At 39.1% G+C, this 143,323-nt stretch overlaps 8 protein-coding genes across 20 annotated transcripts in view; 1 reads left to right on the forward strand and 7 right to left on the reverse strand.

Annotated features, from left to right (window-relative positions):
* Positions 1 to 698: 698 nt before the first annotated feature.
* rps8a (ribosomal protein S8a) lies at positions 699 to 4,592 on the reverse strand. Its single transcript, XM_084368920.1, has 6 exons — positions 4,495 to 4,592; positions 3,432 to 3,538; positions 3,045 to 3,144; positions 2,625 to 2,800; positions 1,906 to 2,035; positions 699 to 854 (listed from the first exon to the last, which is right to left on the reverse strand). Exons 1-6 carry the CDS (start codon positions 4,496 to 4,498, stop codon positions 745 to 747), a joined length of 627 nt encoding a protein of 208 aa, XP_084225046.1. The 5' UTR covers positions 4,499 to 4,592; the 3' UTR covers positions 699 to 744.
* A 1,418-nt stretch (positions 4,593 to 6,010) lies between these two features.
* Positions 6,011 to 15,176, reverse strand: hectd3 (HECT domain containing 3). Its single transcript, XM_084368503.1, has 20 exons — positions 15,109 to 15,176; positions 14,254 to 14,712; positions 12,314 to 12,567; positions 12,089 to 12,224; positions 11,716 to 11,837; positions 10,649 to 10,762; positions 9,950 to 10,032; positions 9,649 to 9,814; positions 8,994 to 9,075; positions 8,690 to 8,872; positions 8,410 to 8,462; positions 8,129 to 8,297; positions 7,926 to 8,039; positions 7,731 to 7,820; positions 7,322 to 7,528; positions 7,065 to 7,194; positions 6,801 to 6,875; positions 6,589 to 6,670; positions 6,397 to 6,468; positions 6,011 to 6,227 (listed from the first exon to the last, which is right to left on the reverse strand). Exons 2-20 carry the CDS (start codon positions 14,605 to 14,607, stop codon positions 6,143 to 6,145), a joined length of 2,571 nt encoding a protein of 856 aa, XP_084224629.1. The 5' UTR covers positions 14,608 to 14,712; positions 15,109 to 15,176; the 3' UTR covers positions 6,011 to 6,142.
* Positions 15,177 to 16,315: 1,139 nt separating this feature from the next.
* Positions 16,316 to 19,232, reverse strand: best4 (bestrophin 4; the record flags this gene model as incomplete). Its single annotated transcript, XM_084368243.1, has 9 exons — positions 16,316 to 16,586; positions 16,696 to 16,850; positions 16,950 to 17,030; positions 17,115 to 17,267; positions 17,408 to 17,485; positions 17,602 to 17,756; positions 18,591 to 18,824; positions 18,898 to 18,998; positions 19,081 to 19,232. The coding sequence occupies 9 exons, from the start codon at positions 19,230 to 19,232 to the stop codon at positions 16,316 to 16,318; spliced, it is 1,380 nt and encodes a 459-aa protein (XP_084224369.1).
* Positions 19,233 to 22,133: 2,901 nt separating this feature from the next.
* Positions 22,134 to 31,647, reverse strand: LOC311266521 (uncharacterized protein). Of its 3 annotated transcripts, XM_084368928.1 has the most exons (4): positions 31,571 to 31,634; positions 31,123 to 31,280; positions 26,239 to 26,416; positions 22,134 to 26,152 (listed from the first exon to the last, which is right to left on the reverse strand). In XM_084368928.1, the coding sequence occupies exon 4, from the start codon at positions 26,148 to 26,150 to the stop codon at positions 24,924 to 24,926; it is 1,227 nt and encodes a 408-aa protein (XP_084225054.1). In that variant the 5' UTR covers positions 26,151 to 26,152; positions 26,239 to 26,416; positions 31,123 to 31,280; positions 31,571 to 31,634; the 3' UTR covers positions 22,134 to 24,923. The 3 variants fall into 3 exon arrangements, with proteins under 3 accessions (XP_084225054.1, XP_084225053.1, XP_084225055.1); XM_084368927.1 differs by lacking the exon at positions 31,123 to 31,280 and having other exon boundaries at positions 31,571 to 31,647; XM_084368929.1 differs by lacking the exons at positions 31,123 to 31,280; positions 31,571 to 31,634 and adding an exon at positions 27,737 to 27,818.
* A 1,448-nt stretch (positions 31,648 to 33,095) lies between these two features.
* On the reverse strand, positions 33,096 to 79,941 carry glis1a (GLIS family zinc finger 1a). Of its 2 annotated transcripts, XR_014623761.1 has the most exons (10): positions 79,857 to 79,941; positions 57,072 to 58,180; positions 51,808 to 51,969; positions 47,387 to 47,500; positions 46,184 to 46,292; positions 44,960 to 45,116; positions 36,472 to 36,596; positions 36,283 to 36,381; positions 34,980 to 35,395; positions 33,096 to 34,829 (listed from the first exon to the last, which is right to left on the reverse strand). XR_014623761.1 is itself a non-coding variant. In XM_084369293.1 (9 exons), the coding sequence occupies exons 2-9, from the start codon at positions 57,945 to 57,947 to the stop codon at positions 35,253 to 35,255; spliced, it is 1,785 nt and encodes a 594-aa protein (XP_084225419.1). In that variant the 5' UTR covers positions 57,948 to 58,180; positions 79,857 to 79,941; the 3' UTR covers positions 33,096 to 35,252. The 2 variants fall into 2 exon arrangements, 1 of the variants encoding a protein (XP_084225419.1); XM_084369293.1 differs by having other exon boundaries at positions 33,096 to 35,395.
* A 5,757-nt stretch (positions 79,942 to 85,698) lies between these two features.
* On the forward strand, positions 85,699 to 93,774 carry LOC311266956 (heterogeneous nuclear ribonucleoprotein C). 8 transcript variants are annotated; one of them, XM_084369685.1, is made up of 9 exons: positions 85,699 to 85,838; positions 87,769 to 87,877; positions 90,010 to 90,278; positions 91,213 to 91,285; positions 91,480 to 91,530; positions 91,802 to 91,971; positions 92,389 to 92,502; positions 92,741 to 92,907; positions 93,134 to 93,774. In XM_084369685.1, exons 2-9 carry the CDS (start codon positions 87,873 to 87,875, stop codon positions 93,266 to 93,268), a joined length of 984 nt encoding a protein of 327 aa, XP_084225811.1. In that variant the 5' UTR covers positions 85,699 to 85,838; positions 87,769 to 87,872; the 3' UTR covers positions 93,269 to 93,774. The 8 variants fall into 8 exon arrangements, with proteins under 8 accessions (XP_084225811.1, XP_084225814.1, XP_084225812.1 ...); XM_084369688.1 differs by having other exon boundaries at positions 93,158 to 93,774; XM_084369686.1 differs by having other exon boundaries at positions 92,744 to 92,907.
* A 1,367-nt stretch (positions 93,775 to 95,141) lies between these two features.
* apold1a (apolipoprotein L domain containing 1a) lies at positions 95,142 to 134,320 on the reverse strand. The gene is made up of 57 exons (XM_084368244.1): positions 134,255 to 134,320; positions 131,842 to 131,894; positions 131,665 to 131,691; positions 131,446 to 131,514; positions 130,557 to 130,610; positions 129,685 to 129,747; positions 129,382 to 129,438; positions 129,241 to 129,300; positions 128,356 to 128,421; positions 127,811 to 127,888; positions 127,438 to 127,488; positions 125,847 to 125,951; positions 125,466 to 125,531; positions 125,307 to 125,375; positions 123,909 to 123,977; positions 123,733 to 123,801; positions 123,508 to 123,579; positions 123,342 to 123,404; positions 123,156 to 123,227; positions 122,883 to 122,948; positions 121,942 to 122,019; positions 121,605 to 121,664; positions 121,344 to 121,400; positions 120,204 to 120,272; positions 119,357 to 119,428; positions 118,593 to 118,658; positions 118,438 to 118,509; positions 117,847 to 117,906; positions 117,666 to 117,740; positions 117,513 to 117,578; positions 117,370 to 117,438; positions 117,212 to 117,277; positions 117,027 to 117,092; positions 116,569 to 116,640; positions 116,419 to 116,484; positions 116,204 to 116,272; positions 116,058 to 116,129; positions 115,890 to 115,961; positions 115,676 to 115,738; positions 115,264 to 115,326; positions 115,117 to 115,176; positions 114,758 to 114,829; positions 114,569 to 114,631; positions 114,117 to 114,179; positions 113,277 to 113,351; positions 113,054 to 113,093; positions 112,894 to 112,945; positions 112,367 to 112,781; positions 110,735 to 112,202; positions 103,815 to 103,824; positions 101,343 to 101,422; positions 100,538 to 100,638; positions 99,278 to 99,484; positions 98,059 to 98,160; positions 97,043 to 97,184; positions 96,164 to 96,292; positions 95,142 to 95,747 (listed from the first exon to the last, which is right to left on the reverse strand). The coding sequence occupies exons 2-57, from the start codon at positions 131,887 to 131,889 to the stop codon at positions 95,695 to 95,697; spliced, it is 5,709 nt and encodes a 1,902-aa protein (XP_084224370.1). The 5' UTR covers positions 131,890 to 131,894; positions 134,255 to 134,320; the 3' UTR covers positions 95,142 to 95,694.
* A 2,865-nt stretch (positions 134,321 to 137,185) lies between these two features.
* Positions 137,186 to 143,323, reverse strand: part of apol1 (apolipoprotein L, 1) — a 17,730-nt gene continuing 11,592 nt past the window's right edge. For all 3 annotated transcript variants that reach the window (XM_084368628.1, XM_084368629.1, XM_084368627.1), the window contains exons 29-36: positions 142,916 to 142,969; positions 142,270 to 142,359; positions 142,031 to 142,081; positions 141,887 to 141,937; positions 141,075 to 141,152; positions 140,910 to 140,949; positions 140,188 to 140,239; positions 137,186 to 139,820 (exon numbers count right to left, since the gene is read on the reverse strand). In XM_084368628.1, coding sequence (XP_084224754.1) covers positions 138,860 to 139,820; positions 140,188 to 140,239; positions 140,910 to 140,949; positions 141,075 to 141,152; positions 141,887 to 141,937; positions 142,031 to 142,081; positions 142,270 to 142,359; positions 142,916 to 142,969 — 1,377 coding nt within the window. In that variant the 3' untranslated portion in view covers positions 137,186 to 138,859. The remainder of the gene's footprint in view (positions 139,821 to 140,187; positions 140,240 to 140,909; positions 140,950 to 141,074; positions 141,153 to 141,886; positions 141,938 to 142,030; positions 142,082 to 142,269; positions 142,360 to 142,915; positions 142,970 to 143,323) is intronic.

Consider the following 143,323-nt stretch of genomic DNA (forward strand, 5'->3'; position numbering starts at 1 on the left):
TATCAGCAACAATTAATTGATTAGTCAATTGATTAACTATGCAATGATACTTAAATAATCCTCACAATGAAACAGATTTAATGTTAATTGTAGATTCAACAGTCATAACCAGTGAGGTTTATTAAAAGTCAGTTTTCTACATACTAGGAATTAGCCTCAGTAATTTGGTGCATAGGTCATGCTTCCAGTGATGTCACTCAGTGGCTAAGTTGCATTGTGGGTAATGTAGGCACCAGGTTCGGAAAAGCAGTCCACTGGTCTAGCATTGCATTCTGTAACAGTTGGACTCAATGGACAGTTAAACTATACCAAAATCAATTAAGCAGAACCAGAGTATTCCTATTCACTGCTTCTTTATACAGTAAATTTAAAAAAGTTCTAATTTAATCTGTTTTTGAAGACTAGATTATTCTCACAGCTTGTGGACTTCTGGATGTTTTCAATGTTCATACTCAATACTTGCCACAATATATTATATAACATTCCTAGATTCTCATCTTTAATTGCATGATTATTTTTACCCATTGCCTGAACTCATAAATGACCCCTCACCTCAATCACCTTGAACGTTACATTTGATTGGAATAAAAATAGCATCCCAGTGAAGCGACCTTTACAATCCGTCACCAAGATTCAGTTTGAATGAATCTCATCAACACCATTTAACCAAGAAAGAATAAAGCAGTGACAGCAGACAGTTGTGGGGGCGTTTGGATTTTATTGACGTATCAAACAGCTGTACATCTATTTGCCTTTCTTGGCCTTGATCTTCCTCAGGTAGAACTCGAGCTCCTTGCCCTCCAGGATGTAGCCGTCTGCCCTGCCGCACTGGCCTGGTCTGGAGGCAATGCAAGCTGCAGGAGGGACAAGGAAACAAGATCGGTCAAGAAGCTGTGTAAACTCAACCCAAACAAGATTTAGCTGAATAATGTCAGTAAATGGTCAAGAACAGAGGTTACAAAATGTTCATAGAGTTAACACTACTCTAACATTAGAATAGAAGTTTGTCTTTGATGAGGGAGTGTGCAGGATTTATTGGTTCTTCCACAGACAGCTTTTAAAATCAGACACCTGTCTTTAAGAGCTGGTGTGTGAACTGCCTCGCTCTCAGCTATACCAATCACAAAATTGAAGCATTCTAGTGTAAAAACTTATGTTTAAATAGAACTGCAAAAAGGTCAAAGGGGCAAGTGCTAACTTTTAACTTTCCACACTTCAACCCCCAGACTGGGCAACTTCAGAAATCTTAACTGGGTGAATTAACCCTGCAGCAGATGTCAGATCAGGTCTTTCTCAGGTGTCTACATTATCAGCACTTTCATTCAGTAGCAGAACTGACAAAGTTTATCATCATAGAAAGACATGAAACAGATAACACTTTATGATAGTTGCCATGAAAAGAAAATGCCTTTATATTGTGTTATCTTTCATACATAAAGACCACCCTTGAATGTAGACTAATTTTACAATGCAAGTAGAAAATTCAGTCTAAAGTTGGACTGAACTTTAACCCCCAGACTGGGCAAATTATCCCAGAGGATGAGATTAGCCAAATGTCACATCCCTGGAAGCATGCATTTGCCATGACAAGAGGATTACTGCATTTCAAAGTTAATTAAATGTAAGATATTCTGAACTCTTAGCAATAACACTGTCTTCTGAATTGGTAAAATAATATTTATTTGCAAGTATTCAGTCCCATGCTAGAGAGGCAAAAATTGAACCAATGACATTTGTTATCAGAAACGCATTTCTTTGCAAATTAAACTGCTGGGAGACCAAAGTAATCTGAGGGTATAGCCAATAAGTGGTCAAATCCTTCAAAAGATGTGCACCAGTGATGCAGGTAAAGAACAAACTTATATTTCTGACAGGTACTACGATGGAATACACATGTTGACTCACCAAGCAGTTTTCCCTGCTGGAACTGCTCCTCCAAGAGGGTGCTGATCTTGGCTGTCTTTTTACGCTCATCGTACTTCTTCTGGGTCCTCTTTGACCTCTTCTTGTTCAGAACCTCTTCCTCCTCAGGAGTCTACAGAAGGACAGAACTCATTAGATTGACATGAAACACTTGAGTATGCTGGGCAACAGGGGGTTTAAATGTGTAAAACTGGTACCAGGTCTTTCTCAGGTGTCTATATTATCAGCACTTTCATTCAGTAGCAGAACTGACAAAGTTTTATCATCATGGAAAGACGCAAACCAGATCTAACAGCTGCCATGACAAGAAAAAGCCTTTCAATGTTGTTCTGTTGTGACTCTGGTTGCAAATTTCTGTTCTAATACATAGTAGGTAACCCTTAAAATGAGCCCTCAGTGTGTCTTTTCACAATGTGTGGAGAGAAGAAAAAACTAAAAGTTGGACTTATTTGACAGAAGGATAATTTCGATACCGATTTAGATTAATGCATTTTGACTATAATGCTGTGCTGATCACACTGTAGGGGGATGACAAGAGAAATGTATCTGCACTATGTCCAGTGATTTAAATGTTAGCATTTCAACCCATTATGACAGCACCTCAGAGTCCATTCAAAAATACTCCAGTTAGTATACCACAGCTGTATTCATCACAAGTGAACAAAAAGGTAGGTGAGACATTTGCATTTTTCACCACATACCAGCTTGGCTCCCTTCTTGCGTCCCAGAGGAGTGGCGTAGTGGGCCTCATACCACTGCCTGTAAGGAAGGCTGTCGACAAGGACGATGCAGTTCTTCACCAGGGTTTTGGTTCTGACCAGCTCGTTGTTGGAGGCATTGTAGACCACATCAATGATCCTGGTCTTCCGTGTGCAGCCTGTGTACAAAATAAAAAAAAAATCAGGTGCTGTTAGAAAAGGAAAATGTAATTGGTCAACTACTAATATTGTTCTAATAAATTTTAAACTGCAGCACATGTCAGTCGAGGAAACGATCTTTCTCAGGTGTCTTCATTATCAGCACTCACATTCAGTAGCAGAACTGACAAAAGTTTATCATCATGGAAAGTAGTGTGCAACAACCATTTGGAAATCAAAGTGGCATTTAAAAAAAATACTTACACTCAGAGCCCCATGAGAAGTTGCCAACGTCGAGCCTCAGAGCACGGTACTTCTTGTTGCCACCACGGACCCTCACTGTGTGGATGCGACGAGGTCCAATCTAAAGAAATAATAAATTTTATTTTAGCTTTGAAACAATTAGCATGCACATGAGTCAGTATTCATGTATAAAGGTTGCATTCTGGCTTGAATTGATTGCTTGTTAGAAACAGCACTATAAGCATGTTCTAAAGCGTGTCAGTGTAACTATGACGAGTCCTATCATGGGTAAGCCCAGAGCTTTGAACCAAGACGGTCCAAAAAGACCTACCTAAGGTCATGTTTTCATCACTCACGCTACAGCACATTGAGTCCAGTTATAATTTAGCAACTGCTGGCTTTATTTACCTTTGTGTTTGCAGGAGGGCGACCAAGCTCATACTTCCTTTTCTTGTGGTAGGGCTTGCGTTTACCGCCGGTCTTGCGGCGTTTATGCCAGTTATCCCTTGAGATACCTGAATAAATGGAAAAACAGTACAAAACCAGGAGTTAGATTTCTGGAAAACTCACAAGGCATTGACAAGATCATAACTATTTGTGCTTGAGTAATCAGTTCTCCAAGGTAGGTTGTCCGCATTTAATTAGGATTCCGCTTAAAGAGTTTCATCATGTCACTCAAGCACCTATAATCTCCCTTCATGGCTAACCGTTCGACACATTGCTCGACTTTTCGAGTATCATGTTTAAACTAGATTAAGACCACAACCTCATTCACAGTTGGATGTCCAACACAACTGGATAAATGTGCAGGTGATGCACAAACTCATGGCATTGCTGCAAGGTAGTTTAAGTTTCAATCTCTTCAATCATAACGTGGCCTTGAGGAAGCAGCATGCATCTCTAGAGTCCAACGTACTACTTTGTTAACTTATTCACAGACTTGTCTTCAAAAAGATGATACATTTAAGTCAGTGCATCCAGCTACCTTGTAAAACACGGAGTAATTATTCGTAGTATTCTACAGTGTTTCAGTAGAGCAGCAGCAGCATGACACGATCACGACCATCCTACGAGCTAATGCTAACATCCACTCCCCATTAGCTTAAGTCTAACCCCACTGTACACAATACTAAATTTTACTACTGACAAGCAAACATGTTGAATACACAACGCTGAAACCTAGTAAAATACTATAAATCCTCCAGGACAGCAACGTGGCCCGTTCAAGCACACTTCAACATCGGCAGCTAGCTACATAGCCAATGTGAGCAGCCATCTTGGAGCACTTCAGACATCCATTGCAATTTTTTTCAATAAAATACATTAATCTAACATCAGTCTCTTAAGTTAAAGCCAATACTATTTAAATAACATTTAGCTATAATATGGCAAACCATTTTAGGAATATTCCTTCGTTAAAACACCAGATGGACTAGGATTCTCCCTCCGACCCGAGCATGAAAACACGTACCCATTCTCAGGCGCCGGCTAGAAAGAGGAATCGCAAAGGCTCATGGGGAGGTTTGAAGCCGCGTGTTCTCGCGAGAATTCTCGCAGCAGCGAACGGTATTTTCGATGGACGTACTCTTGGGTGTATTTTCTCCGGCTGAGGTTTTGTTCTTTCATCGTTGTTAATAATAATAATAATACAATCTTATCCTCGTTGTACTTACTCGAAAACAATTTTATTCCCCTCAACAAATCTTTAGGAATTAATTTACTTAATGTACAAAAAGTTTTACTGACCCCTTCAATTATTTTATTTTTTATAAATATCTTCCTTCTAGTTTTTAAAGATTTAAAATGATGAAACAATGAATCAAATATAACTTGTTATTATATCCCATAGTTATTTTAGATATATACTTTTGTTCGATCATTATAACATTATAATAATATTTTGTCAATACAATTTAATTACATAATTTACTAAATTTGATTACTGATAACTTTAGTATTTTATTTTTTAATGTTTTAATTCGATATGTAAATTTATCAGTGAATATATATATATAGTGAGTTAATGTAGAAAAAAATCTACACAATCTATTTGTATGTGGAAATTTAGGTCACGGGGTCTACTTTATTTCTATTTATTTATTGTTTTAAAGTAATTTTTTCAGTCTTTTTTTAGTATAACGTAAGACTAATGAGTCATAACAGTTCAATGTGTACGGAACAGAGATAAAGACTAAAGTAACAACAGGGGATGGCAGAATAAGAGAATATAAATAAATAAATAAAATGGTGACAGATTTTTTTTTTGTGACAATGGTTACAGACTTTCCGCAGGCAAATAATTCAGATTAAATAATTACTAAAATGCATTACTTATTGGTTACCAGTTTAACCAATAAGTTACAATGAATTTCAATTGAAAGTAAAAGAAAGGATAGGGTCGAATTAAAGCATCTTACTCTATGAATATGAAACTTCCCTAATAAAATAAAAAGATGAACAATGTTTTATCATTACATAAATGTAATAACATGTTCCCCCTCAATAAAGACAGCATGTGTTGTTTTACATAGTATGTAATTCTTAGTCTTTCCTGAAAATAATACAATATGAGCAACCTTAAAACAAATGAGTTATATTTTCTTGTTCAGTCTTACAAAGAGTGCATTTGTTACCACCATGTAAAAACATTGAGAAATATCCGTTTGTTAGATCTTTGTTATGTCAAAGTTCATTTAAAATTCAACATTCTTTTAAAGTCTTCTTCTGCTCAGTTTTTATTACCAAACACCTGGTTTTGTATGTCAAATATTGTACATGACTGAAAATGAGCTCTAAATACCAAACTTTTCTGATGATATGCTGCTTTCAATTTTATTTGTAGAACATTACTCATAATGACACTTTTCCAGTCGTCAAACATCTTCTTATAACCTCCCATTGAAATAGACAAACCAGCCACAACCCGTTTAAAACAAATTTAAACACATGTATTCATTTAATGTTTCATTCAAAAAACACAAAAGTCATTTCCATGTTTCCATATAGTTCTTTATTATATACAGCTAGGATTAATTGGCAGTTGTGATATATGATATTGTGATAAACTTGGCAAGATTTCTCCATTCAACAGTGGTTTGTTCGGTGAAGCAGCAGAGAGATCACTCTTCCCAGGGGCTCATGTCTGTGTCAATTGCCACACAGTTGTATGCAGCGTAACGCAGCTTCTCCTCACAAACTTTAGCACTGCAGGACCGAACAAATGAGGAGAGGAAAGAACGTGAGGCAATAAATGTAAAAAAAAATATCAGTTTTCTCAAAAGTTATCTGCCTTATAAGAGCTCAGAGTACATGTGAAAACAAATCATTATATAGAAACAGATTTTCTACATACAAACATAAAACATTAGTTTACCTTGGGTAGTTGGGTAAATAAAGAGTACTGGAACACGTGGAGGACTGAGGAAGAGCATCGGTCGTTTCGGAGCTAAAATCAGGAAACAAACAAAATGTCAAAATAGAGAATGAATGATTAGCTATCGTGCTATAAATAGCCAACGGGAATTTTGCTGTGATCGCTTTTATTTAACAATGCACTTGCACTGACCCTTGTTTGTCAGGGAAGACGTAGATGGGCGCAGGAAGACGACTTCTCCCAGTTACAAACCTCAGAAATCTGCTGCGATCCTCTGAAAACAAAATTCAAAATCACTGTCAGTCACTGCCATTAATATCAGTTCATAGTCCTCATCTCATCTCTCATACAGAGGTGTACTGTATATTTTCAGCACAACAAATACACCTAAACAGGGAACTGACCGTTGGTGAAGTTCGTCAGTGCTTCCCATAAGTATTGCACTCTAACGTCACTTTGTTCCAGGTCCTCATAGTGTGCTGGTAGGGAGACAGAAACAACATTGATGCATTAAGATAAGATGATGTAGAGCCCTTACTAGTGTTTAATTGAAGAACAATCAAGCACCTACAGGTCTTATATCTAAAAAGAAACATAATGCCACCTATTCAATCAATAAAGAAAACATGCATTTATAGTTGAAGGTAAATTCCTGGTTGGACACTCACTGAGTCGTTTCAGGGCTTCCACAGTGATCTCTGGGTCTCCACACACTTTCTTTTCCACTTCCTGCCAGGTGAGCAGGTCCAGCACTGCTTGAGGGACCACCTTCAACATCCCCGCCTGCATGGCTGCAATCTGTAGCACACGTACAGTTCATCAGGCACTTTATTCAGCAGCTCCATATGCACCATAATTACTGGATGAGTTAACACTGAATAATGAAAGCAAAAGAAGCCAAAGTGTAATAACACTGAAGTCTCACCTGCTGCCTGCTCTCCTCCAGCCGAGCCTTCTGCACCAGGCGGATGAACTCGCTGCGGTCCTCGTAACGCACGGCCACATTACTGCCGCCTGGGATGAGATCCACCATCTGGCCGTCGCTCAGCAGGGTGGTATACACCAGCTCCTCACCAAACCTGAACTCAAACGTCTCCTGGTCCATGTTCTCCATGGCCTCCAGCAGGTTTACCTGAGCACACATCCAAATTTAAGGCAGGCAAGTTCAGGCAATGACTAGAATAAGATCTCGTCTCTTTAAGCCTTTAGGGTTTTTAACTTTCAAGCTATCTTACATGCAGAAGAACCTATATAACACTGAAGGAAAGGGAGAAAAAAAAGAAGAAGCATAATAGGTCTCCTTTAAGCAGTTGTAATAATATCAATGTCCTCACCAGCACAGAGTCGACAGCGGGGAAATCTTTGCTCCAGCTGACAGCCTCCCCAGTCAGCTGCTTCCACACCAGCCCGGGCAGAGCCAAGACCTGCAGGATTGCACACAGAAGAAGCCAGAAAATCAGGCATCTCCATTTACTCAGTCTTCTTTCATAGCGATGTTACTGACTAGGTGGAGAGTGAGCATCACTCACCAAGAAGTCTTTTCCTCTGAGAGCAGCTCCCATGAGCTGACCGATCCACTCATACTTCTGGAACTCTTTACAGGACGGGTTAGGGACGTAGTAATCTCTGGCCTCTAAGGACCCCTGAGAGACGAGCAAAAGTCAGGTGAGGAAAAAGCCACGACCTCTGAAAACACTGAAGTGCAACTGAATCTTAACCGTGTGGTGATTACCTGGTTGGACGTACGGCTGAAGAACGGCAGAGGCATGGGACACTCAGCTGAGCTGGGGCAAAGCTCCTCAGACATGTCAGCCAGGCTGTCCCGAAATCCACCTCCCTGATCAATGATTCCTTCTGCAATGAACTTACATTCCCACCACTGGTCATACCGAGCAGGCCATCTAAAAAACCCAGAGGAAAGACCGTAGATTATAACACCCTTGAGTTACTGTCATATTCATGCAAGAAATATCGGACACATGGAGTCTGACATGCAAGCCTACAAAAACTCACCTATAATCCAAAGTTTTCTCAAATTTGTCAGATGGCTTCAGACCTTCATACACCTCCAAGGACAGAAATATAAAGCATAAGACAACAGCAACAGCACCCATAACTCATCACAGAGTCTGACAGATGTTAAACTGACTCTAAACTCTAAAATCAGAATCCTTCAAGCACATATAAATGTCATCACATGGGATGAATAAGTAACCTCTATGCTTCACACTTCAAGGCAATTCAAGAGTCTAGTTTGACGAAGTGATGTCACCATAAAGTAAGTGTTTAATACCTGATTTAACACAGCGTTCTTGCAGCTGGGGTCCAGAGAGGGGTTGTCTCTGTGCTCCATGGCCAGACGTCTGTTGATGTAGAGTCGGGGCATGAAGTTTGGCTTACTGGTTTCTGAGTCCTTCAGGCACTGTGTGATGAGGGCTGAGCGGCGTTTGGACAGCAGCAGGAACTGCTTTATGCTCTAGTGGGCGCAGAAGAACACACAAGTAAATAAAAAGACTGGCCTTTTTTTTTTTTTAAATTGTGTTTTAATTGTTATTCTGTGCCAGTGTCATATATTTAAAGGTTTCACGGTGACTCACTTTGATCTGGTTGAAGGTACCCAGACTGTAGTCCCAGGCTGGTACCAGGTGTGGTAGAACACTGTCCAGGAGACTGATGAACCTGCAGAAAGTAAGACAGAAGAAATGTACCTCCACAAACACTGAGAAATATTTAAATACTAAAATAAAGACAACTAGAGAATTGAATCTAACTTGTAGGTTTGAGATTTTAATGACTTCTTGATATGGTTCCCTCTTTATTCCTTCTTGGATCCCTCTTTGTTTCCTCCTGGTTCCCTCCTGATTCCTCCCTGGTTCCCTTCTGCTTGCCTCCTGTTTCCTGCCTGGTTTCCCCATGATTTCCTCGTTTCCCTACTGGTTCCCTACTGTTTACCTCTCGATTCCCCACTGGTTCCCTTCTGCTTCCCTCCTTTTTCCCGCCTGGTTCGCCCCTGTTTTTACCCCCAGTTCCCTCTTGTTTCCCTCCTGGCTTTCTCCCTGTTCCCTATTGGTTCCCTCTTGTTTCTCTCCTCGTTTCCCCTGGTTCTCTTTTAGTTCCCTCTTGGTTCCCTGCAGGAGGGCCATGTGTTTGTGTGCATGGCGGGGACACATTTTTCTGTTGGTGCCAAAAATGTTACTCCACAATGATTCTCACGGCTAAAAGAACCCTGGCAGTAGATGAATACTGATCTACCTCTGGATGACCAGTGCTCTGCGATACAGGACATCCGATGTGTTGCCCTGCAGACGAGGGTAGCGCACCAGGTTAGAGGACTGGAAAACATCAGCATTCAGACCCAAGTCTCTTTCGCACGATGACTTGATCTTCAAGCCTCGGATCCGGACGTCTATCCCTTCATCTATGAAACCAAAGGAGAGAAAAAAAACAGAGTTAAGTTTCAAGACATCACTATAGAAGGTTTTTAGCCAAATCAACTGTATTTACATGTTTCAATAATTAAAAATAAATAGAGAAACATGCTTACAAGCCTTACCTCTACATTCCTCAATCCTAATCTCAATTACAGGCAGGTGAGACGTCATATCTTCCAGCACACATACTTCTCCAATCAGGTTGCTAGAGGCAAAAAAGAGCAGAAATGTGTAAATTCGTGGTCGGCTTCCTACAGATGAAAATGCTCAGTGCAGCAAGCAGATAGGCTTCATAATAACACATTACACTTTTATTTCTGATTCTTTAGCAGAGCATCATATCATTAACAGGGCTAGAACAATATATCTGGTAGATGTTGGCCTTTAATTACAAGGCTCCTTACCGGAATCTAAACCCTTTTACAAAATAATATCAAACAGGTATGACGCCTGTGTTTTTACAACCATGGCCATGAGGTGGGCATTGCTGAGGGCGGTGATTGTATAGTTGTAACATCACAAACTTACAGAAGTTTTGACGGCTCATTTAAAAGGCACAGTTTCTGAATACAGGCTGTGAATTGAGCAGTTTGATACTTTCACAGGATTCATAGCACCTAGACCTGCTTTGTAATCCCCAAAGACATGGAAATCTCACTTTTTACGACATGGGACCTTTAAATACTAAAGAAAGCATGGTCTCTTAATTCAAAACTAGTGGTATAAGTTATAAGTCTTCCCTCTAAAGCTTGTATACTATACTCTGAAGCATATCCGTCAAACCCAGGGTATTTAGTGAATTATGTTGAAAAAATCCTTACTCGTCTATAGTGACATCACTCAGCTTCTTCAGGTTGTCTCCCTCTCCTCCATAAACCGTGACTCGCTTGGGCATGTAGTTGTCGTCTGTAGAGTCCACCGTCAAAATCAGCTTACTGAGGAGCAAAGAGGCTTGTCATTATATACATATAGGCAAGTGCACAATTTATCAAATGAGGAACCTGACGTTTAAGCAAACATGAAATATATCATGGCTTACTGCATGTATACTGTATCAGTGACCGTGAATTATTTCCCTCTTGATAGAGCAAAATGTAGGTGTGGGACTACATAAGTACATACAATGTTTACATACAATGTTTCCCAACTTTGACCACCAAAGTATGTTCACTTAGTGCTTGTTTTTGCCCCTGACAAGGTGAGATTGTTATCCGTCTGACAACATTATAGAAAGGATTACTACAGAAACAGACCTTTTTTGTTGAAGAGTATAATCCTTTTTGTTTAACCAGAAACAGCCGTTATATCACTCTCGCCAAATTCACCAGACTCTATTTACAAAACCTGTAATTTTATCATCGTAAACAACACTTCATTCAAACTCGATAGAAACAAAATAAAACTCACCAAAACCAACTATTTTTTGCGTCTTTCTACTGTTCCAACAATCACCAACTCCGGTTGTTCCTAAACTAACCTTTAATTCACCAACTTAGATGTGAAAATATCGTGACAGGGTCAGGACAGGACAGAGGGAGGTCAGAAATCAGAGAAGCAGATGGGAGAAAACAGTCTGTGAATTAAGAGTTTATTTTGACCATCAGTGGAAAGACTAAACCAGACGGCTTTGGTGAGTTTTATTTAGATTCTGTAAAGTTGCAATGAAGTGTAATGTACAGTTACTGTTTTTGTCAATGGAGTCTGGTGGCTTTGAGGAGAGCGATAGAACAGCTGTTTCCCATTAAAACCAAAGGATTTTATGCTCTAAGAAAAGGTTTATCTCTGTATGGATCCTTTCCATCATGTTGTCAGACACTTAGAATAACAACACCTTGAAGTTGTGGTTATTGTTTTGTTTTTTTCTGAACTGTGTTGCTCGGCTCCTTACTTCACCACAGTGCCCCTCTTCATGTGCAGGCGTATCCAGTGTTGTCCCTGCATGCCGTCACTCTCCCAGTAAGTTTCAGTGTCGCCGTCTGTCAGACAGCTCACCCCTCCACTGGGATCATCCTGTAAGGAAATATCAAAGTAATTTGACATGGGGCATACCACTCAATGTAACATCATCATTATGTACCATTTCTGTCAAATCTGTAATATCATCAAAGTGAAAAAGCAGACGACAAAAGGTAACCTATTATTCAAATAGCTTTTTTTGACTGGAAAATGTCACAACCGCAGACTTCAAATCAGACTCAAACTCCTAAATCTCTGCTTTTGTGGAAGGGCAGACTGCTCTAGACTGAGTGGATGTGACTCACCGAATATGAAGAAACATCAATGCTGGTCACGCACTGTTTCACACTGCCCAGGTTCTCATCCTCTTTCCCTATGTGGTCATAGAAGTAGTGCACCAGGTCCTCGTCACATTCATACGTCCAGGTGGGAGGAACATACCTTGAAGAGTTAAGCAACAGCTTCATTTGACATTCTGCTGTTATCTCTAGTCTTGAATCTCTAGTTTGACTTAACGCAAACAGGCTCACCTTAGCTTCTGGACGGCAGCATCGTCCCTCTCAGCGATTCTGGGTTTGGAGCCGATGTAAAGCGCATTCTCCACATTCACCACCTGCTCCCACCTGTTGCAGGGCTTGTGGTCGTAGCCGAAGAGCTGCTCTTGTCTGCTGACGGTCTCCGGCGACTCCACCGGCACCAGCCTGTCACCTCCCTCTGTGTGTTTACACACCAGGATCCAGCCTTCCTCCAGCTCCATGCCTGGACGGTGCTCCTCCATCTGCTCCTGGACACAGACACAGATCATTGAATCAACATGTGTAACTGTAGAACACATTTAAAAGACACATAAAACAGTGACCCAGCATAATAGGGACAAAGTGGGTTGTGCAATCCTACCATGATATCTGTTTAGGGAGATATATCACCAATTGACATATTTTATGGATATTTCATATTACGGTACCAAACAAGTGATCAACTGTACAATACAAATGTACAAATGAACACAATAACTGCAGGGAGTTTGATTAACAACAGCTATTTGGATTGACTTTGAGCAGATTATTTCCTGTGAAAATTGTATTAAAGATCCTGATATTTTTAGTTACATTAATACAATTCTATGTCCTTATAAGGGTATTTGTTTTACATTTTTTTTTATCAATTTTACACACTTGCTAAGCTCCTCTTTTTTTGTTGTTGTTTTTTTTAAAGGAAGGCCTCATGACACCACATGAAGGTTTGGCGACCCCTAGTTGGGATTGGGAACCAATGCGTGAAGGCATTGAAAATGACATGAGAAGTTGTATAGTTGTGTGTAACTTGAGAGGAGGAACAATATCCATTATTTGAAGGTTGGTGGTCTGATCTACATATGTTGAAGTGTCTTTGAGGAAGACTTTATCATTTCAAACATCATTATAAGGCGAGTCTGTCTTCACTATGCTTACTGACTTCAGCCTACATTTTCCGTATTATGGAACTGATGTAAATGAAACCTACTGACACTGGAAATTTGCTTTAATGTAGACTGTAATTTAAAAAACACATCCATATTTAGCGCCAAAAGCAAAACAAGAATGAAAACTTAAGTTGCATTTCAACATTGCTCATAATTGTCACATTACCAACTTGCTCCTGCACTTTTATTTCATCATTAAGAGTTCAGAGTACATCCAACCACCCAGCTATTGTCTGTAACAGCCTTTCTTTTGAAGAGTTGCCAATTAACCTCTCCCATATATCTTTGGACTGTGGACAGAATGTGCAAAGAAACCACTGCAGACAAACGCTGGTCAGTTGTGGATTCAAACCCAGGACTTTCTTGCTGTGACAAGAACTAATCAGTTAGTTGTTTGGTCAAGATAAAATGTTAGAAAATGGAGAAAAATGTCAATCAGTGTTTTCCAAAGCCCAAGATGACATCTTCAGATGTCTTGCTTTGTCCACAACCACAACAAATGCACATTTAATAAGAGAACTTTGAGTTCTCTTTCTCAAGAAATTACTCAAAGTGATTAATCATTTATCATATTCATTGGCAATTAATTTAACAGTTGACAAGTAATCGCTTCGATCGATTAATTGTTGCAGCTGTAGTGCATATTACACAAACCACTTGGCACCCAAGAGTAAATGAATTTGATGTAGTGCAATTAGTAGATTTATTACAGGTCTTACCACAAAATCATAAGTGTATCAGTTCGAGCCCGACCGACATATTGATTGGCCTATATTATCTCCAATATATCGATAATGGCATATATTTTGTCCAATATGAGGTATGAAACCTTATTTTTCTAAGTCATGACACCACAGAAAAATCTGCTTGGGAGTATTTATAATTATGAAATCCTAATATCAGTGTTGGCCCCAAAAATCCGGTATCAGCCAGGCTTAGTTTGAGGAGTGTGTTCATCACCTCCTTTATTGCAAGATAATGTGTGTTTGGAGAGAGACAGAAGCTTACCTTGATGATTTTGACCCAAAGGCCCTGGCTGTTGCGGTATTCTTCCCCTGTTGTCCGGATACATGTCCCTTTCTTTGGTTCAATGTTGTACTTGCATAATTTCTTAATATGTGGGGTTTGGTGTGGATTCTCAAAGACGGAGACGAGCGTTTTTCCGACGGTGGAGCCTCCTGCAGATGGTCCGGAGGAGGCTGAGGAGGTGGACGATGAATCCTTGCAGATTTTGTAGCACACCTCTCTGGGGACGTAACACAGGCACTCCGGAACCGGCTCGCTTCTCTTGAAACACTCGATACACCTGTTCAGGAAGCGGATCCTGCCGAGCAGCAGGTGAGGGTTGTCGCCCAGAGCCATGACGGTGATGGAGGTGACAGTCAGCAGCTCAGCAGCAGGGGGGCGTCAGCTGACATTACACCACTGTCCTGCCTTTGTTTTCTGCCGCGTACAGAGGGGATGCTCCTGTCAAACAAACCAAACAAAACCGAATATTCGTGAATAACAAAGGCTCCAATGACCCGCAGACAAATCTAGTGAATTGGTTTAATTCCCAACTCTCTTTAATCGGGAGTGTAACGGTACAGTGTGTAAAAGGTCAAAACATCTGACCAAAGTTCGCTGACAGTGAGAAAACTATCAACTCCTTCCTTAATCCATTAGAGTGAGTAAGCTAACATTAGCAAGCTAGCTAGGCTTTAGGTAAATAAGCGTAACCTGCGGTGTTTACGACAGCTGATATCTTATTCAGAAAATGTAGAAAGAAATATCTCACGGGCTACAAGTCAGAGTTATGTCTAGAAACTTATTTTTAATGTACTTTTACCGCCAACAAGTATTTAAAATGTGAAACTCATTTACCGTTGAGGGTTTCTTGGATTTCTGACAACGCGGAAGCGCAGAAGATGCCTTTTGACCCTCTCGCATTTCCGTCGTTTGTACTTCAAAATAAAAGTCATGCAACTAAATTCATTAATCTCTACGTGCACATGTTTAAAACAGTACATTATTTGATAATCAGACACGTTTGTACGCAGCTGGACCGTGTGTTATAGCTGGATTTTACCTAGTTTAAAAGCGAGTGTACAAAATATGATCCAGCTTCTGTTTTGTATTTTATTTTTTGCTCTTTTTGGTGTGCAGGCAGACCACGTGGATTCAAGTAAAAGCGTGCATTGACCCTCTGTAGAATATATGCTGTTTTTTATGCAGAAGTGCAGGAAGTGGACCACATTTGATGAATTTGTACTTTAACATTTTATGCTGCTTTACAGTAATGCTTTAATACACTTAAGAGGAAAAATTATACCTTTTACTGCATACAGTTATTTCACAGCCATAGTTTCTTGCAGTTAACTTTTAAAACATATGATCGTCTCATAAAATTTGATACATCATTGTAGATTAAAGCACACTATAGTGCGTAAAGAAGTCCAAATTTGCTCAACCTTAACCAGCTACAGCAGGAAATCGCTGCTTACATAATGCAACAGCAATGGTTATCCAAGAATATAATACTGAACATGCTAAGAGGGGCCCTTTTGCATGAGAGGTGCTTTTAATTTTGATACTTTTAGTATATTTTGTTGATAAAACTGTTTTTATATATATCAAATTTTGAATGCAGGACTTTTACTTTCATTTTGATATCGTTGCTTTTACTAAAACACATATTTTGATCATTTCATTCACCATTTCCTGCAGACTATATATAAAATCAATGACTGGTCCCATGCACCAATGCATCTGCTGCTATGTCTATGGACAGTACCGTGTTTATGACTTGTACTTTGTACTGCTGATAAAGTTGTATAACAGAATGATTCAAATCATGGAGGATAGATGTGGCTGACTGAACCTTTCAGAAGTCATTTTAAAGCACTCAAAATGTGAATGTCCTTAATTATAAATTAGCATTAAAATAGTCACATTCATTTTCATATACACATACAGTACATAATAAGAACATGTGTTTTATTTCAAAACTTATTTCAGTTGTCTCTAATCAAAAACATGTTATACAATAAAAGCAATGGTTCATTCACACTGAGTAAAACAATAGTTTTCACTAGACTTGTTCCACTACAACTTGAATGAAGGCCTTTTCTTGTTCATTGCAGTTGTTGGCATCAATGTCATCCTCAGCATCAGCATCATCTTCCTCATTTTGGTGTGATGAAACGTCCATCAGAGAGGGGAGGCTCCCACCTCGCAGGATACCTTTGCCCCTCTGCAGAAGACCATTGAGACCATCGCCCTGAGAGCCTTTTAGAGGCAAATACTGTTTCTTTCCAGGAGTGTCTGCAGGCTGGTGAATCTCAAGATCCTCTGCACTCATCCTGCAGATATGACAGACATTTTAAGCTCAAGTAATTGCAGGTGGTGATTTTACTGGACTGTGCAGCAGCAACAAAAGGCACTGAAACATTTAAAGTAAAACAAGGTCACCTCATGTCAAAGGTGGAGCCTTTGAAGGCCGGCCTGAGAGTCTCTGCTGCTGTCGACAGAGTGTAAGGGATGGAGAAATGTCTCTGCGCCCAGTGCTTGTCCTTCACAATTGGAGCCAAGTTCTGATACATATCATCTACAGCTAGCATTGACACCTGCAGGACAGAGAGACAGATTTAAAATGACTTGCAGTTAGCAGTCATTTTATGGGCTTTTCGAGGGGTCGTATCGTAGAGATATCTTGAGGGGACAACCTGGATGTTTCGATCAATCAGCTGGTTGGTTTCAAAGTCGTCATCGTCCTCACCAAATGGATTGATGATCAGCTCCCCCACCTACAGAGTGGAAACAGAATGCTCCTTCATGACAAAATGGAAACAAAATATATTTTGTACACGTGAAACATGGATCTGTCTTACCTTGAGCCAGCCAGCATAGAAGAAGAACTGCAGCAGGGTGAAAACAGGGACGTACATGTCCAGATTGTGACCCTTGTATCCCTTCTCAGGGTTCAGAAATTGACGGCCAATCACGCAGAAGGCAAAGAAAGAGTAAACTGCGACAGTGACCACCTGAAGAAGAAACAAGGCAGTGATCAAGTCTCAAGAATTCTGGATTTATTTTGGATTAAAGTGTGAAAGATAAAGAAGATAAATGGCCATGAAATTACATAATACTTATAACAACACTGCCCTCGAGCTCCTGATCCTACCTGAGTGTAGACCAGAGGGATGCTTATCCAGTCATAGTGGAACAGGAGGCTGCACTTGGCTCTGTATTTATTCAGCTCCTGCAGGCAAAAAAACATATTATCAATTTATAAATACAATTAGTTAAACATAATGTGTATGTAATGCATATTTCTCATTCTCACATATAGCATAGTAAGTGTAAAGAAACTCTCACATCCATCAGTAGTCTCAAAGCGATGTCATCCCTCACTCGACCCTCCTCTCTCGCTCTGGACGCCAGGTTTGAGAACCAAGTCAGAGGCATCCAGTACTTGTTGAAATCAGAGTGAAGAGACTCAAAAAGTTTAAGCTCCTGTGTCGTCATAAATCCTGCACAGAGATGAGACAGTTTGGCACCACATGGATGGATGTAAGAGATAGTTGTGTTATGAAGAGTTTTATAATATAAATATTGCTGGATTGCTGCTCCCCTATGAACCAGCCTGTTAATGGTGACAGGACTTTTACAGTCAGGACCTCTCAGTTTTAAACCTCCTGTCTAAAGATCTGAGGCTGCAGGATCAGTAACATCTTTTAAATCAATCCTCAAAACGTGTCTTTTTCAAAATCTCTTCATAATGCTAGCACACATGTTTTCACCCGTGTCTGTTTGTAGAGTGGAGGACGGGTCTCAGTCCAGAATGGACCCCATTAACTTTTTGTGTGGATCCCGATAAAAGGACGTATCTAGGAACTGGATTCTTAGGGAATAACACATGGATCCAGATGAAAAAAATCTGGTGTATTGTCTTATTTAGAATTGTATTGAGTAAGACTTTTGTGAAAAATGTGAAAAAGTCAAATGCCATGTTAAAGACCTGCATATACAGGCACACAATGTTGGTGACTCAACTCATCAATCATGATCTTTCTCCTGAAAGTTGCATATTGTTGTTTTAAATCAGTCAGTTAAAGGGCACCCCCCTCTGTGTGTTTTGTTAAACTGTCTCTCATTTTAATAGCAGCTAACTCCTTAAACTGCTTCTTCTTTTTTGCAACTTATTTAGTTTTGTACATATACAAGCAAAACTTTGTTGTACGAAACAACTAATGAGAACGTCACGTGTTTGGGAAGTTCTGTAAGAAAAAGAGCAATATTCTGATTTTAAGTAAACCAAAAGTCTTCACTAAAATGAACCTAACAAGTTCAATTTCTCTCCTTACCAGCCTCCACTATGTGCTCCAGAGTTGGGAAACGCTTGAGGACTCTTGTGCTAATGGATCGCAGAATAAGAACTGAGGATAAGTTTGCGTATCTCATGAGCGTTCGTCGCAGCAGACGACCCCTCTCGTCTGTCCCGTGGACGTTCCCAGACACCACCATCATCAGGTTGTCAGGCAGCGGGAAGCTGGTGTACTGACCCCACCAACGATTAAAGGCCATGCTCACATAGAAACCTGTGTCAAAAAAAGCATTAATCATGGTGACTCATCCTCAGATTTTGCCAGGGCAGAGTTCAATCAGACTCACCCAGTACAAACAGAACTGGGATGAAGCTGGTGTTGGTGAACTGATCACAGTAAAGGGCGACACGCTCAAACAGATCCTGCTGCCGTGGTGAGAGCATGAACCTGCAGAGATGAAAATAAAACTTCAACTGATGGCCACAATCACAATCAGACTGCAGCAAACTGAAGAATTAAAATCATTTACCTGTAAAACAGACTGAAAAACAGATAAAGCCCACAAAACACCAGCAGCTCTTTGTAAAGCAGCCTGTAGATGCTTCCCTTCCACCTGAACAGAAGCTTGGAGAAGCCGCCAAATCTCGCATTGGCCACTTCAAGGGTGTAAGAAACTGTCATGTCTGGGTTTATTCTGCGTCCTAACGGCAGAAAATCCTGTAAAATGTTAGAAAATAGTGTCGAAATCTAAAGGAATTTCTGTTGATACATTTTATTACAACCATCTCATAACAAATATCTAAAGATTTTCCTTACCTGTGAGGGCAGGTGTGTCACCTGGTCCTGTGTCGAGTCCTGCTGACCTGAGGAGAAAAGTTCCTCCTCTTGGTCTGAATTTAAACCTCTCTGTTGTGCTGCCATAAATTAACTTTTTAGATTTATTACCTGGGAACCTGAAGCCCAGGAGAAACACACCTACAGTTACAGAGTGCATGAAACAACCTGTCAACAAAGTATGTAGATTTATTTTCATTCACAAGTATTGATATGGTTCAGTAAATTCTTTGGAGATGATAACAGTTGATTAGGTAGTTTGTGTGTTCCCTCACAAAGTCTTTAATTTATTTATAATTATTCTTTTTCATTATTGATAAATCAGAAATTATACAATAAATCATTTGGTACAAAGTGTCAGAATCAATAATAATTCAAAAGCCTTTAAGCTGATAAATGATGAAAGCAAACTTCATAATAATAATAATAATAATAATAATAATACATGTTTGTTTATATAGTACTTATCAAAACCAGATTATAAATAAAAAAATGTGTAAATGTCTATTTCATACATACATAAACCAACTCACATATGTACAAGTTTACCCTAATTTGTTACCGCTAACTGTAGCTGCCGTTAGCTAGCTAGCTTAATTAGCCATGCAGCTAGCGTAGTGGCTAGGAAGAGAGTCTGATTTACAATGTGCAGCTAGGAAGTCAGTCACAGTCAGGGGTGCTAAGAGGTCAGTCATCATGACATAGTAAATAGCGTGCAACATGAATGTTTGTTGTATTAACTTGAGTGGCCGAGACAACTTAAAACAAATAGTTGTTAACAATTTAAAGTAGTTTGAGAAGTTTTTTACTACAGCAGACGGCAAACTTGAACACCAACATGCAAAAAGGTCAGAGCATCCACAGCAACTACAGTCATCTGATTATAACGAATTTTTCATAATTTGGGCCTAAAATTAGTATTTATAATACATGAATTTATTTATTTATTGTGTAAAAATGGACATGTTTATTTGCAATATAAAGGAGGAAATGAGATCCAATCACTTGTTTATAATCAATTGATGGTTTTTAAAATGCCTTGTTTAAGCACCCCTACTTCCCCTGATGTTATTTTGTTGTTGTTGTTGTTGTTGTTGTTGTTGTTTACGTTTTAAAAGAAGTCCCCATCTTCAGTTGTTTAGGAGAATGCTGCGGCTCTGTTTTACTGTAAAGCTCTGGGTGTTTGAGGGTGTTTAATGACTGAATTTGCATTTTTTTGGGTGAACTTATCCTTTACTTTTTATGTAGATCTCTGAAAATAAAGCTCTATAGAGAAGAAGAGTGAATATATAAGTCTTGTTTCACCCTCTTTAGTTGGAATCTCGATTATTGTCTTTATATTGAATCTATTTCATTGTAACTCTGTGTTATATATTTATTATTATGTTCTATGATTTGTTTATGTGGTGCTGCTGTCTCGGTGAAGACTCTAACTACCTCTGTTAACAAGACTTTTCTAGATGCTACAGAAATCGACTAAGAACTTTGAACCTGTTACGTAAATCTAATGCCCCTGCCATAGGAAATCAAATAAAACACACACAGATTGATTGCCCAGCAGAGGCTCCTCACTGTTATTTACTGTTCTGGCCATCAATGACTGTGATAACAGCAGCCCACACCTCTTTACAGTGTGATGCAGACGGGCAGACTGTCAGATGGGTCCATCCCACCCACCTCTCAGTCTTTGTCATTGGCTGCCCTGCTCTGCTCACTTGTTTGTTTTTCACATCGTTACAGCAGCTCATTGTAAATCACACTCTCTTTTTCCAGCCGTGTTTTATCCTCTGACTCTGTTTGCTCTCCACAGACAGGATATTTATGAGGCCATCAATCCTCCATCAGCACCCTGACCACTGTGGACTTCCCTTATTCTTTGTCTGAATCTCACTTTAGCTTATTTCATTTATTACAAATAAATTCATGTGTTCATCAAAATAACGCACTCTCAGTGTCTTTAATGGTAGTTTCCATTCCTGTCACTAGATGGTGCCCTGATGAAGTGCAGCAGGGCTGTCGGCCTCAGCCCTGAGGCTTCCCAGTCTGTATTTACCTCATAAACAAAGACAGCCAAAGACGCTTGTATTGACAGAAAACAGTAAAAGAACACCTGACATATTTAATAGCATGTAAGACTGTCCAATCGTCTATCTAGCTGTTAGTACAGCACACTTTTTTATCTGAGATTTCTTTTGTTTTTCTGTCATGTTCTGATTTAATTTCAGTTCTTATTTTTGTGCTTAAATAATGTGAAACAATCTCTCTTCTTGACTATATTACAAGGATTTTCCACTATTATGTTTGTGTCTCTATCCTGGGTAAGTCAGTGGTGGATCTGTCATCTAGATTTAGATGAGATACACTCCCAGATGAGCATCCATGGTCACCCCCAGCAACTGTTTCTGCCCAGTTGTTTCCTTTCCTCGGCTACCGGATCTACTGGTCGGGGCTCAGACCTCTGAGAACAGGACAGAGTGAGCAGCTCAGTGCTGATCGTTTGGGTAACCTAATGCGGTAATTACAACTTCCCACGGTGAGTGAAATTAGAGCTCAAAAGAAAAGTGGGATTTCAGGTAGCTGGGGCCGACCTGGGTCATTGTCGGGGCAGAAAGAGCCGAGAGGCCGCGGAGAAAGTATGAATGAAAAGATCTGGAGCATGTTCTCAAAAATGCAGCGAGCTAATGACACAGTTTGCTTTTTCTTTGTTTGTGGCGTTAGTCATCATGAGACACAATCCAGAGGCAGAAATCATGAAAAAAACATTTATTTTCCTTTCCACAATATTCGAATGTTTTGCATACAAAAACAATCAAGATAGTGCATCTGCCACAATAAACATGATGAAAATCAGTGCTTTTCTTTAAAAGTATCATGTCAGTATACTCATTTAGTTTCAGCAGTGATTATTTATGATACTTTATGTTGTTTAGTAGATGTTACTGCAGCAGTGTTTACATTTGTGATAAGATACAAAGCAATCAAACTCCATAAGGCCTAAATTCACTTCAAATTGCACAATCACAGCTGTAGCCAGGATTTTAGAAATACTGAGGCCAGATTCTCTCCGAACATGTTGACCATGGACCAAAAACAAGGTCTTATTTAGAACGATTTGGATTTTTCATATTTTCTGTCTTCCATTAAATGTCAAATATAGTTATTGCTGTGCAGAAACTGTACAAAATTACTGAATGAAACTCATTTGGCTGTTTGTCTGTTGGGCTTGTAGCATTTTGAATGCAGTTAACCTTACAATGTCAATAAAGCTTTAAGCTAATGTTAGCTGCACTGTCCTGTTCTTTTATGGATTTGGGGAACATTACCTGAGATGTTATGTTTGCCAAAAATATCAGTCAGTCCTCATCCTGAAAACCTTTTCTCTTGTACTGGTAAAAGTGGAAACATACTGTATATGGACACATGTGTAAGCTAACGTTGACTTTTGACTGCGACATTTTGAGCTGTAGTATCTTCTTTTGCATTATTATTATAATCAAGTGCATATTCAGACCCATTTTCACGATTCTCATTTTAAAAACTTTGCTTGAAACATTAAAAGGTCAGCCTGAGAGAGTGTTTTCAACCAAGTAAAAGCGCTATTGTTAGCTTAATTAGCTAACCCAGCTAGCTAAAGCTGATAAAGTCTGCCAGAGATTTCAGTCAGCAAAATCTATGGTTGCCGGCTAGAAATAAGTCGCCAGGCTTGTCAACCCATTGTTTCAAAAATCAGAATGAACCATTGCCACAATTATCTTTGTAAACTGTTAATGTGTCGGAAATCTGACAGGCATAGTAACAATAAGGCTAATCATCAAATAAAGCTACCCACAGATAAAATGTTTGCCTAAAACCAAAGAAAAAAAAGAGGACATGACAACATAATGTTATTTCTCTGTGCAGAAACTGTACAAAATTACAAAATGCAACATTTACTCATTTGTCTGTTTGTGTATCGGGCTTACAATGTCGATGAACAAAGCTTTGATGGAAAATATGCGAAAAGCCGCCTGGAAAATACACCACAGTTTTTTAAATTCCAGGAAGTCCCACACCCTTAGCTGCACCCAGTCTCTCTCTGTGTCTCTCTGACTGAACATAAACCAATTAGCATTCAAAACCAGCATGTGTGAGAGTGTGACGTCTGCCCATTTTCCACATCTTCAATAACGATCAAGCGTCTGCATCCTGCACCTCCGTGATGACCCTGATGTTCGGCGTCGTCTTTTGTGTAGGTGATGTCCTCTCCAGTGTCACTGTGTTGAGTTGAAACGCTCTGCATCTCAGTTTACCGAACCGCCACTACAGAGATTTTTATCTTAAACCAGCATTTAGATCTGACCAGCCAGACATTTTCCAACCTTTATGCACACTTTAGTATGTAGCATAAAGCATGAGCAAGCATCTGTCCTCCTTTAACAATGACATATAAATTTAGACTTCACGTCCAAGCTTTACATTCCACAAATCACATTGAATTAACTGTGAGCATTGCAATGGGATTAGTCATTGTTCAGCACCTACATTTCTGGATGTGCAGCTTGAGGTGAAGGAGTTTTAACATCCCGTGTGCAGTATTTATACGTCAAAGTCAAACTGGAATGCGTTTAACAATCACACTTGGGTGAGGTAAAGGAGTACAAAAGCTTGCTTCACCTAAGTAAGCACAGCGATTAAAAACATGTCCTGTTCTTTCTCATATATCTGACGACAACGTGAAGAGTGGACTGTAACATTAAAAAGAATAAATGTCTTCATGTCTTTAAAATCACTTTTTTCCAGAGAGAAAAAAAGGGGGCCTCCCTTTCAAACCGTCACTGCGTTCCTCAGGCAGGTCCCACAGGAAAAGCTCCGGATTAAATCACTTCCTCTTACATTGTGATACCACAGTGGTCTGACCAGGCCGTCTCTGTGTCAATAGATAACTCACTTTTTCTGTAACACACACACACATACACACGGACACGTACTCTCTCTTTCTTGTGCATTTTAAAGGAACAATTTGACATTTTGGGAAATACGCTACATCACTTTTTTTATCCGAGAGTTAGATGAGAAGATGGCATAGCTAAGCGAGGCTAGGCTAACTGCCCCGTAAAAACTTGATTTGATAACTTTAAGGTGCAATCTGTAAGAATTTTTGTTTAAAAACTTAAAAAAATACTACTATTATCCAAAAAATGTAAAGAAATAACAGTTTTGATGTTTTGTTAGCATGCTAACTAACCAGCTAGCCCAAGGCCTGAAAACCTCTTTCTCCCAGCGATCCAAAGCTCCCAGCCCAGTCACCAGGATGAAATGTTAGCCGTTAATGTTCCTGCAAACCACAGTTACGTCCAAGGACAATCAAACTCTCCCCTGGCTCCAATTCTACACTTGAAGCCCTTGTGTAACGTAAGTATTTAACATTTAGAAACTTGTTAGCAAATCTGCAGCTAATCGACTGTGGGAGTTCAGTTTGGTGCAGATCTTCTCATCTTATTCTCATAAAAAAACAAAAGTGTGTTTCCCAAAATATCGAAATATTCCTTTATGATGGTGTCACGAGAGGTTGACGTTCTCATACTCGCCGTGGTCTGAGTCCTCCAGCTCGATACCCGGCACCAGGCTGTAGTATTCAGTGGACTGGGTCAGGTAAGCCTTCTCCCTGTCAGCAGAGTCTTTCATCACTTCCGTCACACTGACTGTGTCCAGCTCGGCCTTGCTGGCCCCATTGGGCTCCTGGGAGTCCTGCCTCCCCTCTGCGGAGCTGGAACAGCGGGAGGAGACTCTGGGAATAGACTCCACTGAGCCCAGCTTAATCTCCACATCTTCGTAGATGTCCCTGGTGCTGCCCAGGAGGGTGGACGCCGGGCGTAGCAGCAGCTGGTTCTTCAGGATCCCCTCATTGACACAGTGTCCAGCTTTCTTCTGCTCAGCGGCCGCTTGCTGCTGCTTTTTGCGATTCTTCTGGCCGTTGCAGCTGGAGCTTGAAGCTCTCTTTTTTGAGGTGCTTATAGGTGTTTCTTTCTTCTTCCTCTTCCTCCCGCAGCACCAGCAGAGCACCAAGGCGGAGAGGATGATGAGAGGAAGCACAATGAAGAGTGCTGTGAGTCCCGCTGGGCGGCACACGTCGCTAAGCCTCACTGACAACACAGTCCTGCCGGCCAGGTGTCTGGGAGAGACGCAGGTCAAGTTCCCCACCAGATCCTGCAGCCCAGTGGTTCTGTTAACTTTCCTGCCTTCCTCCAGTCCTTCCAGTTGCAAACAGGAGCAGTCCCAGGGGTTTCCATCCAGCTCCAGGCTGCGCAGACTTGGCTTCTGCAACACAGAGCCTGGCAGCAAGCGTAACTGGTTTCCCTGCAGATAAAGCTTCTGGAGGCCATCTGAGTCCTGAAGAAAACCCTCAGGCAGCTCCTGAATCAGGTTCCCGCTCAGATCCACCTCCGTCAGGCTGGGCTGGCGGGCCAGAAACTCCTTTGGCAGTGTCGTTATTCTGTTATGTCCTAAGTAAACCCGCTGCAATGTAGAGGCCTCTTTGCCTCTCATATGAACAGAAGTGATATTACAGAAGGAGAGGTCCAGTATCTCTATGTTTGTCTCATTGGTAAACACAGACCAGTGTACGTGGCTGAAGGCAGAGCCAGAGTAGTTTAAGCAGCAGACGTCAGCAGGAACCTCAGGGGGAAACTGGGACAAAATGGTGGCGGCTGGACACACACATCCACCTACAAGTCCCGTCTGCACCAGCAACATGAAAACGAGCAGGGCACCTCGCTGGCAAACCATCTCTGAAAGAGAAAGAAACAGTGAAAGAGACATCATCATGTCATACCGCCTTAATGGTGCCATCTGCTTCTTTCTCAGACATCCCTACCTGCCTCCTGGTCTCTCTCTCTCAGTACTGGAGCAGATCCACTTTACAGTGTAGGCTCACACAGATGTAAACGGGCTTGTAAGCCTAACAACTTCTCCGAGGACTCCTGGTTGCTGTGAGGATCCTGGGAGTTGGCATGGCGACACGAGTCACTAGGGATCAGGAGTCCAGTGTTTGGCTGTTGGAGAGGAAACAGATGCTGCCATGACTTTCACGTGAAGGCTGTGCCGTTTATTGGCAGACGGGACTCATACAAACATTACTCTGAAGGTAAAGCCGGGGCCACGTTCAACAAGACTGGAAACTTCCTCAAATCTGGTGTACAAAGTCCAGATTATTTAATAAACCTGCATCTTTTAACAGCTTCATTCACTCTATATGTCAGATAACTCAACTTTACCTTTTTTTCACAGGTGCGTGTGTGTGTTTTATTGTTGCTGAAAAGCACTTTGACCTGCTTCAGAACGGGAGTTTGCCCCACAATACAAACTTAAACTTAGTTGAGTGAAAGCCAGAGTCAGTGATCTAATACAACCATCAAGGTATAAAACACAGAAGCTGATTCAAACTGTAGAAATAACATTTTTAAAACAGAGTATTAAGATTCAAGGATCATTTATTTGTCATGCTACAACACAGGGTTGTAAAATAAAAATGAAAGTTGCAGTCCCTTTACATTTTCAACTGACTTAATTTTAATGTAACTTAGCTGCTGTTAGCTAGTTAGCTCTGGTAGCTGTGCAGCTAGCGAGCCGTACTGGGCGCACGTAGCACCAGGGGGATGTTACCTCTGTAACACAATACATAGACGTCATTGTCATCGTTATTTCGTCACATTCTGTTGATAACTTGAGTTCATTTTTTATGTTTTCAACTAAAATACTTAGTAATACTTATAATATATTGCACCTTTAACTTTAGTACCTTAACGTAGCCGTGTGCCTTGAAATTTGGTGGTGAACTCTTTGTAGTATTATATTTGTTGTCGCAAAAATGGAGTCAATAACTTGGACCATATATATTTTACATACACATAGAAAGCTGCATGGACCTAGAAAAAAATACTGATTCTTTTTGTGTTGTTTATCAGGAACATGAAAATGTGCCAGACATAACTACAAAGCTGACTTTCATTGAAAAATTAAAAGGAACACAAGCACAAAACAAAAAAGCAGACATCAAAACACGTACAGTAGAGCACAACATAAATTACGAGGTTTACGACGGTACCTATAACTGTTTAAATTCACTGTAATTTAGTAGAAATTACCGCTCTATGACTATTTTAAACTCAGGTTTCACTACCGTGTGTCTCGTTGGGAGTACGTGACATGACAACATTTGGGAAACCCTGCTCCTGGAGACAGAAAACTAATTGCTGGTCACTTCCCTAAAACTCCTGTGTACTTGGTGACGTTGCCTGAACTTAAAAGCATATGTGGTCGACATAAACAAGGCCTGTTTTTTTTTGTTTTTGTTTTTTAAAAAAAAGACTTACACGTGAAGCAGGCAGGAAGAGACAGAAAGAGAGGGAGTGTGTTTGGTCGTGACATCAGACTTCCTCACCCACCACAATAGAGCTGAAAGCTGCTCTACAGTGAGGAGGCAGGAATGTGCTAACTCCCCAACAACAGGGCCGATTCATCACCAGAGGAGGGTTTAAGCGGGACCACCGTCGTCAGCTGGAGCGTACAAGGCCTGTTTGAGTGTATATGTGATCATCTAGACCTCCTGATGATCACACAGAAACCTCACTTATTAATCGTTACGGAAAATGTTATAGGAAAATGAATATCCTTAGATTACAGACTGATATTCTGTCAAAACATGAAGTTTGACGATTTCGTCAGGGCTCTGGGAAATTATAACAGACAATATTAATTGTTTTTTGACATTTTCTGACAATTAACTGATTTATCAAGAGATTAAACTTGACATAATGAAAGTGATGGGGACATTAATGTCTGTACAAACTTTCAATATATCTAGTAGTTGCTACAATATTTTAGTGGTGGACTGAAATTTTTTGGCTGCAAGTCTCTCAAAGAGACTTTTTGTTGCTTGTAAAGATGATCTAAGTGTTTGACAGAGTAGATGGAAGGATGAGATATTGTAGCTATGAAGAAGACTTCCCATATTTAGATTGCCTTGTGTCACTGTCCCCCCAAAAAATAATTTTAATGTCTGTTTTCTGCTCAAACTGACAGATTCAATGCGGCGTTATTCTGCCAATAACCAGAAATATTTCACAATGTAGTTAAAAGTTAAAAGTGACCCTCGGAGGTTAAAGCAGAGACAGTTAATACTGAGCATCATTGTATTATATATATATTTTTAAGGGCCTTTAAACCAAAACTTCATGCTTTATATGCTACTTTAAGGCTTCCTGGGCTAAAACGCGTTCCTTAAAGCTGCAAAGACTGAATTTTTGGCCACTTGGGGGCAGCAGAGACAAGCTGCAAACACAACATTGATGTAACATCACTCTTTAGGTTCATATAATGCATGTATACAGGTGAAACATCCAGCAGACACAGAGCAACATTAGCATTCACTTGAAGTTGTGTACGTGTCCACCTATGAATGTAAGTACAAAATGATCTCCTTCTTCTGTTTATGTAGCACTTTAGCTGCTAATAGCTTCACTGTGTTCACCAGCTAGTTGCTAACTCTGTTTGTCTGCTGGACATGTAGCATATTGTCAGTTTTTAGATCTGCCTGTTGCTGGATTGATGCAGGTGAATGGATTATTTTTACACAATACTATCATATATGTATAATTAATACTTATTAATACTTCATTTTTAGATATCAGGATTATCTTCACTATCTGTGGCCACACACAGCCAGATAAGGATATTTATGACAGGAGGCAGTGTTGCTCATACCGCTTTTGTCCACAGAGGCCACCGTACTCGACAAAAAATAAAATTTCCTTGTAGCTGCTTTAATATGAAAAGATTAATTATAACAGCTGTAAACTTCACTTATTTAGTGATGATGTTCGGATCATTTCTGGAGGGAAACATTAAAAATCTGTGATTTATTCTTAACTCCTCCAGAAAAAATGAGAGAAAAAAGTCTGTTTGCTGTCAGTAGGTCATGTCGGGTGAAATGTATTAACAAAGCAGCCTTAACAATCAGTTAGAATAGAGATTAATATTGTTGAATGAGCGATAAAAAACAATACAGAATCTTTCAAGTAAGAGGTTTGCGATAGTGTCTTTGTTAACCTCAAACTTTAATCTTAATTTCGACCGTGTGAAGTGCGTTTATTCACACCACACAGCATTTCAAGTCCTTACTCTGTGATTATTTGCATGCTGCACTGTAAAAAGCTTTTGTTCTTGCTGATAACCATCAACAGATGATATATTCAAAGCTCGATCTCTCTGAAGAGGAAAAGGAACACAGGTGGTGGTTTCATGAAATAATTTGCTTAAATTTGGATGTAATATTCACACCTTCCTTGGAGCAAAACTGCGCTGAAGTCAGCCTTTTGTATGTCTTGTTAATTCCATGAATTCACCAGTTCAGATAACACCTGAAGAGTCCAACCCCCATCTCAGTCTGATAACACACAGTCTAAAGGTTAGAGTCGACTCACTGCTGAGGCTTTCTGCAGATTTGTGTCAAGTAAGCACTCTAAATACTGCGTTAATGATGAGTCGATCTTTGGATTTTGGAGTTACACAAAGCAGACACAGTTTGACCTTTGCAGAGAGTCACAGCTCTTCATCCAAACAGAAGGATTTCATGGATCGTCTCCTCTCTGGGTGTGAGAGCCCAGCGAGAGGAGCTCGGTTTAAATCTGGAGAACATGGATGATCTCACTCGCTAACAATGTGTGCTGCTACATCCTCTCTGGCAGCAGAGCTTCCTCTGAAATAACGCTCTCCATTCTCCTTTCATACAATTCTTCATCATAAAACATTCGTATATTAAATCAGGGCTGCAGCTGCACTTCACTGGGCGACACAGAGGGGAATTTAAGGAAGTTGTTCAGTGTAGTTGTGGTGTTGCAAAGGCTGATTCTGTTGTTCTTCACACTTAATATCATTAAAATGTGCAGATTTAAAAAAAAAAAATTGAAAAAAGTTTTGGGAGGTGTTTAAAACAAGATTTCAGGAAATAAATGTAGAAAAACCCAGAGAATAAGATAATTTCATGCTTTGTTGGAAAAAGTGCACAAAAGTCGTACTTGATCATGTTAAAATGTTACTTCAGTAAGAGTGAATGTCATCCATATCTATCTCTATTGAGTAAAAAGTAGAATATTAGCCTCCAAGGTGTGGCTGAGTTGAAGTATACAACAGCAGAAAAAAGGAATACACACGTAAAGCACAAGAAAGTACCTCAAAACTGTACTTAAGTACAGTGCTTGAGTAAAAGTACTTAGTTACATTTTACCACTTAGTAAATGCAGAATACAATCTGCAAAGTAACCAGTAACTAAAGTTAGCGAATAAATGGAGTAGAAAGTACAGTATTTGCCTCCAAAATCTACTAAACTGGAAGTGTACAGTAGCAGAAAATGGAAATACTCAAGTAAAGTACAAATACCTCAAAATGACAACTAATTACAGTACTTAAAAAAGTACCAAAAAGTCATACTTGAGTAAATGTAAAGATATCGTGATAAAATTAGTAAAAGTGAAAGTCACCCATACAAATAGTACTCGAGTAAAAGTCTGACATTAAATGTACTTAAGTATCAAAACAAGTTAAAGTAAAAGTGTAGCTACATCTATTGCCGATAAAATTAATGAATTAATTAACTATTAACTTAATGTATCAAATAAATGTAGTCGGGTAAAAAGTGTTTGCCTCCAAAATGTATTAAAGCAGAGTGAAAATGGAAATGTTCCAGTAAAGTATACATACTTGAAGTACAGTACTTGAGTAAATGTACTTAGTTACATTCCATCACTGATTGTATGTACACTTTTGCAGTCTGGTCTCATTTTCTTTAGAGGGGTGGGGTTACATTGGGGGGTCCTGTTGTGCTGTGCCCATGTATTGATCAGTATCTGGCTGCGTCCCTGCACAAACACACACACACACACACACACACACACACACACACACACACACCATAATAACATACTTTCATGATATAAGCTAACATGACTCAAACACTCTGTGTGGCTGTGTGGATGATTTAATTCCTCTCAAATATGCTAAAACCTACAGAAAGAGTGTGAACACGACGCTGTTAGACATGAAACAGCAGCTCAGATGTAGATGAAGTGTGTTGTCAGATGTAAATGAAGTGTGTTGTCAGATGTAGATGAAGTGTGTTGTCAGATGTAAATGAAGTGTGCTGTCTTACCTCCTGTTGCTCTCTGAGGCTCTGCTCGAGGATCCAAACATCACACAGCGGCGGCTGCGGTGTGTTTCTCCCCTCTGCATCCCATCAACTGTCCGGGCTGAGACTCTCCTCCTCCGGATCAGAGGGTGTGTCTCCCTCCCTCCCAGAGGAATGTGGAAATACGACTTCCACTCAGTGTGCGTGTGTGTGTGTGTGTGTGTGGGAGGGTGTTAATGCTGTTTATTAAAACACTGTTCAGTTAAAGCGTGCTTATCTGCGGCTGCACAGACAGATCAGATCCTCACACAGTTCAGCACTGAGGTGATCTGACCTGCTGCAGCGCTGTGGCCGCAGAGCGCCCCCTGGTGGCTGAAGGAGCTCTGCATCAAACTCACCAAGCCAGATGAACAGTACTTGAGTAAAAGTGTTATAGGATCTGATATTAAATGTACTTAAGTATCAAAAGTACAGAGTATCGTCTCAGATTATTGATTATCAGTAATTAATCAGATTAAATTAATAATTTGAGTTCTAACTAGTAACTAAAGTAATCAAATATGTGTAGTGGAGTAAAAAGTACAATATTTGCCTCCAAAATGTAGCAGAGTGGAAGAATAAAACAGAAGAAAATTAAAATACTCAAGGAAAGTACAAGCACCTCAATATTGTACTGAAGTTCAGTACTTGGGTAAATGTACTTGGTTACATTCCATCAGTGGAAACAGCTAACATTATTATTTGTGTAATTAAAAATGTATATCTATCTATCTATCTATCTATCTATCTATCTATCTCTATACAGTATCTATCTCCCTATCTATCGCTCTATCTCTCTATCAATTTCAATTCAATTCAATTCAATTCAATTCAAAGAGGGCTTTATTGGCATGAAAGTTTAACACCAATTTCGCCAAAGCATATGTCCAAACACTTGGACATATGTACATATGGACATATACCTCTCTTTCTCTCTCTCTCTCTCTGGTCTTGCAGTTTATGTTATGTTCAATGACCATTCTCTGACAGACTTCAGCTGTACTTCAGTTCTACATGTATGACCAGTAGATGGCAGTATTAGCCAGCTTTTAACAAGCTCCAAACACCCGGGACAAGCCAGTGTCCTTCGGTGCCTTCCCTGCATGTTTGAGATGTTTCTGTACTCCAGCACACCTGATTCAAATGAGCCTGGTTGTTATCAGGCTTGATGACGAGCTGATCATTTGAAGGTGTGTTGGGGCAGGAAAACCTCTAAAACCTGCAGTAGTAGTAAGTAGGTGGCTCACAGGAGCAGCAGTGAAAACACCGCCCTCAGCATAGATTTACACACTTTCCAATGATACAAGGTGAAACGGTGAGTTAAATAATCAATATGTTAATTGACAATTGACACTTTTCTTTGACATATATGATATTAAAACTGATATCTTTGGGTTTTGGACTGATTTCTCCCATCCTGGCTACTTGGAACTGATGAAGCCAGAAAATACACAAATAGAAATAAGAATTAGTTGAAGCCTTTAAACTAACATACACAGACGTATACAAACAGATATTTTTTTTTATTTAGATATAAAAGACAGGTGCATTTTTATACAGTCTATATACACTGTTCAATGAAAATAATAAGAAATCTCTGAATTGCTACAAAATCAGTGTAAACATTTGTCTGGATGGTCATTTTTCTTGAAAAGAGTGCAGAGAAGTTATTGTAAACAATGCACGCCTCCCTCTCACTGAATATAACACTGATAGAAACTATACAACACACATTTAAAGGCACTGTGCAGAAGCAACCAAAGAAACAATATAAAAAAGGAGATTATGCTGCTGTCTTGATTGTTAGATTACACACATTGAAACCTTTTTGTTGGCACCTCTCACTCCATGACAGACAAATCATAAATGGTACATTTTAGTGCAGTTGTTTTGTTTTGTGTGTCAGTTATTAGTCCCAGGAGTCGTCCACACATTCAAACACTTGGTGGCAGCACTGCTACAGTTTCTGCTCTGCTCTGCTGCAGATCCGTCCTGAGCAGCTGAGAAATGTAAATTAAAAAGCAGTTGGAGGTTTCTCCTCAAAACTTTCGGCTATAAAGGTAATTTAGCTGCTGATAAACACAACTTAAAGGGAATAGTTTGACTTTTGGGCAAATGCACTTAATCGCTTTCTTGCAGAGAGTTTGATGTTATAAGAACTGTTCTTGTAATGTTGACCAACAGGCTCAAAACGCACCCTGAGTATAGATTTAGGCTTTACCATAAATTGAATATTCAATAATTGATGTGAAGATTGATACCAGGCACGACTCAGACCAAATGCACTTCTCACCGCACGCCAGTCGCCAGAATAAAACGTTGGCATTTTTTGTTTCTGCAAACCACAAACACGTTGACATTAGCACAGTAATAACCCTCCTCCATAGTTTGTTGTTTTTTGACAAATAAAACAAATGAGATGGATGTAACTTGTTCACTGAGGCGGTGGTGGAAATGGCCACGTGTTGCAGGGGGAACTGTACTTCTGCAGGGGATAAATTTAACTCCTTATTAAATATATTTTACTCATTATCGCGACAGTTATAGCCCGTACAAGCTGTACATGCAAGCTTTTCTACTTCCCATTTTGTGTAAAACATTTGCTGTTTTCCTCGTCTTATTCCGTTTACATTTACAATTTAAGCTTTCAGCTTGAGCTTTGCCGTCAAAGCTTTTGCATTTTGAAATTTCATTTTTTTTTTCAATTTCCTCATTTTTTTTGTGTTTAATTACAGCCTGACTATTCCTCACTGTGTAATAAATTAATTAATTAAAAACTATACTTGGACACCTAGTTCACATGATTCTAGTCTTTGTGCTAAGCTAAGGTAATTGTCTCTTGGCTGACGCCATATTTTCAGACAGACATGAAAGTGGCATCATCGAACTCTTTGGAAGAAAACAATGAGAACCTTTCCCAAAATGCTGAATTATTCTTTGCTCTTTTGCTTGGACTTCTAAATACAAACCATCCATTACAACATAATGGTTCCCAAACGCTTTGGCTTGTGACACCTTGAAATGGAGAATAAACGATCCGGTATTTCATACAAAAAGAAACATTTCGAGAAAAGTCAAACAAAAATTAATTCAGTTTGTGAAGCAGAACTTGTTGTTTTGGTCTTTGGTATCCTCATCATCGTGTTTCGACCTTAACAGATTTATTTAGATTGGGAGCCACAACATTACAAGATCCATTCTGACAGACATTGTTGGTTTGAACATGTCTTGGACGCAGAAGCTGCTGTGGAGGCAGAATCAAACTCACTGGTTAATTTCACTGTCAGGAGCAGAGCCAGAGAGCCAGCTATCGGACTCTCTGAACAGATCAAACCAGCAAATCACAGATCACAATGGTCTGGTCATCTCTGAATAAAAAGTCACTGATACTTACATTCATAATTTGACCAGATTTCCACTTTTGGCCGTTCATGTTTGCCAGTTTGCCCGCAGCTCTGCTTCTAGTCAATTTTGCACTTTGGTTTGTACCGTCACAACTCCCACTGACATATATTTTCACATCTGTTAAGGATAAGAACAATTCTTCCAACTCCAGCCTTGAATATGCAGTATATTGCTGTGATTGTCTCCCGCCACACATCGTACACGCTTTGTCCGCAGGTAAAACACAGTGACTGATTCAGTTTTTTTGGTTTCCGTGTGGCCATCATGAGTCCAGGTAGATGGAGAAGATCTGGTTGAGGCAGCGGTCGACGCCTCCTGCCTGGAAGAGGAAGCTGTCGTCTGAACAGGGAGACATGGAGTAACCGCCCCCCGCCTGGCCCTGTAGGTCCTGCAACAAGTCAAACCCTGAGAGGACAAAAGGCAGATGAGCAATATATTATTTCAAAGCAGTTCCTTTATTTTCATGTGAATATTTTTTGATTTGTTTTGACTGTTTCTTCTATTTATTTTAATCTAGAAATTAAGATTTGTATGTTTTTTTCTATTCAAAAGCACTTCTAGTTGCTTTATACAGTAAATACTATAAAAAATATTAAAGCGCTTCATCAATGGAGTAACTATGCCTATAAACCAGCTGCCAGGACTTCCGTACAGTTGTGATATCACAACTATAAGGTCGCCGCCCTCAGTGGTTGCAAAAACACAGACAGAGCTGATGTGGAAAACACAGTGATCTGTGCCTGCTCGGGCCTGTGAAAGCTGACCAATCAGAGCAGACAGGGCTTTTTCGGAAGGGGGCCTTAAAGAGACAGGAGCTGTCTGGAAACAGGGAAGTGCTAACACAACTGATGTGAGACAGGTGTGACGGGAAAAGTCAGACTGGGGAGGAGCCCAGGAACACAGGAGGGAGACAGGACACTGGGAACACAGGTGAGCAGGAAGTAGAAAGTGACAACAAGACACAAGAGGATGTGACTTCAGGATAAAACAGGAAATCAACAAACAATGAAAATCCAAACCATGGCAAAAAGTTGTTATAGCTGTTCCAAACAGCCACACACAAAGGAGTTGTGAAAACCCTGTCATCATAGAGAGAAGCGGGGTACGATAATGGTTTAAAATATTGGAATAACTGAGCACATTTTCAAACAGTTTCTCCTGTAAGGCGATCTTTATGTTGCAGTCGCTTGTTCACATGAAAAATTACAATAGAAATAGTTCTGTCAAGTTTGAAAGGCGTGGTTTCAGACACTTTTCAAGTGTGACAAGTGTCGTCTTTACTTCTATCTTACCTGCAGAGTGAGAGGCAGTGGGGTTTGTGAAGTAACTGGCTGGTTCAAAGCCTCCATCACTGACTGGTTGAACCACCTTTCCTTCCCCATACACACATCCTTGGAGAAGCACAGAGGAAATGATGAAACACCAAACACAGGCAGTAGACAATCACACAGATTCGATGAGGCTGATGATACTGTCAGTACCTTGCTGCTGCTGCTGCTGTGTGAATACTTGCTGGTGGCTGTAGGTTTTGTGGTAGCCCTGTAGCTGGATGTCCACTCTGTCTGACGATGTGCTCACTGGGTTGAACAAGGATGTTGGTCTGTTCCTGTTGGCAATAAAAAAAACACATAGCTGAATTACTCAGTACCCAAACTTATTAACTTTTTTACTACCACCAAGTACGTTATGTTTGTGTCAACTGTGTCCATTTGTTGGTGGGTTGGATGAAAGCCTTGATATCGCTTCAGCGACTGACATGTAATTGACACAAGTCAGCTACTTTTTTACGATAATGCCTTTGTTTTTTCCTTCTCCCAGTGGACTTGAGCTTCCCTCTTGCTGAACTGTTTCAGGTTTCTGTCACATACAGATGACTTCAGCGTTTCTTAAGCCTGACTAACCTCACCACAGATTTCTGAGCTCCAGCGCTGAGCCAAGAACACTTGTGGTAAAATGATGATGGTGTCATAACCAAATTATTAGTAATGTGACAGCTGACCAGAAGAGGATACAATTTCAAAACAACAAGTTTAGAATGAAATGCAATATCATCACATAAGCAGCCCTTTCTTTTGACAACTATATTTTTCAGTCGCTCTTCTTATTTTTTAGGTAATTACTTCCAATTACTTTGTTTTCATTCGTTTAAAGCAACATTATGTGACTTATTTACCTTTATAAAATAAAAAAAACAGCTTCAGAATCATGTTGATGGTACAGTGTCTTGTAACAGGGTGAATGTTTGCTTCAACATACAAGTTTTCAACACATAACATTGTTATGACGTAATGAGTTTTGTTTGTAGTTAGCACCTACATTACGTCTGACAAACAGACCTGGGATTTATGTTTATGACAGTGGTGTTGCACTCAGAAACTGTGGGGGGCACCAAATCGCACAGAATGCCAATTGATACATTTCATTTAATTAAAGAGGTAAATCATTAACCTTATAGGGTTAATGATTAAACTATGCCTCACCACTGTAGGTATAGTTATTTAAAACTAGGTTTCACTAAAGTTCAGTGATGGATTGTAACTAAAGTACATTTACTACAACTTTAAGGTACTTAACTTGAGTATTTCCATTTTCTTCTATGTTAGAGTAGTACTTTAGCCGATTAAAAAGAAGCAGGAGAACATTTTTCTTCAGATAATTATATTTTTGACATTATATTTGTGGTTTCCATGGTGGAAACACTACCACTTTTGTCCACAGGGGCCGCCAAAATCAATAACATATCAAAGTTCCTTGTAGCAGCTTTAAAAAAAACAAAACAACCCAAAGCACTGATCCCAATGATCAGAAAACTGCCAAATATCTGGTCTGATAATTCATCAACCCATAGTAAATAGTATATGGATGCATATAAATATACTATAAATATACTGTATGTTTAATTTATGTTTATGTTTTACTTTTAAGCTAATTTACTGCCAGAGAATTGTACGGGTGACTTTCACTTTCACCAAAGTAATATTTCCACAAATCTTTTGCTTCTTTCTTTTCTCTTTTTTTTACTCAAGTATGACTTTGGGTACTTTTTACAACACTGCTAAAGTTAACATAAACATAAATCTCTGATCAAATCAAGTCATTTTTGTCGATAACCATTACCTGCATGCATGGCAGCAGCTGTGTTAGCAGACAAAAACATGCAAATACTTAAACTCATGTGCAAACAGTACAGTTTATATAAGGAAGCGTTTCCACCTCAGGGGGGTAATGTAGGCGGGCTTTGTGTGGAGCGGTATCCATCGCTACGCTGCAAGAATGTGCTGACTGAGCACAAACACTCTGACTCAACATGGAAACGAATGAGTCACTGGAGCCAAGTCGACAAGAAGAAAGAAAGGCAGCCGAATATCTCTCCAAGGAGATATGCAGCTGAAAACCCCCCAATATGGTATTTGAGCCCCCCTCCTCTTCCTTCAAAGCGCTCGCTCTCAGCATTTCATGTGGCCTGAGAACCCTCCAGGATGATGTACTGTAGCATATTGGTCCCCGGGGAGCCAAATGGCCTTGGTTTCTGCTGGAGGGTTTTAGTGGGCTTCATAAACAAGCCAAGCCTTGTCAGAGATACTGAAGGCTGCTGGCCCAAGCGCCTTCTATATTCGCATCTGACCAGCTATAAAAAAAGGAAATGTTTGGAGATTTCTTTACATATCTATCATTTATCATCCCCAGGTCTCTTTATTGCCCATTTCCCATGTCAAATGCTATTACATTTAATTTAACAGTCTCTGCTTTCAGCGCAGAAACACAATAAAAGCCAAAATTAATCAGAAGGACTTTTTGAAACCCAAACTGATATAACTTACAGATGGCTGTGGCTTCCCAAGGTAATAAAGAACAGGCTTTGTATAAGATTATGTAAACAAAGTAGAGCTTTGATATAGTGCGACTGTTGAAGTGAATGTGCCGCGATGACTGCGAGCCCCAAGAATTCAACACTTCTAGATTCCCCTCGGTGGCCCCAGAACCATCAGAGCTGACCTGAACTATAAACAACCGCGTCTGTTCCACGGCTTACATTCTTGCGACGCTGCAACAACATAGCTGAGATGTCTGAGCTGTGCCGTGCGTGGCCCTGCTGTGTCGATCTGTCGTTCTGTGGCCGGTGTGCCCAAACTTCTCAGATGCATGAGCTTAACAGAGAGCCCACGCCTGAGGGAGCGGCTGTCAGCACGACCTCAGGAAACTGTTTCTCTGATCATATTTTACCGCTAAATCCCTTCATCACTCACTTTTTTTTCCTCCCTCTCTTTCTGACTAACTACAGCCAGCTGCCCTCTTTATATCTGGAATGAGAAGAATCTTGCTTGCAAAATTAGTCTCTCATGTTGATACTGTATGCAGATTATGCTGTATTCAGCCCTGCACTGGTGGACTGGAGGGTTGCAGGAAAAAAAATTCCCTCGGATGCCCCTATGGTAGATAAAATGTGATAAAGTGCTCTCTAGGGTGCCCTTCCAGTGGACAAACATGATAAAGTGCCCTCTTGGATGCCCCTATGGTAGATAAAATGTGATAAAGTTCCCTCTAGGGTGCCCTTCCAGTGGACAAATGTGATAAAGTGCCATCTAGGGTGCCCTTCCAGTGGACAAACATGATAAAGTGCCTTCTAGGACGGGACAAAACGAGATAAAGTGCCCTCTAGGGTGCCCTTCCAGTGGAGAAAACGTGATAAAGTGCCCTCTAGGGTGCCCTTCCAGTGGAGAAAACGTGATAAAGTGCCCTCTAGGACGGGACAAAACGAGATAAAGTGCCCTCTAGGGTGTGACAAAATGTAACAAAGTGTCCTCTTGGGTGCCCTTCCAGTGGACAAAATGTGATGAAGTGCCCTCTCTTCAATAAAAATATATATCACAACTTTCTGCGTGCTGGTGCCCCAACAGATACAATTGGTGCCATTTTTATTTTTTTCGCCCCTGCCCCTCAAACATCCTGAGTCCGCCACTGCAACTCCGCTTTAGTCCATGGCTGCTTTTTAATAGCTGCACGCCATGACGGGATCAGAGTGGGGGATGAGTCGGTTTACCAAAAGTGCCTGCCTGTGCACGCCAGACTGATCTGTTTTCAGTTTTGGCTGAGGAAAGGTGCTGGAGTACTTTTGTGATGTAGACTTAGTGGATCACAGTGGATCATGTTGAATGTATGTAACACAGATGGAGATTTAATGTGAACTAAGTGCTTCCAATCAAGTACTTAGCGAAACTAGAGTAGACTTATTGCACGTTAGAGAAACGGTAAATACAAAACTGTGAGGACATGTCAAACATTTCAGTTAAAACGGCTGTTTGGATCCGATGTCACTCTGAGCTTCTGCAAAGTAAACTTCATCGCCTCTCTTTCCTTCAAATTGTATAACAGCGTTTCTGTGTGAGAGCCATCCCGGTTAGTGTGCCTCTATCTGATGGACATGCCGCTCCAAAAAGCCAATCCAGCTCTCGACCGCTAAACACACAAACACCATACATCACAAATACCCGCAGATGGACGAGCCTTAGCGCGGGCCTCTGAATCCCTCAAGTATTAAATAATTAAAAGAAGTCAAAATGGCTCTTCTCAGCCAGAGTAAACACGTGCCTGGCTATGAGGTCAGAGCTTGATGCCGACAGTGCCGTGAAGCAAAGATAATTTACTTTCACGTGTTTAACGTCTCGCTAAGTCATTTGGGGGAAAAACAAGTGCTTGTCTGGTATTGGCTTTGGCAGGCCGTTGAGTACTGCGGGCACCAGTGGTATTCTATGACATCCTCAGTCTCTATAAAGAGACGTCAATGGACAGATTGTGCAGCGCTTCATGGAAGCTCTGGCTGCAAACTGTGAGGAGATGGAGGCAAGCACACACACACAGACACCCAAACACTTAACTGAACATCAAATGAAACGTTTGCTTTGTAAACCGAAAATGTGTCAGTTTTACACCTAATCATGAATCAATCAGGTGAAAATAATCCAGGTGAAATCCAGCGACAGGTGACAGAAGTGAAGCGTCTGAATGAAGTTTTGTGTTCATATTAATTATTTAGATTTTTTTCAATCATGTACTTTCAAGGATATCATCATAATTGATTTTTTAAAGCTTTTCCAGGCCTGTTTGAAGTCCACACACATACATTTAACAACACTATAATGTAGTTTTATTACTAGCACTACATCAACTTTGGAGTGCTGGAGTTTTCACCACTTGACTTGTGGTTAAAGAAAAAAATGCATTTGAAAAACTCAAAAATTCAAAATGGAAATTTTGAATCGTTCCTAGAAATCATGACCCGTTCATTATAAATGAGAAGAACTATTTTCTCTCTACCATATCACTGCATCAACAAGAGGCTAGCTAACTAAGCTAACCAAGCTAGCTAACACAGAGTAGACACACGCCTCCTTCTGTGCAGTGATACGGTTGGCGGATGTAGTTAGGTAGAAAGAAAATAGTCCCTACATGAAACTGTTCACAATAAGGTCTGTGGGTTATCTTGAGTCACTATTTTTGAAGAAAGACGTTGCTGTTGAGTTTCTTCACATGTACAGTACATTTTAGGGCACTTTGACTTTTACATTCAAGAGAAGACGAACATCTCTATGGCAGATATTTCCAAAACTCATCAACTCAAGCTGGATAAGAAGCAACTACAGCTAATGTCCCTTTAACACTTCCCCCAAGACCTAGAGGACATTTGAAAATAACACATGGAAATAGTGGACACAAGTAGGTACAATATGTGATATTTGCAACTTTATTAAGTTATAGAGCTTTAAATTGACATTAGTAAGTTTTAACCTCAACATGACAATCTCAACTAAGAGGTGCTTTTGCATCGAGGCAGATTTCCATTAATGTGTTTTTCTCTATCTTTTGAAAGCATTGTATACATTTTAAAAATCACAGTATTTTCAAGAACATCCTAAACCCAAAAATGGTAAAATGTTTTTTTCTAATTTCTTTTTGTGATCAAGGACATTGATATGAAGTTAAATTCTGAGGCTGTTATGTAAATAGGTTTCTAATGAATAAGAAATATAGCAACTTCAGGCTGATGTTAACAACTCCTGGTGAGTCCCACCAACTTCCTGTTTAGACCTCCCATTGTGACAAGAATACTGACAATTGAGTTGGTTGAACAGATACAGAGACAAACCAGAACGCCACTAGTTCACCATCCGTCCCTTTATATGGATCCAGACTAATCTATTCTGGGCCGAGACCCATCCTCCATCCTCAAGTTTTGCTCAAATCCATTCAGCGGTTTTTGTGAAATCCTGCTGACAAACCAATCAAACAACATAACAAAACATAATTATCCCATACTTGCTCATCCCTGTTTGAATACTGCACAAATTTAGTTTTACACTAAATAAAGATATGATGTGGTTTCATTAAGAGAGTTGATTGCTTGTGGTCGGCCTGATCTACCAACCAAAGAGTCAGAGACTCAACTATCTACAAATTGGACCATTTTAATGGCATAACAACACCCACTTACCATTGAACATATAAACTCTTAGAACAATGTTCACTTACTGTAACCTTTTGCAGCATGGAGGCCATGAGTTGAGAGTTTTTTAAAAATCTCAGATTTTCCAGTAAGTTGACACTACACGACTAAGTGTTATCACTCTGCGGTTTCCAAAGTCAACAATAAACCTTCAAACTGAAGCTTATCGGTTTGAATTTGTGTTCAGAGGGAACAACTCACCTCGACTCTCCTCTCAACTCCTCTGCCAAGACCTGAGACCCATTTGGAAAAAAAACTCAAGGAAATGCTGGAGAGTTTCATGTAGAACTGTGTTCATTATACATGAATATTTTATATCATTCATTAGACCACAAAAATGTAATCTTGGCCCTTATTAACTCTTTTACTGGACAGCCTGCCTTTGTTGTTGCTTTTGTGCCAATAAAAGTTAGTTAAGGGCTTTTCTTTAATGACCAATGATATGAGACCGTATTGTCCAGAAACTGCTGCCTGGAGGCTGTCAGCTGTATCTTTTTAGTCTCACTTCTACTTTTATACTGGGCTAGACAAAATTTGTCTCAGTTTACAGTACACATAAGTTCTGCGGCCTCCAAGTACCCAATCAGTGCAACCACAAAGCCATAACTCCATCTCTGGTGATAATGTCTCTGGTTTATTCAAGAATGCATACGCTCACATCTCTCTCCATGTTTATGGCCATGTGCTTTCCAGACAAGAGAGGAGAAGCAAAGTGACTGTGAAATCTTTAGAGTCCTGGCCATGTATCTGAGGTTGAAACGCGATTTCTGGGTCTGACACAGCGCAGGGAGGAACTGCTTGGAAGTTTAAAAAGTTCTTTAATACACAGGAGATTCATGAAGAAAGATTCTGGGGAGAATAGCCGAAAATGATTATCTTTAGGAACAGATTTCACATGCCAAGAGGAGCAGAAAACTGTGGTCAGCGTTCACTATTTTTATCTTCAGTAGAAAATAGCTCTCAATGAAAACTGCCAAATGCAAACGAAATCCCAGTCAGCTCCATTGTACTGGGCTGGCAGCAGAAGTCCCTGCAGCAGATAACGCAAATCCCTGCCAGACACCACGAGGGGTGAGTGGGAAAATATCTTTTTTTTTTTTTCTGATTTGGATGAACTGACCGTTTAAGTTTTCCTCTTGGTACATCATTGAGTAAATTACCCAGTTTTCCAAGAAAGCAATCTCATTTTTTCAACAGCTGTATGAAAATAACAGCCCATTTGTCCGAATAAAATGTTGCCATTTTATGTTTCTATAAACCACGGACACATTCAAATTTGTACATTTCATACATAAATCACGTAGAGATTACAGGTAATGATGATCTTGTCAGCAGGTGGAGGAGGATGCTGGTGACATGACACCTGGGCAAGATTGTTGTCCGGTGAGAGACCACAGTTTGAGACTATGTTTCAACATTTGTAAGCAGGAAACCACTGGATATTTTTAACGTGAAGGACGGACCTTTTCAGCCATGTTAGTGGCAACAAAAACAGATATTTCTGAAAGGACGTGGAGACCATTTGCAACTGAAAACCAAGTATTTTTAAGAAGACGTCAGAACTATTTCAGCGTAGTTTGCGGCGTATACCATCTTTTCCTGATCCAACCAAATGGTTTTTGTGCCCAAACCTAACCAGACCATACTGTCACAACATCAACTTCAAATATTGAGCCTAAAGAAATGTAAAGTTGCCACATAAAGAAATGTAAAGATCCAGCATAGCAATGGTTTGCAGAAACATACATTGCCACCATTTATTCTTGCGATTGAGTCAGTCCGTCCTCATCAGAAAAACGACCAGTTGGTCGACAGTGAAAGCAGCTTATTACAACCCACAATGATGTTTATGTAATGTAATGATGTCAGGCAGCGATCTCTAGTGGCCATAGTAATAATTACAACAGCAAAGGAGGAAGTCAGGCAAAGAGCAAGAAGGTCTGCACAGGCAGGAGGAAGGGGACAGATGGTCGGATCAAACAAGCACAGGACTTTATGTGAAACCAAATATAAACGATGAGTTATTTCAACCTACTGAAATAACTCACTGCATAACTGAAGTTACATAAGTAATATAGTTATTCTAACCCAAAACACTATGTTTGCCTAAGTCTAACCTTAGAGTGACATGTCATTTTGTGAGTCAGTGGTAATCTACCTATTAGTGACGTTTAGGTATGAGGATGTGTTGGATTGGGTTGATGAAAACTAACTTTTCTTCACGATTCTGTCACTTTTTATAAGCAATAAAACAAGTGCAAAACGCTGGGATAGAGAAGTCTTATTGAGAAAAAATAAATGACACACTCCTGTAACTTGAGCTGCCTATAGCTGAGGCACTTAGCAACTACTAGCCAGTTGTAAAAAAGCCTATATGCTTACAGTCATTTTCCCCAGCATGAATAAAAAAATAAAAAAATCAATAACTGACACCAGGGATGATCTACTTGCGTTGCTCTCACACTCACCCCTCTCTCATGCTCCCTGGGCTTGTTAGCGAAGACGCTAGGCTGTTGGCATCAAAATTTCCCTCCAAGTTTTGATACCTGGAGCAGGTGTCTGCTGATGGAGAGAGAAACTCAGAATTTCCCCTGTTGTGGACGGTGCTGCTGTTTGAGTACACACCTGAAATACACACATAGATTAAATAAAGGATTACTTCACAGAAAATATATGTTTTGAGCTTTGACATCCACATGTGTTAGGGTTCAACTGATAGAGGACAATAATAGATAAGATGATAGGCACAGATAATGTTGTCTATGGTAATTTTAATCTATATTCACAGTAAAACTCGCCAACAGTTCAAATCCAAGCTGGCTAACGTTAGCCTACAGGTGCTGCTCACTGCAAAGGAACAAGCAAGGCTAATAACATTTCAGAGACACTTCCCAGGCCGATAGGGGGAAGTGTTTCATACTTAAAACATTTTTTGCTGCCGTTCATTTAAAGCTGTAACACAAATACCTGCTTGCCATCAGCAGGGCTTTCAACACTTGGCTTTGACTTTGAGTTTAAGGGAAGCTGATGATGATAGCATATGTCACCATGATAGCCGACATACATTAATGTACACGCACAGCTATACCTAACAGTCAGAAAGTTGGATTTAGGCTTTAACATTGGCCATTTCTGATAAGGAGAAAGTTCTCTTGGGACATTTTCAAAATGAAACACTGACATGCTTGTTTCACTCTGAATAAACATAGCTGGTAGTGTGCCGTTTGAGGCCTTTCCCTCAAAGTCTTCTGGGTATAACTGCAAGTAGTCTGAAGTAATAGACATGGACAGCTCTCCTGGACACTCTCCCCTCTCTATTGCCAACTGAGCCTCAGTGTACCTGACAGCTTCTTGATCCCAGTTCAGCTATTGAAAGGGAAAGAAAAAGAGGTTGGCTGGAAAACCGGTTTGGAGAAGCTGAAGGACGGGCGGGGAGGGGGCCAACTTGCCCGCAGTCAGTGCCCGGTAATTGGACAAGGTAAACACTGGCATGATGAGCTATCATCGAAGGAATGGGAGAGGAGGGAGAGGAAAAGGAGCAAATGAGGCCATGGGAGAAAATGAAAGAGACAGTTTAACAGCCCAGGTGTTCGGGCAATTACCCCTTTCTTTGTTTTTACTCATTTCCAGAGAGGTGTTGGGGGCTAAACACAGATTTCCACTGCTTTCGCTACCGTTTCATCTGTGCATACCTGTGAAGTCCTCTAAGCTCGGTAGAGGTGAGCTGTTTCCTTGGTGGAGATGCTGCCTCGCCAGACAATCACTCAAAATGTCCGACTCCAGCATCGTGTGCACTTGAACCTGTCACACAGACGACATACAGATACATTTAGTGTTGTGTTTTCACGTTGGTGAGCATGTGCGGTTGACTACTTGCATGTAGGGATGAAAGTAATTTTGTTAAAGCTGCAGCTTAGTTGCATCCAATTGTATTTTGCTGTTGGGCAATACAAGTCCCATGGAGCTAAACTCTGAAAGGATTTACTTCTCTTTTGATTACATACAGTAGATTGATAGAAAACAGTGATTTTTCTGCAGGCAATCTTCTACTGTTCATTTTTCAAAGAAATGATGCTTGAACCAGATGCCTGGTTCTTGTTTCATCTGGCGATCCAGCTTCTTGAGGTACAAACTCCAGAAATCTTGTTAGGCAATCTTATTCTAAAATGTTCTGACGAAGTTAAGGCAAGACAATTTACTTTATTATCCACCGTTAACATAGCATCCCCAAGGACTATCCAAAACAATTTAGTGGCAGCTCCAGGACTCAGAAGAAACTAGCGAAGGACACCCAGAAACCACAAAAGAACCATGAATAATCAGCGAAAAATGCTCGCCCAAACCAGTGTTTATGAAGATACAAACTTCAATGGCTGTGACACATCAGCTCAAAGAAATGTATAACCGTAAGGAGTTTATAAAGTGCATGTTTAATATTTTAAAGCCCCACAGGGTTTACTGCAGCGCAGGGCGTGTTAGCCATGTCACAACTTACAAGCACACGTGGTTCTGTTTAAAACAAACAAGGCATGGGAATACACACAAAGCCTGAGTGTCACTCACGGTCCATAGAAAACAAACAAGGCCCAGATAACATGAACAATAGGCTCCCTATTCTGACTTCCAGGGAGTGTGTGTAATACTTTGTTTTGTTGTATTTCATCCTACTGAATCAAACAACATGTTTAACGCTCCCCCTCTTCCATCTCTTTCTCTCAGAAACAAAGGTTCTTCACAGAAAGACGGGGTGCTACCCAGAACCACTGAAAAGGTTCTTCAAAAGGCAAGACCCAGTTCACCCATCACCGTCTTGATTTGCATATAATTTTGATTAAATTAAGTTAAGGGGCAATACAAAAGTTAATACTGTTAATAAAGGATGTTCTTGCTGTTACCTTGACCTCCCTCTCCTGAAGGCCTTTGGCTGAGTGAGCTTTGACGTGCTTTCGTAGCGAGCTGGGATCGGTGTAGCGCTTGGTGCATCCTGGGATCTGACAGGCGTACGGCTTCTGTGAATGAACCACGACGAGATGAGGTAAGAGGAGAGAGGAACAAAAAAGGAGAGAAATCCATAGAGGAGATACTACAGTGTACTCTGAACTGTGATTTCATGTTCGAAAAATACAGCCCAGTTGCCAGGATATAATATTAGCAGTTAACCTTTCTGCAAACCACAGATACGTCCAAGGTTGACATTCGTACCAAACATGGCAAAGGGACATTTCCAGATGTTTTTGTGGTGATGAAAACTGGGTGTTTTTTAAAGTGACCTGCAGACATTTCCGTCCATTTTTGTGGTGACTAAAACAGGTAGTTTAAGCCAAACCATGATGTATTCATGCCCCTAACCAAATGGTTAGCAGAGCATAAGCACAGCATTGTGGCAAGAGAGAAATAGGTTAAGTTTTAGCTCATCTGTGGTTTTGCAGAAACGTACTTTAACTAACAGTTATTCTGACGACTGGGTTGAAAAATAAGACATCTGACATATAACACGTACAAACAGTGACACTTTATCTTAATATCCCTTTATTGATTCTTGCACTAACACTGTTATATGTATATATGTATATGACTCCCAAACTGGAACTTTATACTCCATACTGGATCATTTCCATCAAGACTCACTCACTTCACATCACAACACAGTACAGTACAGACACACTGGATATGATGTGTTCATTCGAGTCACATCCAGGTGGTTTACAGGTGTGATGCTGTCTTTAATAGTCTTGTGTTTTACACACACAAACATTTAGAATAAATGCTGTAAATGTGGTTTCTTAGCGTGACAGCTGCACTAACAGAGAAAGGAAGGACATGCAGATCATGTCAATATTTGACGTAACGTACTCCTCAGCTGAAAATGGAGCATATTCACCTTTCGTCTGCAGAGTAAAGAGGAACAGCTCGGTATACAGATTTATCCTGTATAAATAAATAATACATTGCATTTTTTAGGTAAAGATTAAAGCAAGTGTCAGGCAAAATATTTGTCGACTAAGAGTTTTTTCACCTGGGTAAATAGTGCTGCATAGATCATAATAGACATGAAGAAACATACTTTGAATGATGGTTATATTGTAAACAGAGCTCCTCTTGGGGAAAAAGTTCTTACATATAGACAATGTTGCACCAAGTTTCTTCTCTTGGACTTACTGAGGTGCTGTCGCTTTAGTCGCCAGTATTTCACAATTTTATCAAAGTTTACACGACTAAATGAGCCCTTTTCCATGAATCTAATTCATTCCAGGTTTTTTCCTGTTTGTTCACTGAGTGTTTAACCAGGTGGAATGAATTAGGTTTTCATGAAAACACATGTACACAGTATTTAGTTGTTTATGTACCAGAATCTGAACGTCATAAGTAAAAAAATAAATGACGTACGTAGTGGTAACATCAATGCAGCAGATTCAAAGATAATACTTTGCTTATCTTAATTGTACGGAACCAATTGACCCATTGTTTTTTTTTAATTAAGAGCTCAGAAATAATGCATCAAGTCTAAAAGAGCTAACTCCCAAAGTGGTATTCAAAAGTTGGTTAAAATAAGACAAGTCATTATGATTTGTGAGGGATATGCGTCTAAAAAGAGGGCAGGACTGATGTAAAAAAAACAGAATCACTGTAAATCTGAGGGGACAGCTGTAGTTAAGAAGGGAATAATGTTTGGCATTTAAATTTTGTAAGTTAAGAATTAATTATCTCATAAAAAATGATTTAATCTACAAATGCAGAATGGCATGTTGGCATTAGTATCGTATTATCAACCCATATTATTACAAACAGACCCTTTTCACAACAGACGTTTTGACTTGTCGAAGCAGGAAAACCACACGTGTGACCAATATCGTTAACGATGTCTCCGTTCTATTAAATGTCATGTCAGTGACAATATTCCTGTTTACATGAACATGTGCGTACTCCGACTAACGAACTCAGCCTCCTCCTCTCAGTTGTTCAACCACTGTCTTCAAAAGGTCATGTCACGGTATCATATCCAAAAATCCGGAAACAACCGAGTCTTTCATAATGTTTTAAAAACAGGTGTGTTTCTCCTTCCGACCAGAAATGTGGGCTTTTCTTCTGTGCATTCATCTCCGCCTCAGCTTTGCAAAACTGTTTGCTGGTTTGTTTACAATGCACAGAGCTGACCGAATGCCACAGACCCTTAAAAAAACCTCTCTGAGTGCTTTTACTTTTAATACTCTAAAGTGCGTTTTTTTCATTATACTTGCATACTTTTACTTCAGGGTCATTTTAAATGGAGGACTTTTACTTGTACTCGTGGGATCAGTACTTTCACTTAAGCGCAGGATCTGAATACTTCCACAACCACTGACTTGTTGTAACAAATCATGCAGAAACTGGTGCGAGGTGGCTGTTATTGATTAAAAAAGTGAAGTTTTCAGGATATGTGAGCTGCAAATTTCTGACCTCACTTCGGAAAAACAAATCTTTCCTGACACGCCATTATTTATAACATTAGTAACACAATACAAGTTATTTAGTCAAACTTAAATAACTTGTATTGACACCAGCCTTTTCTTGGCTGGCTGTTATACTATATTCAGCAATTATTTACATTTAGACAGTCCTCCTCTGGGCCTCTGTGATGGCGCCAGATGTGTCTGATTCTTGATTTGTGACGCAACTGCGAAGCCGCCATTAGCCAGCGTGAAACCACAAAAAGGGAGAAAATAACTTTCTCCCCTTGTTGTAATAACACTGAGTGCGACGTACAGCTCCATCTCACTCGAGTAATAAGAGATCTGATTCGCTGGATTACTGCTAAATCCTCATCGCTTGTCAGCAGGAGTAAAAATAACTGTGGTTTATAGAATAAATCCACAGTAGGTATGTAGTTTCTCAATCCTAAAGAATGTTCGGACAGAAAGCGGAGGGAAGAGGGGAGCAGTGGCACTTTAAATTAAAGGGATTTGATGTGTGTTTAGTGCTGCACACGTTAGCCAGAACTACCTCACAAATATTGTATATCATAAAGAAATCAAGAGGTGAGGTTTTATGCTCTACAGCTCATTTTAGACATGGAGGATGTAGTATTTCTTGGCTTTATCTGTATAGTAAAGTGACGACTTGAACAGACATGAACAGTGATGGAGGAAGTATTTAGGTCCTTTAGTAGCTATTGAGTGAGTGAGTGAATGAAGGACTTTATTTCGAACAAAATAAGATGAAATAAAAAAGAAGTAACTAGTCTCACTTTTCTTCTTTTAACTCATATTATTATAACAACAAATTTGCACTCCTATAACATTATCAGAATCACAATGGTCCATTTAAAAAAGGTATCAAAGTCAGTATTGTGTAATTTCAGGACATTTAAATCTTTGAAAAATAAAATCTTTCAAAATATCTGACAATAATTTGGCCCCCCTGAAGTAACTCTGAGGACCCACTGTGTATAACAATGCATCAGTTATTACTTACTGCAGCTGTCACATCAAGGTAGTGGAGTAAAAAGTACAATATCTGCCTCTGAAAAGTAGTGAAGTAGACGTATAAAGCATGAAAAAATGAAAATGCTCAAGTCTCAAGTAAATAGAGTACTTATAATTGTATCCTGTTCAATGTACCACGGGCCATGAAAGGATGTTCATGGAAAGAGCCACGATACTGGCGCCATTCTGGCACCTGGTACTCAAGAGGGAGCCATGTCAGTTTTAAGAGTTTGGATTTCAAGGAGTACGAGTGTTTTCTATTTTCTCTGGGGCTGCATTAGTGGTGGATTTCATAACTTCTTTTGCCTGAATTTATGACAGTCGCCCCCGCTTCTCCGAGTCCCCTGATACATCTTCATATCAGTTTCATCACTCGAGGTCATTAGATGGTGAATTCTGCTGCCTGTTTTATAAAGCTTGACAGTACAAAAGTAAAGCATGACATGGTGTTGAGTTGAGACTCTTAATTTGATCAATTGTTGCTCACATGCTGTATGAGAAGCTCTTTGATTCTCGTATTTATTCATCCATGCAGTTGGCACGAGTGATAGCTGCAAATTTGTCACTTTTTAATGCAATTTGTAGACAAATTCAAGCTGAATTTGAGCAGGAAAAAAAGCAGTTTTAAGAACCTTAAAATGAACTGAACTTGATGGGGAGCCAATGTAAAGATGATAAGATCAGTGTAATGGACCATTTGTCCAGAGAAACTTGAGGCAGGAATTATATAATGGAAAAATAACAGCTAAAACTGATTAAAAAATAAGGTTCACTGGTTTCATACCATGAAATCTGTCATGTAAAGTGCAATCTTTAAGACAGGTGTGGATGGCTGTGTGTTGCTGTGTACTGACTGTGTCCAGATGTGTGCGCTGGTGTTTGGCCCGGTCGCTGGAGTTGCTGAAGGCCTTGAGGCAGCCGGGATGCTGGCAGATGTACGGTTTCTCTCCCGTGTGGCTCCTCAGGTGGATCTTCAGGTTCTCCAGACGTGAGAACGCTTTGGTGCAGCCTTCAAACTGACAAGGAACGCAAAAAAAAGTCTTGTGATGTCCCTCTAGATTTTTAGTATCTATCATCTTATCAGTTGGAAAAGTGGTGAAATTATAACATTTTGTCAGATTATCTACGTTTATACGACTTGCAACCTTGAAAAGCATCACATCATCCCAGCATTCAAGCATTCAAGGTTCACAGCCTGAGAGTGACGTCAGGGTAAAATGGCAGCAGTGTGAATATGGTCTATTAAAACATCTTATAAAAATCAAGTATGTTGGGCTGTCACTAATACATAATAAAATCACATTTCAACATCACAGATGAGCAAAGTCTAGTCCAACGGAAATAACTAGTCAAGAGGTAATATATATATAAATTCACACATTTTAGGTTATTGAATCATAAACTTCAGGTAATGGCCTTTTTCCCAGCACCTTGGAACATAACCACACACACACACACAGACACACACACACACACACACATTTACAAACACACACACTCGGCTGTGGTAGGTAAAAGTGTTTCTGTTGGACTTGAGCCAGACAAGAAGCAAATATCAGAGTCAGCAGGCTTCACACTGTAAACCAAAGCTTTACAGAAACTTTACCGTCACATTCAGTCTCAAATCTCTCAGACTTAAACTGTCGTCATGTCGGACATGTAAGTTAAAGTTTGCTCACAGGGAGTTCAACAACATTTAGAAGAATTTAGAAGAATTCCCCTTATGTGGCGAATGCAACACATTTTGAATGTTTTGAGGATCAAACTGAAAAATATCCAATTTATCCTTCAATCATTTGAATAAAAATAAGTCTCAGCAGAATGATAAAGACACAAAAATTAGGCAAAATCCTTTGTTTATCAAAGTGCAACGAGACACTTAATACGATTAATGGCCCATCTATGTTCGAGTTAATAATTCAAATACAGATTTGTTCCTGAAAAGTTGTTTTGCAAATCTTCAAATGAGATCCTGGTCTGACTCTTGTACGAAAATAAAAGAATAAAGTGTTTCATCCATTTGAAAATGATCCAGAGAGAAATATGGAAACAGTTTTTCTTCCTGATATTCAGTCCAGAGGTTTTATTAAGACTCACTAATGAGTCAGTAAATGTCAGTCACCTCATTTAGTTTAATAAGTCCGTGCGTAAAAACACACTACATCATGGCCATTAATCAACCTAAGGCTTTAATTCTCATCCATAAAACAACAACAACAACAACAACAAAATAAAGAAACCCATAATCATAATCAATCACATTAGAACACACATGTGCAGGTATTAGAGGACGGATTAAGGGCCTTCATGTGGTGGGAAACTGAGGATTACATGTGGCAGCTTTTATGTGAACTGAGCTGTGAGGACAAACTTCAGTCCGAGTTGTTTGAAAGGAGGATACACTTAATGCCTCACCACTGTAGTTAATACAGTATTTTTTTGTTTGAAAAAAATCAAACAAATGTAACCCTAAATGTAAGAAAACAAATGTGGCTCCAAAATAGAAACAGACTTCTAAGGTTGTTGACAGAGTAGAAATCTGACTGCAGCTTTATTTAAGATCTGTTACAGTTAATGTACTTTATTTCCTCAACATGTACAGCGCAATGTTTCTTTTTAAAGTCTAAAGAATAATGTTTCATTGTAATATTTAGATGTTATGGTTGATCCTGACATTTTCTATTTAGTTTTTTGTAAATCAGTGCCGTCATCTATCATGTTTCTCATTTTAATTTTTTAATGTTTGTGTGCACAATGGGGAATGTGGTAAAAAAAAAAAAAAAAAAAAAGTCTTGAGTAAAACTAAAACTATATGAAAAGTACTTATACTATAGTCATCTTAAAGGTGCACTCTGTAGTTTTGGGGACGACATTTTAATCAGAAGAGAAATATCTTCATTGACTGATTCTTTTTTTTATGCCTAAACAAACTAAATAAACAAACTGACCTTAAAGGACAACATAGTTTCATACTGTTTAACTTTGTTTATATTTGGCGGCCCCTGCCACCTTTCTAGCTTCAAACAGCGTTCTGGGGACCTTATTTTCCTCTGAGAACAGCTTGTTTATTCAGTTATGAAAAAATCCAATATGTCTAGATTGTATTATTACCTCATTAATATTGTTAAGATTATAAACCAGAGTTTGAATTTCTTCTCCAAAACTACATAGTGCCCCTTTAAAGTACCTCATATTACATGTACTTAAGCATTAAAAGTAATTTTCTGGCAATAAATGTATTAAAACTAAAATTTTGCAATGAAGTAAAATTATAGGCAACATATATTTACATGTGTATAGTAATAGGTGTGACTTCATGATTCTTTTCTATGATCAGAATCAGTGTTTTCAATCAGATTGTTGATAGAAAAAAAAAAAATTAAACTTAAATTTCCCCTGTATTTTATTTTTTCTTGACTACATTAACATCATTTATCAGTGTTTTTAACGTGGAAAGTAACTAAGTACTTTTACTGAAGTCCTGTAACAGTACAAATTTAAGTTGCTTTATTCAAGTATCCCCATGAAAAAAACAAAACCTACAATGTGTTTGTGGCAGTGGTAGGAAGGCTGCAGGTAAAGAGAGGGTGACACACCTGTGAGTATTTGGGCTGATTGTTTAGTGCTCGAGCGGGATGCAAGTAACCTGATACTGGTGGAATTAACCTGCTGTATATGTGAATAAAAAGTAGTATAAAGGCTCCAGAGGAAGCTTCATGTAATCAAGTGATGTCACTCAGTGGCATTGTGGGTAATGCAGGCACCAGATTTTGAAAAGCAGTCCACTGGCCCAGCGTTGCACTCCTATAACACTGTTGAACTCATTATGGACAGTTTAAAAACAAGTGATCAAAATCGATAGAGCAGAACCAGAGATATCGCCTTCTTTTATCATATTTATTTTTTATTTTATTGTACAAATGTGTCGTTATGGAGCACTTTGGGGATAGTCTCGACAGTTTTCGTGGGACTGACTCAAAATGCTGTTTTTTATTTATTCATTTATTTGACCATAATTGAACTTTCTGGCACGGAGAGATAAAATACAGCAGACTGCATTGGTCATTACATTCATGGTTGATTTTGGTGTTTGGTTTGGTTGGTGTTGACAGTGAAGTCAATACAGAACATCACCAGATTTATATTTTAAGTGTATCTGCATATAAGTGTCATTTCAGCACCATAAATTATGTATAATGACTCTACCACAGCGGATTTAAAAACACTTTGGGAACTTGTCTTTACAGCCTGAATAACACCAGACTAATCGGAGACTCAACATTACGAGCTGGTAAATACGGCGAATTCATTAACAAACACTGACTACATTCATGTGAAATATTCACTTTCCATTGCTGCACTACGAATGACTTAATTTACATGTTTTGGCCTGAACGCTTTATGAAAATGAAATGACGTTATTCACGTAGTTCAACTGTGACTTATGACTTTTTTGTGCTTGTTGATGTTGATTTAATTTTATTAATCTGTTCACAGGCAACTCTCCGCAGTAATATATTTACAAGCTGGCAGCAGATTAGGTCATTTTAATGAACTAATTCACTTAAGTAAGAAGCGTGTCGCTGAGTTCATATTTCTGAATGAATTATTAATCGGTTGATGACAGCAGCAGGGTCGCTGGGGAATAACGGAGACAGTTACTCACTCTGAGCGACAGGGAGTTGGCACCGAACTGAAGGTCATCACAGGACAGACGTGTTCGAGTGGCAACAGTTGTTTCAGAAATGATTCATGACAGAAGTGATGTAGGGAGTCGCTGTGCTGGGGCTCAAAGGCCACCGTTGTGATGGTCAGTGCAGAAAACACACAGTCTGTGTGTCTTCTCTGAACTGACAAGGTCAGGTTTTGTCTTTTTCCTGAACGTATGTATTTTTTTTAAATGCACAAGCTCGTATTTGTTGTACTCTGTCATTTTGAATTTATCATCCATCATCCTGTATGTTTTGAAAGACAAGTTGCACAGGCACACGAAAAGGAAAAGAGTTTTCTCTGTGGGAACTGAAGTGAATAATTTTTCTACTTATTGCACAACAAAATATCGTATCCTTTTTAGTTAGTTAGAATCCTTTAAAGGAACAGTTCATCCAAAAATGAAAATTCAGTTATTTTCTACTCACCCTCATGCTGATGGAAAGTCTGGTTAAGTTACGATTACACAAAACATTTCTGGAGCTTCACAGAACAACATTTACATTGTATTTACATGTATTTGCACTATTGTTATTATTTTCTGTGTGTTTTTATACACTCGGTGATGCAAAACGTGACTGACTTCTCTATTAAGATAATGTGAGTTTTGTTTTGTAGCACTGTTGACTGATACTAGTTGCTCTTCTGTTATATTTCTGACAAAGTAGCTGCTCATGAAGTCTTTGCTGCCCGGAGAACTCTGGGACTTGTAGTCTTAAACTTGCTGTTACCATAGTAACCCCAGGTGTCACCAAATCAAGCAGGACTGAAGGATTCCAACTTTAAAAATGGCCGTTATGTTTCAGAAGACAAGTTGCTCGAAGAGGTTTTTCTCTCTGTGAACATTAATTAATGATTCATCAGTTTATTCACTAACATAAAAACATATGCGACTTCATAACTGTGAATTAAATGCTTTCATTGGAACAAAAAGTGTGATCAGCAGGTTTTTGAACACTCAGTGCTACAGACACGTCCTCCATTCATTCAACAGTGCCACGTTTCTCCCTCTGGCACGCATGAGTAAGGGAAACCTGTCGCGAGGAGAGGAAACCGTTTGATCATCTCTCTGTCTGACACACTGTTGATCATCAGCTGCTCGGTCTGAGAGAAGTTGAGGCGTACTGTAAGCAGGTTAATGCCTTTCAGACCCAAATACACAAATAATGGCCAGTTTGATTGCAACATAAGCTGGAAAGGATGTGAGAGTTGATGGTTTCAACAGAGGTGGTGGAGCTGAAGTTGCTGAGGTTGCCAGTTTGAGTCTTGCATGTTTTTGGGTAAATCGTGGGCTAAGTCAGCGAAAAGACCTTCCTTCATCATTAATGAGCCTCCCTTGATATTCTGGTTCTGTAATCTGTACAAATCTGTTTACTGTGATCAGCCAGACAAAAGCAAACGGACTCACCATGCATTTGTTGGGTTTTTCTCCAGAGTGGACCCTCATGTGGATGAGCAGCTTGTAGCGAGCGTTGAAGGGTTTGTGGCGTCGCACGCAGCCGGCCCAGAAACAGGAAAACTCCTCTCCTTTGCGCTGGTCGATGTGCACCTTCTCGATGTGCCTCACCAGCTCCTCCTGGCTGCTGTAAGTGGCACTGCAGTCGATCCAATGACACGGCTGGTCCTGTTGGTCCACCGCGGGGTCCTGTCCTACGGGTCCGTTAAGTCTTGGGAAATGAAGTGGCGGGCTGTCCTGACCGTGGCCCACGTGGAACAGCTCCCCCTGCTGGTTGTTGATCTGAAACGGTTCCCTCTTACATGGTGAGAAATCATCTGCGGGCTCTTGTTTGATTGAGTGATACTCTTCCTGTATCTTTCGTTGCTGATGAGCAGGCTTGTTGCCCCCGGGTGTGTCAGAAAGAGGTGAAGAAGAGGCAAAAAATAAAGATGAAGAGGAAGAGGAAGAGGAAAGGGAGGATGGTGGAGAGCCAAACGGAGGAGATGTGGCACAGCTGGTGAGCATGTAGGATAAAGAGAGGGAGGGCTGGGGGTAACAACTGAACCTCTGGCTGTTGTTTTTAGGATCTGTGTCCTCCACGGTCTTTTCTATGTGGGATCCAGCTGTCTTACAGCTGAGCAGGGAGGTGAGGTCACGACCCAGCGAGGACAGGGACAGGGAAGTCCTTGGAAGGCAGCACACGCCCAGACCACCTGAATGTATCGACGACTGGCGGAAGCCACCAGAAGACAGCGGCGCCTGAAGATCCTCGGCATCCTCAAACGCGCTTCCAAAACCAGGAAGAGTCAGCTGGACGTCTGGAGGCCCGAGGTCAGGGGGCCACATGCTGGCCCCCGTTCGCTGACTTCCACCAAGAGATCCCTTCAGTAAAATTGCTGATGATGATTCTCTAAGAGCAGCTTTAAGAACCCATTGGAGGGGAAACCATCTTTTAGTTGGCAAATGTAATCAGATTAGATTGACTTTCAGCTGCTGGCATCTTCTCATTTCTACCAAAGCGTGTGCAATCTTCCGTCATTTGTTCCAAACTGCTGCTCGTCCCAGTCATCTCTCATACACTGTGGGAGACACAAACCAAACCCAAATGAGTCATCTTAAAATACAAAAAATATGAATACAAAACACTTTCTGAAACATATCACGTAACAGCTTTGTGTGGAAGAAGTACCCAGACACTTTCCTTATGAAAATGTACCAATACGTCGAACCAATAGTATAAAAAGCTAAAGTATTTATTATGCAGAAAAAATACCTCATGTAACAGTTTGGTGATATTCTACATTATTGGATTGTTAACAGGCGTCAATATGTAAGCAGCATTTTATCAGTGTAGCTGTTTGAGGTGGAACTAGTTTACATTTTTCTGACTTTTCTATATTCTTTGCTATCTTGATTTTGGTACAATATGTGAGTGCCTAAAAAAGTTACTTAAATGAAGCCACCTGAGAAGTTTCAGAATGTCTCTTTGAACTTTGAGCTGCCATCAACTCAAAAACATCTGGAACGTGACAAGGGGTCAAAAGTAGACAATCAGGAAGACGTCACAAGCCAAAAACATTGAGAACAAATAATCTTGTTTTGTCCTTGTTTAGCTAACTTCCCATCTGTTTTGCTGTGAACAATCCCCTCCCTCCCGCTCTACGTCACCGCACTTGCACGACTCATTTCTTTTTTTTTTTCAAGGCAGCTCTCTTTGTCTCTTTGTCTCTGTCTCTCTCTCTCTTGACTTCAAGTGTTTTTCATCACTTGTCCTGTTTAGTTGTATAAGCCGTCACAGGAAGTGTTGGGAATTGCTCGCTTTCCCTGTTCTGCTATTGCAGAAGGATCCCTGCTCTCTGCGTGTTGCCTGAGCACTCTCACCTCTTTGTCCTGATTGGATAAAGTGGGCAGGGATACCAGAATATTTCTTTCCTCTTTTGCTGCATGAGCAGTAGGAGGAGAGACATGGGTTACTGACCAAACACTCTATAACAGTTTAAAGGTCCTATTTGTAAGAAAAGTTGATTTTTGAGTCTCATTCCAAACTCGTCAAAAACGGACACTTTGGGATTGTAGGACGGGTCAGCCGCCATCCCAAAGCGTCAGTAAGTACAATACTACTTACTAATATCAGCTAAATTCATGCAGGATTTATTTATTGCCGTGTTGCAAAGCTGTGACGTAACTGGTGTCACAACTTGCCATCTGAAGGGTTGAAACCTAAAACTCAAAATGTGTCACACTCTGTTATTTTCAGCCATCGGCGACTCTGCGACCAATCATTCACAACAAATGGAGCAAGGTGACCAGCAGAGAAGTTCCCACATGAAGTCAAACCAAAACAAACAGCGCGTCCGACCGCCTTGTCAGCGGGCTTCAATCAAACAGTTGCGAGTGTGACGCTGCAGCGAGTGTATATTTGGTTTCCTTTGAGCTGCTGATTCATTACTGCAGGCATTAAGGCCACCCTCGCAGCAAACAGCCAGGCGTTGTGTGGCAGCCGATTGCCTGGAACCTGGTCCAGATGCTTGTTAACAGGAGAGGAGTAATGGACCACATCTCTCTGCTAGCTAGTGATGCAGGAGAGGGAGGAGAAGCCCCCCCACCCCTGTCACATATACAGAAGCTCTACTGTGCAACCGTCCTTGAGTGTTTATTGGAGTTGACTTGATTTCCACTGTTCTCTCTGCCATCTGCCAGATACTGATGATCTAATTTACAACAGGATCCACGCCACATGTAATTAGTCATCGGAAAGGTTCAATGAGATTTCATTTTATGAGCCAGAAAAGCGGCTCAGCTAAGATGATGAGTAAGTTCACTTCTGTAGTTATATTAGCTGACGAAGGAGTCACTAAGTGTAGGTTCATGCCCATAGTTTCCTGGTATAGTCTGGTTTAGTTTTATGATTCTTCCCGTAAATCGCTGGAGTTCCCCCCACCAGAGTCATGTAGCAGGCCAGTCATGGGAACTGTGGTTGAATCTTAATTAGAGAGCCTGAGATTTGTCTGTGTGTCAACAAGTTGAACGGGATTAATGATTCTTGCGCAGCTGAAGTGGTTTAGCATGTATGAAATATGATAATTGCGACCTAGTACCTGCTGGCTTTCAGAGCTAAAACCAATATTAGAGTTTTGAGGGCAAACTGAGGGATTTCAGATGCAGACACAACAATTTAAAGCAGTGGTTCAAGGAATCAGGTTGATGTTCACCGCCCCCACAAGCACTGGGCCTTTTAACTTACAAGTTAAAAAGAGGATTTTTGCAGTGATGGAATGTAACTAAGTACTTGTACTCAAGTATTGTACTTAACCCAATTTTGGGCTACTTGTATTTAATAACTAAAGCTGTTAGACAATGTAGTGGAGTAAAAAGTACAATATTTGCGTCTGAAATGTAGTGGAGTAAGGGTTGGAAGTTGCATAAAAAGGAAATACTTAAATGAGGCACCTCACATTTGTACTGGTACAGTACTTCAGTAAAGCACTTAGTTATGTTAAACATACTGACAAATGATGCTAATGTAGTCAAGGTAGCATAAAATAGATATAATTATATAAAATGCAATCACTCGAATGAAGCACCTTAAACTTGTACTATTACAGTAATTAAGTAAAAGTACTTAAGTTACTTGCATATATTCATTTAATGCTTCTTTATACTTCCACTCCACTACTTAATGGAGGCAAATGTACTTTTTACTCCACTACACTTCTTTGATAACTTTAGTAATCAAACAGGAATGTTACCTGAAAAGTAATTAGTAACTAAAGCTGTCAGACAAACGTAGCCATATGGAGTCAAAAGTACAAATATAGTGGAGGAGGGGAAGAAAGTTGCATAAAATGGAAATAATCAAATAAAGCACCTTAAATTTGTACCGTTACAGTACTTGAGTTAGTAAGTTACTTTTAACGTTAAACATACTGATTAATGGTCATAATGTAGTCAAGAACAGATTAAATACAGGGGAAGCGTTTTGTAATCACCTAAATTACAAGTACATTTACTCAAGTACTGTACTTACGTACAATTTTGAGGTACTTGCACTTTACCTTAGTATTTCCACTGTACTTTTTACTCATTATTTTTATTTTGATATCTTTAGTTACCTAACAGGAAGGTTATCTGAAAAGTAATTAGTAACTTATGCTGTCAGACAAATGTAGTGGAGTAGAAAGTACAATATATGCCTTCAAAATGTTGAAAGTATAAAGTGGCAGAAAATAGAAATACTCAAGTAAAGTACAAGTAGATGAAATTGAACTTACTTGAGTAAATGTACTTAGTTACATTCCATCAGTGGAGACAGCTAACAGAAAACAAGTTCTTTGAGTAATCTGAGTACTGTATCAGTACAAATTTAACATGCTTTACTCGAGTAGGAAGTAGAATGGAAGTATAAAGTAGCAGAAAATGGAAATACTTGAGTAAACACAAGCACCTCAAAAAGTACAGTACTTGACTAACTGTACTTACAGTTACAGTCCATCCAAAATATGTCACTTAATCTTTTTCCTCACAACCATCTTGGCAACCCTTGAACTTATGTGAAAGAATACATCTGATAAATAATCTGATCTTTTTTCATGATGTAACTTTTAAGCATCAAACCAGGTCTCATGTTCTCGCCCATAAATCCAGCAGCGTGAAATCCAGAAGCAAATATAGCCAAAAAGGGAACTTTTTTTAGCAGTGTCTGTTCACAAACCGCTTTGGTTCTGATCCAGAAAGAAGAGTCTGACAGTAAAAACTAAGAAAAGTGTCCCACAAAGCCTCAACTGAGCATGCAAACTCCATAAAATAGCAGGCGCATCTCATGTGGTGTCTTTTAAAGACTCACTTGCTGAGGTTAGCTAAACACAGCTGTGGCGTTTCAGGACAAGCAAATGTGTACTTGTCTCAACAATAAGCACTTTGGTTCTTGAATTACAAATGTTTTTGTGCTTTTTCGTTCAACTGAAACATGGGAAAAAGATCCAAATTGAAATAAAAAAAAGTTGTAACAGTGAAAAAAAATCATTTTCCTCATCCTCTGTATGCATGAGTGAATGTTTGTTTGGTCATTTCTTTAGAGCTGTCACATGTCTACCAACTGAGCCATATGGAATCAGCATCATATGTATGCAGGTACGTCTGAGAGCTGATTTGCAGTCCTGACATTGCTTTTATTGCATTTCTACATAAATCACATTAGATTTTATGAGTTCGAGAAGGAAAATAAGTGTTGTAAATCTCAGTTCCTGGATTTAAAGAAATACAGGGGGACAGAAATGCCCACAGGTGCTGTATATTTTTGGTCAGGACAATATGTTTGCAAGAGAACAAAATCTCATAAATGTGGCTGGCTGACCATTAAAGAAAACATTTGAATGACGTAACCGGTTTCACAACTGTCGCTTGTGTTTTTATAAAAGACATGAGAGACTGGTATCCTGGTAACAGAGAAAGTTGGCTGCAGGGTGAGAGTTCACACTTCTCTAAATAATTTGTGCCTCAGGGCCTTCTCTTTCAAAATAAGTTAATCCTGTGAAACCAATTTCATGTGCTGCGAGGGTGCCAAAAAATCATAATTTACTCTACTTTCTGGCCATTAACCTTTATTTATTCACAGGAAATTGAATGAGCACACTTTCTTCTCTTTTCCACAGCTGCCAGCTTTACATTCTTGCAGATGAACACATTCACACCTTGGAAATTAACAGAGAGACTGATGTTTTCTATCAGCGAACACTGTGCAGGCGGTAATTAAAAGTGAGAGACAGGAAAGAGTTGCTTATTCGTTTTCCCAACATGTCAGGGAAACAAAAACCAGTAAGCTCTCAGATACAACACCACCTCTCAAAGATTTAGACGACTGTAGCTCCCACTGTAACCTCCAGACTCTTTAAAAAGCTCTCAATATACCCAAATATGTATAAGGAAGCAGGGCTTTACTGGCATGACTTTATAAACAAATGTAGATACTATACTTATTCCCTGACAACATTTTCTCACTACCCACCTCTCTTTCAGCATTTGAACAATAGTCATAATAAATCTGTCATAAAAATCCAGAAATAGACTCAAACCCAGCTGATGTAATGGCATGACAAATATAATCTGCCAGTTTTGGTCTTACTGGTATTGGCAAACATGTTGGCCATTAAAGGTGCAGAAATGCAATATAATAGTTATTACTATGATTTCATTATTGTTTAATCACCTGAAAGTAAGAAGAGTTTTCTTTTGTTTTGTTTTTTAACCACCATGTTGTCTCCACGTGTTTCTACGGTAGCCCAGAACAGACAAACCAAACTAACTCTAGCAGCCACTGTAGGGGAAAGTGAGTCGAGGGGTATTCAGTTGGTTGTAATCTGCAGCCACACTGTGAGATGCAACAAAATCCTACACACTGGACCTCTAAGAAGCAATAAACACAATACAGAAATGCTAAATATAGAAAAACTGTGTTGCCCTAATATTTGTGCACCTGCGAGCACTGACCCCTTTGTTTAATGTCCCCTTTGTTACATATCTTGGCCACTTTTCAAGTTGCTTCATAATAAGAGATGTTTATTTCATTTATTTGATTATTGCCTACCCTTGAACTTACAACATAGTCGCGTCCATCACATTTTTGAACATCTCTTTAAAGTTCCCATGAAGTTAAATTACTGTTTATGTGTTTTTATCACGTCTTGCTTCATATATACACCAGTATCAAGCCCAACAATAGCAAAAAAAGGCATTCATGGTATTTTAGAGTTGTAACTTCCTGAAAAATCATTAAAAATGATGACTCATTCTGCACTCAGGGGCGTGTGTTAATTTTTCGTCAAATAAATACTTTCTTTATTTTATGACGCTGCCATGGATGTGTCAAAAGAGGAATGTCACCAGAGGAGTGTGTTGCTTGTGACCGGACCTCACGGATTACTGTACAAAAATACAACTTTATGACTTTATTCAGTGATTTGGGTGAAGCTGGGTCATATTTTATGGAGAACATATTTGCTCCGAACAGATAGCTCAACTTGTTGCTAAAGTAACTGCTAACAAACGTTCTGATCACCAGCAGCTTCTCAATCAACACCCCCAGACCAGGGCCGTAAGCGGCCCCCGAGACTGACGACAGAGGACAATTAGAGTACTGAAGTGATTTATGGAGTCTCCTAGTAGACAGATACCAGTAGCTTTGTTGCTAAAGTAAGCGCTAACTGCTGCTTAATGTAGTTAGCTGCTGTTAGCTCGGTGAACAGTCCTTACTGACTCAGCCTCGGGTTGCCAGGTTCCAAACCTGGCAAGAAAACCACCTTGGTACTGTATTCTCTTCAAACTCCTTTTCTTCTCGGAGGCTGTGCTGTTCTGTCCCGGTCCAGCCTTGTTAAGTGGGAGCTGACTGGTTGGAGAGCGCACTCGATTATCCATTTCATGGGGACTTGAAAACCTATCTTCTTTTATTTAATTACAGCCCACATCTCTTTTAGGTCCCACTCCAGTGTATCTTGGAATTTTAACAATACTTCATTCTTTCCTGAGTTATTTCCTGACAGTGTTGCTGAGCCACACTATTTGGCAAAACTATTTTGATAAATAACTTAATTTTGTGCTTGAACTTGAAAACAACTGTTGCTTAAATGGAACAATCATGTATGACGATAGGAGAATCTGGGAATCTTGTGACTGCTAGAAAGTCACGTCACACAATGATCACCAGTTCAGCTTATCTGTCATCTATGTGTCATCTCAGAAGTCAAAGCCAAATACATACATCTTACCTAAATAACAAAACTCAAAGTAAAGTAGTTTCACAGTGAAAAAAGTAATAAATGGAAGGAGAAAAAAAGAAGATAAATCTCTCTTCAGATCAAACACATTGCTGAGTTAGGAGAACAGTCCTGCCTGCTGTGGGATGAACAGCTGGATTTTCTGTTCAAACTATGAGGTCAATCCAGGTCTGACTGTTATAGGACGTGCAGAAGAGTTAGTTCCTCAAAAACATCATGTACTTTAGTGACGAATATATGCACAGCTGAGCAAAATATTCTGTCTTCTCACTGCTATAAAACTAAAACCCTAAGACAGCTATGAGAACCTTAAACAAGAGGATGATGAGGTGGAGCCTCCTGAAACATTTATTTATTCTGAGGGAAGAGGCCCAACCTGAAGCTGCTGACCTGACACTGAGGGCTGCAGAGCTGCACAAAGACGCACACTGTTGATCAGAGCTGAACCATACCTTTTGATTTCCTGACACTGAACAGACGACAAGTGCTGATGCAGTTAGAGTGATCTCTACTCGGGGCCGCCAATAGTCTTGCTCGAGCCCAGGACAAGGTGATCCGTAAATAGTAGGTCACGCCAATGTCCAGGTGTATCAGGAGACATTAACATCACTAATGAGCTGCTCGCTGTGCCAGTCTGATTCCTGCAGCCAAGTCTACTGAGGGTGAGCGTGAAAAAGGTGCTGATGATCATTTTTCCAGAAAGACAGACCGAGTAGAAACCCCCGCACCGGCCAAGTGAGTGATCATCTTAACGAAGAGGGCTGTTGTAGCTGAGCCATAGCATGAGAAAATGCCAATGCCACTAAGTCATGTCTACATTTTGAGGCTTTGCTTAAAGATGAGGCTTTTCCAGGTGACAACACCACTGAGGACTGTGGAAACACAGCTTGAACAAGAAGGGAGGAATGCAAAACCACCACAAGACCCCAACAGAGGAGGTGATTACTCTTCCATCCCTGGTTATATCGATACTCCAGCTGGAAGAGGCTGAGATGATGCAGGAGGGGAAGGCTGATCCATGGACTTTACTCTAAAGTGATAGTACATAAAAGGACGGGTGGATCGATTCACCGCTGGAAAGATGGCCCATTACTTTTGAAATGAGAGAAAAAAGGGCTGTGGTATCCCCTTCAGCCCAAAACTAGAAAACTGCGCTGGTGAAAGTTATTCTGAAAAAAACATTTTTTGATCACGTGTATCATTTCTGCGCAACACTTCCAGTTCCATGATACTGCAGGCTACTTTGTTGTGCGATCGTGGCCAGATAAATTCTTTGGCACTTCCTAGATTTGGAAAGGCAGTTTGGGTCAAAGTAAACTCAGTGGGTGCAGGTGAATAACACAGTCTCATGTTGCACAGAATAAGTATGTGTTATTGGATCAGAATTCATGCATGTCATCCTAGAAAGAGGCTTGAATTTCTGTTAACTTTAGACCCAGTGTTCCTCCCGAGGCTCTTCTTCTATTGGGAGACAGTAAGTTTATACTCCAAATAGCTCTTTAAGAAAAGTCCAATTTACTTTATCTCCAGGCTCACAGCAGAGCTTTTTATCAATGTTTATTTTTACTGGATGGAAAGGAGCTGAGGAGCTCTTAATTCTTTCACATATCTGCATATAAAAACAGGCATTTTTCATTTTCTATGAGCTAGTTTTCATCAGAGTCCTCTTCACTTTTTTAAGTGTGAGTGCATGTTAACACACAAACAGAGAGGCTCAGATAGAAAAAAACATCAACTGTCTATGTTGTAATGTTTTATATATATTTTATATATTTATTTATTTATTTTTAACCTAATTGTTTATTCAATTTAACATACACAACAATGGCTTCAATGTGTCCGAAAAAGTATTTTGGGCACGGTAAGTCCGTCACAACTGGCGGTACTGAGTGGTACGTCTACAAAATTACGTCATTGTAATTGGTGTGCGGCATTCATGTTTTTTTATTAATTTGTAGGGCCAGAATAAATTATATCTTATAGTTATTAACAACAATTTAAAACAATTTGGGAATGTTTTGTACAACAGCAGACAGCCAATGTGAATGCTAACATACTATGGGTCAAAGCAACTACAGCAACTACAGTCAACAACAGCAAGGAGATGAAGAAAACTTCCCCAGACTCCCTTATAAAATCGCTCAGTTTTGTGAGTTGTTGAATAAGGACAAACTTTACAAACTTTGGGAAGCGCTATCTATGACAAATTCTTAATTATTTGGCACTCTTTGTAAATTCGGCATATGTTTTACACTCTCTCCTTATCAAAAGTCAGGAGAAGGCATCTAAATATCTAAATCTGCATGAGTAAAGACATTCAAATGAAATATAGGGCTCTACTTTCCCGTAAATACATGACTATTGCATATAGGTACCAAAATATACATAAATACATAAGCCAAAAAATATAGACTTAACTAAATTAAAGAACGTAATAATAATCATGTTGCAGGTAAGTCATTGTGTTTGTTTACCAAATATCAATATGTGTCTGTATAAAAATACAGTACATCTATTGTAATCTGGTTGTATCTATGATGCTATGGATGTGGCTACACTGAATACAGTAGCTTAAATACAACGCTAAGCCAGCACCACCATGTCAAGTCACTGCACACATAAAACACCTGCATGTAGCAAATGTCACACTCATTATAAGCTAATGTGTCAGCCATAATCGTAACAACCAAAGCACAGCCATGAGCTGTAATCGGAGCAACAGTCAAAGCTGTTTCATCCAATAGTCTGTCAGAATCGGCCTCTGCAGCAGTTAGTTATGTACATAACACATAATATGATATTATAACACAGCTCAGCCTTTGTCTGTGGATCAAAACAACCACAACATTTATCATAAGGGAACACAGAAGATTTTCAGGAAATAAAATCTTTTGGGAGCTCCATGAAATACATTTTACTGATGATATATCTGTATTTTAACTTAAACTGGCAATCGTTTTCTGCTTTAATGCATCATTATGAAGTAAATGTTGATTGCACATTGTAATGGCTATAGAATAATGAAACCATCTGCCTTTAGATCGGTTCCCTAAAAACCTGCTTTTACTTTACAACTTTGTCTGCCATCGTCTCCAGGGAAAAGAAAGATTGGCTGGTGATCCAGTCAGGTTGGCAGCCTGCCACCATGTCTATCTGCTTTTTAGTCTCCTTTATAGGCTAAATGATTGAATGAACTCGGAAATGGATCCAGTTGTCTTTGCAACACTGCCGCCAACAACAATGCCAATGGGAAACACTAGGTGGTGGTAAAGTTGTCTGTTGCCACTTTAAAGCTAAAGTAGAACTTTACTGAGGTTTAAACCTTTGAGCTTTTTTTTTTTTTGCCAAGAAGCCAATAGAAATTAATAGCACTCTCATGTCTGTACAGTAAATATGTAGCTGGTTAGCCTAGCATAAAGACTGGAACTAGAGAGAAACAGTGAGCCTCCTACAAGAACCTCTGAAGCTTTATAATACGTTACACTGTAAAACAAAAAACAAAAGAAATTTATTTTTTTATCTGCAATTATTAAATTTAGAATTTTTCGCATTGATAGTCTATAACTGTAATTAATAGTTTGGCAGACTATTTCATGTATATAAAACAACATTAGAGGCTCTCTGAAAGGTGCACAGGGTTTGTCCACTTGTACACTGACAACCAGAGCTGATAATGAGGAACTTTAAAAGCAATCATGTCATTAAAAATAAATAAAAATCAGGTTACTAAAAGAGAAAAGAAAGAGAGGAGTGAGATAGAAAACAACATTGTCAGTAGTGTTAGAGTGGTTTCTGTTATTTTTCACAGATTTTCCTATACCTTTTAAATACACTAAATATCCACATTAAATTACATCATTTAAATCACATGAAAAATCTGTAAATGTGATTAACCGTAAAAATGTCTTTTTTTAACAGAAACCGTTTTTTTCCCACATAAATATACTTTCGGATTTTTTTTTATTGAAAATGTTGATACTGTAATTACATTTAACCTAGATAAAATGAGTCAACAATAAGAGAAGTATTGTGTAGTTACATAGATTTGTTTGTTAGTTGACAGATATCTTGTTTACTTAGGGAAGTTTTTTATCTCGTTTTTTTTATGTCTCAAACAAACAAGATACGTGTGATACGCTAACCAGCTGTAAGCTTTATATTTACGTTACAGACAGAGTTGTAATATTCTCAACTATCAGCGAGAAAATGAAAAAGCTCAAGTAAGACTTAAGTAATACGTATTTTTAGTATTTTAACATTGTTGTTTTGCTGACAGATGTGAAAACTTCCTGGTATGTAGTAAACATAATCATGAAGACATACAGTATTGGTGCAGGACATAACCTTCGGGAAATGTGAATATGTTTCAGTTATTTTCTTAGGTTGGAGTTAAAAGACGCTGTCTCATCATTCTGTCTCAGCATCACAAACTGCTGTCTTCACCTTTACATTTCATTACTTCTAAACTCGAGCCAGAAGGCGGGTGTGGATCCTCTTCCTCTTCCTCCATCAGTGCTCACCTATCCCTCCATCCTCTCCTCCTGGGCTAAAACCTAAACATTTACAAGCAGGTGTGGATCTGTGAGAAACTTTGACTGAGCACAGATGGCAGGAAATTCCAGTGAAATGACAGTGGCTGAGTCCAAACCGCAAGACAGTGTGAGCAGAGCCCGTGAACCAGATACAGCAGGGCCAGCAGCGGCGGCAGCAGCAGCAGCAGCGCCTATGGACTCAACTTGGACTCCCCCAGCCTGCCAGCGTCTTGAAATAGGAGCAGCTTCACAAGACGCCTGTTAAAACTCTTCTGTGATGAAGCGCGTCTGGTGTGGTGGGTACGGACTGACTCCAATGTGTCTTTCCAAACAAATTTTGGGTGGTGTTTGGTCTGAGAAACCTTAGCTGGTGAAAAGAGATTATGTTTAGCAGGTTTTCATAGCCCACATTTGGTGAAACATCAGTATTTTTGCCAAAAGATCAAGCAGGACTATATCAAGCAACACTTTCCAGCTCTTCATAGTGAACTCCTCCATCTGATGTCATGGCAGAATTTATTTAACACAACTAACAGACAAGTGTTTAGTAGTGGCAGGAATTAAGTGTGCAGGTCACCAAAGTTTGTGGCCTATAATCAGTCTGCCCCTAATGTGAACACATGAACACGACTTCAACTCATCACTCGAGTAAAAACCAAATACATAATTAAGATAAAATAAAAGTCATCTCATTGATATTTCTCTCTAGTCTTTATTTGCATATGTGTCTTATCGAGGTAATCAAAAAGTAACTGAAAGTAATCAAGTAACATTCCTTTCATATTGTGATACTAACCCTCCCGACCCTGAATATCGGTATGTACCACGTCTTGTAAGCTAATATTATTACAGCTGTCTTGCTGATAAATGAAGCCGCATTGTTCCATTTAAGAAACAGCCACAGAGAGAGGATCAGCCGCGGGTCCATTATCGCCGTCTGATCATATTACTGAGGAAGTAAGACGAGATAAGCTCGTAAAGCAGCCACTGAAAGTCATTTCAAACATATTTTCAGCAGAAGGAAATTTGCAACACACTGTTACTTCTATGCTGCAACAGCAATACAGTTATTCTTTCTATGGGTTATTATTGTTGGTAACAGTTTTTATTAAGGCCCTTATAAGTCCTTATAAGATGCTTATAGGATTCTTATTCGGATTAATAAGCCTACGTAAGCATTAATAATAGCATTATAAAAATGTTTATTGCTATACTATAAGACATTTAAAGGCAGTTGTTCACTTGTTAACAGTTTATAGGCTGGTTAAGAACTGAGAGCTGGTCACACACAGTTACACATTCAGCTCAACCACAGTCTGATCTGTTAGCCACTGAGCAACTCCACTGGAGCAGTCGGGGTTCAGGGCCTTGCTCAAGGGCACCTCGGTGGTGGTAATGAAGGTGGAGTAAGCGCTGACTTTTACTTTCCCCATCCAGATTTATCCTGCCGGTCCGGAGGTTGAACTGGCAGCCCCCCGGTCACAAGTTTTATTAATGTTAATAAGCATCTTACTTGGACTTATAAGGGGCCTTATTTCCTATTAACTAATGCTTATTACAAGGACCTTTATATAAAGCATTAACTTGTTTTTTTGGGTCACTAAAAGTAAATACGATACGGGTATGGGTATTGAAACAATCCTATCTGGTATCACTGGAAATCAAAAGTATTTAAACTGGAAGGTGGAGTAAAAAGCCAGTGATATCAGTCTCTCCTGGAAGATATTCATAGTGTTGCAGTCAGTTGTTTCGTGTTAGAAGTGACAGAAATAGTTGTATCAAGAATGAGACAGGACAGAGAGACCTAGCCTCTAATCTCTACATGGCAAGAAGTAGATGAATGTCAGTCGACAGTTTCAGAAAGTTAGGGAGAGGGTTTCCAAAGCTGTTCAACCATCCAACAATGAGGATTTTCCATCACGAGTCTGGATATGCACACATTTTACTCGTTGAAAGTACATTATCTGTACCTGACACTCGTTTAGGAGTCCTCACTCAAACCTATTGTGTTGGGAAGATAATAGTAATCACCAGAGATCCATGTGTTTACTTGTTGATTTAGTTATTTGTGCCAGAGAGAAGGAGTGTGGACGTGTTGGAGTCATATTGCAAACACATTTGGGATTAAAGGGGAAAGTAGGGTAAAGGGAAAATGAATTAATACTGTAAACATACACTTACTTTCTGAGCATCACTGAAACTCACATTTTAGTTCCTGTTAAACATTTCTCCCTGTGTTTCCAGCCGGGCCTCTGAATCCTTTAAAACACTCCTCTTTTATTTTCTTTGTACTCGAGCTTTGAAATGTAAATTCATTTTCCTCTGGGAGCGGATGAAACGAGGCGAGCTGTGTGTACGTCTGCTTCACACGTTCTGCGAGGCGTCATTTATCTTGACAGATCTCTTTAATTTAACTGCTATACTTGTTATGCCTGTATGTTAGTTTTAGGTGGCTCCCAGTAATAATATTTAAACTTTATTGCCACAGCTCCCTCTACATTGAGTTTGGTTCTCTCTTTAGTGTACGCGTCCAAACACTAACTCATGCAAAAACAGTACATTTTGTTGCTACTGGCTGTGACTAATGCATACTTTTAATTTGGACACAGTAATATTGTAAACCGCTGCTGTACTGATTTAATAAACTTTCCTCTCTCTTGCTGCTGTGCTGCTGCATCTCCAACCTCCCACTGAAGACCTCTTGGGAACTAAAACGAATTAGCCTTATTGTGTTATTCCTCATGAAAGCCTTGTGTCTTCGTCTCCAAAATGTAAACTTTTCAAGAACAATGAACAACAGAGCTTCATGAAGTCGGATCAACGGGTTGTCAGTTCATCTTAAAGCTGTGCTGGTAGATATTTGTTAAAAATAAAATTTGGTTGTGCGGCCCACGACTTTTCTATTTTGGTTTAGTCTCGCCTCTCTCATCAACCCAGTTCACAGACAGCTGTTTTCAGCACAAAAAAAAGCTCTGATGAAGCAGCTATATGCCACCTGCCCTGCAGCAAACAGCAGACAAAGTTAGCAATTAGCTGGTGAATAGAGTATTTAGCAGCTAAACACCCAGATATTTCTCTCATAAGGTGATTGAAATCAGACCCAAACTAAGAGAGGATTGAATTTTGGACTTGGATTGACCAGAATCACATCATTGAATGAATGCTAGACTTGTCTGTATACACTGATTGTGAAAGTAGGCAACTACTTGCTGCCAAATTCACCATATCAAGCTTATGAGGGGCCACTATAGGCGTTTTTGGACCGGAGGAATCCCCTTTTTTATTGTATAATTATAGTATTTGGGATTTGGCTGATCTAATAGGATGGGGGAGATTGTTCCGTAGTCCGGGTGCAAATACTTCAAAAAAGGAGTCAGCTTTTGTTTTCAGTCTCGTACATGGTATAGACAAGAGATTCTGGTTGGATGATCTAAGAGGACGGTCAGTGGTGTAAGGGCTGAGTAGCTCGGAGATGTACACAGGCGTTAAGCCGCATAGTGCCTTGAAAGCAATCCTGAACTTAACTGGCAGCCAGTGCAACGAGGCTAAAAAATGGTATAATGTGAAATCTCCAATTTGTCCTAGTTTAAAGTCAAGCAGCTGTATTCACATCAGTTCTCAGAACTCTGTTTTGAGTGACGTAAGTATACATTGATTGGTGGATCTCAGGAGCCAGCATCTGCAACTGCCATTTCTAAAACTCTGTCAGCTGTGCAAACAACAGACAACACAAAAAAACAGCTTCTAAAGAAAAAGCTGGCTGGCTTTCATTACTTCACTATTCCGACTTGTTGTGCGAATGCCAACAGAAAAAAAGCCCTTGACGGCACATAACCTCCAGAGCCGTTTGGTCCAAAAACACCTTCAGTCAGATATTGATCAGCAGTTACAAGGTGGCCAAAAGTCTATTCATACTGCTTTAAAGGTGTAATTTCTGAGAATTAGCTGTACATCAAAGGTAGCTCCAAAAACATAGAGGACAGCGTAACCGCTAACTTCTCCTCACTGCACTGGACTTGCTACTCTTTGCAATTTGCAAATTAGCTCAGTTAGCCATGGAGCTAAGTGGCCTGCACACACTGCAACCTTGGAGGACAGGGGGAGTCATTGTGGGCTCAAGGATTTAGCTCAGCACCCTCCCAGTGAACAGAGTGGGACCGAACACAAGCTGTGAGACTGACAAAGGCCAGTCAGATGACAAAGGATAAAGTACGGAGGTGATTTACAGCAGCTCTGACCAGGACTATGAGACCTGAAGCTGGTGAAAATGGAGCATAGAGCTGTATTATTTTCACATCTGACTCTGCGAGGATTTATTTCAATCCAACTAGAGGTGATTGTGGAAAGATAAACAAAGTCTGTATTTAGTTAACGTTGAGTTTATATCAATGAGTTAATGGATCAATTAAGTTTGTCTTAGTTCACTTAAAGACAGAAACTTGAATTGAAATGATTTCCTTTCTTGACATTTTGATGTGAGTTTATTTTGTTTAGTTATACAAATAAGTAGCAAACTTACCACTTTTACATCTAACAGCTGAAACTACAGGGCTATCAGGCTATCAACTCTCGTGGTACAAAGTGGTATTGCGAGACAGGACGGGCTGGGGCTAGCTGGTTAGCATGTTAACTTCAGTAGACAGATCCGCCACACAGTACAAAGACGTCTTTGACATTAAGTCAACACTGTTGTTTCTTCACATTCTGTCGATAATTATATTAATTTTTTTTTAATGTTTTAAACTACAACGTTGGCCATATCTTACACATTGCTCCCTAAAAAAGAAGTAAAACCACCTCAAAAGTTGTAGCTACGAGGCTTTTAAAGCTTTAAAGTCAATACATTTTGGCAGCCAGCCAATCAATTAAGCAATCAGTGAACTAAAGACAAGTTTCTGGTTAATTTTGAAGTCAGACTATGTAACTTGAGGATGTTTACTTTACATACAAAGATTTTACTGCTAATACTTTACAATATTTGTTGTTAAATGCAGGACTTAAACTTGTAATCTAACTGTCGTATTGCTACTTTAATTAAAGGATGTGAATACTTCTTACACCACCGTCCAACACCGAAACAACAAATCATTCAACCACAAACATGAAGGGTTTGCCTGCAACTAAATATGGAATCAAATCTAAACCAAAGAGGCTACACACACGCACACAAACACACACAATATTTCTGAACACACATGTCTTTATTACATTTGTTTTCTATTGAAGTATTGTGAGAATAACCTCAAGAAAGAATCTGGAGTTTATAATAATCGCTGAGAGATAAACTACCCTCCGAACATTAACTGGAGCTTTTAAAATCCCACTAATTCACTCGACTTTGCGAAGAAGAAACCTTCTGGGACTTGAAATAATTTACCAAGTAAACAGGATTTAAAAAGACATTGGCCTGCAGTTAATACGCACCAGAAACAATGTTGAAACAGTTACCTCTGATACTCGCAGCGGGTCGTATTACCCAGCTGTGTCACCCTTGGGTGTTGCAAAAGAGCATGCACCTCCAGCCAGGAATAATATTTCTGAACCAAACCAAAATGAGCTCTGCTTGTAGGGCAATCACTGTTAATGTCCGTGAAAGGTATGTAAGGAGAAAAACAAGTGACGAACCATTTCATCAGCGTGCTCTGAACACAGGCACCGCTGTCATAAAACAGCAGTTCAAACTAGAATGAGATCGGATGTGACAAATTCAGACTCCAGGCTCAAAGACATGGTAACAAATATTTATGTAGGAACAAGCAAATTTGCTTCTTGCCTCACACTAAAACGTCCCATATGATCAGTTTCTCACTGACTTTGAAGCCTTAATTAAGTACATTAGGTCATCTTGTTCTGCGTACCGTAAACATGAGTATTCAAGGCACATTAGCAAGTAAGCTATGACTTAAAATGACCTTAATAAGTTGTATCCATCCAAATGTTGCTTGAATTTTAATCCCAATCCCAAAAAGTCAACACAGATTCATTTGGCTCATCAGGTGTTTCCATCAGCTGGTTGCAAATAGTATGAAGAGGGTGTAACAAGATTACGTAATCAAAAGGGATCCAGTAACTCTCCCAAAAGGACCTACATTTGTTTTGTTTTCTACAATGTGGTGTTTATCATTTACTGCCATTTGTGTTTTTCAGTTTTGGGCTTTGCTGGGTAAGGAATGGCTTCACATTTTTTGAATAATTAGCGTTTCAAGAGTTAGATGAAAAGATTAACACAACTAAGTACAGAGCTATGAGGTTACTATCTTAGCATAGCTTCGCATACAGACTGAAAACACAGTGAAAGTCTTAGCTGGCTTAGCTCTGTCCTCAATTTAAAAATAAACCGTGCAGCACATCCAGGCTAATTTATTGTAACATTTGTGAAACTCGAAACCCATTAGCCATCCTTGGACAACGATTTGACCTCCAGCAGATATCCAGATAGCCTGACAAATAACAGATTTCCATCTTCTGTGCACCGGCCATTGTTTACAGTCCGATGAACAACTAAAAGGAGCTATCTGTAAGAATTGTAGTTGAAACATTCAATAATTAAATAAACTATATTGACAGAGAATGTGAGTCAATAGCAGTTTTGAGTTAGCATACTACCCAGCTAGCCCCATCCAATCCTGGCCAAAGCTGCTGTTCAAGCAGTGTAAAGACTGACACTCCCTGGTCCCCAAGTGCCCAGTGCGAGCAGGTAGCTGCACAGCTAACTGAGCTAACTAGCTATGGGTACTCTGGTGATTCTAAGCGCTATATTATAGGCAACTTGTTTCAGTTTCTTGAAGGTGTTTCACCACTCTCTGTTAAGCTGTCTGGGGAGGGAACTAAGTACTGCATTGTAGGTGGGTGATAGGTAGTGTCGTAGGCCACCTCCGACACTACAACACTACCCATCACCCACCTACAATGCAGTCCTTAGTTCCCTCCCCAAACAGCTTAACAACCATTCACACCTGGGCTCACCTAGCCCTGGCAACCCACATGCAGGCCGGTTGGGTCAACGACTCTGTAAGGACACTCCCATACAGAGTTTAAAAGCCTGCAGACTCCCCTCCAGTTAGTTAGAACTGAAGAAGCCTCTTGGATGAGAGGTGAAACGTCTCCAGGAAACTGAAACACGTCCAGTTGCCTACAATACAGCACGTAGAAGTACCGTGAGCTGGATGACTGAGAACCTTCATCAACATGTACACTGGTGATATGCTCCCTCCCTGTGTGTTTTGGGCATGAATTCGACATGTGGCCAATTCTTACATATTGCACTTTTAAGACGTGAGAATGGAGTTAATTTATTTGCATATTAATACAAATCGATTTTTAAAAGCTAGAAAATTACCTCATTTTGCAGCCAGTTCTCACACCCACTGCCTCAGTGTGCTTTACAATCTGTACAGTGAACAACACACTCTGTCCTTCGACCCTCGATTTGAGTGAGGAAAAACGTTCAACAGGGGTAAAACATGATGGAAGAAACCTCAATAAGAGCCACAGAGGAGGGATCCCTCTCCCAGGACGGACAGACTGCAATAGATGTCACATGTACAGAACAGAACAACAAAATCACAGTTTACAAGAAAGTGTTGCCCAAGTGCCTGAGTCAAACGAGGCAGCCTGGTCTGTGGCCTTACGCTTCTAAGTTTGACGCTATAGTTACCCTTCTAGTCTCACTTCTTGAAGCGCCCCTCTCTAACCCTAACCACCACCAATGAAATGTTTGCCATCAAGCTTTATTTTGAGTGTAACCGGACATTGCATATTACGTATTATTGCTAACTTGACCGCGGAGCCCTTCACGTCTCAAACTGACACTAGAGGAGTAGGTAGAGCTTCATAGTGTGAAGCTTTCGTCACTGATCAAGCTGCCATATTTGACGAGTTGGGATTGAGAGAACGTGTTGCACTTCGACTGATGCGTTCTGCCTCTTTTGCTCTTTCCATAGACCATTTACCTGCATTCAACCAAACCCTGCTCGGACATGATTGGTCAATACTACTCAGACTACGAATGTACTACATATGAAACCAGAACGCTTGCCAATATCTTCTTCTGCATTCATATGCAGATATCTGTTTATAGAGATTATACATTTGTAGGCTAACTGCCGAGCTAACCGTTCCCAGTCTTTATGTTAAGCTTACCGTTTTGTGTCTGAGACATGAGAGTTGTCATCAGTCTTCTCTACCTCTAATACCTATTCCCCAAAATGTCGAATTGTTTCTTTAATAGGAGTTGTTTCTTTAATAGGCTATGTTATGCTGACGGAGGTTAAGCAATACAAGTGAAGTATAGAAAATGCTTTCATTCTAATTTTTAGGTATTTTCCACATTTTTTTTGTGTTAGTGCAAAGATTTCTGAGGTGCAACTTTAAACGTAAAGCATAGACGATGAGAAAGATGATGGACCATTGGTGAATTAGACAGACGATGAGAGGAGAGGAAATACAGTACACTTAAGTGCAGTACTTGAGTAACTGTACTTAATTACATTCCATCGCTGGTTATTACCATCACTTGTGCTGTAAAATGTTCTAATAACGTTCCAATAATATTTTTTAATACTACTTTTCAAATAAGTTCCCTTCGTTGTTGTCACTGTATCAGTGTTGCAAAAGTCTTTCTTGAGTAAAAGTAAAGATATAGTGTTAAGATATTACTTTGGTAAAAGTAAAGGTCACCCATAGCCTACAAATAGATCTAAGTAGAATAGAAGTAAATATATATGATATTGTAATAAAGTTTCAGAAGTACAAGAAAATGATGCATAAAGTTATAGTAATATAGATGTACACAGTGATGGAATATTACTAAGTACATTTACTCAAGTACTGTACTTAGGTACTTCAGAATTTTTCCATTTCTGCTGCTTTGTACTTCCACTCCACTTTATTTTGTAGGCAAATATTGTACTTTTTACTCCACTTCATAGTACAGACACTAAGGAGGAAAAACAGTTGTTTTTTTGTAAATGAGCAATTTCCACTTGCGCTGATAAGATTTGGGGATTGAAAGCTTCAGTAAAAGTTTGTGAATGGACGTAGAGTGAAGATCATTTTCTAAACTACTACTTCCACTGTCAGCCAGGAACCTTTATCAAATTACATGCAACAGTATTAACCCAAGTTTTAGTTATGACATGTTACTCGCTTGGTCAAGGTCAAGACTGAAGTGTCAAACTCGATACATTTTGTGTCCCTTATAAAACGGTGCTTTCCCTGCCAATGTGGCCTCCAACCCTTTGTTTTTTATTTAGTTTTACCCCATACGTGTTGTGGCAAATGGACTTAATTCATTCGGTCACTACTTCCGCTTGTGAAATATTTTGAAATCGCAAAATTTTGCAAAGTCAGCAGAGGAAAACAATCCACTAAAACTGAAATGCTTTTGTTATTTTCTCCCCCTGGTGTGAAATTGAGGCAAACATACACTGCCAGGGCAAACAAATAGTTTAGGGCGAAACAAATCTTGGCTCACTGCTCGGAGCACCACTCTCCATCCGAGCACTTGAACAAACAATCTGAGCATCTGGTGAAATAATCGCTGACTCACTGGTATTGATCAACAACCTGGTCACCCTCCCAAAGGCACATTAAGTTAATACTTTACAGGAGTGCAAATGTTGTTTGTAACCTCTTAAATGGCCACATATCTCAGATTAAATGATAAAATTAACTCCCTGCACACACCTCTGTGCTGTGGGAATGCTGGCCGAGGCCTGCGAGAATAAACCATGATTCCCCAGCTAAACTCCATGCCAGTGATACCCTGAGACTAATGATTAAAACAAGCCTCCTCATCTGTTTGACTTTCAGAAAGCCAGATTTCCACCCCCTGCGCAGCACTTTTCATTCCAGCTACATTACATAAATCAGCAGACTGCAAAGGAGTGGAAAGGAAGAGTCCCATAAGTAATAAGAGGGGGGGAATATCACAGGGGAAGACTTTACTACAGTATAGAGCAGCGTATCTATTAATTGCCTTCCTCAAATCCTTGTTGCACAATCAAAACAAGTTCTTGTGCAATCCAGGAGGTAAAATTAGACCTGATTATAACAATGTGGAGGTTTGTCCAAAACTTTTTTCTCTTCTATCTCAGGAGGTTTTTCCTCATTTATCAAAATTTCTTGACAAGTTAGTGGGTTGTAAAGAATTCCTGCACATCCTGCATCCAGCAAACAATGGTTTCATGTCTCAGCTGGAGTCACTTTAAATGCTTACAGACAGCTGTTAACATTTAACATCCTTGTATACTTTCTCAATCATTTTTCCTTTTGCGCTCATTATCAAAAGAGAAAAGACGATATTTTGGCTGAATTTGAGACTAAAACACCCTTAAAACACAACATAACACGCGCTGACGCCTTCTTAAGTTGCCATGACAGCACAGTTTCTACAAGTTGACACGTTTTGGACACTGAAACACGTTAAAAGCGCAGTGAGCGCTTCTTCTTACCGCTTTGTGTCCTCTTCATCCTCACAGCTCGCTGGTGGGTCTTCGCCTCGCGCTGGTTGCACGCGGACTGCGCTGCTGCCCCGCTGTCACTGCCGCGCGCTCCGTCTGCCTCTGCTTTGCTGCGCGCGCACATGCACGCACGCTAAGGCGAACTTTTTTTTGTTGTCTTAATCTACGGAGGAGGATGCAGCTGATTACAGTCACGTAATGTAAGTGTTTGTGCTGATCAGAAGGTTTTTTTATTTAGTTTTCATTACTGGACTACAAATATGCAGAAATATGTTTTCATATCTGCTTTAAGGACTCCATCATGGTGACCTTATCACTAGTTTTTGGTTTTATCACCAATGTTGTAAAAAGCAACCAAAAGTCATATTTGAGTAAAAGTAAAGATACTGTGTTAAATATTACTTTGGTGAAAGTTAAAGTCACCCACACATAGAGCTACCTATTTGAGTAAAAGTCTTAAAGTATCTGATATTAAATGTATGTAAAGTATCAAAAGTAATTTTCTGGCAATAAATGTATTTAAGTTTCAATCTACTTTGGCTGTGATGCAGCCTGTAATTCTCAAAGTAACTAGTAATACAGTTAACACATACATTTAGTGGATGAAAAGGTTTAATATTTCATTAGTGTATTCCACTAATATTTTTGGGAGTTCCTTCTGTTGTTGTCACTATATCAGTGTTATGAAAGTCATACTTGAGAAACAGTAAAGATGTAGTGTCAAAATATTACTTTGGAAAAAGTGACAGTCACCCATAGCATAGAGTAAAAGTATCTAATATTGTTCTTTAGTATCAAAAGTTACTTTATAGCAAATCATTTACTTAAGTATTAAAAATACAAGTGGAAGATTGAAGAAAGTTGAATTATGCATAAATTATATATGTATACAGTGATGGAATGTTACTAAGTACATTTACTCAACTACTGTACCTAAGTACTTGAGTACTTAAGATTTCCATTTCTGCTGCTTTGTACTTCCACTCCACCTCATTTTGGAGGAAAATATTGTACTTTTTACTCCACGACATTGATTTGATAACTTTAGTTACTTGTTACTCAGATTTAAAAAACACACACAAAAAAAACGGTCAACACATAGTATACAGTGTATACAAGTAAATATATGTATAATTTACTGTTTCTTGTATTTTTGATACTTAAGTACATTTTAATATCAGAGACTTTTACTCAAGTACTATTTTATGGTTGACTTTCACTTTTAACAAAATAAAACTTTAACACTTCCATCACGGCCGGTCAGTGTTTCATTGTTATATCTGATGTTTGTGGATTAAAATCACTGCTGCATTAATGTGTATGTTGCATTTAACTAATTTATATATGGATTGGAAGTTAAATCTATATTATATTCTACAAGATCATCATATGTTTTATAAGCTTAAGAAGCTTGTGAGTTTTATCAACATTTTATCCTTCAGTTTATCAGAAACATTCAAAATCACCACATTAAAAAAATTTTTATCTGAGAAGTAACTAGTAACTAAAGCTGTCAGATAAATGTAGTGGAGGGAAAATTACAGTATTTGCCCCTGAGGTGTAGTGGAGTGGAGGTATAAAGTTGCATGAAATAAAAATATTAAAGTAGCCTCCAAGTACCTGGAGTTTGTTCTTAAATACAGTACTTGAGTAAATGTACTTAGTTACATTCCATCACTGTTAATAACTTAAGAGTGTCTTTAGTACTTAATAGTGAATCCACATGGGTTCTACTGCACGTTATGTTTTTTCCTTTTCCAGTGGTAACCCTCTACACAGTATCTGCCTTTATCTGACCATATTCTGGTTTTTGTCTTGCCAGTGTCGTATTCCATCTCTATAACCATCATAATAACACATATATTAATAAATATATGTATGCTTAGGTGCACATTAATGCTGAATATTACCCTCCTCTCACTCAGAGGGTGAACTCCCTGTTCCTCCCACATTTACACCAATCACATCAAAACTTGGACGTACTTCATGACAGCCTGTCAAACATCTGGACGTATCTTCACACCGTTAAGACTGACATGAATACACGAAGGAGGCGAACGAGCAGAGAAGCCTTTTATCAGTGTATCTGATTTCACGGTGAGGCTTCAAGTCGGAGTTATATTTCTGATTCCCGAGATGATGCACAGAGCTGTAAACAAGTCCTCTGGGACGGCTGCTCAAAGCAAAACCAGATGGGTGAAAACAATTCACAAAAGAACATATTCTCCATGAAAAATTGGAACATTGTAGGGGTTTCATCGACTAACGAGATACAGAAAACAGCTGGTTTTGGTCTCTTTTGCTTGCCATCCTCTCTCTTTCTGCCTCGCTTCTTCAGGTGCGATAAAGCCATTGAGAAATATTAATAGATCTTTTTCACAGCCCACATTCTGACTTGTCATAGCAGGAAAAGAGCCGGTGTGACTAATAACATTAGAAATGGCTCTGTTTTATTCAAGTGTCAGTGTGACAGGGACATGCTCAACACCACGACCCAGAAACTGCAGCAGCCGTCCTTCATTTTCATTATTCACACCTGTGTTTTTCATGTTGAAATGTCTAACAGTATTCAACAGAGGGGTGATTCGAGGTTTTTGTATCCCATCTCATTCAATCAAATGAACTCCAAATGTGTTACTGGAAATGACACAGTGCAAATGAGACCAGCTTGTAGAGTAAAATGAGTCCCACATTTTACATGAGCTCCATCCAGTGTTTTTTTAATATCAAGCCTGTTTGCATCCAATATGAATTTTTCACGATTCGGACAGTAAATCTGAGGGTTCATAATATGACAACTAGAAAATTAGAAGAAAATCTACATCTTTTTGATACACAAATGATCTCTGTATTTTATTTTTCAAACCTTGGCGGTTTTATTGTGAAATACCGAACAGTTTAACTTCTCCAGGCCTCTGAAAACCTGTCAAATAATATAAGTGCAGGGAACGTCATCTCAAAGAACATGTGATAAGAGAGGTCGTAAACAGATATTGCTTCATTTTAAAGAGTCAGGAGGCAAAAGAATGTAATTAATAACATTAATAATGACAGCATTACTGTATACCTCAGCCAATTTACCCACCTCTGTAGACTGATAAGATAAGATAAGATAAGATAAGATAAGATAAGATAAGATAAGTTAATCCTTTATTAGTCCCACAACAATTAAATTTGCATTATTACAGCAGCAAAAGGTATAGCAAAAATAGAGAGCATCAATTAAAACAGTAATAATAAATAAGTAAAAAATAAGTTAATAAAAAGCAGAAAGAACAATATAAATAAGAAACAAAACTTAAGGGCCGCCGATAGTGTTGCTCATGCCAAGGACTAGATACTTTCCGAAAGTACCCTAGCATGTTATCTGGAGGATCAGAGGGGCCTTTCATGCCCTCTCATGACTCAGGGCCTGAGTAAACTGACCTGGTGTCCCCCCCTGTTGGCGGCCCTGGTCCCTGTACCTGTTACAGCAGATCGCCAGCTCGATTTTAAATGATGACTCCCAACCTTTGCGTAGTAAATTTCAGCTTCTTCCCTCTGGATGGAGGTTTATCGTCCCAAGATGTCGGACAAAACAATATAAAAAGAGCTTTGAATGAGTCGTACCAACATTTGCACATACTTTAAAAGCAATGTCTATTTATTGACTGAATTTGACTTTTTTTATTCTTGTTGCTTTTTTTAGGTGGGTTTTTATTTATTGTTTATTCTCTTTCAAATCCTGATTAGTAGAGCCATACTTGTGTCATGTTTTCATTATGTTTGTCTAATGTCAGTTGTTGGAGCTGCTTTTTTGTTGTTAGTTGACAACTTTTATTTTTTTGTTTGATTGTGCTAGATATTTGCTTTATTAAGATTAGTGCTTGGTAACATTTTCTTTTGCTAGTTATTTGTTTATTTTAATTGTTTCCTTGTTAAGCATGTTTGGTTTTGTCTAGTTAATGTTTTGTTCTGTTTGAACATTTGGGTAACACTGTGGGCAGCCAAGGTTAGATAGGTAAGGTAAAAGGATAGGTGTAGGGCCATGATGCATCTGGGTGAGCCTGTGGTTTTTGTATTACCAGAGCAGATATTCAAAGGTCCTGCACAACCTCGCAGGGGATGTCTGTAATACTGGCTGATCAGGCTGAAATTAGACAGAGCTATGGAGAGGATTATGTAAGGTCCACAAACTCAATGTGCCAAAAATGATAAAGATGTAAGCTGTCTGACCTTCACAGCTCCGGCTACAGAGTGAAGCAGTTCTGATAAGCGGTCCAGCCAAGGAAAAATATTATAGATTATATCTTAAAGAGAGTTGCTAAACTTTATTCTTTTGAATCTTTGCATCTATCTTAGGTCTTTTTCCAGATGAGGAAGCAGAAACAGGACATTAAGTTCATCTGCTGGAGGCCCACCACATCCTGTTGTACAGTGGTTCCTAGCTTTTTTAGACATTTAAAACAGTTCAACAGTAATGTTCCTCTCCAGAGTTGTTTCATTTGACTAGTTTTTTTAAAAAGTCTGTTGGGGTAGTAGTAAACCCTCCAGTATCTCTATTGCGTTTCTGTCCGTCCTGGGAGAGGGATCCCTCAGTTGTTGCTCTTCCTGAGGTTTCCTCCATCTTGTTTTTCCCCTGTTGAAAGTTTTTTTTTTTTTTCAGTATGGCTAATTTTTCCTCACTGGAATCGAGGGGACAGAGGATGTTCACTGTACAAGTCCACTGAGGTAATGTGATTGTGATTTTGGGCTATATGAATAAAACTGGGGCAATTTAATTTGCTGTAGTCTAACCAAAATCACACATTGTCCCTATCAGCCTAATAATATGAGTGAGTCCTAATCCTTTATATTGATTTAAATTACTGTATGTGGGAGATTTTGCATAGGGAGTTGTCATTAGATCATAAAACCACTCACTGAACAGTTCACTTTTGTTTTGTTAAATAAAGAATTTGTCAAAATATCTTGTTCACTGTCAACATTCATTCATTTTTACAACAGCAGTGCCACCTCCTGGCTGGCTGTGGTACTACTGCAGTGATCTGCTGCTTTGTGTTCCCTCTTTCCAAAAGTATATTTACGTAAATACCAAATGATTTATAAATATTATGTGGAAACAAACATCTTCTTTTCTTTTATTGAAAATACATGGGACAAACATGATCCATTGTTACAGCACTGTTATCTATAGATAATAATCTGGTTATAGTTAATCAGCTGCAAATGTGACTCATATTAGACTGATTGCCAATTACTTGCAGGGTATAACAGCATTTTTTAAATTTTTAAAGTCACTTTGGTGTGTACATTTTCTCAACAGCAAGAGAAGAAGTGCACCAATAACAAAAAATGCACATTAAAAAAATAAATAAAAATAAATAAATGTTAAGTAAATCTGTTTGTTTTTTGGCATGAACCTCTTTTAAGTTTGCGTCATGATAATAAAATCCAAGTAGCACCAGTTTTTGTAACGCCTTTATATGTTTAAAGAGAAATACAGGTGACAAAAATGGCAGTCATTCATTGTTTCCTGCCAGGAACACTAAAACCATGAAAGGAAAAAGTTTGTGATTTCAGATTGACATGATTTATGTGTTTATAGCCGTTTGATTAAGAGTTACACACCACGTTTGCCAGTAAAATTTAAGACAAATTTAAGCAAAAATATTGCAAATTTAAAGTAGGTTGGAGGACGGACTGCTTTTCAAAGACAACAAGTGAGTACGCTTTAATCCACTGGTCACACCGGAATCGGTACCGTTCTTTATGTGACACCTTAGCTCCCGACCCCGCTCCCCCGGGCTGCTCTGTGATATAAAACCAGCGCCTCTGTCCAGTACTGCGCCATCTCGTTACGTTAGCTCAGTGGCTAGAAGAAAGCTAGCTCGCTGCTTAAGGGGGCGAATCGCTTGTGCTCAAAAGGGACGACCTAAGTAACAATTTGACAGATTTTACCGAAAGCAAGACATTTTACTCGTAAAGGTCGTGGTGAGTATTTTGTTCCCAGACATTTTTCATTTTTCCTTCCTTTTTCTTTTGTTTTTGGATTTTTTTCCACGATGCTTTTTCTATTTTGCGAGTGGACAGAACGTAATGTGCTGGCTAGCGATGTAGCTAGCGTAGCTAACTTGGAGACGCACATCCCCCTCAAAAACACGAACGCTGGTTGTGGTTTTTAGAAACACGACGCTGTGGATGCATCTTAGCTACTGCTTCATCCCCCTTTTTTTGCAAGTTGGTGTAGCTTTGTTTTTGTAGCCTTTATTGTGAAGACTTTTCCTTGACGGGACTGATCTGTTTTTGGCACGCTTCTCAGCCAGCCCACCAGCTAAGTTAGCGCTAGCTAACGGCGTCAGAGGCTCTTTTGGTTTTGTAGTCGCTGCTTCGCCCTGATCCATTATTGATTACAGATTATCGACGACAGATCTGTCAGAATTTTGCAGGTTTTGGTTTTTGCAAGCAGAGGAACTGGTCTGATTTGCAGTGTATTTTTTTGTGCTTTTTAATTGGTGGTTGGCTAGCGTTAGCCATGCTGGCCGGCTTTGAGCCGCCGAGGCTAGCGCAGGGCCTGTGTTTCACACTGAAGCCTGGCGGTGGCGCTGTCGGTGCTCCAGGCGGGTGTGTTGTGGATGGTTTAGGTAATTTTTGATACCCAGACTTTGCTTTTCTGGCTCATACCGCTCAGTCTGTTTGCTTTTTTTCCCCTTTTTTTTTGTGGAGTAGATTTTTCCTCTGTTTTTGTTTTTTCTCCTTCCCCTGATGAAGAGTGATTTTTCTGATTTTGGGAGCTTTGGACTGCCAGTGTTGTTACATAACGTGTTACAAATACACATTTATTAATTAAACGTTTATCAATCTGAAAGAGTATTATGGCTGTTTATGTGTATTTAAAATCAACTCACGATTTCATGTTCATTCCTAGGCTGCACGTTCAACCATACGACCCATTTAGTCTTTTCATTAGAGACAAAGGCCAATGAACAAAAGTGAAAAATACACATCACTGGAGGATTGCACGTACACTAAAAGAGTGGACCTGTAAGATCATGTGACAGTTCTGTACACTAGCATTTATCCTATTAATAAGTTAAATCTTTCCCCCCTAAAAGCCCATTTACATCATCTACCTCCCACCATTTTGAACAAGTGAAACTCAACTCTAGTATTCCTCCTACCTGGCTTGTTGTTATGCCTACATCTAGTTTTGATTTAATTATATAGTAGGAGTTAGTATTTCCTAAGCCGTTAATATGCCACTCCAAGCAGACATTTCCATGTTTAAGGAGTATCAAATAAATGGGACAACCCATGTTTACACTGGTTTATGGATTGGGGAAACTCCATTGGCTTCAATAACCTTGCTTAGCTTGTCATACCTGTCGAGCCACAACAGTTGTTTGTTAAATTTGTCAGGACATGAAAGACCTTTTGCTCAGTTCCCATGACTTGTCAGCTCATGTTTACAAAATAAGGACTTTTCACATTTATTTCTGCACTCGGGCTTGTCCTCAAGTTGATCTGCTCTCTTAAAGGACTTCAGTATCACTGTTTAAATGGCACAGACCCCTTTCTTAACTCCTACAACCATGTTTCACTAAAACACAAGCCTATGTGAGCTAATGAGGCCCACCTTTTCTGCCCATAAATGATATAAATGTAATGGTTTTGTCACTGTGTTCAGTCCCAGGTTTAGATGTGGTCCTTGGGTGTGTGCTTTATTCTCTCACTTCTCATAGCTTCTGTTAGATGCTGCACATAAACATGCATTAGGGTCAGATTGCAGTCCCGAAGTAGTTAGTTGTAATTAGTTGTTTGTACATTCCTCGTCACTGACTCCTGCACACACTCCAACCAGGTAAGACTTGGTACAACATAACCCTGCTCAGCTTGACTGAGGTGTTGTTTTCTGTCACCTCAGTATAAATCGCGAGGGGCGAAGGTGAAGGTCGAGACACCAGCCCAAACTGATCCCAGCCCACAGTGTCAAACATCAGACAGACGACAGCCCTGCACACAGACGCTATGGAGTGAGTGATGAATGTCAGCCAGGGGGGGTTACTGTTGATGCCACTACTGTTTTCATGTTTGCTGTATCGGAGTTCAACTTTCCCAATTTACACACACAGCTCTGGGCTTCACTGGGTGCTCACATCGCCCCTTGTCTGTTAGAGTAACACACCCCGTTTTTTGGATATTGAGTCACACACTTGGAAACAAGCCCTTATTCTAGGGGAAAATACTAGTAATGGAGTGTGATATAAGAATAGACCATAGTATGGTGGTATTAACGGTGAATTACAGCTAAATAATTCATAAACCTGTTTAACAGTCCTTTAAATGAACAGCGTTTGTTTCTATCTGCTCCACCATCATATTCACCTGACTAATCCCCAGATACAAAATCTTCCAGCCCTGATTTAGTCAATTAACATTAAAATACTGTGAAATTTCTTTTATCCCGCGCCTTTAAACCTTTTGGTCTCACTAGATTAGATTTAATGGCACATGACATTTGAAAATATAATTTTTATGAGTCCCTTAATAGAAAGTCAAAACCTTCCAGTGGCTGCAGGTCCTGTTTCTGTCACTCGGGTGTAAGTGAAGGATGGTTACGTTTAGCTGAAAAATCTCCTCCATGAAGATGCAACAATTATAGATTTCAGTGATAAACAATTATAATGCATTTATTTATTTCTCAACACTATGGATGTATAAAATCACATGAGCATTTTTATTTAAAGGCTCGGTTGTTTTCTCCCCACAAAATGTCTGTGTTGGCTTTTCTTAACAGGTGCTATTTTTGAACCAGTCAATACAGTAACCAGGTAACACAGTACAAAATGATATATAACAGTGCAATACTTGCTTTTGTTCCTGCTTTGTTGCAGTTGGTTTTCATTGCACAACATTGCACCATAATGGCCCTTTTTTTCTTCTTTAAAGTAAGAAAATAAATGGTAGCTACAGCTGTGCCTGACCTTTTAAGCATCCCCATTCATGTTAGTGAATTTATCTGTGTTTAAACAAGCTAGTCTTGAAATTTTGGGGGGAAATGGCACATTTGAACTTCTTGAAAATGTATTGGTTTGTTTAGAAAAGGTGTGACTTTTCATCAGCTGAAATATAGCTCAGAAATTCATAAATGTCTTTTTTGTTTCTTCATCCTCAGACACGCAAGGATCATCTTGAAAATACTGGTGGTGGCGATTTAGTAATATTCGGGATTTAACAGGGATGTCATCACTTCAGCAGGCCCTTACTAAAACAGTGGCTCCTCTGTGGTATCATATTCTAACTACAGTTATATGTTGCCCGTATATAGCTTTTTAAGCAAGCTTTAATTGTCTATTCAAAGTGCTTTAAATATAAAGTCCAGAACCCATTTTGAATAAGGCCGAACACACATCTCACTGTGTTTTACATGCTGCAATATAATACTGTGTGGTAAGAAAACTGCAGTGTAACATCCCCTTTCTTAAATTAGTATACTTAAAACAAATGCATCATATACATGATGTTAATAACTCTGATTTAATGGGTTGAATGCTACTGCTACCTCTCAGGTCGTAGTTAATGCGCGAATGTGCCTCTCTTTTGGTGAAGACCAAAATGCTTTATTTTGTGTTTGGGTCTTTTCAGTGTCAGCACTCTGATCTGACATGTACTGTCTGGTCAGTATGTGTTTGAGTATGTTACAGGCCTAAAATGTGGAGGGGTATTATGCTTCATTTGTTTGGTTTGTGCAAGCATGAGGTACCAAATGAGAAATTATATTTCCCGATCCCTCATGATTATTTTTAGACTGAACGGGAGGTGGTGGTCATTTTAATAAGAAGAGAATAAAAACATGCAGCTTGGAGATTTTATGCAAATTAGATCTCATGGAAATTCCTCCATTAATTTCAAAGCATCAAATTAGGACACACTGCAAACATGTCTCCTGTTGATACAAACAGGGTAAATGGTGTCATAGCGGCAGTTTTTGTTGTCGGTGCTTTGATTTAAACGATTTAATTTCCCAGGAAGGCCTGCTGATCGTCTCTGCCTTTCTCTACCACATCTGGGGGACTCTCCAGTATTTGACCCAGGAACAGGACTCGATCAGTACTAATTCTTTGACTAAATCTGGGACTTGTGTGTCTGTGTGTCTTCCTGCTAGTCATTCACCCACCACCTCCAGCCTGATGGCCAGCAGCAACGTCACTAACAAGACGGACCCACGCTCCCTCAACTCCAGGGTCTTCATCGGCAACCTCAACACCCTGCTGGTCACCAAGGGAGATGTCGAGGCCATCTTCTCCAAATATGGCAAGATCGTGGGCTGCTCCGTCCACAAGGGCTACGCCTTCGTCCAGTACGCCAATGAGAGGAATGCCCGAGCTGCAGTCGGCGGGGAGGACGGGAGGATGATTGTTGGACAAGTCCTTGGTAAGAATTCAGTTTTTATTTTATGGTTGTTGTTTTTTTTGTTTTATTTACATCAAAGTCAGTTTTTGATTACATTCCTCTCCATAAGGTATGTATGCATCTTTAGTAAAGCTGTTCTGTAAGCAAGTGGTTCCCAACCGTTTTCAGCTTGTGACCCCTTAAAACCAAGCAATTTATTTAATGTTTAATTGTTAGAGTAGACCAGTAGCTGCGACAATTACTTAATCAACTATTAAATTAATCTGCAAGACTCCAGCTTCTTAAATATAATATTTTCTGGTTTCTTTACTGCTCTTTGAGAGTAAATTGAATATGTTTATGTTGTGGACCATAAAAGACATTTGAGGATGTCAGAAAGTAAACATACTTGAAGAAATGGATTTAATATAATTTTAAGCCTTCCTGTCCTGAAACAAGATTTACCTTCTGACGTAGTTTGGGAACCACTGTAGGAGGAGACTGTGATACTGAAGCTGGACACAAGATAAAAAAAATATACAGTGTCTGAATGTCTTGTTTCCAACAGTGTAATAGTGAAATCTTCTCTGTTGTTGTCATTGAGAAAAAATATCTAGAATCTATGAACATGTAAATACTTCTCAAAACGCATCCACTTTTTAACAGTCATCCACTTTACACAAGATGTCTTCTGACGTCACTGAAAAGTTAATTGTCACTGTTTGTGCAGTGGAGGTTTTTAAGTTTCAACATCACACTTTTTGTAAGCTGTTATCAGACTCTACACATAAAACTTTCTGCACAGTTAAACTCATACAAGCAAAACACATTTTTCAGTCGTGAGGGACTTTGGCACAAATAACACACACTTTCTTTGAATATTTGTTCCCTCAAACTGTTTAGAAAATGTGAACATTAAAGGATCTGAAGTCCTGTTGTTGATCTGTGATGTGTTTTTTTTTTTTTTCTTTCTCAGACATCAACCTGGCTGGAGAACCCAAACCTCACAGGTCAAAAACCACCAAACGCTCCGCTGGAGACATGTACAGGTCATTCATAAACATACCTTTAGGAACAGATAGGGCTGTTATACATACATAAATATCACACGTGAGCACAACAAGAAGGGAAAATCTCTAAACATGACCTGAACAATGTTCTAAACATGACCTTTGAAAACAATCGATAGTATCCATCTTCTCGTTACCTCATACGGACTCTTCTTGTTCTTCTTCCTGAACAGCAGTTCCTCATTTGACCTCGACTATGACTTTCAGAGAGATTATTACGACAGGTGGGTAAAATGTTTTCATTTTTTCTCTGTTTGAAAGAAACCGACAAATCGCATTTCTTGCAACAGTCACTGGAAGTTTTGTTAAGGAGAGTAATCCTCAATATTATTTATTTTCAGTGTGAAAGAGTAGGTCACACTTGTTTCCACCAATGTTTACCTCATTGAATAAATTGTCCATATCCACCGTTGCTACAAAGACACATGGGCTACTTGCGTCCAGTCCTGAGTCTGTTTATTTTGATGTTTTATGTTGTTCTTTGTTTGGTCCCAGAATGTACTCGTACCCGTCCCGTGTCCCCGCTCCCCCTCCCCCCTTGTCACGGGCCGTGATCCCGTCCAAGCGCCCGCGGGTCAGCTTGAGTGGAGGAAGCAGCCGGCGAACCAAGAGTAGCTTCTCCTCTTCTTCCAAGAGCAGTCAGAGGACTTCCTCGTCCAGAACAAGTGAGTCTCTCGGCTGCTTACGAGATTAAAGCTTTATCAATACCTGTTGGAAATTGTTAACTGAGTAAATGATGACAAGTGTCTAATAGAATAACAATGTAGGATGAATTAAGAGAAGGAAAAAAAAATAGCCGAAACCAAAAATAAAACAGAAAAAGTAGTATTGAAAGTTACATTGGAAAGTAATATTGCAAATGATGTTGAGGCATAATATTGTACATTATATTTTAATGATTTTCTGATATTTTAAAGATTATTAATGAAAAAATATCAATAGATAAATCAAAAATAAACATTGGGCACCGTCCTGAATTATTAGTCATAGTCACAGTTACTATCTTAGCTGAGCTCAGTGAATACTTCACTCAAGTTGCTCATCCACAGCTTTCTAACGCTGGTTCTCTGTTTTCTCTGCAGTGAAAGTGGATGAACTGCAGACCATCAAGAGGGAGTTGACCCAAATCAAAAGCAAGGTGGACGACCTGCTGGATAGCCTGGAGCGCATGGAGAAGGACCACAGCAAGAAGTCGGGTAGGGGGGAATACAGTGTGTTTTAATGGAGTGTTTTTGTTTGGTTTTTTTGGTTTTTTATCTGTCAAAGAAAGTGAGACTAGATAAGTTATAAATCAAAACGTACAGAACAGAAAGATCAGATGGATATAACAGCCGTTTGGTAACAAAACAACCACAGTGTCTGAGTGTTTATAACTATTAACCAACATTTATTATGCCGGACAATGATTTCTAAACACGATTTCCTGTTTGGCAGAAGCTAAGAGTATAAAAACTGAGCCAGGAGAAGTGACCTCACCTCCGCACCCGAGCAACAAGAAGGACGAGGGGCTGAAGAGAGACAGGGAGAGCCAGGAGATGAACGACTCAGATGAAGACGACGATGAGGAAGAGGAGGAAGGAGACCTGCTGGAGGAGGAAGAGGTGAGACTGAAAGGCTTACTACACAAAGTTATTTTCTTCTACGCTATCAGATTTAATACCTCAAGCCCAGATATCTGGAGACTCCATGTAAAACTTGACAAACAATAGTGAAGTGTCTGACAGCTGTATGTTCAAAGTATCAAAAAGTATATCATAACCCACTGCTGTTTCTACATGGTCTTAACTTGATCCACTCTCATCCCTAAACCACCCGTCGCTCATACAGACCTCAAACTTTTTCAAACGGCAGGTGAAGAGCCAAGAGAGGGAGGACGAAGAGGAGGAAGAGGAGGAGGAGGAAGGCGAGCACGTTGAAGGCGACGACGATGGCGACAGTGTCAACGGCGAAGAGGACTCATAGACACGGACCACAGCGACGCATGCGGCGTACACACAGCTTCCAGTAGGAACTCGGACTCCTGTTTTAACACTCATATTGTAGATACAAAAAGCAAACGTGCACACACACGAGCATGGTGCACACACTCTGTTGTTCCATTGTCCTTAAAGCCGTCTTTCTTTTTTTTTTTTTTGGTTTATCTTTTTTGCCAGTTGTCCAGTATCACTGTAATGGGAATAATTAGCTGTAGGTTTCGGTTTGTGTTTTTACTGCGTCCTCGCTGGTCTTCAGGAGATGGCAGAAACATGGACTGTTAATGTTCTCAGAGACGACAGCTCGACGGACATGTCTTAACGCGAGGACGGAAATTCAGCTACAAAAAGGCCGTTTTTAGGTTCAATGTGTTTGTTTCCCTCAACGGTGAGTTTGTTTGACCTTGTGTGTCTGTATGTTAATGTCAGTTTTTTATACTATTCAGTTTCAGTTTAACTGTAAAGGATTAAATTGCAATAAAATATTAAAATGGAGAGCGCTTTTTTGTTTTGTTTTTGTTAATTGCAAACAACTACATCAGTGGTTTCTGGGGGGGAACATGGAATTTGTAGTTGAAATGAAACCAAATAAAATGACCGAGCAAAGAGAAATGAGTCGTTTTTGGTGAGAGCAGTCTTTCTGTTGTTTTGGCCAAATGTCACTACCTGCCCTGAAATTTCTCCCCTTCACAAGAACCATGAGAATATTGAAGTTAACCTAAAAATGGAAAGTCAGGCATTATATATTCACCCCCATGCTGATGGAAAGTGAAGTTTCAAAGTCAACAAAACATTTCTTGAGCTTCACAGCAAAACAGTGTTGCAGCATTCTCATAAAGCTGAAGTAGGACGATTTAAAACATTAAAAATAACCCAAAACCATAAAAATGTCTCCATCCAGCAAAATCTAAATCTCTAGAATCCCTAATTGATTTGAAAAGACGTCATTTACATCCTTGACACACGTTAAAACTTGTGCACCTACGCCAGGTGGATGCACACTAACACTTTTAACTGAGCAGCCACAGTGAAGAGTTTGGCTTAAAGTCTTTTCAATCAGTTTGGGGTCTTGGAGCTTCCAGAGTCCTTGGTTATGCCAGGTGAGCTGTGTGGAGCCCATGACATACTGTATGATGTCATCACCTTTGTGTAATGTTGACAATGCAGATCACCGACATCGAGTCTGACAATAAAGTAATTTTGGGCTGCTAAAACTAGCCCACGCATGCAAAATGAAATTATATTGGTTGGATGTCTAATTGTGATCTGATCCATTTCTTCCTCTACCATTATCCTAGTTGAGGTTCCCACAGGTCCTTGAAATCCCACGTCAATTTTAAGGAAAAAAGTCAAGGATTTGAAAGATTTTTTTTTTTTTAACAACATTTTTAAAAAGGCTTTTTTTGCCACTTTTGTACTGCAGTGGCATACCAGTTATTTCAGGCATCAACAGCCGCGAAAGTGCGACCGTCGCATGCGTGCAGGAGTGATTACAGTCAAATGATTCTGGTTATGGCAAGTTACAAAACTTCTCAGCGTTGTTACAGGAATGAATCTTGATCTGCGTCACTCCCATCACTAATGCAAACTATTCATTTCCCTTCCAGTCAAAAACCGGTCCAGTTTTTAATTAATTCATGTAGGAGCGCCTGTTGCTTTGTTTACTGGTTCAAAAAGTTATGACAACGCTGTATTTAATCTCCTGACACAAAAATTTCCATGGTGGTAACGAGCTCCAGTGGCCAGGCAGGTCGTAACTGCACCCTCAGGTTAGTTAAATATATTTGGACAGAAAACAAAGGCCTGACTGTCAACATGACAAATTGTCTGTTGTAGAAATCCATCGACACAAACAAGTGAGCAACAGTTTGAACTTTATTATTAGAGTAGACCCTTCAGGCTGTCCTTTCAACAAACAAATACTTTACAATAACTACATTCACATGTTAATATTAAAACATAATAACCTTCCTGGCAACAAAGAGGCACAGAGCACTGAAGACATCCAGGATGTTGGCTGTCGGTCAGGAAAGGTTGGCTACCAGGATACAGATCAAACTCGTTCCACCGAAGTCTGTAAGTTTGCGTAAATGGCTTGTGGTTCAAGATCAGCCGGTTTAAGTTTACACAGGTGCGAGACAATAATGTCAACACCTTTTCCGTGGTCATACGAAGAAAATTAAATAACTATTTGGCATCTAAAAACCACAAGAAGTGTTTGCAAACAACATATCGATATCATTCATTTTTAACTTTGAGCTTCATCTCAGAAACAAACGTAGTGCAAAAGATACTTTAAAAACGTCTAAATGAGTTCAGTAAAAACATTTTATACACAGTTTGACACTCGTGCGTAAATCCAGCGCATAAGCCGTCTTCATTGTATCCAACTGTCCTCAACTTCCTCCAGGACTTTTAGGCCCTGAACACGAGGAACGCTGCGAGGACACTCAGCAGGAGTGGCACAGCTGGAAGGGGAAGAGACAAAAAGCATTTATCAGAACATGTTTGTTCTTACATTACATGGTAGTTCAGTGCCGTGATGGTTTTGTCACAGCTCACTCCAACAATTTTTTTCTCAGTTGTACTGGGCTTTTACTTTGCAGGTTTTGAGATATTTATGCCTCTACCCTCCATTAATAAAGCTCAAGGGCTACATCTCTTTTCCAAATAAATGCCCCTGGTACAGTAATTATCAGGATGTGTTAACAGTTTTCTCCACTAGCTGAGATCATCTGATGTGATCGCTATCACACATCTTTCTGGACAACTGTCAAATTGATCTACTTGATTTTGTCCCTTCATAGTGGTCAAATTAGGAGACCTTCTACATGTTGAAACCTGAAACTAAAGTGCATATTTAAAACAGCAGTATGTTGTTTACCATGAGGGTGGTCAGCTCCGCTCATTGTTGTGCCATTGCCGGGTGCGGCTGTAGTGCCGGTGTTGCTGGCCGGGTCAGCAAGGTTCAGAGGGCCGCTGTTCAGGACAGTCATGAAGGGACCGATAGTAGCTGAACAATTAGGAGACAGAGCAGTAGGAGGTTAGACAGGAATGTAGCTCAGTCACAGTAAAATGTGTTAATTCACTTAATTAACAGTTGAAATGTAATGTAATGTTAATCAGTATCAGTTTGAAAGAGCAGTAACCTAAATCCTTCTGTATCTCTGGAGCTTGTTTTAAAATCTCAAGGTGTGGTGGGTTTTAAAATAAAATTACTGCATTCAACTCTTTTAAAATGCAGTCGACACTTTTGGGGAGGTCTAACTACGTTAAAACAAACTAGTGAAACGCGGACAAAAGAGTATCAAGGACTGTTAGCTTAGCATACCTGTTGCTTTTAGTGTCAGACAAAGCAAAATTACTCAAATTAAAATGCAACAAGAAAACTACAGGAACATTTTGAATGTTGACGGTTGGTTACGTTTTTTGTTTCATTTTTACTTCAGTCCACTTTGTCAACACGATGACCAAGTTAACTGGGTATGGGTCTAAAATCTGCGATTGATATTATTGGTTGATTTCAATTTCTGCCTACAGATTGAAAACAATAATTGTCCAGGCATTTACACCAGTAAACTGATGTCAGATATGTGTGCACTGACATATTATAACACTGTCAAGGTTATTTTTCCATTTATGATCAGCTTTAACATGCTCTGGGGGAAACTACCTTATCATCAACAACAACTGTTTCCATTAGGATATCATGTTGTGAACCAAAATTATTTTATGTACAGTGTGTTAATGTGTGTCCGCTTACTTCCAGTAGTACTTCCATTCCCGAGGAGGATGACGAAGGTTGTAGATTCAGTGGTCCTGCTCATGGTGGCGTTCAGATTTGGGATGTCAAACTCGCACTTGATCACATCGCCATTCACCATGCCTCGAATTTCTTGCGTTATCTAATGACAAAAAGTCAGATATGGTGAGGTGAAATAAGAAGGAACCTGAAAATTTAAGTAAAAGATACAACATGTAATATATTTACACACAGACTGCACAGAGGAACTTTTGGGGAGAGTGCTTAGTCTTATTTAAAGTTTGTGATATTGGAAACTTAATGTCCAAATACTGTACCTAATCTACAGATTTTTCAAGTCAATATTCACTTGTGCATATTACTAGTAATAGCAATAGTGCCATGATATATTTTTGGTATCTATTTACCCAAAGATTGGTGTCAATTTAAAGAAAAAAACAGGAGAAAAGAAGATTTTGGAGCAGTGTATCTCAAAAAAAGAAAAAAGACAGAAAAAAAACAATCAAAACACCATATGAGAAAAGATCTCATTGTTTTGTGTTCTCATCCTTTCAAATAAGACTTATGCACACTTTTCTAAATAACACTTGGTTTTTCGTTAAATTTTTCAATAATCTGTGTCCCAAAGTTCAAGTTTCTGGAAGTTTCTTTTAACTTGAAGTTGTAAGAATTGAATCGGTGGAATACCACTTGTCTAAAAGGTTTGAAAGGTTTTTTAGGTTAGTGCTTTAATAAAAGTGATTTAATATAATAATATAATATTATAATATAATATTATTATATTAATATTATATATTATATTATATATATATATATATATATATATATATATATCAAAAGCAATAAAAAACCCAGATCTAATCATCTTTAGGTGCTTTTAAGTGCATAAATAAGATTTTCTGTTCATCTATTGTTTCATATAACACAACACAACATGTACATTTCCTTATGCGTGTAGAATGTAAACTAAGTTAATAAAGTGTTTAATCCCTTTGACAGTAAATTGGAGGCCTCACCCTCTCTGACGGAGTGAGCGTCATGTCAGTGTTGTTCTTGTTCATTGTCCTGAAGAAGAACGAGCCATTGTTCTGAGCACAGATGAAAAGTGCGGTGGTGCCCTGAGGAAAGAATTTGTGGTGAGAAGATGAGACGACTTCCTTGAGGTGAAGACAATAACGAATTGCAATGTCATACACATTCTCTTTGTAAGTGTTGGATATCAGTCAATGAAGTGATGAAACCGTCCAGACAACAGTAAGATTTCCAGTCCTTCTTGTTCCCTGTGAGTTCACCTGTGAATGCTGTTGGTGCCATTGTGCTCTATTATTTTTTCAACTTCTGCTTCCCTGTTTGCACATTGTGTGTTCATGCCACGGTATATGCCTCTGCAAAGTCGTTCACATTGCACAATAAACATTGTCTGACAACATGTTTGCCTAAAATAATCAGATTTGTGTCTGCAGTCACTGGGAACAAAAGTTTCGTTTTTTTGTTTTATTTTTCCGTAGTATATGTTGTCTGAATCTTTCTGTTTTGTAACCTACATTTCACGTTAAATATCAACGTTTAACTCCTTTATCTTTAACATTATCTTGCTTGCCTCTATCAACAGCTAGCTGCTAGCATAATAAATTAATACACATCAGAGGCTAGCTGCTAAAGTTATTGCTAGACTCTATTCAACAACTAATCGCTTGGAGGTAAAAAATAAAGTGACTATGTGTAGTATTAAATGTGCAAAATAATCCAAAAAAGCTATCCAGCACCAGTGTTTTGCCCGTTTGTTGTGTGACAAATGGACTTTCAGGCACTTTTTATGATCTCATTACATCTCAGGTCAATATGTGAGACGGCCATGTCGTGTATAACCAGGTCAATAAAAAGTATCAATAAAGACGGATGTCAATTTGCCTTTGAGGTCAGCTCGGACATGTTAACAACTGGGCATTATGTAATATTTGCCAGTTATCAGTCATTTCACTCAGTTGTCGTAAAACTCTTGTTGGCTGTTAAAAGGGAAAAAGATAACGGCTGCCGAACACAACATCACGTCTGTTCTCTGTGATTCTGGACTGTCTCGTTTGGAGAAGTTCAGTCTGGCTTTAACTTTCACTGAGGGAGCGCCCCTTTGTTGGTCAAGTCATTTGCTTTGGGGCAATAGTCCGTATATTTGAGAACAGGGACAATTATTTGTTCAATTCAGCAAGAAGATGTTTGAATAGTTGTGTGCGTTACCTCTGAGGCATTCTGAGTCAGTCCCAGTGCGATGTATCCCGTGGAGTCTCCCCTGAGCTCGACGGACAGTAGTGTGCCGTTGGGAGCCATTGTGGCACCGGCATCCAAAGACGCAAACAGACAGCTGCTGTTTCCAGCAGGGTCACAGTCGTTTGGTGTCTCCGTACACAGTTTGGTGACGCCGCAACCATCCCGAGTTATGTTCACCTGGTAAAACACATCGTCATTTTAAAAAACAAGTCAAAGTGTATACAGAAATGGCTAAAACGTGTGCACCTACTATAATGTAATTATTCGCCTTTAAAGCTAAATTCTGATATTTTCAACATTTTGACTTTGAGAGATCGTTAAAATGAGTCTCTACTTCCAGCTGATTCTGCATTTTGTTTGTTTTGACGTGCGAAAATGTGTAAAAATTTACTTTGTCAAGTAGTGGCTGTTCCAAATAAAGAGGTTGACTGAGTTACCTGCACAACTTTGCTGTGTTAAAGGGTTATGGCACCAATTTTACACACAAGTTTCCATTAAAACGCACAGTATGTAATATCAGCTGCTAGTCAAACAACCACCACTGCTGATGAAACTGACCCCGACCTCCTTCCTCTCTCTCTGACTCTCTCCAGAAAGTTAAAGCGACAGGTGACCAAATGAAACGCACCATTAGCTTGAATAAAATAACAGATTTCTCTGGAAACATTTAAGGTAATGTAAGAACACAACTCAGCAAAATATATCATGAAGGCCTCGTCATTTGTTGACACTTTAATGCAGAAATGTTACATATTATATCTTTTACACAAGACGAAGAGTACAACTCAGCCAGTCAAAGGTGTTAACTGAAGAAATATACTGTTGGGTTGCATTATGGGAAATGTAGTTCCCAGCGGTTTCAGGGTCCTAACACAAACTCCGGACTAAAAGTCAGAATATCTCGGCCTGCTGCATCGATTTTGACAATACAAAAGTTGAAAATAGACCCTGGTGAGTTCTTCGACTTTATGGTCTTTTAAAACATAACTATAATATATATTTATATATATGAAGACTAAAAAAATACTGAATCAAGCCAAACATATTCTGTGAAAGCTTAAAAATTAAATAGACGGCAGCTAAATGACAGTTTTGTAAGCAGCTTCAATTCCAAACATCATTTAAACAGTTTTGAAAGTAGTTTTTAAACAAATGTTATAGTTCTCTGTTTAAATTACAAAGGTCAAGATGATATTTACACTGAGAGGATCAAAGACAAAGAAAACAAACCTCTGTATTATTGGCAAATGACAGATGAAACGTTCCCTGGACACCCGCGGCCATAAAGACCATGAATGCAGAAACCAACAGGATCAATCCTTGTGCCATTCCTAACAGAGTGAACAAGAACAAAAGAGTCAATATTGAAATCAGACAAATAAGGTTTTGTATATACAAATCAATGATATGACCATACTTAACCATACAAGTTAATGATTATACAACCATAAATTCATGTAAGCCATCATATACAAGAGTGCTGCGTCAAGTCAAAGAATAAAGAAAACCAACTCAAGCAAGGTTCACAATCAGAAGACCTTAAATTAAACAAAATAACTCTATTATACTGTTTGTACCATAATGTGTAGTTCTATTCTAGTAAAGGAATCAGAATAAATACTAATTAAATCAATCTCTCCTTCTTTTCCAGGAGTTTGAGACAAAGTTATCAAACTTCAAAACCACCAAATTAAACAAAACAAAAAAGACTACAGTTCAAATCTCTGGACATCTGTACATCTGGATATTTCAGTTTTGTTGAACAAGTTAAAGGAAAATAGGAAAATCTGAAATCATCCTATTTTGTATAGTTCAAAAGAAAATGAGCTTCACTTTCCACTTCTCTCAAATCACACAGCAAAGTATTTGTCCTCCAGTTGATCTGGTTAGTAATACTTAAAATTAACTTGATGATGATAATGAAAAGTAATCTAACAATAATAATTAAAAAAAATAGTAGTAGTGACTCAGTTAAATCTAAATGCAAAAAATGTGACTTGATCAAGTTTTTCTTCCTGATTTCAGAAAGTCTTACCTGAGTTGTAAGAGTGAGATGCTGAGTTGTGGGAATGTTCAGTGTTCAGCTGCTTCTGCTCGTCTGTGTGCGTTTGATCCCTGTGGAGATTTAAATCAGCTAATGTCAGCGCTGATGCTCAGTGGAGGGTGGGGTCTGCAGCATCCTGAGGAGGAGGCGTGGCTTTGTGAGAATTCACCTGGCTGACTACCTTCCTGGAAGGTGTGCACTCCAGGAAGCGCTTTCTGGAAAATCAGTGGTTCACTGAATGGGACAGCAGTTCTGGTTAACGCACATTTTCTTTTATAAGTCGCTTGATGAGCTGCACTGATGGAATGTAACTGATTGTTGTTTATGCTTAAACAAACTAAACAAACAAACTCTCTTTGTTTTCACAACTGAATAAACTGAATAAACAACCTGACCTTAAAGGACAACACAGATTCATACTGTTTGACTTTGTTTATATGTGGCGGACCCTGCCACCTTCTCTAGCTTCGAACAGTGTTCTGGGGACCTTATTTTCCTCTGAGAGCAGCTTGTTTATTCAGTGATGGAAATAAAATAATATTTCTGAGTTTGTATTATTATCTCATTAAATTGTGAATATTATAGTTCTGATGTTGAATTTCTTCTCTGAACGTACTTGGAGCCACTTTAAGTACAATATGAACTGGCCAACTGTTGAAGGTCACAAATAGGGTGAATGCAAATTTGCAGAGGAGCCACTAACTGCTGCTTATTTTACTCTTTTCTGCAGCTTTCTATGGCTGTAGCTAGCTGCCATTAGCTTGTTAGCTCAGTTAGCCGTGCAGCTAGTGCCCCTAAGTTGACTTGAGTGTCCGCAGCTTGGAGCAATTTAGGAGTCTCAGTGTTACAAAGCTGGCAACAGATCTGGGGTCAGTAGCCTCCATTTTTGACATAACATCAAATTTCTTCACTTTCTGTTGATAATTCTGGTTATTTATTTAATGTTTTACTGCAATTCTTACATAGTTATTACAAATTGTACCTTTAATTGGCAATTCAATAAAAAAAAAACTAAAAAACACTTATTCAGATATGCATATTCAGAAATATGCCAATAATTGATTGACCCACAGTATACAATATATACATGCATGTAAATATATGTATAAAGTACTTTTGTTTGTACTTTTGATCTTCAAGTATTTCAAGAAATGTTCTTGTGATACTTAAAGTTAATTTAATGTCAGATAGTTTTGCTCAGGTACTATCTGAGGTGTATTGATGTCTTTCACTTTTACCAGTAATATATTACAAGTAATATTTGAACATGATATATTTACTTTTACTCAAATACGACTTTTGAGTACCTTTTATGACACTGATTACACATTTAGGCAGACCTCATTATAATCCGATTGATCTTTCTGAAATGGTCCAGAGTTCATTTACTTTTGGTTATTTGAGTATATTTTGATGCAAATACTTTTGTAGTCTTACTCCAGTCAGAGTTTGAATACAATTTAAGCTTCTTTTACTTCAGTATCATCAGCATATTAAATATAAAGTCAGTGATCTGATTGTCTTGTCTCTGTGATATTGTATCTTACTCACCAAGACAACTTATAACTCATGCTATGCAATGTCATCCATCATTGCATCACAGTCTACCCTCCAGTGTCACCTGCCGACACGTCATAGTCGGTGTGACCACAAAAACCAGAATGTTGGGTGTCATTATGCAAAATGGTATTTAGGTGAAACCCAAGGAACATCGTGACCGTACATACTTGTCAGTTTAGTAATACGTTCCGTTTTCCCGAATGAGGAAGTGTTTGTTACCTGAAATTGTTTGTGACAATCATTAACTCATCCGTCCTGCTCAGCAGAGTTTTTGAGCTGTCTGTCATCGGGTTACAACAAGTTATCAAGAGAAATGGGCTAAGTCTTAATCAACAAACATTTATTATTGCTAGATTTGACTTTTAACACACTAAAATGATCAAGAATGAGGTGTTTCCCACTGTATTTTACTTTTATCAACGTTGAGAGCCTATATGAAACTATATTTAACCCTTTGTGAGACGCTCAACTCTCTCCTGAGTCACAGATCTGATCAGATTTCTTTTGTTGTCACCCGATCTTTGAAGAAGTGCGTACCCCTGCCCAACAACAGGAGGAAACCCTGGATAGTGAAGAAGTAATTCCCTAAAAGACAAAGGACACTGTTTTCACACAATCATTAGGGAAGAAATCTCCATTATATCATTATAGTTATTGTAAAAAAAAAGGTCAACATCTGATTTGGATTGTTCCTACCTAAAGGCCGCTGTAACAATTACTCTGATGGTGTCGAGAGAAGGAACCAGTTGTTGGTTTACCTGAAACTCAATCTCAGAGTGAAACTCAACTTGTCCATGCTGCTCTGGCATTGTTTGGTTAGCCAGAGCAGACGGCAAACAGATTTATGTCCTCTAAAAACAAAACAAGGTTTCATGAGTGCTCATATGATTCAGTACAAAGTACCTGGTGTCACCTGTAATGAAACAGCAGATGAAGAACTAGAGCATTTGACTTTTTAATATTTATTTTTAATATTTGGTGCTTTTGCTGTCAGGGCATCTTGACTTTGGGACGACCTACCTGAGGAGGACTGGACTCGCAGATTCAGTAACTTCTTTTAAATCACTTCTTAAAAGCCACTTTAATAGACTTGCTTTCATGTGAAGTTACCCTGTTTACATTGATTTGTCATTTTCTTGTCTTTTTATGTGTTTGTGTTTTCCTCTTATGTCAGTTATTCTTTTTCTCACCATAGTGTGGCTTTTATTTGTTTATTGTTAATTTATCTTTTATTCTTTTACAGTTCTTGATCCATTTATCTGTTTTCATCTCCTCTGACGTCATCCTAATATCGTCCTTTGTTGATTTTATTCTTTTATCTCTTTATCTGTATTGCTTTTTTTCTGTGGTTTTGCCTGTTTTATAGCTTTTATTCCTTTTACTTTAATTACTCATTGACATTTTTTGGTTTGCCCTCTTGTTTGAACTTCTCCTTGGACTAGACTTCCTTGTTCGACTGTATTATTATTCTGTATCGTTGTCTTCCTGAGTTTCCTGTTTTTGCTTGTCTGTGAAAGCACTTTGTAAACTTTCTAATAAAAGGTGCGACATAATAAAGTTTATTATTGTTATTATTATAACTATTACTATATGCTTACTGTGTGCTGTGCCAGAAATACAATACAATCAAACTACTCCTATTACTAATAATAACTTCATTTTTATAGCACCTTTCATGCAGAGATGCAGCCCAAAGCTCTTAACAGAGACTGGATAAATAAATACACGATAATAAATACTAATAATAAAAAAGGTAGAAATAACTGGTCAAAACCAGCAACAATAACAAAATAACAATAGCTAATTTTACTATTGTGGCAATGCATGTACAATAAATATGTACAAACAACAAAGTTTATAAACAACAATAAATAATAAAACTGTGAATGGTGGTACCCAACCTACATAAAAATATAAACAAAAAACATGCAACTCGGACTTGGAGGTTTGTATTTTTATACAAGCAGAACAAGACTTGACATACTTTCCAACATCAGTCCACATTTTTGGCCAGCAGGCAACTTCCTGAATCCTTTGCTGGGAAACATGATGGAGGGATAAAACACTCAAAAATAATACATTCACATACGATTGTTTCAACATTTATCAAAAGATTGGGACACAACACTAAATCTCTTTATCTGTAAGATTTATGCTTGTGTGACGGTCCCTTTGTGGTTGCCATTTATGTGGCGGTGCTGGCTGTAAATTCCTTACAGGCCAGCCCAACCCACAAACAAATATAAACAAAAAAACATGCAAAACTAGGGGAATGCCCAATGTCCAGTACTTAGACAATAAACAATAAACAAATGCCTCTTTTGGATATAATAAACAAATGTGCTCCTACAAGCCCCAGGGAAATAAAATGGTAAACTAAGGGTGTAAAGGTGCTTGAGTTTTAACGGGTTCCCCAAATAAACACAGTTCCCTCAGGAAAGATGTGGACAGCCAAGAAAACAAACAGGGGCTAAATAGACCAGAGTTTCTGGCTGATAATCTAAGGGGGAATGAGGTTCTCGGTAATTCAGGGAGCGATTCAGAATGGGCCAGGGACAGATTTGGTATGAGGGTGAGAGCCCCCAGTGTGCCATTTCCCACCTCTTTTAAGCCTTTCAATCAGGGTGTCATCACACCCTGATTGGCTGGGAGGGAAATGCCCCAAGCTGCTTCCACTCCACAAATCAGGAGTCAGTCTCCCCACCTGTGCACAGGTGATCTGAATCGCCTGCAATCAGTCATGAGGAAAATCAGCCCAAACAAAGAAAAATAGTAAGTCAAACAATTGGACTGCTACACATGGTTGAAATCAAAGACACAATTTTGGAGCAACATGTGTAATATTAGCTGAAGTCGTGAGTCCCACCAACACAACCCCATCGATCATTTCATTTATTCAGTTCAAAATTCACTTATATTTTTTTGTACTTTTTATTTTCCTACATGAAGATTTAAATTCTGTTTCTAAGTCTTCTTTGAAGAAAAATGTTAAAATAAAATAAACTGAATAAAGTCAGTTTTTCTTCTACCTGGACGAGGATTTAGAACATTAACAAAATAATTAAAGGCTTAAGAAGTAATAGTAATGTCTCGATGACCCTCCCTTGACTCCACCCTTCGCATTTCATGGCTCTGACGATGGCACACAGGGTTGAATTGTCTGAGATGTGTTAACGTATGAAAGGGGATCAATTCCACGACTGACGTCAAACTGGGTGGCAGCGGCTCTTGAGTATTTCTTAAGAAAATATTATTCTTGATTAGATGATTATATATTTTTTAGAATATATTATGATCAGTTGTTCATGTTGATAATGTGACGATGATCTTACTTAGGTGACAGAACCAGTTTTGGGTTTTAAAGTTTCTCCTTTTGAAATTGTTCACTCTATGCTCACCTTCAAGTTCAGCTGAAAGGCAGGTCCACTCTGTGACATTGTCTTAATGATGTAATATTTATAATAAAAAAACAGAAAAACAAAAAAACATTTAGATTTATTTTAAAACAGGTTTTCCTCAGACTAATCCCTCAACAAACAGACTGCAGGGTTGTGCAGGTCTGATGTCTCCACATCGATTGGCTCTCTGAGTAATCTGTTTGTTCTGTAGGTCTGGACTGTTTGACCAAAACACACACTTTAAGTAGACTGTGACGAGTGTAGTGTGTGCGTCTGTTAGTGCTTTGTAAAGACAAAACAAACATGAAGAAAGAGAGTGCAAAGTAACAATATTAAAACTAGAAAAGCATTTCTTGAACAAAATGGGTGTGGGCTCTGTACACAGCATGATGAAAACTGATCGACCTTAATGAACTGACTAAGTTGAAGATGTAATAGAGTGAATGGGGTCATAACGAGCTCATTCACAGTTGATCTGTGTAATACTGAGCATTTTTAAATGTGTACAAGTACTGTGCTATAAACATAACGATATTTATCTGCAAATAATAGCATGCTAACACACTAAAGTAAGATAGGGATAATGGTAAACACTGCTGACACCAAGGGTTCCCAACGTTTTTTTTTAGAAAATGGGTCACCAGAATAAAAATGTCTCACTTGCCTCTCAGGGCTTCAGTAGCGCGCTGTGCTCAGATTATCAAAAAATAACTGATAATTAAAGATCCTACATATTTAAAGAGCATTTCAATATCACAAGGAGATACCAGAGGCGACACATCGGACAGCCCTGCTCCAGTTAAAACTTATTAACTGGGATATATCACTAAATATGTGAATGTATACAATTTTTGTATGAAAACGCTTAAATCGAAGAGTGTACGTATGCAGCATCAACAGTTTTGAGCACACAAGAAAAACAGTTGCACAGACAAACAGACAATAGAGGCACTGTTTCTGTGTTTGTCCTGGCATCCTCTCAATGTTGTGAACACTTCCTCATTCTGTAAGATAACATCAACACCGCCACCTGTGATTACTGAACATGTGAGATATGAATCTGCAGAAAAATGAAGTGACAAGATGGAAAATATTTTAAGAGCTGGTCATTTCCTTCTCTTCATTTCTGTGAGTTGTTGTACGATCTGACCTACAGTGACTAATTTATTCTGATGACGTCATCTGATTTGATTTTGACTCACTGGTAATGTTTCTATTAAATGTTATCATATAGTTTTGTTGTAAGGGCTTTAAAAAGTATTAAAAAGAGCAATGTAGAGTAATACACACTAATCTATCAGTGTATTGTTACACATTTTGTGTATCATAAAACCCTTTAGCCCCTGAGAGTGAGCGGTATATAAATAATGTGCCTTGTTTCTGTGTAGTCCAGCATAGTTGCGTTGAGTATAAATGTTATAATATAAATGAAAAATACCCTCAGTTTGAAAGGGTAAACACTCGTAAGACAGGAAATGAAAACAAACTGATGATAAGAAAAGATGAAGCTAAGATTATATCAGTTTGTGTGTGAAAGTGTTGGGTGTGAAAGTCCATATTTAGACACACGGACGCAGGTTTATGTCATCTTATCTTTACTTTTGAAAGCCTTTTATTTGCAAAGTGGGCTCCATCCATGTACGTACAGATTCTTGAATGTAGTTCACAGCAAAACCTCCCTGTAAAAATACTTTTTTGACACTTACTTAGATGGATTTTTCTTTTTCACTGTTGTAGTTGGTTAACTACTTTACTGTTTGATAATTTAATGGAGTCGCTATTAAGATACTTTTAGGTGAACTCTTTACATACAAAAGGAGCAAAAGCTGTGAAATACATTTAGTGAAGTACGGTGATAATAAAGTAAAACGTGTGGTTGAGTGAAGTTAGTGAGATTCCACCGTTGATATTCACAGAGGATACAACACACAAAATAAAAGAGACATAATTTAAAGGTGATAAAGTAAAGGACATAACATCAGTTGATCTATAAAATACTAAAGCTACTATACGTTACAAAGGAGAGTTTACTACTGTATCTGACAAACCACTTCCTGGGCCCTTAAGATTGTCAGACAACATAAAAGAGAAGATAAGACGCCCCGATCTATGAGGTGATGTCTCAACTGAATACCAGTGAAACCAGCTGTGGCATTTCTGCGGAGTGAAGGCATCAATAAGTGTTTCAGCTTTGGTATTTTTTTTGTTTCCCCTGATTGCCAAGACTTGGGAGAAAATCTTTTTAAAAGTCAAAAGCTTATTATAGTGTTATAACAGTATTATTATAGTTCTCTGGGTGATTTGAACAGATTCAATTTCCGCTTTGTTTTTTTCTTTGTCTTTATGGTCATTTAATTATGAACACATTCATGTGACATCTCTGAAGCCTGTGTATGTGTATTCTGGTAGCCCAGGTGAAACAAATGGTGTGTATATCTTGATTGTGCATGACAGGGTTGATGTTACACAAGCATTGTGACGCAAAAAGACCAGGCGAACAAAAAGTAGGAAAAAACAGCTCAGGGCTCAGATGGTTACACAACCTGAGGCTCCCAAACACCTTTGTCTGATGTTTCTCACACCTGCCCTTCATTCCTTTAGATTTGTAGACCAGTACCCCTGGTTGGGAATCACTGTAGCAGATGATACTTGCAGGATATGACACCTGTAATCAGCTGATGGTTCAGCTCTCTGACACTCCCCAGTGGTGATCAGCTGGTACAGACCAGAGCACCACATCTATACTTTGAGAGTTAAGAAAGCCTTTTCCTTTCACTTCTTCTTTTGTTAGATAATATCAAGAGTTAAAGATATAATATGTAACATTTTCACATTAAAAACTTTAAAACGACCAGACCTTTGTTATATATATAATGTTGAGGTCATCGAACTACGTCTTTTGTTGTTGTTTTGATTGAGCGAGCAGCAGAAATTATGTACTGTGGTTTAAATATACTAATTGTTCACTTACGTCATCAAATAGTTCATTTTTCAGGTGAATAACTTCAAGTGAACAGTAGAAAAGACTAGAAAAGAAAAGGTGTTGGGTTGAAATCAAGAGCCAAAATCACCACATTTCAGTAGCTCCAATAATTTATTTGTTCAGTAAGAAACCGGCACCGTAAAAATATTTACCCCTATAAAATCACATACAACATAAACATATAAAATATCAAAGAAGACACCAGTGATGAAAATAGAAAAATTGTCCCATTGCACAATATTGCAGAAACATTAGGAAGTGGTCATTATTGATGCAAAACTTGAGAGCACAGACCTGAGGAAGGCAACGCCTGATTAAAGTGCACTGAGTGGAAATAGTAACAGATGATTGTAAAAAAAAAAAAATCTCATGGCTTATTTCCAGAAATGGTCATTATTATTGTACCACTCAACATTTCCCAGGGCAAGTTTCTGTGCTTCCTGAGATACGACGACTGCATTAAAAACTGTTCACATGCTGGTGTTTTAGTGACATAACAACACAATATAAAGACAGTATGTTCATAAGAAACGCACAATACAGACTTCAACAATTCTACTGCAAAAAAAAGTAGTTTTACCCTGAAACACCAGAAATATATAAAGTAACAGACACCGTTCAGAAATACATGTTGATAAGGTTTAAAATATATATTTAAAGGTGATCTGAAATCAGAAATCGTTAACAGGCAGCCTGTCTACAGATTAAAGCAACAACATTTCGGCAAATACTGGCGCCTTGGGGTAGCAGCTTGGGTCCAAAGCTTCAGTATTTGACGATCTGGGGATGAGACTCAACAATCAGCTTTGTTGTTGCTTTAAGTAACAAATCTGCTTTGCTGTAAAGAAATCTGATCCTGGGGCACCAAAAAAAAAGCATTTTTACAAGGCGTAGAGCTTTAGCTTTTAGTTTAGTTTTAGATTAGTGGTCATATCCAAAAAGACACTGGTGCAGAAGTTGATAAAAGCAGCTTACTGAGCTAGCTAACGTTACAACTCAGCCGAGGAGGCGGTGAAAAGTAAATAGTTCCTGCATAAAACCACTCATAACAAGGTCCTTGAGTCATGATATCTGGAAAGAGACATCCTGTTGAGTTTTACAAATGTATGTTTTGGTGCTTGGAGCACCACAAGCTGAGTGCCGTCTAGTTCCAGTATATTCAGAGAAGGCAAACATCTCTACGGCTGAAATCTCCAAAAATCAATCTACATGGATAAATAGCACTACAGTTAAGAGGAAAAATATGTATTTTTGATTTTGCGGTATACTGTCCCTTTAAAATAACCTAACCCTAATCTTTAAAGTGATTATTGTGCGTCTTTAAAACTAAATATAAAGTCCATCTTCCAGCAGCACGCTGGATCGTGGACGAGATCCTCGGTGGCTGTGTCGGTGCTCTCTGTCTCTGTCACTTCCTCTCCTCTCTCTCTCCCCCCTCTGACTCCCCCCGTCCTCTCTCCTCTTCCCCCTCTCCTCCTCCTCCTCTCCCCCTGCTCTCTCAAACTGCCTCCTCGCACTCTCGATCCTGCTCCCTCGTTTCTCGTCTCCTCGCTCCCTGTGCTCGTCTGATCCTCTCCTGTGGTGACTCCTCTCCGACTCAGACCCCTTTCTGCTGTGCCCCCGATCTCTCTCCTGATGCTCCCTCCTCTGTGACGTCTCGTGACTCCGATGTGTATCTTTCCTCACGTGATCTTCCCTTTTCGATTCTCTTCCTTCCTTGCTCTCTCTACTTTTTGCCATCTCAGCCCTCCAGTCCCTCACTCCTCTCTCCTCCTCTCTCCGGCTGCCTCTGTCCTTGTCCGTTTCTTTAGTTTCGTGTATGCTCCCTCTCTCACTCCTGTGATCTTTCTCGCTCCTGCTGCTGTGCCTCCTCGTACTCCCACTTTCCACCTCTTTCTCTTTAGTTATCCCTCTCTCATCCTCTCTGCTGCTCTTACTCCTTTCAGAATATACCTTTTCAACCCGTTCCTGTTGTTTTGAATCGCCCGATCTGATCTTAATTTCCTCTGGTTCTTTTCCAGCCTTATTTCTCTCTTTTTCCTTCTCAGCTGCCTTTTTATTTGGGACATTCTCTTCTTTTGCCGCGTCTCTCTTGCTCACATACTTTTCTTTTCCAGCTGTAATTCGGTTCTCAGTCTCTTTGTCTTTCTTCTTTCCTTTCTGAGATTGTTCTTTTAAAACCTCCTCTTTGGCTTCTTTGATGGTCTCATTTTTCTGCTCTTCTTCTTCCTCATCAGAGATCTTCTTACTTTCCTTCTTTCCTTCTTTCTTAGCATCCTTTTCCACCTCTTCTTTCTCCTTCATGCTCTTCTCCTCCTTCTTCTCCTTACTTTTCAAATTTTCCTTCTCTATCTCTTTACTCTTCTGCTGCTCCTCTGCCTTCTTGTCCAGTTTCTCCTCCAGGAGGTCCAGCTCCTGCTCCAGCTCAGCCAGCTTCTTCGGATCTGACTCCAATTCGTCGTCAACTTCCACCTCCACCTCCTCAATCTCCTCATACTCCTCCACCTCGATGCCGTCCATGGTCTTCTGCAGCTGCGTCTTCACCTTGTTCAGCTCCAGGAGGCCATCTTGAAGTTCTTTACATACGTCCCTGATCTTGGTGGCAAACTTTGTTTTGGCACCTTTGCGGAGCTCATGGGAGTCTTTGGCGAGGAAGAAAACGTCCAGAGCGAGGAAGAGGGCCGACATGACCCCTGTGGTGACGCTGATGGCCTGGGCAGCTTTGGCGGCGCCGCCTGCAGCGCCTAAAATCTGCACAGTGCTGATGAGCTTATCGGTGTTGATCATCAGGGCTTTTCCGGCGCGACCGCCCTCCTTCATCACATGCTTGAGGTTGTGGTTCAGAGCCTTCTTGGCAGCACTCTCAGAGTACTTTTCAAAGTCCCACTCCTGCAGGGTGTCCATACCCGCCTACAGGACGCACAGAGACAGAAAGGGACCGTAAGAACTGTGACACAAATGAGATATATTATCAAAACATACATTTTTAGGGACTCTGCTGAGGTGTAACATAATGTAATGAGGTTTGTGACTCATCTGAAAAGCCTGTGAAAGCTTTATCTACATTTCCTCACCTGTACAAACTCCAAACACTCCCTGATGTCTTTGATCTCCTCCTGGTAGCCCTGGATCATCTTCTCCAGCTTCTTACGGTCCATGCTGGAGTGAACCGTATCTGTGATGTTGGCTGTCGCTGAGGTGATGCTGCCCGCTGTCGCCACGCTGATCCCCACTGCCGTGACGATAATAGAGGCACCGAAAGTGAAAGGTGCCAGAATGAGGCCTGTGATCGTCGCCACGCTGCCAGCGACGCTGGCCACCCCTCCACCCACAGCAGCCTTCACTGTTTTCTTGTGGAACTCATCTGCAGCGTCGGCCAGAGCCACAAGCTCCAGGATGCGTTTCTGTAGGGACGCCCCCCGCTTGTTGAAAAGACGCACGAACAGACGGGCTGCCATGTAGACACGATCGGCTGCCTGCTCCATCGCCCTGCAGAGACGGATGTGAAGAGACGGTGTGTCCGTTACGTTTAAAGTTAGATGCTTGTATCTTCTGTGTAAATCGGAAAGAAAAGGTGTTTAAGAAAATAAACTATGCTTACGTTTCCTCATCATCCCCCTGGGAATTAGATGTCTCATTCCACTCCGCCCAACCTGGAAACCAGCAGAAGCCGTAACAGAATTAATATTAAATGTGCTGATTTCTGTGTGTGAATAAACAAACAGTCTGAACAAATTAAAGGTGAACACAAACATACAAACCTTTGACAGTGTTCCACCAATCCATCAAGTCATCATTCTCCTGAAAACAGAGAACTTTGTCAAATAAAAGTCAGCCTGAAGTATGTTGATGTTTTTGTTTTATATCGAAGTCTAAACACGAAACAGGCCAGAACTAAAATGCAACAATAACACATGTTTTCTCTTGGTGTGGACCAAATGAATCCGAACTACAGGTGTCGAAAGTGCCCCCCAAAAAACACACCTCTTCAGCTTCCAGAGGCTTGTCTGCACTGGGGAAAGATGCCATCTCCACAGGCTGAACCACCACTGAGCTCTCCTGGAAAACAAACACAACAACACAACTTTATGACACTAAATTCACTTTAAAGGGTCAATATGTGTAACTACTGTTTCCTCTGTATTACTGTTAGCATCACAGGTGAAAGTCTGTTCAGTGATCACTCACTACATGCTAAATGCTAACTCATGACCTCTTCACAGGCTGCAGATGTGTAGTGGTGACAAAAAAAAAAAACATTTAATATTTTCATTGTGTCAGTTATGGTTTCAAGATATGAAACTGAACAGAATTTCATATTTACTTCCATTTGCTTATTACAAGTGTGTTTCAGACTTTCTTGTTCCAGTTTTATTTATTTAGTTAATTTTTTCATGTGAGAGACCAAAGAATGACTCTCCATTTTCATCTTATTTCACAACTACATGATGAAATGTATAATTCTTCTGTTGTTTTACTTTCATTTGTCTTGTTTTTATCTGCTGTCGATTTCTTTCCTGTGAAGCACACTGTAACTCTATTTAGAAAAGTTTAATATTATTATTATTGTAATAAATGGATAAACCACAAATTGTCACATCTAACAACATAGATACAAGACCATATTAAATGTATGTTGAGTTAAGATTTAGGCTTAGTTGGAGTCTTGATTGAACTCTTGTTAGCCTCACTAAAATGTTATATATATATATATATATATATATATATATATATATACACACACACACACACACATACACATATATATATATATATATATATATATATATATGTATACACACTTAATAATATAATCATGTTTACCTGTGCTGGGTTTAGATCCTGCAGCTCAACAGCCTCCTCAATAAGAGGCATCTTCTCTGAACTCTGTAGATTAAAAAAGAATAATTAATTTCATTAACTCAGCAATAAAAATAAATAAATAATAAAGTCAGTAAATAAAGTGAGGAAATATGAATTAAAAAGAGGACGAGATATTTGTAGAGAACGTGGGTGCCTGTAAAAATGACCCAGGATGATTTCTAATCACCTTTTCAACTGATCCTTATAACTTATGCAAGTTAATAAAAAACAGTCCTGTTAAAGAACCTGTTGGTAAACTTTATTTTAGGCTTTTTACCAGCCTTTCAATCAATCAAATATTTGTAAAAAAATGGGACATAAGACTTGATATTAGTACTAAGTTTCTCTGTGGAGATGCAGCAGCCGTGAGTAAGTGAGTAACTCAGGAACAACTAGAAGAAATCAGTACATACCTGAGATGTCAGATTAAGTTTGGGTATTTTAGGAGGAGTTTTCCTGACTCGGAATGACGTAACCTGAGAAACCAAACAAGAAAGAGGGATTTAACAACGAGAAAGAAGAGGAAAAAACCCTCAAAGTCCGTCACAGTTTGCAATAATCATGTCTCTGGATGTTTCCGTGAATGAATGACAACAACTCACCCGTCTTTTTTTCTTGATGGTTCTCCTGCGTCTCAGCCCGCCTCCTTCTGGAGCCTCCGTGTCCGCACTTTCCTGCAAATTTAGACAAAAATGGGCAGCAGGGAGGATTGTTTAGCAGCTGCTCAGACGATGATAGGGATTCATAGGGATCAACTAACTTGCTCACACTGCTCAGATCAAATCCCTAAATGTGTTTTCATTTGGCTCACTGACAATCTTAAATCTTAAATGTACAGATTGGCAATGAATCTACATCAAAAACCTACTTTTTTCTAGGTAACCTCAAATATAATTACCGTTACCAGTACTACTTGCACTAACTACTACTGATTTTACAAATCGGAAATAATGATACATACCTGATGTTCAATTGTTTTGGGCGTTCTTCTAAAGATTCCAGCGAACCCTCCTTTTTTCTCCTTTCAAAAAACAGAACAAGGAGCATTAATTTAAGTATTTTAAATGTGAAAATAAACTGATACAGTTTAGCAGAATAACACTCTCACCTTCGTGGCGCCTGAAGCTTCTAAAAGATTAACGGTACTGCCCGACAATTCAGGAAGGTCGTCCTTTAAAATAAAATGAATAGACGGAACAAAACAAGAATTTTGTCATAAATTATTATCACTGAAACTTTTTGGTGTGGTTGTTGGGCAACTGCTTCTCAAAATAATGAATGAATAAACCCAAAGTCTTAAGCTCTCAAATGGTTTTAATTTAATGTTCTTTCCTCTCCAGAAGCTGAGAAATAAAGGTTTTAGTGAACATTGACATTTCTGTCAAGTTTTGTCAAGGAGGTGTTTTCAAACAATGCCTTAGGTTTAAGAAAGCTTTTTTAATGGGCACCCTCGGGCTCAATGGATTAAAATAAACACAACAAGTTGCCGAGTGCATCCACAGACTTTGAGCATCTCTCACCTCAGCAGATTCTGCGAGGCTGTCGCAGCTGCCGAACAGTTCCTTAGAGGTAGTGAGGGGATCCTGGAAAAAAGAAAGGAACCTCTGTTTGAACTTGCTGAAGGTTATTTTCGGACAATCTTAGCACAAAAAGTTAAATGAGAGCTCCCACAGAAAACTAAATCAGCAGTAATCATACACACGACCACAAAAAAACAAAAAAAGTGTTGGTCACCTCTGTAGTGATCGATCGAGGAGCTGGTTTCGGAGACTTTTTGAAGATCCCTGCCAGTCCTCCACTCTTCTCCTGAAACATATGAAACATTCACACGTTAATAGACGATAATCAGCAGTAGAGCAGAAAAAACAGGCTGAGATTGTGTTTGTTGGACCACATTTTTACCTTTGATGTGGTTGCTTCTAAGAGATTTTCACAACTGCCAGATAATTTATTATCCTCACCCCAGTTTAACTCCTGCACAGAAAATAAAACATTAAAAAGGGACGAACACAAATACATTTTTTACATTAAAGGACCATTTACTGCACCTCATCCGTTGTAGCCCCCTCTGTTGGTTTCTGAGTCTTCTTAAACATGCCACTAAAAATACTTTTCTCCTGAAAACAGAGTAAGTGGCGGTAAAGACTACATCAGGTTTATTTGTAATGTGTCACAGTTAAAGTAAAATAAAATACAAACAGCAGTTTTTATAGTGCAGAAGTTCCTTTTATGCTTAAAAAGACAGTATTTCTCAACACAGTACCTTAGTGTTGTTGGTTTCTGACAGACTGTCATTACTTGCTGTCAGCTCCTTCTGATCGTCTTTGTCCTGACAAAAGAGAAATTCACAGTATACAAATATGGACAATGATGATGAGTGATCCTAACAGTGTAACTGGTCACACACACTCACCTCTACAGCTGCCTCATCTCCAGACACTTTGGGTGTTTTCTTACGAAGTCCACTGAATAGACCACCTTTCTCCTGATGAGTAAAAACACATGCATGTTAAGTTGTTGACCAAGGTTAAAAGTTTATATTCATTTTGTTTATAACCTTCTCCTGATCAGCTCGTGACTAGTGCAAAATTAGGCTTGAAAGACTAAACAGATGTGTGTTTACGGTTTGACCAGGAACCTCCGATCACACTTTACAACACTGCCAACTATGTTTCAAAGCATGCAGTCAAATTATTTTCTATTATTGTGTCTTCCCTTCAGGGAGACACTGGGTTCATTTCATTGAATCATGAAAAATAAGTTGTAATGTATTGAAACATGCCACAGATTCTGTAGGTAACTATCATCAGAAGTAATATTATCTGCTTATTGGTGCCTTCACTGTAGGAAAGCTGCTAGTGTGACACTGACCTCATCAAATAAGTTGTCGATGCTGGCTGATCTTTTGAAGATGCCGGCCAGGCCTCCTTTTTTCTCCTAAAACACAGACTTTTGTTATTTCTCTCAAATGAAAATATTCAGAAATAAAAGTAAAACTACAGAGACTCTGAGACAAAAAAAACAGAGAAAATAGTTTTTTTAAACAACTGAAGTACCTTTGGGGCGTCAGACAGATTCTCACAGCTACCAGACAGCTGACTTTCACTGTTCACCTCCAGCTCCTGAATTCAAACCAGAAAACAGTTTATATCAACATCAACTCCATCCTCCATAACAGGAAATTTATTTAATCAATTGGATCACATCACGGCACCTTCTCTGCTGCAGCGCCCTCTGCTGGTTTCTGTGGCTTCTTAAACAAGTTGCTAAAAATATTTTTCTCCTGAAAAATAATCTGGTGTCAGTGAACGAAGAAGACATTTCATCTGCATGTTTTTGTCGCATTATGCTGCTCACCTTAGTGGTGTTATTCTCAGACAGGTCGTCGTTGCTGGCAGACAACTCTTTCTGAGCCTCTGCGTCCTGAAACAAAGAAACAGATGTGTAATGAAAGTTGAAATGTTGTTGAAGTTAAGAGATTAATGGCACTTCCAGCAAACACTAGCTCACCGGTGACTCAGTCTTTTCTCCAGATGCTTTCGGAGTCTTTTTGTTGAGGCCTCTGAACAAACCTCCACCTTTCTCCTGATGAAACAGACAAAAGATAGAACAAAGGCTTCACGATGAGCTGAGAGAGTTTGAAGTATTTACAACTCAACTCATTACTCATCTTGGACTTTAACTCACTGACCTGTTTGCCCTCTGATAAATTGTCGTTGCTGGCTGAGAGCTCTTTGTCAGCAGACTCGTCCTGGAAAAAGTCATCAAAGGTTATAAAAGTTAATGTTACCTGGGAATACTAAATCATTTCAATCTTTACATTGATAAAAAGGTTGCAGTAATTTGAGTGGCACCCATCATTTCACAGAATGTTTCTTTGTGAAATGTTGTTGACTATTAAATTATACAGTTTCTACAAGAATGAATGCGTAACAAAAATATTAAATCAACATCTGTGCATGGTTTTGCATTATCATACACAATGAGGGGATACATGTGCCAGATTTTCAGTGAAGTGGTTCATGTGAACACAGAGAAGATGTTAAAAAAATTTAAGAAATCCGTTAAAAGAAATACTGGATCTGTACCAAAAACTCATTTTTCCCCCATATTTTCACCAAATTTGAACAGAAATTGGTCAAAACATTTTCAGACATCCTGCTAACAAACATGTAATGATGCTTTACGACATACAACATTATCAGAAAACTGAAATATGAACATAAAGAGCAGCATTTCATTTAAACAATTAAAACAATAATGTAGTGAATGAGAGTTTTACCTCTTCAGGCTGAGCAGCTTCTGCAGGTTTGGGGGTTTTCTTGAACATTCCAGCAAATATTCCTCCTTTTTCCTGAAACATATTCAGACAGTGAGGGCTTCTCTCTTACAGTTATTCAGGACTGGTTTCTAAATGATGTATAAAGAAGAACTCACCTTGGTGTTGTTCTCGGACAGAGCTTCAGTGCTTCCTGAGAGCTCATCATCCGGTGATTGGTTTTCCTGAGAAAATGCTAAATCAATCAGAGCCTGTGACACACTACAGACAATTTACATGTCATCAGTAACAGTGAGGGGGAACCGAGCACTTCTACTGCTCTTTTACAGCCAACACCTCAGATTTAAGGGAAGTATCACAGCGTATGTGACACTTGAGTCGGTCTTGACTACAAGTTTTAAAATAAAAAAATCTGGAGGTGTGGAGTTCGACAGAAGTGGGCTACTGAGGTCTGAAAATCTCTCATCTTTCTCTCTTCTTAAGATTAGCGGCTCGTGGCTACATTAGATGCTACTAGCATAACACACCTGGATCTCTGACCAAACTGTTAAATTTTGGATAATGTATATGTTAGATTTAGACAAGGAAGAAGAAAACGTGGAATAAACAAGACAACAGCTCTGATTCTGGTACATCAATTTTTGATCTTTTTCTTTTAACTGTCTATCAGCCCAACAAAGTTACAGCAGCAACAGAGTTTGCTACCTAGGCCAAACAATTTCCTGGAAGGAAACCTTATATTCACTACAAATAAGTTTTTCATGTTGTTTCCGGGATTCAAACGAGCAGCCTTCAAGTCACAAGTCTACTCGGATGACATTTTGGCAATATGCAGCTTGAAAAGTGAACAAGTGAGTTACTGTTTAAGAATTTTAAAGGGAATGCTTAAACGCTTACAGAAAACAAAGAAGCCACTTCTTACCTCTTCAGTTGGAGGACTGTCTGCAAGTCTGGACGACTTCTTGAATATTCCACTGAACGCACCTCCTTTCTCCTGAAACACAGTGGAGGTGCTTATAGAACATAAATACATCACATCACATACAACTACAATCAAAAAGACAGGTAACTTCTTAAAAGAAATATATATATATATATATATACACACACACACACACACACACACACACACACGTGTGTATGTAAGCTGTAAAGAAGGAAAATAATGTAGATTGAATATTTTGTTTAAAGCTGTTTTTTAAGAGCTCATGTACACTTTGGTCACACTTCATTACAGCTATTTTTATGTATATAATGTCAGGAAATACTGAAAATGTCTGTCCTGAAGCCTAAGATGATGCCATCTTATTGCTTGTTTCGTCTCAAAACAGTCCAAAAACCAAAATCCTCAGTTTTTGTTATGCAAGACAAAGAAAAGCACTAAATTCTCAATGGTGAAGCTGAAACCTGAGAATTTGTTGCCTTTTCAATTAAATGACACAAACTAATCGAAGCAGTTGCAGAATAATTTCCAGTTGACTAATCGTTTCAGCTTTAGTCATAAGTCCAGCTTTCACAAACAACAAGATAATTCCCACGAAAAATGTCAGCCTCTCTTTTGTTCTCAGCGCTTCATTTTTCCATTGTTCACATTGTTCAACCCGGGGTTACATTTCAGGAAATTTGCACAAAAACACTATCATCGTATTTGTTAATGGAAACTGGAACAAGATATCATACTCAACTTCTTCATATATCACCTTTCAAATAAAGTGACAAAGAGGCTGTTTTATAGAGTGTTATTGAGTGTTTTTATAACAAAAACTGACCTTGGTGTTGGCGGTCTCGGACAGACTGTCATTGCTGGCTGAAAGATCTTTCTGTGCCGAAAGATTCTCCTGAAACAAGAATTAAAACGGTCAGAAACAGAAAGTATACATTAATTCTACATTCTACATTAATTACAGTATTTGAGCACATTGGCAAACATACTTAGCTGTGCTCCATTTATTTATTTATTTTTAAAAATAGCAGCAAAGATGGGTGATTAAATGGAGTGCAAGCAGTAAATGAGGAGGGAGACTGACGTTGAACCACCATCAGCTGATAATCAAACGGGGATTTGGCGCCCCCCACAGTTTCTGAGTGCAACACCACTGTCTTAAATACAAATCCCAGGTCTGTGACAATTTGTCAGACATGATGTAGGTGCTGTTTATGGAAGATGGTGCACAAAATGCTACAGAAGATACTAGGATATGATGTCCCTACAAGCTGCATGCTACTGTATCTATATCATTTGAGGAAGGAGAATGTACTGACTTAAAATAATGTTAATAGTAGTAGAAGTAAAAAAGCTATAACAAGAAAATGGGGTAGAGCAGATCCCCCTACCCTGGCACAATGGAGAGAGACAATAGAGGAAATGTGTATAATGGAAAAGCTAACACATCGATTGAGACTACAGGAAACACAGCTGGAGGAGAGGTTGGGTGACGAAATGGGCGGTACTCAGCACCCAGGACAGTGACTACGACTATGGAAAGGACAGCTGAGTCAATGGGCGACCTTCTGAAGATGGATGGAACTCCCAAACACTGTATGGTTCTGCTTTTTGTTTGTTAATGTTGTTTTTGTGCATGTAACAAAAAAACATGTATGTAACGCTGTGATCCCACCCTCTCACTGAAGTTACAGTGCAGAAACCAGTGATAGAGGGGCGGAGTGGCTGAGACACAGACACCATTCACCCTATTACAAGACGCTATGGCATCAACATGATTTTCTGTTACTTTAAGGTAAAAAAAAGTTACATAATGTTGGTTTAAATCCTGTTTGGTCTCATGGATTGTGCTGTTGGATGCAGTGAAAACCACGCCTGAAAAACCATCATCGTGGTGGTTGGATTAGATGGTGTTTACATTGAGTGTCTACATGAAAGCAAAACACTTGGGTTGGAGGAGGCGTACCTCTACGGTCGTTTTTGGAGTCTTTTTGAGGAGTCCGCTGAACAAACCACCTTTCTCCTACAGAGAGCAGAAAACATGTTAAATCAAACTGATGATTTCTTTTCTTTAATTCCAGATTTAGGAGCCTCATCGTCCACCTACAGAGCTGCAGATATTTTTCTCACACTAGCCTTGCTGATCATGTTAGTCATGGTGACTCACGGAGTTTCTGTGGGTGTATTGGGAGGATCTGTCACTGTCACTTCTATCATGAAGACTCACCTTGTTCTCCGACAGGTTGTCATTGCTGGCAGAGAGCTCACTGTGTAACGTCTCTGCTCCCTAAACACAACAAAAATGTTACTCAACCTGTATGAGCATGAATATTGACTGCAGGAAACCAGTGACTGACACAAAACAGGTTAAAGCAGGAGTCTCTCATTAGATCCAAGGCTTCGAAAGCAGCAGTGGAATGTAGTTTAACAATGTACTTAAAAAACCTCTTGGTTCAGCTGCAAAATACATCATCACAATGCTGAAAACAGCTGTTTTTCTTATGAAATGTTGACAGAAGTGCTACAAACATATGACGATGACATTAGGTATATTAATGTTTTACCTCCTTCAGTCGGGGGGCCTCTGACAGTTTGGGAGATTTCTTGAACATCCCACTGAAAACACTTCCTCCTCCTTTCTCCTGAAACATAAAGACAAATAAGAACTCATTTTCAAAACCTTTTCTTTGTTTGAGTTTGTACTGGACACTGAGAAGAAGTATGTGAAGTTACATAATTATAATTAAAGTTTGTATAATTCAAAAATTATCTTGTGGGGAGGTTTGGGACAGAAAAGGGGACGGTTTATGTATTTTTTTTCTTTTTGCAGACGGAAGGGCACTGAGCATAAAAATGCCTTTTACCTTAAGCAGAAAACAGGCTTTATTTTCCACTTCACACGAAAAACTAGTTCAGTTTGCTTTCCTTCACTTTGTCAAATGCTAATTCCACTCCTTACTGGTGTCGGGTAAATAACATTCACTTAAGTACTGTACTTAAAAGGTGCACTATGAAGTTTTGGGGAAGAAATTTAAATCAGAAGAGAAAGATTGACTTGATTGATTTTTTTATGCCTTAATACACAAACTCTTTGTTTCCATGACTGAATAAACTGAATAATCAAACTGAACTTAAAAGGACAACACAACTTCATACTGTTTTACTTTATATGTGGCGGACCCTGCCACTTTTCTAGCATCAAACAGTGTTCTCTGGACCTTATTTTCCTCTGAGAACAGCTTGTTTATTCAGTCATAGACAAAATAAATATTTCTGAGGTTGTATTAGTAACTCCTTAACATTGTAAATAGTACAATTCTGAGTGTGAATGTCTTCTCTAAAACTACACAATGCCCCTTTAAGTACAATTTAGATGTAGTTGTATTTACAAAACATGAGTTCATTCATTCATTTAGTCTATAATAGACTAAATAGAAATGGTGCAGATAGGATTGGTGCCAGGCTGCCAGCCTGACTGGATCACCAGTCACTGTGGGTTCCTTACTTTAGTGGTGTTGTTCTCATTAGTGTCATTACTGTCTGATGGGTCCGTCTGCAGCGACTGTTTATCCTGAAACAAAGACAAAAAACAAAACAACATCTCAGTCGTTTGATCAATGAACAAGAATCCACCCAGTGATCAGTTTTACTTTGTTTGCTCTCTTATCTTTTCATGAACTCTCTTACATTTTCTCTTTTTTTGTGAAAAACAAGGCAGTCTGAAACACATTTTCAGTGATCATTAGAGCATCGAAAATGTGCGCAAAAACATTTCTACCTGCCCAGGTGTTCCCTCTCCTGGAAGCTTGGGAGACTTTCGGAGAATCCCACTGAAAATTCCTCCTTTCTCCTGGTGACAACAGACGGATTAATTCACACCATCAGTGACTGTTACATAATCATAATAATGATGCTGCTGCAGTTATAATCCAGTCACTTCACAGCTGAGTACTTCTGAGCTCACCTTTGTGTTTTCAGACAGATTATCATTACTGCCTGACAGATTATCATGTAGAGACTGTTGGTCCTAAAAGACAAAATGAACCGGTTCAAAGTGATCATCAGGCCACTGGATTTAACTAATGATTCGACCTTTCTGACTTAGTTAAAATAGTTTTCAGCGGCATCACCTCATCAGTTTGAGCAGCCTCTGCTGGTTTCGGAGACTTCTTGAACATCCCGCTGAATATTCCTCCTTTTTCCTGAAACAGACAAAAGCACAGGCTCAGTCATGGACAATCTATTTGGGTGAAACTCAGGTCAGTGAGGGGCCTTTCTGCATGATGAACTGCTAATCTGTGTGTACACTGTAATCAAAGATAACTTTGTCTCCACCGTGACACAGAGCTGCTCACCTTGTTGCTGTTGTTTTCAGACAGACTGTCGCTGCTGGCAGACAGCTCACTGTTAACACTCAAATTGTCCTGGGGAAAAAAAATGAAGTGAAAAAACACAGAAAAAAAATAATAAAAGGCATCAACAGATCTTCATTTTGTATTTTAAGAATGAGGAAGCCATTCTTGTCACTCACCTGTGCAGGTGCGTCATCTGCTGTTTTATTGTGTTTCTTAAGGATGCCAGAGAATAAGCCTCCCTTTTCCTGCGAACAATGTTCAAATAGTAATGATGAATGCTTTTGTTTTTTCTAAATTTGCATTTGTGATAACACAACTAAAGATACAACAAAACAGATCTCAGAAATAAATGCATTAAGTCCTGTAAAACCTACATTTCTCAGAATGTCTGATTAAATCAAACGTCTTCTACATGTCTACAGTGGCACCCACATTACTGTATCTACGCCTGACTTTTATGTAAACACACAGAAGTGAACACAGATCTCTTCAGTTATTTGTGGCACATCTTTCAAAAAAGAGCTTTAAAGTATTTGGCAACACAGGAAACTATCTGACTTTGTTGTTTTACTGGGAATCCATGTAAGGAGGAGGTCACGCTGTCTTCATGGGTTAACTGACTCAAGGAACTTACTGAAGTAAGTAAGATCCATGAGGATATTCCAGGAAATTTGTATCGTTTGATAAAATGACCATAGAAGGTGGAGGAAATCTGCCCTGGACTGAAATCACAAAGCTCACAGTGACACTAGGGGCTTTGATAAAGCTTTATTGACACTACTGTGTGGTTTAAATAGGTGTCTGGTGAAATTAAGCTTCACTAGCAAGGCAGACGAAAAACAAAAGTCTCGTAAAAAAGGTGGTTGTTATGTCACTTGGTGGCAGAGACTGCGCAGTAGTGATAGGACAGAAGAGCATGGTATTGAGATCCCTCTCATACACCCACCTGATTAAGGCTGGAGATATACCTGCTTAGAACCACATGTTTGCGTAGACAACCGGCTGAATTGTTAACGTAGATGGTCAAGTGCCTACATACAACGTGTGTTACTGGAGGATACAACTAGAGCGCACACGTTTGCTTGTTGTCCCATTGTTGTCCCTGCTGCTGACGTGCTTACTGACTCCTGACCATGTCACGTCCCCATACTGGACCTACACTCTGCATCTTGCATAGGCGTAACGTAAAATTTCTGAGGACGTGCACAACCGACGCTCCTGTTAAAAGCAAGTACATCTTTGGCCTAAGTGGCAAGCGGGGCTCTGCTGTCACGTGACATCATACGCCATTTTTACGTATGAAATAAGTAATTAATACCCAACTTATCAGAACCACCGACATAAAATGACAGAAGTTATCTTTGGACAAATGTTATTTGACATGTACTTTGAGTAGTTAGTTTGGTTCATGCCCCAACTTTTGGGGAGCTGTCACATCATCAGTGGGAGCAAATACAGTGAATGGTGGGGACTGATGAGTTTGATAAAATCAAAGTGTATCTGGTCCATGAGATGGGCGAGTGATCTACATCAAGAACGCTTCAGAAACTTTAGGCCAACAAAATGAGACCTACATGGGATTGTTCGGAACTCTTCTCATCTGCTTCTTCTGTATCTTCAGGATCGCTGTCTGCTTTGCTGACCTGGCAAACGGCAAAACAACGAGTAAGAGGCAACAAGAGGCTGACAGTGAAAGTTAACGTTCAGAAAAGGAGCAGAAGAGTCGATGTTACCGTCACTGCAGGAGACTTCTCTTTGGGAGTTTTCCGAAACATTCCAGCGATCAGACCTCCTATGTCCTGAAATAAAGGTTGAGAAAAAAATCAGATGTTTACCCATCTAATGACAAGGTGCGTTTATGTTTACCTTACTGAAATTGCACTGTTGAGCATTTGAGCACTGTGAAACATATGTAAATATGAAATGAATGTTACTATGTGGCTTCCCTAGTGTCCTTTGTGCATAAAAGGAAGTGAACTTTTACAATAATCAGATTTTCAAAAGAATACATTTCTACTTTGTTGTTCCTCTGTCACTTCTGATTTGTTTTGAAAAAGCAGAACTAGCGTGTTAAAATGAGAGAAGACAGTCAGACGCTGTTGTTAATCTCTTACCTCTTTTGGTTTTGCATTCTTCTCCTGCTTGTTTTTTTCTGCGGGTTGTTCCTTTTCGGAGGCTGCTTCCTCTGCGCTCGGGTCTGGACTCGGCTCTCTGCTGGCCTTCGAGAAGAATCAATAATTTTCAGCACAATATGATTATCCTGAACTTTTTCCATCAATACAACCAGACAAGAGAAGACAATAACAATCAAATTAGATGCTTAAAATTTCATTAAGATCGTCTGATTCCTTCCGGTCAGCTCATCATTGTTCATTTACTGGTGCTTCATAAATACAATAGGTTAAATTTCAAGTGGGACATAAAATGTGTCAAAAGTCCTTAAAGGTTAGGATAACTTTGCTGATAAACAGGAACAATAGGTGATTGAACCAGTCTGGAAAACCAAATGAAATTGAGGCATGAATACTTGACCCTTAACGTCACACGTGTCACTTTGTCAAGCTATGAAACTGTAGGTTTGAAACATTAACAGTGGCATAAACGTTTTCTGTTTTTGGGGGGTAATTTATGTCTTTATTCGAGAGTCAAGGGCAGACAACAAAGGTCCCAGGCTGGTCGTGAACCCAGGACGTTTCAGTTTACAGTCAGCACCGAAACTGCAAAGTCACCAGGGGAACCACACAGTCATATGATCTTGTTGAGGTTACTATCTATTCCTAGTTGTGGACCAGGAAGTAAATACTAAAAATACAAACAAAATTCTTGAATGGCTTGAGCACATTACACAACTTTCTGCCTTGTAGCTGGGAGTCTTACAGTTGTTGTGGTTTTCACACTACGTGACTGATCAGCAACAGGAGGGTCATACATTATACATTACAGTACAAGATCATACAAGTGACACAGGACTGATGCTATCCAAATAGTCCAGGTGTGTGCGCTGAGATGCAACAAAAAAAAAAAATGGATTATGGATTATGTTGTACAGCCAGCAAAGATTTTTTCTGCACTGAAAAGGTGAAACTGCCTGTTCATACTGTGGTTCAGCACGGATACATAGATATGCCTGATTGAATTGGGTTCAGAGAGCTACTCTGGACCCGTTTGCGACTCAGCCAGGTTATTTAGCCTGCTAGATATCCAGCAGACGTCAGCGACAGGCCGGCAAGCTGTCCCTGAGCTCCCGGATCACGTCTTTAAACAGTTCACACATGTCGACCATCGTCAACGGACACACATGCCGATCTGCCCCTGATCTGGGGATTTTGTCAAAATGTTTGGGGATAGCAAGATCTGCGCTAACATCCTGTAATGTTAACTTGGCTTAAGACGTGAAAATGTAGATGTAAAAAAAAAGACCAATTGCATTTTGTCAAAGGGATGAGCTCAAAGCAGTCTGACAAATTAAAGTGCAGAATGATGAAGGTCTGTAGCCACAAATAAAAGATGAAATCATTCTCAAAGATTCTTGCAGGCAGTCTGAGACTCCTGCGTCTTTGTAACCACAGACAACAAGTTAAAATGAAAACCTCCACCATCAACACCACCACCACACAAGAAATAGTACTTCCATGTAAAAATACAGTCTGTAAAATACTGCAGCCACCACCAGCAGAAAACACCAAACCAGACGGTGCTTCATACCTTTGGTGACGACTTGAATTGCAACCCTTTCATTACTCCCTTCAGACCGCCCTGTTAGATCATAGTCACATGTCACAAACCAGCTGATGACATCAACAGTGGAAAACACACGCACACACAAACACCCAAACACACACAACTGTCTTGCATTACTAGTGAAGACATTCAATGACATAATGTATTGCCTAGCCCCTCACCCTAACCGTACCTGTCAGAACTAAATGTCTAACCCCAACCTAAACTTGATTCTAACCTTAACCTTAAAACTTTCCAACTGCCCTTTGAAGTTGAGAGAACCGGCCAAAATGTCCTCACAAAACTGGTTTAAAGACAGCGTTTGTCTACAGAAAGATACAAAGATAAGCTCACACACCGGTTTGCTGCCAGAAGCCTGTTTGGCTGGAACATCATCAGCTTTTTCCTCTTTGTCAGGGTCGTCGAACACATAACTCTGAGGAAGAAAGAAAGATCAGATAAACACTCAATAACAGCTGATTCAAGACCTGCGTTATCAAAAATATTCAGCTTTATACACAGTTACTACGGTGCTGGACAGAGAGGCTATAAAATATTCTATAGTTTCCTGTATATTCAATTTTTCCCATGACATATGTTTATGGTTAGGGCCTCTTTTTTTTTTTTTTCCTTTAATCTGATGGGTTACAACACTGACTCATTCTAACGGATACTGATACACACCTACGGTTTGTCTAAATACACACCCATACTTCATTTCTGTACACACCCACACAAACCGTTTGCCACCAGGAACCTGTTAAGCTGAGGCATTTTAATCAACTCAAAGGTGTTCGAATGTAAGAAAAGGTAGAGTCAAAGCCACAACACAGCTCTGCTCAACAATGTCACGAGCATAGAAATAAACACATAATAATTAAATGTCTACAGCAGAGAACTTACAGTGAACGTAGGTGTTTTTTCTTTTCGGCTCCGCTGAAACATCCCAGTCAGGACCGTCTGATTACTCTGCAATGAAGCACACGGACATGACGATGAAGACAGTGTATATACAGCATCTCCACACATATACTTTACTTTGGCTGAACACCCAGGTATATTAATGGCCGCCCAAGTATATTTGGCAACCCATTTTAGCCTTTTTATTCTTTTTATTTTTCCATCGGCGAAAATGCCAGATGGCTAACCAACAGTCTGCCCTCGCTCTTCCTTCCTGTCCACTGTCACACATGCTGTGAAGACAGAGAGAGAGACGTTCTCTGGTATCACATCCCTCCTTAAACACACTGATTGTGATGCAACCTCTCCAATTTAATGTAGGCCAATGCAGTTGTTATGTACAAACTTTTGTTTATTGGCTACATCATTGCCAACAAGCTTCCTCCACACGCAGTTCACCTGCTGTTATAACAACAAAATCAGTTTTTTGGGCGACTATAAACATTACTGCTGATGAAGGAAGCAGATTGCGCTGCTGGGAGAGAAAATGGAAAGGAGAGAGAAACAAGCATTAATGTGGACAATTAAAGCAGGTTAAGCCTTAAAGTGATTCTGAGGGCAGCTGATTTTTATATCAAAGACGCTAGCAAAACAAACAGAAAGGTCAGACAGGTCAGCCCATCGTGTTTTAATATATCTTTAAATGCTACAGTTACGATTGAAAATGACAACAGAGAAAGACAAGTCTGCTGATATCACATATCTCCACAATGCAAATCAACTGCCAGTTGTCTACCTGGAAGTCACTGCTGTTGTTGGCGCGATGACACGATTATTTGTCTACTGAATTAGGTCAGAGCTGAACGTTATTATCTCCAAAAGAAATACCTGTTTGATGAAGTCTGCTTCGTCTTTGGGAACTTCTGATTGGTCATTTCCTCTGGAGCTCTGATGAGGAAGAGGAAGGACGTGAAAAAAACCAGTGAGGAGGAACAAGATATAATTGTGTGGGTGTGTGTGTGGTTGTACCTGTGTGTCCTCAGCCTGTACCCTCCTGCGCTGGCTGTACCTGGTTGTGGCCATTTCCTGCGCACACACACACAGAAAAAGCCCAGGAGGGAACAAAAACAACAGATATTATGAACAGGAACAGAAACATGAAACCTTGTGGAGCTTTGTTTGATTCTTTACTGTAAACTGTTCTCACACATAACTACAGATTCTTCCTGATTCATTTTACAAACAGAAATCTTTGTTCTTTGCTTTATTTTAGATAAAGTTTAGTGCATGGATGAGTTTCATTATATATTGGAGTATTTGAGTGTACTGTACCTGGTCTGTTGGCCTGGGTGGAACCCCGGGAGTTTCAGACCTTTGTTTCAAGTTTTCATTAGCCTGATACACATGGGAAGAGGGGATCAAACGCTTTTAAAATGGTATCAGACTATTTAGATGTATCCAGTGTAATATTCACAAAATGTTTTAATAGTATAAATATATGTATTTCACATGTAATTCCACATACTGAATCATCTTACTGATGTTTAATGCATTGGTCTATTTTATAATAAAATAGTGTCAATCATATCCTGGTGTGCACTGGGATATTGATTTTTTTTTAAAAAATGTTATCTACTGTGATTTGCCCTGTACTGGCTGCACCCAGAAGAGAAGCACTGCTGTGGACAGGGTTTCTCCCATTTGTATTTTGATAATCGATGAATCTGTTTGAGTAATTTTTAAAGGAAAAATCATAATAATTCCCTGATTCCATCTTCTTAAAGGTATTTTGTTGTTTCTCTACTCCGCTATGACAGTAAACTGAATATCTCTGAGTTGTGAACAAAACAAGACATTTGAGGATGTTGTCTTGGATTTTGGGAAACACTGATTGACATTTTTCACCATTTTTCGCATTTTATAGACTAAACAACTAATTGATTAATGAAGAAAGTAATCAACAGATTAATCGACAATCAAAATAATCTTTAGTTTCAGCCTCATTCCTGACTGGATCTGAACCAGAGGTATGATAGAAACCTGGTATCAGCCTTAAAGACATCACAACACCCAGTTTTTCAATTAAAAAAAGTGTCTAAAGCCTTTCTTCACTTGTCATCTGCTCCCCCTCTTTCAATTCTCTGTTTCCCTGTAATGCACGCTAGTAAAAAGTAAATAATGGCAATTAAAAAGTCAGTGAGTACCTCTTTGTTTGTTGTTGCTGGCGTTTTCATCCGGTACTGTGTGTGACTTAGTTCCTGCGCATGAAACACAAATCTGTCAAACAGTTGATTCTCTTTGTAAATCTTTTTAAATGGCCCATTCTCCTCATTTCTTTTTACACCTCTTGTAAAAGATATTATACATTCAAATAAAAAACACTGACAACAACAGTTATGATAAGTATCAATATGCAATATCTTTAAAAGTTACTATTTTGTGTTGCCTGAATAAGTATTTGATTGCATATCCCAGAGTGAAAAAAAAGCTCCCCATCTGGAACAACTTCAGTTGTTCCAGATGTTTAAAGTGGAAACAGACCCCCACCCGCTCCAGGGTACCCTGCCATGTACCACTCTCACATTTCTGCATGAATGAAAGAAATCGGGAGAAATCTAAGCTTTAAAACTTCTTCATTTTGATTGGGCTATTGATTTTTATATCGATTCATGTCCTATATAATACTCCCAATACATTTTATGTTGATTCTTTTATTTGAGTTGGTCAAGAATTTTTAACATTACTTTATAAAACAATTAAGGTTATCACAAGTTCTTGTTGGGCTTGCTTTGAAGAAAATAATATTATTCATGTTTATAATCATTTACATAATATGTTAAGAAATTAAATTAAAATGTAATATTGGGTTCACCTTAATTATATGAAAGTAGGTTATAGGGAGCCAATTTGGCCATTTCATTGTGATACGTTGAAGCAAAACACTTTTCTATTGCCAGTTTAAGAAAGATCGGCCCACCACACCTGCTCAGTAGTAGTTAAACTATGGGATTCATAAAAAAAAAATTACATTACAGACAAACACTGTTGGTCTGTAAATGATCAGTGGCATCGTCCAGGTTAGTGACAACTTACAGAGTCTGTCGGTCGTGGAGGCACCAGAGGAGTTGGTTTCTCCGGTCTCTCTGGGTCATTTCTTTTTGCCTGTAAAGACAGTTTACTCAAGTGTGCTGCCTCGCTATAAAATCCTGAAGTCACATATAAAAACCTGCTCATGTCACTGCTGAAACACTTCAGCAAACAAGCAAACTGATCGACATGGTAACATTGCTAATCAAAGGTTTATCACAGTACCTCTGCAGGTTTTGGAGGAGGTTTAGGCTGTGAACAGAGAAGAAAACTGAGTGTGTTGTATGATATATAATACAGTAGGTTATATTTACATCTGTGGTTTATATGCAAAAATTAACTGTGACTTAGATTGTGTTTTGAATTAGTTCAGTGTTTTGTGTTAGCTGTAAGTATTCTCACCGGCTTTGGTTTCTTTTTGACTTCTGGCTTCATCATACATGCCTCCATTCTGCCTGAAAGAGTGTCGAAAAGAGAGAAAACATGTAAACAGGACTAATCACATGTTTGTGTTGTTTTGTGATCGTGAAGAGGAGTAAAAGAATCCACGTGTCCACAATCCATATGTCAAACTGGAACGGGCGTCTTTGAACAGAGGAGGTAGACTAGGACATTACTTATCACCCACTTACAATACATTACTGAGTTCCCTCCCCAGACAGCTTAACAACCATTCACACCTGGGCTCACCTTGCCCTGGCAACCCACATGAAGGCAGGTTGGGTCAACGACCCACAAGTGTCCCTAACGACTCTGAAACTCTGAGCTCACACGCTACCTTAACAACTCCGTAAGGATGCTCTCACACAGAGTTTGAAAGCCTGCAACTCCCCTCCAGTGAGTTAGAACGTCTTCAAGAAACTGAAACAAGTCCAGACTCTGGCCTACGATACAGCACCTAGATGTCTATTGTAATGACAACCGTACCAGATGGAAGTAAGAGACAAACACCTTTGTCTAACTTCCACTGTTCTTCACAGCATACCGTCTGACATGTCACAACAGGAGAAGCACAGGTGTATTTAATAACAATGCATTCAGATTCGACCAGATGTTTACCACTTCAGTACTACATACTAACTGTATACGTACTATTTTGTGACTGTCTGTCTGTTTGGTTCGGTAAGTATATGAGAAGTCAATGTGGTTTAAAGTTTTGTGCAAACAGTAAGTAGTTTCTGAACTGACCGTACAGTGTGACCATATAACCTCCAAGTCAAAATCTGGAACGCTGACTTTACTTAAAGTTCTTATATAACTGACTTGGTACAACAATACTGAATACTGAAAGCCAAACAAACATGGATGTTAATTAAACTATAATTTCATGGATATGGTGTTATAGTATCAATCATACAACCATCTTGAATTGTCTGAGGATGTGAGCGCTCACAAGTCTTGGACTGAGAGAATCTTTTCCGTCTTCACCGTCTATCTGATCGACATGAACGCAGCATAGCTTGTTTTTCATTTACATTTTCTTTCACAAGCTCTGTCCACCATTTTATTTGCAATGTTTGGCAGCCTCCTCTATTTACTTTGTCATTTGCATTTTGGGACATGAGTACAGTAAAATGATGTGCATTGATACACATCACTGCACTGTGTTACCACTCCGTAAAGCATGTGAAACTGCATTTGTGTCAACAACTACACTGGTCATGATGTTCACTGTAGAGCTGAAATGATTAGCTGACTAATCCTTTCACTTTTCAGGGTTCAGTTTATCGTGCTGTTTTTATTTGTCATATATGACAGCAGATTTTAGACTGCAAGTGTGAGTTAGTCAGAATTACCTACTTCAGTAGATCTCATCACTTACATTTATATCATCTTGACTCTGACTCAAGAAAGCAAAGTATTACCAACCAACTCTGTCAGTAATATCTAAGTAATCTCCCTTTTCATCTGGAGTGAAAGATGCATTCAGAACCTTAACTTCAGGTAAAACCACCAGAGCTGAGAGCATTAGCATATAAGCAATATTTAGCAATAAATAGCATTATTTGGGGTTTATTTTACCCAGACTGCTGGGTATAAGGCCCAAAATTCCAGCTGTTTCAAGCACAAATAATCAGATGATTTTCCTGTCTGTCTGTGACACTAAAATGAACCACTGGTTAGACAAAACAAGACATCTGGTTAGGTCATTTCTCAGGCTTTGGGGAGTTTGATTTCATTATTTAATCTCGAAAATATGATAGTTGCAGCCCTAGCCCAGTCCCCAGCGTAATGTACTTGCAGTTCAGAGGTTAACAGCAATCCATCATATTTATAACTAGTCTGCATCATATTTCAACCTGCAAAACCTTTATGTTTAACTGAACTATTATATAAGCAGCAGTGTGCAATACAATGAATAATACTGGAATATATCTGAGGGCAAACATGGCCATTCTTAAGTTCCTCAAAACTGTAGAAGTACAACACTTAAATATGGTTTTACAGACTGAAATTAGTTCATAAATGTTCAGAAAAACAGTCTCTACAGCAGAAACAGTCTATTGAATTATATCAATATGTAACACAGGAAGAAATACACGTTTCAGTTACAGTGGTCACTTACTGTATGAGTCATTTGGAGAAGTAAAACACTACACATTTCCTTTAACTGTAGTCTGTTCTCTGAACTCAGCTCTGGATATTAACGTTAGCTTACAGGCTAAACACTTTTAGCTGACGTTAGCTAACAACGTTAACAGCTCAACAGCTGAAAATACACGAGCCAGTTAGACGGACAGTAAATTATAAATCATAAGTTACAAGTGTCTAAAACTTTATATTTAAATCACGCTGATGTCAGACTTTCACCTACCGATGACTTGGAGACAACTTTGAACAAAATGACATGAGCGCAGCAGCAGAGAGGCTCCTTCACGGTCACGACATTCCCAGGAGTTTAAAAACTTCACCACAGCCGCACACAACATCTGCACGCAGGAGGCGTTCACGAGCTCCTCCAAAGCTCAGAAATCACAGCCTTCAAGTCACAACCACTCTTACCACTGTAAGCGCTTATTTTCTTTCTTTCTTTCTTTCTTTCTTTCTTTCTTATTCCCACATAAACATAATTCATTTAAATAGAGTCAAAAGTACAATATTTGCCTTCAAAGTATTGAGTGGAAGATTAACGTAGCCAAATTTGGAAATACTTAAGGAAAATACAAGTACCTCAAAATTGTACATATGTACAGTAGTTGAGTAAATTTACTTAGTTACATTTCACTAGAGATAATGCATTTAATTTTATCTCACTGTGTATATCAAGTGATGTAATGTTGCCAATGACATTTACTCAATTACAATTGTGAGGTACTTCATCTTCTCCATCTTCTGCTACTTTATACTTCCACTCCACAACATTTTTGCAAATATTGCACTTTTTACTCCACTACATTTATGTGATAACTTTAACAAGCAATTAGACAAAAATAAAAGGAAACCCAGATAGCAATAACCAGAAAAATGCTGAAAATTGGATATGATAATTGATCGATACATAATAAACAGTATATAAAAACATGTACATATTTTGACACTGAAGTACATTTAATATCAGATAAAAGCTGTTACTCAAGTACTATTTTTATGGGTGACTTTTACCTTGACTAAAGTATTATTTCAACACGATATCTTTACTTTTACTACTTTGTACTTTGTAATACTGTGAATACGGTTTCATTCTGGATTAGTAACTAGGTTAAATAAATAAAATTAAATAAAATAAACAAACAAAGCCACAATTAATATGGCCTTTAAAAAAACACTGTAATAAATTAACACTTATTCTTATTTTTATTTAATAAAAACAAACACGAAAAAAAAAATGCAAAAATAGGCGTTAATGAGGAATAGATGCATGCAATATTATTTATTTAGCCTACATAAATGCAAAACATCTCAACAGCTCATGACCACTCGATCTGACTATCTAATGTCCTGTTTCTGAAGGGTGTTTACCTCCACGTTAACTAATCCAAACATTTCCGACACCACCCAAAGGCAACATTAGTTACAGGTCGAACAAAGCATCTCAAACAAACACACCCTGGCAGCGCATGTGCCTCGAACGCTCACAGTGAAGTCTTTTGGTGTATAACAAGACGACTTCCTGCGTCACTAGAGAGTTCAGGCATCACATCCCCCTCTGATAAAAGTGCCAAAGGTGAAAGACGGCATTAAAAGTCGAACATCTCACCTGGTGTTTGGAGAAGATGCGAGCTGTGAAACCCTTCCTGGGTTTGTTGGCTGTGGATGACTCACCTGTGGGAGGGCGTGGTCAGTGTGAGACTACCTGTGTCTGTGGGAGGTAAAAAAAAAACGCGTTTCCCCGCCGGTGAGAGTCTGACTCAGCAGTTTCACAAGACAATACATGTAAATAAAAACCCAAACACGATGAGATGATCCCAAAATAGAAAAGATTAGGATGACACACTGAGAAATCGTAAGTGGAAAAACGTGTTCATTTTTGTGTCATTTCTCACATTTGATGTTTCATTAACTTTTTTTTTTAAATTCAACTGTTCAGTTATATTTTCTGAAAATATGATCTCTGTAAATAACTGTCAAACCAAGATAAACAACATAAAAACATTTTTTATGTCATTAATTTTACTCATAATTGGCTTTAAATCTAATATTTCTGTCTTTCTATCCCATAGTTTTGACTTTTAATGTCATAATTTAAATTTATTAACTCTTATGACGCCTTATCTGATCATTATTTTATTATCCATAATTATGACTTTTCATCTCATATTTTAAACTTCTTGTCTAATGGCTTTGACTTTTTTAAGTCATAATTTAGACTTTTTCTTAATTCTGATTTTTTTAACACATTTTTTAAAAAACTTTCTTTCCCATAATTATGTCTTTTATCTAGCATTTTTGATTTTATTGCCATAATTGACACTTTTATCTCATATTTTTGTCTTTTATCTCATAATTATGATTTACCATCGGGACTTTGTTTTTCGTTAATCAAGGCTACGTTTCAATAAGTTCTTTTCTTTAACTGGCAGAAATGGGCTTCCACAAACCAACAATAACAGCAGATAAGAGATTACAGTGAGGTGAAATAGACCTTGAAACATCCAATCAGAGAGATCAGTGAAACAATAAATGTTTTTGCCTGATGTTTAGTCATAGTTCTTTAGAAATATTATGTTAAACAATATTGAAATCAGCCTTAAAAAAAGTGTAATTTACTGTAAAATGTAAATCGTTCCTCAGAACGATGAGCTCCCGAATTCACCCAAAACAATACCAAAAGCACGAACTTGGTGTCCTCAAAAGGTACTATAGAAAAACATACTCTTTAACTGTGCTAGTATTAGTAAAAACTCACTGTGTCTTGTAGGAAGTTCATTGTTATTTAATTTTATGTGACTGCATATGTTTAGATTGTTAATGTATATAACCTATAACAATAAATAGGTTTCATATTAACATTCACCTCCGACTCACATCATGTTTATTTAAAAAATCAAACTTTCATATAAACTCTTTCTCATACCAAACATGCAAAGGAGGACAGAAATACTGGGACATTTGCACCTACCTGACTTCCATCTACATTCGTCATGGAAATATCTGAAGAAAAGTAAACAGCGCTGAAGGAGACACTTTATCTCGGTTATTAAATGAGCAAATACCAACGCAGTGAGTGCTCAGTAGCTCGTATAAGGAAATGAAATGTTTGCTCAGTGGCATATAGACTTTACAAGAAGCACAGATTGAGAGAAAATGTTTCTATGGCCTTTAATTATCAATTTTACATTTACATTTATTACACATGGAGTTCTACAATATATTGCACATAAAAAGGTGAATGAACAACACCCAGAACAAGACTGAAAAATAAATATTAAGTTCATTAAACAGACTTCAGAGACATCAGAACTTATAGTTAAGATCAAATATCAAACTTTGAAATAATGGTCTTTAAAAAAATAATGCCATGATAAAAGGAATTAACAAAGAGCTGACGAGCAGTCCTGTTTTTTACAGTCCTGTGTCATTCCAGTCGTATTATAAGAGATCATTTTACACCTGGAAACCACTGAAACATCTAAAATGACAGAAGACATGATTGAAAACCAATGGAAAAAAAAGATAACCATCAAATATTATATAAGTTCAATGAGCTCACCTCAGACTGGTTTTGGTGTTTGTGTCTCCTGGAGCCGGTTGCACCAGTTGTTCAAAAGCTCAAACTTACTCTCACACTCACACTTCAGAGTGTTTACAACTAGTAGCTGTGAGGTGTACATGTTATCTAGCTAACAGAACTGGAAAACAAAGCTAACGTTAGCTTGCAAATATATGACTGACATATCTGACCTGAGACTTGATTAAAATGCTGTTTAATAATTACACAAAGTGTGAAGAAACACAACATACCAAGGATTATGGAAAACAAACTAAACTAAAATGTTACACTGAGTAAATGACCTTAATATAAGCTACGTTAGCATAATGTTTAGAAGTCTTGTGACTTCCTGTTTACACACTTTTCCTAACATCTGATTTACACATTACTAAAATCTTTATTGCTAAGACATTTAAGTTTTAAAAGAGCAATATGCAAGAATTGGTCGAACTCGTACTGATCTGCGAACAGCTGGTGCAACCTCATCCTGGTTCTTTAGCACTGTACCTTTTGTCACTTATGGCTCTTTTGTAAAAACAATCTAAAACTAAGCTTATTGCGTCCATTCTGAGAAAAATATCATCAAGCCAAACAAAAACTTCCACATCAGATTCAAAACCTCAAGCATGGGGGAAATCAGTTTTTTGCAGCCCTGATAACCAAATAAAACAACACAATTAAACAGACTAACACTAGTTAGTTAGTTAACACACTGAATTATAAATAATAAAAAGGCACTATTCCCCCACAATCTCCACACCTGGTCAATAAAAGTGCTTCAATATGAACCAACATGAAACTCTTAGCAGCAGTTTAAAGTCTAAATTATAAAGTAGAGAAAATATTTTGCATCTACCTCTTTAATTAATCTAAAACTGGACTAACCAAATACATAAGTCAGTTAAATCTTTGAATCTCATTTTCTTCAAGACAATATGGTAGTTTAAGACGTTGGCACAATTGCCAGAGAAGCAGATATGATACTTAATCTACCACAAAACCTCAGTTCATCCCAGGACTGTAAATGCTGTTTAGATTCAAGAAGTCAGGTACCGAAAAGAAAAGTCCTGAAGCTTTAGAAACCATTTCAAAAGGTTGGCACCCTCCACCTCATTAATGCTAACAAAGCAGAAGTATACTGAAGTTTTGAGCCGGTACATTCAAAAACACTTTGTAGGGAAACTGGGAAACTAACGATGCTCGAATCCTCCAATTGAAGCCTCAACATTAGAGCCCAGTTTCAGGCCTTGTCCAGTTTTTGTGTTTCTGTCAAACGTATTCTCGACTCTCAATGTCCTTTTTGATGGCTTTTTTAATGCGGTCGATTTCATCTTCCTCTGAGCTGTCGTATTTGTCGTCTTTCTTTTTCTTGTCACTGTCCAAAGCAGCTGTATCATCGCCTGCGTCTTCGTTTTGTGGTGCGGTGCACTGCAGCTCCTCTCGTATCCCGTTAAGCTCCACCAGACCGTCGTGCAGCTGTGTGGCCACCTCCCTGATTTTGCTGGCGAACTCTGACTTGGCCCCTTTCTTGAGTTCTTTAGAGTCTTTGGCCACAAAGTAGATGTCCATACCTACGAAGAGTCCGGTGAGTACACCAGTGGCCATACTGGCAATCTGGACCGCTCTGGCAGCCGTGCTGCCCGCCACGTTGGCAATCTGCACAACACGCATGATCTCGTTAGCGTTGATGAGGATCGCCTTTCCTGCCATGGCACCGTCCTCATAGAACTGAGCAGTGAGCACAGGGAAGTCACGGTTGTAGGCGTTGTCTTTCATCTTGAGCAGGTCGAACTTCTTCAGGTTCTCGATCCCCTGCTTGATGAACTTCAGGCACTTGTTGAGGTCGACCATCTTCTCCTGATAATCCTTAATGATCTTCTCCACCTTCTTGCGGTCCATCGAATTGTTGACCTGGTTTGAGATGCCGGCGCCTGCTGATGTCAGACCACCTGCCGTGGCAACACCCAATCCCACTGCCGTCACAATCAAGGAGGTTCCCATGGTGACTGGTGCCAGAGCGAGTCCGGCAATGGTGGCCACGCCTCCGATGGCACTGGTGGAGCCACCAGTGATTTGGGCGATCTTGGTCTTTTTGCTGAACTTGTCCAGGCCGTCTGCGATGCTGTTGAGGTCGATGACGTGCTGCCAGAGGCTCTCGGCGCGCTCTGAGAACAGTTTGTTGAAGACACGGATGCCCTTCTGCACTTTCTCTGCGGTCACAGCAAACGCCCTGAGAGGAGCAAGTTAAGAGGAATTATACAGACTACAATTTAAAATGGCATTTTTTCTCTCGTACAACCCTTTAGTATCTAGCCATGCAGGTAGTGGTGGTTTAATTTGACCAAGTTTTCAAATATCCAGCTTTCTCTCCAATACCAATGGAAGTAAATACTTGCACTGACAAACTGCATTTAAAAAAACAGCAATGTCTCTTCTATAACTCAAGTACTGATTACTCTGATAATCCACAATGCTTGATGTCAACCGTTCTCTTTGGAACTTCTCTCTCTGAAGAAATAGTCCCTCTGAAAACTGGAAGACATTTTAAAATGTGGGAGTGAAATACTGCATTATCACCTATATGAACGTTCACTTACTTGGCCTCTTCTTTTTCTGTCATGTCATCTTCTTGAGCCGTGTCTTCCCAAGCTGGAGAGGTAATAAGCAATGACATTTACCTTTCTCATAATGCTACATATATTACATGGACAGAAGTATGTGGACACCAACACATCCTGAACTTCTTATTCCAAAGGCAAAACAGGCTCTACTCCTCTGGTTTCAGGCTTTCAGAATACAAGATAATACAAGAGTATTAGAGAGGTCCAACATGAATGTCGGGATTCAAAAAAGAGAAAATTCCAAGGCACTCATCCGGCAAAAATGTTTAAAAGTTTACAAAGTTTTTGAACTTCTGTGTTTCCTACCAAAGGGCAGTTTTGTCACATTACGTTTCCTTCCTGAGTAGCCAGATACTAACATTGGGATATAGAGCTGCAACTAATGATCATTTTTTATTATTGAGAAAATACTGGTTAGTTTCAGGATTAATCTATTAATCCTTTAGTCACCAAAGTGCCAAAAAATTGTGAAAAATGCTAAAAGTGCTTCTTATTTCCAACCAACAGCCCAAAACCCAAAGACTCTTAGCCTAAACATTTCCTTTAATTGGCAAAAAACATGAAAAACAGCACACTGAAGCATATAAAAAGGGATGTCCACATACTTTTGGTCATATAATGGATGTGATATAACCCAAAACTAAAAATCCAGCCTAAAGATAGCCAAAAAAGTAGAAAAAAAAAAATTTGTAACTTACACTCCACTGTGTTCCACCACTCCATAAGATCCTCCACACCCTGAAAGACACCATTACATTTGTATTGGTTCGCATGTTTATGGCTTTATTTCAATCGGTTAATAATGTGGCATCAGATTATACTGAAATGTTACTATGACGGTATATTTTTCTTCAGACACCAACCTGTCCTTCTTCATTCTGTGCCGGGTCAATACGGTAGTCGTCCAGCTGATCAAACAAGGTCCTTTGTGGACCTCCACTCTGAAACAATAGAAGTTGTACTGCTTTAAAATCATGCATTGATACCAAGATTTGTTTTCCTTCGTCTTAAGTGTTGCTGAAGTGTATATCAGTGAGACAAAAGATACATAGGAATACAATACAGTTAATATATCAAGTGTCACATATTCACAGTATCACTTTTTCTTTGTACATGCTCAGATAAAGAGGAGGAAGTGATGGTAAAAAGGATTCTGGCTGTACAGACATATTTCTACTGTTTTTGCAGAAGTGAAAAGAGCCAAACCCTTCCATGGACACATTATAAAAGGAAGCAGAGAAACAAGTCTGGCCACATTGCAACCTAATCCCATCTTATCTTCCAAGCTACGGGCATGCACAAACACTGCTTGGTGGAGTGAAGGTGTGGGGGTGGGTTTCATGTCGACAGAAGAGGGGGAAAAAAACAACAACAAAACACATGATGACTATAATAGTCTCTGTTGGGAGCTAAGGGAACACCCCGGAGAAAAACAAAAGACAGGGTTGGTTTACAGGGAGGGGTCAGGTGACAGAAACAGACCTTTTGTAATCCTGAACCACAGTGAGTAAGACTACAATACGTCAGTCTGGTGGACAAATAACTGACACAGACAGGGAGGGGAAAGGGAATGAGAGGGGAAGAAGAGAAAGAAAAAAGAAAGAAAGAAAGAAAGAAAGAAAGAAAGAAAGAAAGAAAGAAAGGGTGTCTCATGAGCTTTTTTTATTTTCTCTACCTCTGCTGTGTTGCCTGCAGCTCCATCCTCTACCTTCGCCTTAACTCTGCCCTGAAACCATTCAACAAAAAACACATAGTTAAAGCATTTCTAATATCAATATAAAATCTGAGTCCTTTACAGCGGTGCATGTTTGGATGTTACCTTGACCCGAGGCATGAAGGGATTGTGTCTCTTAGGTTTCTTGACTTTGGTCTAAAAAGAAGAAAATCATGGTTTCAGCATCACTTTGAGGAAGATACAGGTCAAATTCATGTCATTGAGTTTTCTCAGTAAAATGAACATTTGGTCCTGATAACTTTTTACTGTGAAAATCGAACCATGAACATTTTAATCAATCAACAAGCAAAAATGCAGCAAAAGGAAATGAGTTTAAAGACCACCTCTGTTTTGTCTTCTCCCTCCTCGTCTTTGTTTTCCTCTTTGGATGAAGAATCATCTTCTTCTTTCAGCCCTTCATCATCAGACGAAGCCTGTGGTAAACAACAACAAACATGTTAACTTAACAATTACATAAATAAGCATGTAGAAAACATGAAAGTGACATAAAGTTGCATATACATTTCTTCCTAATCTAAAATTTTTGTGACAGCACTGAGTGTATCTGTACTGCGGAGGACTCCAGGGAGGAAGTCAAACTTGCGCTGTTCCTAAAATCACAACATTGTTCATTTATTGTATCATCGATCCCATATAAAAACACACAAATGTTTAATCTAAGGTAAGCAGTAAATGGACATTTTGGACACTTATAAATTATCATAATTTTGGACATCACTAGGTCATTCTAGTTTCTCCAGTTCAGTGACATGCAGAAACACAATGTCTGCTGAACAGGTTCAGAGTGATGCAGATCCACTGTCTGAGAAAAAAAACATCTGATTATTTTGTTTAGGATGCTGAAGATGTGGCTATCATGTTGTCCTCAACTGTTGGTGTGTTAAAAACATTTTGTTGTGTAAACAAATGGGCACTGTCCACACTAAAAAAAAGAAACAAGTTGTCACATACACACACACTGTCACATACCTTGGCTGCAACGCGCGGCATGAATGGATTATGCTTGTGTTTTTTCATCTTGGTCTGTAAAAGATATGGCACGGTGACAATTTGTTAGCTGACATGAAAAACAATAACTGGAAGAACTACATTTCAATACAGCTGCTGGTGACTTATAACTGAATTAAAGAACTACATCTGTGCTTAAAATCTTCTAGTCAAAGAGCTTTGTGAATCTGTTTCATGTGTCTGTTTCTTCCCTCGTTAAAAAATAGTTGCACTCTTGAGTTTATAACCATCTACTCCTATCACTGAAAGATGTACAAATCCCTCCAAACAACCCCTCAATAAGCAGTTGTTCGGAGTGGGACAGGAGTTACAAATTCCTGCTGTTCATCAAAACTTTGTTCAAGCAAAAGTTTATCTTAAAAGTCTAAT

The sequence above is a fragment of the Pagrus pagrus genome (assembly GCF_965226575.1).
Source record: "Pagrus pagrus genome assembly, chromosome: 12".
Taxonomy (NCBI): Eukaryota; Metazoa; Chordata; class Actinopteri; order Spariformes; family Sparidae; genus Pagrus; species Pagrus pagrus.

Bases quoted from the DNA above. Each gene is read 5' to 3' on its own strand.
- hectd3 (XM_084368503.1), bottom strand. From the start codon at position 14,607: ATGGCTCTGGGCGACAACCCTCACCTGCTGCTCGGCAGGATCCGCTTC. The intron at 12,225-12,313 runs GTGAGCCTGTTT...TAACTCTTCAAG, and splicing joins GCTGCCGTCCAGAAGCTAAG to GTATGTTCCTCCCACCTGGA. The intron at 9,815-9,949 runs GTAAGGCTTGTA...TTGGTTTCATAG, and splicing joins TAGGATTGAGGAATGTAGAG to ATGAAGGGATAGACGTCCGG.
- LOC311266521 (XM_084368927.1), bottom strand. From the start codon at position 26,150: ATGGTTTGCCAGCGAGGTGCCCTGCTCGTTTTCATGTTGCTGGTGCAG.
- rps8a (XM_084368920.1), bottom strand. The intron at 3,145-3,431 runs GTAAATAAAGCC...TTATTTCTTTAG, and splicing joins GCCCTCCTGCAAACACAAAG to ATTGGACCTCGTCGCATCCA. The intron at 2,036-2,624 runs GTATGTGGTGAA...GTCCTTCTGTAG, and splicing joins GCAAGAAGGGAGCCAAGCTG to ACTCCTGAGGAGGAAGAGGT.
- LOC311266956 (XM_084369685.1), top strand. The intron at 91,286-91,479 runs GTCATTCATAAA...CTTCCTGAACAG, and splicing joins TCCGCTGGAGACATGTACAG to CAGTTCCTCATTTGACCTCG. The intron at 91,531-91,801 runs GTGGGTAAAATG...GTTTGGTCCCAG, and splicing joins CAGAGAGATTATTACGACAG to AATGTACTCGTACCCGTCCC.
- apold1a (XM_084368244.1), bottom strand. From the start codon at position 131,889: ATGGAGGCATGTATGATGAAGCCAGAAGTCAAAAAGAAACCAAAGCCG. The intron at 122,020-122,882 runs GTAAGGAACCCA...TTTATGTTTCAG, and splicing joins ATGAGAACAACACCACTAAA to GAGAAAGGAGGAGGAAGTGT. The intron at 98,161-99,277 runs GTAACGCACACA...TTCTTTCCTCAG, and splicing joins TGACTCAGAATGCCTCAGAG to GGCACCACCGCACTTTTCAT.
- glis1a (XM_084369293.1), bottom strand. From the start codon at position 57,947: ATGTGGCCCCCTGACCTCGGGCCTCCAGACGTCCAGCTGACTCTTCCT. The intron at 51,970-57,071 runs GTGAGTCCGTTT...GTTCCTTGTCAG, and splicing joins AAAAACCCAACAAATGCATG to TTTGAAGGCTGCACCAAAGC. The intron at 47,501-51,807 runs GTCAGTACACAG...GTTCATTCACAG, and splicing joins AGCGCACACATCTGGACACA to AAGCCGTACGCCTGTCAGAT.